The sequence below is a fragment of the Erinaceus europaeus genome, chromosome 2, assembly GCF_950295315.1.
Source record: "Erinaceus europaeus chromosome 2, mEriEur2.1, whole genome shotgun sequence".
NCBI classification, from domain to species: domain Eukaryota; kingdom Metazoa; phylum Chordata; class Mammalia; order Eulipotyphla; family Erinaceidae; genus Erinaceus; species Erinaceus europaeus.
The window spans coordinates 195,191,701-195,313,596 of NC_080163.1; the positions used below are offsets into that span (position 1 = coordinate 195,191,701).

General features: G+C 49.9%; 5 protein-coding genes across 11 annotated transcripts; 4 read left to right on the forward strand and 1 right to left on the reverse strand.

Moving 5' to 3' along the window:
- The first annotated feature begins 263 nt into the window (after nucleotides 1–263).
- On the forward strand, nucleotides 264–1,813 carry PGLYRP1 (peptidoglycan recognition protein 1). Its single transcript, XM_007532185.3, has 3 exons — nucleotides 264–664; nucleotides 959–1,080; nucleotides 1,578–1,813. The coding sequence occupies exons 1-3, from the start codon at nucleotides 384–386 to the stop codon at nucleotides 1,754–1,756; spliced, it is 582 nt and encodes a 193-aa protein (XP_007532247.1). The 5' UTR covers nucleotides 264–383; the 3' UTR covers nucleotides 1,757–1,813.
- A 413-nt stretch (nucleotides 1,814–2,226) lies between these two features.
- CCDC61 (coiled-coil domain containing 61) lies at nucleotides 2,227–26,941 on the reverse strand. 7 transcript variants are annotated; one of them, XM_060186124.1, is made up of 14 exons: nucleotides 26,809–26,941; nucleotides 19,622–19,780; nucleotides 19,399–19,481; nucleotides 11,496–11,653; nucleotides 9,727–9,888; nucleotides 5,176–5,386; nucleotides 4,998–5,080; nucleotides 4,135–4,304; nucleotides 3,955–4,030; nucleotides 3,548–3,732; nucleotides 3,376–3,454; nucleotides 3,120–3,177; nucleotides 2,716–2,791; nucleotides 2,227–2,605 (listed from the first exon to the last, which is right to left on the reverse strand). In XM_060186124.1, exons 2-14 carry the CDS (start codon nucleotides 19,767–19,769, stop codon nucleotides 2,508–2,510), a joined length of 1,587 nt encoding a protein of 528 aa, XP_060042107.1. In that variant the 5' UTR covers nucleotides 19,770–19,780; nucleotides 26,809–26,941; the 3' UTR covers nucleotides 2,227–2,507. The 7 variants fall into 7 exon arrangements, with proteins under 7 accessions (XP_060042107.1, XP_060042109.1, XP_060042108.1 ...); XM_060186126.1 differs by lacking the exon at nucleotides 26,809–26,941 and adding an exon at nucleotides 24,740–24,898 and having other exon boundaries at nucleotides 2,716–2,788; XM_060186125.1 differs by lacking the exon at nucleotides 26,809–26,941 and adding an exon at nucleotides 24,740–24,897 and having other exon boundaries at nucleotides 3,548–3,729.
- Nucleotides 26,942–44,224: 17,283 nt separating this feature from the next.
- On the forward strand, nucleotides 44,225–86,392 carry NOVA2 (NOVA alternative splicing regulator 2). Its single transcript, XM_060186100.1, has 4 exons — nucleotides 44,225–44,520; nucleotides 64,868–65,011; nucleotides 76,484–76,650; nucleotides 82,433–86,392. Exons 1-4 carry the CDS (start codon nucleotides 44,250–44,252, stop codon nucleotides 83,513–83,515), a joined length of 1,665 nt encoding a protein of 554 aa, XP_060042083.1. The 5' UTR covers nucleotides 44,225–44,249; the 3' UTR covers nucleotides 83,516–86,392.
- Nucleotides 86,393–103,798: 17,406 nt separating this feature from the next.
- On the forward strand, nucleotides 103,799–105,945 carry NANOS2 (nanos C2HC-type zinc finger 2). The gene has a single exon (XM_060186491.1). The coding sequence runs from the start codon at nucleotides 104,747–104,749 to the stop codon at nucleotides 105,161–105,163; it is 417 nt and encodes a 138-aa protein (XP_060042474.1). The 5' UTR covers nucleotides 103,799–104,746; the 3' UTR covers nucleotides 105,164–105,945.
- A 5,593-nt stretch (nucleotides 105,946–111,538) lies between these two features.
- On the forward strand, nucleotides 111,539–121,640 carry MYPOP (Myb related transcription factor, partner of profilin). The gene is made up of 3 exons (XM_007532191.3): nucleotides 111,539–111,758; nucleotides 112,545–113,046; nucleotides 120,345–121,640. The coding sequence occupies exons 2-3, from the start codon at nucleotides 112,611–112,613 to the stop codon at nucleotides 121,025–121,027; spliced, it is 1,119 nt and encodes a 372-aa protein (XP_007532253.1). The 5' UTR covers nucleotides 111,539–111,758; nucleotides 112,545–112,610; the 3' UTR covers nucleotides 121,028–121,640.
- The last annotated feature ends 256 nt before the right edge of the window (nucleotides 121,641–121,896 follow it).

Sequence of the window (121,896 nt, forward strand, 5' to 3'; positions counted from 1 at the left end):
CAACTTGCCTCATTCCCTGCAGGAAGAAGGAAAAGGAAGCAGGGGCCTGCTCCCCACGTCTCACCCCCCTCCCCCCCTTCTCTCTGGTGGTAAGTTCCTGGTAAACTATCTCCCTAGTGTCCAGAAGAGAAAAGACACTGGGCCAGAAACCACAGGGGCCCCAAGGCTATCCACACAGGCTCCCCGCCCCCTCTCCCCATCTCACTCAGAGGCGACCACATCTCATCCTGCTGACTTGGGTCAGGGAAGGAAGTGCAGACAGGGAAAGTCCAGGCGGGGGAGGTGAAGCAAGACCTCAGGCCCGCCCTTCCACCAGAAGATAAAGGTCTCGAGCCAGCCGTGCTCCCATCCAGCCCTGCACGCCCTACCCTGCCCTGCCCGCCATGCCCGGCCTCTGCGCCCTGGTCGCCTGGGCCCTCCTGGTCCTGCTCCGTCCCGGAGAGGCGGGAGAGAAGTCGGCCTGCTGTGGCCCCGTGGTGCCCCGCCGGGAGTGGCGGGCCCTGGCTTCCGAGTGCTCCCAGCGTCTGGACCTGCCTGTGCGCTACGTCGTGGTGTCTCACACCGCGGGCAGCGCCTGCAACACCCCTGCCTTGTGCCTGAAGCAGGCGCAGAACGTGCAGAACTACCACGCGCGAACGCTGGGCTGGTGCGACGTGGGCTACAAGTGAGTGTTGCCAGGCTGGAGGCCTGCTTGGAGGAGGTGGGAAGAACCCCCAGCCCCACCCCCAAGCCTTCCTTTCTCCCCTGGGGCTGGGTTGGCAACTAGGAGGGAGGGCTGGGGTGGGATGGACGACTGAAGTCGAAATGTGATTCCCAAGGAGAAAGAACAGAATGCCTTTGGCACAACACAAGTTACAGGCTATAAGGGAGGGTCTTGGGGATAAGTGCCAGGAACAGGAAAGAAGGGACTCCTCCTCCAGGAAGTCCTCTGTCACTCATCAATACACTCCTCACTCAGCTTCTTGATTGGAGAAGATGGGCTTGTTTACGAGGGCCGTGGCTGGGACATCAAGGGTGACCATGCAGGGCCCACCTGGAACCCCATGTCCATTGGCATCTCCTTCATGGGCAACTACATGGGTGAGTGGACCTTGGCCAAGCAACTTTGTTTTTTATTAGCACTGCTCAGCTCTGGCTTATTATGGTGGTGCTGGGGACTGAACCTGGTACCTGGGAGCCTCAGGCATGAAAGTCTAATATAAACCACTGTGCTATCTATGTATCTCCCCAGGGCCTAGGTATGGACCTGTCTAAACACAGGGTTCCAGTGGGATTGGCTGGTCTACTTAAAAGCTCTGAGGCCAGTGAGGCACATTAGAAGTACCTGACAAGTGACATAGGTTGTTGGGGGGAGGGGATGAGATTTAGGAGGGTAAGTCATCATGACAATAGCTGACTCACACCTCTCACCTGCCCTTCTCTCTCCACTGGGGAAACTGAGGCACAAAGAGGATGTCACTGCTGGGGGGCAAGGATGGGGCAGTAAGAACAGGTCCTGTGTCCCCGAGTGGTGACTTTATACTCCACACAGCCCATGTGGCTCTGCACAGCCTAACCTCTGCCTCTGCCTTCTCCAGAGAGATCTCCCCCACCCCGGGCCATCCGGGCACTTGAGAGTCTGCTGGCTTGCGGCGTGGCTCGGGGAGCCCTGAACCCCAACTATGAGCTCAAAGGCCACCGGGATGTGCAGCAGACACTCTCTCCCGGCGACCAGCTCTACGAGATCATCCGGTCTCTGCCTCACTACCGGGAGTGAGGCTGTCCAATCCCCCCAACCCCACCACTACCCCACCCCAATAAAAGTGCAGCCCCAGCGGTGTTCCTGCCTCCCTGCACACCCTCATCTCCCGCAGGGAACCTGCCTCCCAGCACCTGGTCCTTGCTGGGGCTCACAACCCAAACTCCCAGCCCTGAACTAAGACCCCAACGATTCCACAATTTCCCAGCTCAGAACCCACAGGTCTCATATCCCAGCGCAGAAGTCAGCATCCAGTGGGCCCTGATGTCACCCAATGCCACCAATAGCCTCTGGGGTTGCTTCCCACCACCCCCAGTGAAGACACCCTGGGGGCTGGGCAACTCACTGTCACTCCCCAAACACCCTCCTACACCTCCGTTTCATTGTTTTGTTACTGTCTTTCTGGAGCTTGAACCTCATTCTGCGTCTCAGGCCCACACACCCAGAGATAAGAGCCGCCCCCTCCTTGCCCTCTTAAAGCCAGGGACCCCAAAGGTAAATACATTTATTTACATAGCATACAAACTCCACCCCCTCTCCCCCCCCCAGCATCCAATACCTGGGGGAGGGCAGAGGCGGGACCTCCCCATCTGAGACCCCGGGACACCGAAGGGGCGGGGCCTGGAGTAACTCGCAGAGCAATAGGACCGGAGATTGGTGGGCGGGGCTTGACGGACACGCCCCTGGCCTCGCCCCCCCGAGAGTGAGAAGGGTGGAACAGTGGCCTTTGCTGCTGGAAGGGCGGTCTGTCTGTCCACACTCTCCGAGGTCACGACCTCGTATCCAGCCGGTTCATGTATTCCTGCAAGGCCTTCAGGCGGGCGTCTATCTCGGCCATGTCGGTAGCCTGGTGGTCAGAGCTGTATTCTAGGAGGAGGGGATGAAGAAGTGAGAAGTCCAGAGAGTTGGGGGGCTGGGGGGGGGGGGCGGAGCCAACCTGTTCGGTCGGTACCAGCCCTGTGGGCTGCCAGGCTCACCTTTGATGGGAACCCAGCCCCCCGAACTGCTCAGGCGTTTCTGATGGCGGCCGCGTTCCACGGGGGTGGGTTTCTGCTGCAGGGGGGAAAGCAGGAGACGGGGTCGGGCACCTTCCCTCTATTCCTGCACCCCAAATCTCACCGGAGATGCTGACCCTAAGATCCCGGGAGAAGACAAGGACTGACACCCACTGGGCATCTCCATGCAAACTAGCCAGCTGACACACTGAGCCCGGTGCCGGTGCCCCTAGTCCAATCTCCCTTCCAATCCAGAGCTCAATGTCCAGCGGCATCTGAAAGTCACCTCTGCAACCTGAACCCCGAATAACTCACAGGAGAAAGGGGGCTGCAGCTTCTGCGGGTGGGGGCTGCCCCACCTCATGAGGCCAAGGAAAGACACCCACCATGTTGGGCCGGGTCCAGGTCGTGGGGCTGGGGGGCTTCCCTCGGCGCCGGCGGATGCTGAGAGGAGGAAGCGATCAGGGGCCGAAGCAGGAGGGCTGTAGCACTGGCCCACCCCCCCCAGGTCCCCCGGCGGTTTCCAGGCTCACCTCTATCACCCAATCTCCCTGCAAAGGGCTGTTTCCAGTCTCCCCAGACACCCTTCGGGAGGCGGTCCTCTCCTCCCTCCTCCATCCCCCAATCCCCGCCAAGTTTTACCCTCTGGAGAGGGATTCCGAGAAGTCTTCGAGCTCGCTGCATGAGCTGGCGGACGAGTAGCGGCTGCGGAAACTATCCACTGGGGGGAGGGGGGCAGCGCGGGTCAGGCTCCCCCGCACCCCGCCCCGTCCGCACTCCGCCCCGCCCGCACCCCGTCCCGCCCCCGCGGTACCCGAGGAGCTGCGGTTCCGAGAGCGCTTAGCCTCGTCCCCTCGGCCGGTCAGGGCGGCTGGAGGTCGAGTCTGGCGGGACCAGACGGACGGGCCGTCCCCGCTGCCGCCGCTGCCCAGTCGGTTCCGCTGCTGCTGCTGCAGCTGCCTGGGGGCGGGGCGGGGCGGGTAAGGGACGCGGCACCTGTGCCCTCCACCTATGGAGGGAGGGCGTCGCTGCGCACAAAGGGTTGCACCTGGGGACCCACCTGAGGTCAGTAGGTCTAAGACGGGAAAAAGCATCCCGAGCCCGGGGGTCGGGATGTGGGGGTTAGGGGTCAGGAAGGGGACAGGCAGAGGGGACAGGTGGCAGGTGCCTTGAGACAGATGGGAAACCTAAGGGGCGGATGAAGAGGACAAGGGCGCTAACCTCATCTTGATCTCTCTCTGTTTCTTCTCCTTGGCTTTCACAAAGGCTGTGGGGTCGAAGCGGGCCACGCGACCACCTAAGACGGTGCCGGGAGGGGGTTTCATGAGATGCCGCCTCCGTGGCCCTCCCCCCACACCCACAGCCCCCCTCTTCCACGGGCAGGGCGGGGTGGGCACAGACCTGTGGGTGAGGGCGAGGGGCGGGCGGGGCGGCCTCGACCCCGACCCCCGCGGCCGCTCTCCCGGGAGGAGGAGCGGGTGGCACCTCGGCCACGCGACGTGGAGCGCTCCCGGGATGAGGACACCCGGTCCTCCAGCGCCCGGGGCGGCGCCACCGGCGGAGTCCGTCTCCTGGGGGCATGGGATACCATCAGTGACCCAGAAAACCAGCCCCAGCCTCTTCCTGAGCAGAGTCTTTCTCTCTCTCTCTCTCTCTCTCTCTACCTTTGTGCAGGCTCCGCCCCCACAGAGACCCAGGGACCACCCCCACCCCAATAAAATGTCACCTCCCTACACCTCTCTTCACCAGGTCGTTCTTCCTAAGAGTTTCCACATCTCCCTGGGAGCCCTTGCCAATTTTTCGCCTCGCACCACCCCCCAAAAAAAATTGCCAACAGAAGGGCCAGGCAGTGGCACACCCGGTTAAGTGCACACATGACAGTGCACAAGGATCCAGGTTCAAGCCCCTGGTCCCCACCTGCAGGGGGAAAGTTTCACGAGAGGTGAAGCAGGACTGCAGGTGTCTTTCCCTCTCTTATTTCCCCCTCCCCTCTCAATTTCTCTATCCAATAATAAATAAAAATATATTTTTTAAATGCCAACAGGAACCCCCAATTCCTGAGCCATGCTCTTAGTCAACTGTATACCCAGACAACCCCCCCCAACTCCAGGCCAAGCTTCCCAAGGACCCTTCAGGGCCTGCCCATCATAACAGACCCCGCCCACCACTACCTAGACCAGGCTTCTGCGACCCGGCGAGGCCCCGCCCATCTGGCCGCACCCCACCAATCAGGCTACACCCATCAGGCCCCGCCCGCCCCTCACCCCCGCCTATAAAGTGCGAGCTCGCAGTTCAGCGTCTTCAGTCGGGCGCGCAGGCTCCGCTCCGACGCCTTCACCTCCTCCAGCTGCGGGGAGGAGACAGGGGCGCGGAGGTCGGCAGGGAGGCCGAGGTCCGCAGCCCGCCGTGAGCCCACCCCGCCGGCCTGCCCCGAAGCCTCACCTCTTTGGCCAGGCGGTGACAGTCCTGGCTGCGGCGGCCCGAGCCCCGGGAGCCGACGCCGCGCTCCTGCCGCAGCTCCTGCTCCAGCCCCCGCACCAGCCCGCGCAGCGCCTCGGCCTCCTGGCGCGCCTGCCGGCCGGCCAGCACCTCCTCCCGCGACCGGCCCAGCTGCGCCTCCAGCTCGCGCTTCTCGGCCGCCAGGCGCGACACCCTGCGGTGGGGGTTGAGGGAAGAGAGCGGGTGCTGGGGGCGCCGAGGGGAGTGATCTCACTGCTGTCATTCTCACTCACCTCCCCCAGGAGTGGAGAAGAGGGAGCTCGGTCACCGTCCCTCTTCCTCCTCCGCCATGGCCACACCCATCCTACCTATTTCCAAAAAAGGCATCATCCATCTGTCTGTCCTCTGCACCCTGAAGCCTGGCGCCCAGGCCCTGCCTGCAGCCTCCCGGCCAGACCTCACTGCCTCCCATTCACTGGCGGACTCTAAAATGCAAATCCCAGGTCACCTATGCACTCAGTATCTTTCTTGAGAAAATGACATTATTGCACAGTGTGGCTCCTGCTGGGTAGAGGACATCTAAACGTCGTACACCTGAAATACAATGTTCTGTTTGTGTGAGAAAGCAGAGAATGGGATCATTTCCAAAAGATGGAAGAGTCAACAGGAAGGTGTTTCTAGGGGCCAAATATAAGACAAGATGAGCCCCAACAGCAACACCTGAACTGAATCATGGATTCAAACACACAGCAGCCCCCCAACCCCAGAGAGGCACATGCTAATCCCTGCAACCTGTGAATGTTCCCTTATATGACAAATTGCAGGCCTGCACAAAACTGACTGAACACTTTGCTAAGAGATGATCCTCGATTATCAGAGGGGACCCTAAATATAACCACAGTTTAAAGGGGGGATTAGAAACAGGAGCAGGGAAAGCAGCAGATCATAGAGACAGAGACTGGTGTGATGGGGTCCTAAGACAATCCAGGCAGGATGAGAACCAAACAGCACAGTTGACAACTTGTTCTTTCTCTCTCTTTTAAATATTTTTTTATGATTTTTAAATTTAATTTTAATGAGAAAGAATTTCAGAGAGAAAGACCAGAGCATTGCTCAGTTCTGGCTTATGGTGGTGCTGAGGATAGAATCTGGGACTTTGAAACATCAGGCATGAGAGTCTTTTGCAAAATCACTAGGCTGTTTCCCCAGCTTTGTCTGGACTCCCCACCTCCAGAATTGTAAAAATAATAATAATAAGGGTTTTCGTTTTTTTTTTAATTTAGCATTTATTTACTGGAGAGAAACACAAACAAATCAATACAGAAGAGAAAGCAAGAGACTGGCCACACTGCTTTTATGGCTCCCGAAGCTTTCCCTCTGTGTGTGGGGACCAGGGTCTTGAACCCAGGTCCTTCCACAGCATATGCACTCAACAGGGTGCACCAACACCCAGCCCTAAGAAAAAAGCAAGAAAAAGAAGCAACCTAGTTTGTGGCAATTCTTCACAATCATAGGAAAACAACATATTTCAATCAAGTTCAAATTCATGAGTTCATAAGGAGGCTAAAAAAAAAAAAAAAGTAGGAGTCGGCGGTAGCACAGCGGGTTAAGCACAAGTGGCAGAAAATGTAAGGACCAGCATAAGGGTCCTGGTTCGAGCCCCCGGCTCCCCACCTGCAGGGGAGTCGCTTCACAGGCGGTGAAGCAGGTCTGCAGGTGTCTATCTTTCCCCCCTCTCCATTTCTCTGTGTCCTATCCAACAACGACAAATCAATAACAACAATAGTAACTACAACAATAAAACAACAAGGGCAACAAAAGAGAATAAATAAATATTTTAAAAAAATAAAAAGTAGACTCACTGATTTCTATGGACGATTCAAATAAAACCAACTGAAGTGGCAAATAGCTCACCTGGATACTGCACCTGCTTCATCATGCATGTGACCCAAGTTTGAGCCTGCCCACCACTGGAGGAAGATTGACACTGTGGGTGTCTTCCTCTCTCCCTTCTGTCTCTATCTCTCTCATCTTTTCTGAAAAAGTCAGCTCAGAGCAGTGATGCCACAATGACAACAGAAAAAAAGAAAGAGAACCAACTTTTTATTCTTGCAAAAGTTAAGCAGAAAGAAAGTATCAAGCACTGATCATGCCTTTCCCATAGGATATATGCTTCTAAGAGAACATCAGTTAATGACAGGATGCTTTTCTTTATTGAAGAATTCCAGCTAATAACAACAATTATAGAATTCAATTGCTTTCTTTTAATTTTTTAAAACTAGTTTATTTTACAGAACAGCGAAAAACCGAGAGGGAGGTGGGAGGTAGAAAGAAAAAGGAGACAGAGAAACACCTGCAGCACGTGACAAGTGCACTTAGCCAGGTGTGCCATCACACAGCCCCAGAATTAGTTTGTTAATCTTGCCTGTTACTGAAAAAAATCTATCTACTTCATTAGTAGTCGCTAAAACTCTACATTAACAAGGTTGTTACGTTGCCTGAAAATTAAAATCAGTTAGGGATCAGAAAAACACTGAGTTTGACCTTGAAACTCAAGGACAAGACAAAGAAGCCACCTCTCTCTTACTACTCCTCAAAGTTGTGCTAGAAAAGAAGGCAAAAAATACCAGTCATTTGCAGATGAAATGACTAAGTGCTGAAAATCAGAAAGAATATGCCAGTGAGTCCTTAGAAAAAAACTGTCTGAAATTGCTAAAGAAATCAATATGTAAGTATCAATACAAACATCGATGTAATTTATATTTAAAATAACCACTAACAGAAGAACCAAGAGAGAGAAGAAGCAAGTAATAACTAATAATTGCTGCAGTGGAGAAACACAACTGAGACATTAGAGAAGATTTAAGTAAGGGGTTCGGGAGCACAGCAGTAACATACTAGATGCACTCATGCCCCAGGTTCCAGTCAATCCCCAACGCCACCATGTGCCAGAGCTGAGCAGTGCTCTAATTTCTCTCTCCTCTCTAAAATAAATCAAATAAATATCTTTCTAAAAAAATTAAGTAGGTGGACGGGGGTAGATAGCATAATGGTTATGCAAAGTGACTCTCACACCTGAGAGTTCAGTCCCCCTGCACCACCATAAAGCAGAGCTGAGCAGTGCTCTGGGGGAAAAAAATTAAGAGTCACCTCTCAATTAACTGTCCTATAAAGTCAACCCAATACCAACAGAAAATGGCAGGTTTTAAAAGTTTTAAGTTGAAAAACCTCTCAATGCTGAAATGTCTATGAATATACTCATTACCAAGAACAACAAAATAATTCTTGAAAATGAAAAGCAAGAATGAGAGGGTTTTCTTGGCCCAATATCAGACTGCTTATAAAGCTATGGCTATTGTATATATTTTAAAGATGCAGTAATTATAGTGGTAGCAGCAGAAGCCAATCAAGACTCACCTATGTGTAAACACAATTACAATGCAGGCACCAATAGCCAAGCAGCAGAGAAAGGACACTCTTTCCAATAACAACATTGGGATGCTTAACTATTCACATGTAGACTAACTATAGGTTGGGAAGCAAAAACGGTCTAGCAGTGAGGGTGAAATCACCTCCTCTGCAGATGCTGGTGGTGCAGACTGAGAAATGGCGCCACCTTGTGGTCAGTTTTGGGAACACACAGACACATAACATCGCACAGCACATGCCCATCAAGATCTGAAGACACACACACACACACACACACACACACACACACACACACACACACACCTTGTCCTGTGCCTCCCAGTAGTCCCCACACTATTTCCAGGAAATCTGGAAGCCCACAAGCTTTCTCCCCAGGAGAGAAGGTGACAGAAGGCTTCTGCTACTGCCAGCACAGAGCTCTCAGTCCTGGGCTAGAGACTGCCAGCAGTCACCCTCTCCCTGTCTGAACCACTAGCAAGAAGGAATGTATGTATGGGGGGGAGGAAGGGCCAGGGTCTGGCTCACCTGGTAGAGCACATGCCTTAATGAAGGCCCTGGGTTCAAGCATTGGCAGCACCATGGACAGTACCTAAGGTCCTAGGTTCAAAGGCCAGAGCACTGCTCAGCTCTGACTCATAGTGGTGCTGGGGATTGAACCTAGGCCCTTTGGTGCCTCAGGCATGAAAGGCTGTTTGCATAGCCATTATACTACCTCACTAGCCAAAAGCATTGGCCTTTTAAGCTTGGAGTCCTGAGTATGACCCCCGGCATTGCACATGCTGCTCTGATTCTCTCTTTATCTCCTTCTCTCTTTCATTAATAAGTAATTGAATCTTTAAACAAAAGTAATAATTGGCCTAAAGAGGTCAGCTTCTGGCACCCTATATTAAAGTAATATTATTATTTATATTATTATTATAAATAGGAAAGCTCACGTGACAACTATCATTGTTCCCCTAAACAATAAATAAATACATAAATAAATAAGAGTAAGTATGGGGGAGAGGCAGAGTGATGACAGTCATCCCAATGTACCCAGCACAGGCCCCTCAGTGCATGATGGGAATGCCCCCACTCACCCCCTCCCAGCCCCCCCCACACCTCTCAACACCTCCAGACACTCACTGCTCCCGCAGGTGCCAGATCTCCATCTCCCGGGAGTCCCGCACGTCCTGACCCTCCAGTCCCCGGAGGCGGCTCAGTTCCTCCTTCAGCGAGCGGATGATGCCCTGCAGGACCACGGGGTCCGGCTTGCCCTGGTACGGGAGGGGCAGCGGGTAGTGAATCCTGAGGAGGGGGATCAGAACCAGGGCATCTCAGAAGCCAGGATCCCCCCCAGCCTTTCTCCTAAATTGCAGAAGCACTGATATCAGCAGCCCCACCAGTGCAGCCTTAAGGTGACTTCCTTGACACAGTGTCCGTGGAGAAGACACTGGCAGCGTGTTGCTGGCAGCCAAGACCAGGCTGATTCAGACTCCACAGTGGAAGATTCTAGATCTGCCTGGGTCATCCTTTGGCCCAGGAGAGGTAAGACGACATGAGGAACTGCCCTGTGATGCTACTCATCAACAGAAAAACTCCTGCAAGTAGACCCAACAGCTAACAAAAGATGGGGCAGGGAGTCGGGCAGTAGCACAGCAGGTTAAGCGCACGTGGCACAAAGTGCAAGGACCAGTGTAAGGATCCCGGTTCCAGCCCCTGGCTCCCCACCTGCAGGGGAGTCGCTTCACAAGCGGTGAAGCAGGTCTGCAGGTGTCTGTCTTTCTCTCCCCCTCTCTGTCTTCCTCTCCGCTCTCCAGTTCTCTCTGTCCTATCAAACAATGATGACGACATCAATAACAACAATGATAACTATAGCAATAAAAAAACAAGGGCAACAAAAGGGAATAAATAAATAATAGAAAAAAAACATATATAAAGCAAGGGCAAAAAAAGGGAAAAGAAAGAAATAAAATTTTTAAAAACTTAAAAAAAAAAAAAAAGACAGGGCAGACATGGTCCTCTGGATACCTAACGGTACCTAACATATCCATGGTCCCAACTCGCTCCCCCTTTGACCTCCCACAACCCAGACTGGAAAGCCAGCTAGTCATTCTCCCAGCATTCCCTGCACATGGCCCCTCTAGCCCAATATGATAGGAAATGTGGTGGGAATCTTCTGGGAATGCTGTGGCTTTTGTGATAAAAAATGGCAGATAGGGGGTTAGGGAGATAGCATAATGGAAATGCAAAAACACTTTCAAGCCGAAGGCTCCGACGTCCCAGGTTCAACCCCCAGCACCATCATAAACCAGAGCTGACCAGTGCTCTGGTCTATCTATCTATATCTCTTTCTCATTAAATAAAATCAAATAAATAAAGATAAAATTCAAAAAAATGGCAGAAGGTGGCACAATGAATTGAACATTGCAGGCATTGAGTCTCTGAGTTCAATCCCCCCACACTGCATGTGTCAGAGTGACGCTCTGGGTTTTGTTCTTCCATTCATAAACAAATAAAAATTTGTTTCAGTGGCAGATGCAGTTAACAAGCACGGACTTCTTCCTCCAATTCTGACCAGAGACAAGGGCTGGGGGCTCAGCGGTGACCAAGAAGAGATGAAGATGAAGCCAAAGGCAACCACATTAAGGATGCCCCCTCCCCCTAGTCGCAGACTAGCCACCAATACGGACACCTAACAAAGGGCTACACTGCAGTCTGTTCAAGGCATCAGTGATGCAATAGCTATGCTGCTCCTTGGAACAGGAGTCTATACCACATGCTACGAACTCCAGATGCCAAAGGTCAGGCCGAGGCCACAGCCCCACCTGGTCCTGGGGCCTTGGGGTCCTGAAGCCCCACCACCTCCTCTCCCCCCTGCCAGCCGTGTCCTCTCCCTGCACCCCCCCCCCCACCTGTCAAACTCCACGGAGTAGATGAGAATCAGGTAGCGCTTGGAGTTGAGCTGGGTCGATCTGGGGGCCAGGGATCCCTGGCGAGCCCCCATTTTCCGGTTCCGCAGGGACTCCAAGTCCGTGTAGGTCAGCAGGTCGAGGGTGACTGACTCGCTGCTCTGGGGGGTCAAGGGGAAGCTACCGTGAGAGCCAGGTGGCCAGACCACAGCCCCCCACCACCACCACCACACACCATCCCACGGGTGAGATGGACCAACATCTGGGGAAGCTGCATGACTCCATAAGCCACTGTTTTCCAAGCCATGTGTGGCATTACCAAGTGGGTGAGAGAGAGATCTATATAGGGACAGGGAGACAGCTCCCAGGAGAGTGTGCACCTCACCATCCATGCACCAGACCCCGGGCTCACGCCTCAGCACCGCATGGGGGAGCCATGAATAGCACTGAAGGAGCTCCAGGAATGAATGGTGGGGCAGTGGTGTCTCTCATCTCTCTCTCTCCCTCTCTCCGCTCTCTCAAAATGAAAGAAAACAAAAAGAGCCTGTGAGGCTGCTCAGTGATGTGACACGTGTACCAGGCCGAATTTCCCTCATTCTTTCTTTTTTCCTTCCCTCATTCTTTCTTTTTCTTCAGAGCCAGGGACTCTGGCTGTTATGCTGTCAGTGGCAAGTCAATGGCATCAAATATATTGTGGCCACAACACTACCAGGAGGGAAGGAGAAATAAGCAATGTACAATTTCAGAACTCCAGACCAACTTTTTCATACAGGGGGAGAGAGAGGGAGAGAGAGAGAGAGAGAGAGAGAGAGAGAGAGGCGGGAAGACAAAGGAGACACCATGACACCAGAGCTTCCTTGACAGCTGTGGCTCAAACTTGACCACACATGGCAAAGCAGACACCTACCAGCTAAGCCATATTTCTTGCTTCCCAGCCCAGCATTAAAAAAATAAAATAAAAGGGAGTCGGGCGGTAGCGCAGCGGGTTAAGCACACGTGGTGCAAAGCGCAAGGACCGGAGTAAGGATCCCGGTTCCAGCCCCCAGCTCCCCACCTGCAGGGGAGTCATTTCGCAAGCAGTGTCTAAGGTGTCTATATCTTTCTCTCCCCCTCTCTGTCTTTCCTTCCTCTCTCCATTTCTCTCTGTCCTATCCAACATGTAATGTATTGATGACATCAATAACAATAACAATAGTAACTACAACAACAATAAAAAGGGCAACAAAAGGGAAAATAAATAAATATTTAAAAATTAATTAAATAAAATACTCCTGGGGCCAGCAGAGTACTCACTGCCATGAGCAAGAGAGAACCTGGGTATGAGTCCCCAGCCACCACATGGGAGCACCACACACGAGGGAAGTTGAGCATGTGGTGGAGTAGTGGGTGGCAAAGTGTCTCTCCTCTCTGTCTCTCTTCATCTCTGTCTGTCACCCTCTATCTAAAAAAAGAATAAAATATGTCTGCCAGAAGCAATATAATCACGCAAGTGTGAAACCCCAGTGAAACAACCCTGGCAGCAAAAAATAAGCAAGAGATCCACATAAAATGCAAAATACATCAACAGATTTTAAAGTAACAAAATATTTTAAAAGTTCACTGGTAAAGCTTTTCATGGGGGGGGGTGTTCCCCCCCACAACCCCCATCCCTTTCAGAGAGTCCCGCAGAAAACAAGCCATTATGAGGCAAGAAGACAGAGCAGCAGTCGCATACTGGACTTCCATACCTGGGGCTCTGAGGTCCCAAGTTTAATTCTCATCACCACCACAAGCCAGAGCTGAGCAGTGCTCTGGTCCCTTTCTCTATTGCTTATTCTCTCTCTCTCTCTCATCAAACAACAAATAAATACTTTTAAAAAATCAAGTTATGGGGTCAGACAGTGGTGCACCCAGTAAAGCATGTACGTTCACATGTGTAAGGACTCAGGCTCAATCACCCAGTAAAGCATGTACGTTCACATGTGTAAGGACTCAGGCTCAGTCACCCAGTCCCTACCTGCAGGGATACGGTTCACACATCATGAAATAGGACTGCAGGTGTCTCTCATTTTCTCTCCCTCTCTATCTCTCCTTCCCTCTCAATTTCTGTCTCTATCAGGTATCTTTTTTCTATCTCCCCTTCCCTTTAAATTTCTGTCTTTATCCAAATATATATATAGTTTTTCTTTTTTTTTTAATGTCTTTTATTTTAATGAGAGAGAAATACAGAGAAAGACACAGAGAGACCAGAGGACTGCTCAGCTCTGATATATGGTGGTGCTGGAGGTTGAACCAGGGCTTAGGAGCTTCAGTCTCTTACGTTAAGCGCAGGTGGCGCAAAGTGCAAGGGTCAGCATAAGGATCCCAGTTCGAGCCTCCGGCTCCCCACTTGCAGGGGAGTCGCTTCACAAGCGGTGAAGCAGGTCTGCAGGTGTCTATCTTTCTCTCCTCCTCAGTCTTCCCCTCCTCTCTCCATTTCTCTCTGTCCTATCCAACAACAATGACATCAATAACAACAACAATAATAACTACAACAGTAAAACAAGGGCAACAAAAGGGAATAAATAAATAATTATTTAAGCAAAGAGACTTAAGCATGTTCCCAATTAAGCTATAAAGATCTTTCACTTTTTTTTTAATCAGGATTATCACTGGGGCTCTGTGCCCACACAATTCCACCACTTGTGACAGACTCTTTCCTTTTCTCAGCTGGAAAGTGAGAGACAGGAGGTCAGGGGATGGCACACTTGGTTGAGCGCACATGACACCATGTGCAAGGACTTGGGTTCAAGTCCCTGATGCCCACCTGCAGGGAAAAGTTTCACCAATAGTGAAGCAGGTCTACAGGTGTCTCTCTTTCCCTCTTCCCCTCCCCTTTCAATTTCTCTCTGTCTTGTCAAAGAAAAGAAAATGGCCACTGGGCGTGGTGAATTTGTTGTGCAGGCACTGAGCACCAATGACAGATCAGGATTTGAGGCCGAGAAAAGAAAAACAAAGAATCACAAGGATATCTGTAATATCTTTATAGTAGAACTTCTCTGTTGACTGCATGTTCCTAAGTGAAAGAAGGGGGAAAAAGAAAGAAAGAAGGAAGGAGAGAAAGGAAGGAAAAAAGAAAGAGGAGAAAAGGGGCCGGGCAGTGGTGCGCCCGGTTGGATGCGCACATTACAGTGTGCACAGACCCAGGTTCAAGCTACCAGTCCCCACCTGCAGCGGGGAAGCTTCATGAGTGGGGAAATAGTACATCAGGTTTGCCTGTCTGTCTGTCTATCTATCTATCTCACCCTTCCCTTTCAACTTCTGTGTCTATCCAAAATAAATAAATTATATTAAAAATAAAAACAAGAAGGAAAAAGTGATATAGGAGAGACACCATAGCACCGCTCCACTCTTTGTGAAGCTACCCATTTGCATGTGGTGGCTGGGGGCTCGAACCCAGATCCTTGCACACGGTCAAGTGTTCTCTACCCGGTGAGCTATCTCACAGGCCCCATTCCATGGAAACTTGACCATTCAGTACATAGCTTTTCCTACTCTGTGTCAGTAGGGACAGCACACCCTGCCTAATGCCAGAGCAGAGCAACGGTCTCCTGCCAGACAGTCACCCAGTCAGATCTTGAGTGAGATCACCCACTGTTCCTGGAACGTTGTGCTCACACAAAAGACTGACAGACTAAATGACAGTTATTCAGACTCGGGTGCACAGCAGGCATTGCCTCAGAAACGCACAAAGTGAGCCTGTCACTTCAAGAAAAGCAGCACAGGGTATCTGTCACAGGTGATAAGCTTCAAAGCAAAAGCCAGAATTCTGGAACACTGCGTCTGCCCACCCCACCCCATACCCACACACACTCATGGCTTCTTGAAGTTGAAAGGCTTTCCTGGGCAGGTCAGATCAGTGAAAGATGGACCAGCGTGGGAGTTGGGGTGCCTCTTGGTGGTGGGGCACAGACTTCCAATTACAGGGTGCTGGTTCAATTGAGCGAAAAAAAAAAAAAGTGCCAGGTAACGGGGCACCCAGTAGAGTACACAATTTACCATGCACAAGGTCCTGAGTTCAAGGCCACCTTCAGAAGAGAAGCTTCATAAGCAGAGAAGCAGTGCTGCAGGCGTCTCTCAGTCTCCCTCCCTCTCAATTTCTGTCTCTCTTAAAACAAAAACTAGAAGAAAGGAAGAAAGGAAGGAAGGAAGGAAGGAAGGAAGGAAGGAAGGAAGGAAGGAAGGAAGGAAGGCTGGGCGGTAGCACATAGTAAGTGCACATAGTACTACGCAAAAGGACATGCATAAGGACCTGGGTTCAAGGACCTGCTCCCCACCTATAGGGGGAAGTGTTTTGGTTTTTGCCTCCAGGGTTACTCGGTGCCTACACTACAAACCCAAATGCTTCTGGAGGCTATTTTTTCCCTTTTGTTGCCCTTGTTGTTTATCATTGTTGTTGTTATTATTGTTGTTGTTGCTGTCCTTGTTATTGGATAGGACAGAGAGAAATCGAGAGAGGAGGGGAAGACAGAGAGGGGGAGAGAAAGACAGACACCTGCAGACCTGCTTCACTACTTGTGAAATGACCCCAGAGGGAGGTTTTGTAAGTGGTGAAGCAGAGCTGCAAGGGTCTATCTTTCACTATTCCTCTCTATCCCCCCTCCCCTCTCAATTTCTATCTGTCCTATAAAATGAAAAGGAGGGGAAAAGGCCACCAGAAGCAGTGAATTCGTAGTGCCAGCACCATGCCCAAGTGGCTAGAGGAAAAGAAAGAGAGGAAGGAAGGAAGGAAGGAAGGAGGGAGGGAGGGAGGGAGGGAGGGAAGGAAGGAAGGAAGGAAGGAAGGAGGGAGGGAGGGAGGGGAGGAGGGAGGGAGGGAGGGGAGGAGGGAGGGAAGGAAGGAAGGAAGGAAGGAAGGAGGGAAGGAAGGAAGTCATAAAGTACTTAATCAAACAGCTTCTACTTAGACCTAGATACCCTCCTCACCCACTTCCTGTTTCACTTCCCTCGATCACTCTAAGTCTAAGTTAAGTAAGGACTACAAAAGCTGGTTAAGGGCAAGAGACTCACATACTTTCATGATGACTCTTTTGGTCACTACCAGGCCACCCCATCATCCGGGACCCTGGTCAGGGAATCCTGGGATTCCCACATAGATATATGATGGACCTAGACCTCTAACAGATCCCTCTCTCCACCATCGCTGGTCATTTCTATCAGGAACAGCATCATAGATCCTCTTGTGGGCCTCTACAGGACCTCGCCCTCAATGTAAAATAACAATGGTGGGGACTACCCCACTCTCCAAAGAGAGGCTGGGTCAACATATGCTCCCACTCAAAGAAGACAGGTCCCGAAATGAGTGCAGCCTAGAATGTTCCTAGCTATGACCACAGAATGCAAGCTCAAACATAAAGGGATGCAGAGGTTACACAGGTTCCTATGTTGAATATGAGCCCCAGATCAGATTGATGGGGTTTACAGTTAATGATATATATACTTTTCCCATATTTGGGAGATACTCTCTTCCTTGATCCAGCTTCTAGTCCTGTTCCCATCTCCCCAGACAATAGCTTTAGCCCCCCTCCATGTAAGCTGTCGGATCAGGTAAAAATTAATAAAGCCATGGGCCCCTTGCAATATACCTAAAATAGACTTCCTAGCTTTTTACAAAATGGAGACCACCCCTAATCTCATCTGCTATATTTTTCCCTTTAAGTTCCTGATTATTCGACAATTTCTTCTGCTTTATATCTTAATGCTTTTCAGCCACCAAGATGTTAACATGACACCAACCTGACTTCCCTGGGCAGATGGCCTCACCAATGTACCCTGGATCCCCACTTTCCCAAAGCCCTACCCCACTAGGGAAAGACAGAAACTGACTGGGAGTATGTATTGTCCTGTCAATGCCCAAATCCAGCAGAGAAGCAGTTACAGAAGCCAGACCTTCCACCTTCTGCACCCCATAATGATCCTGGGTCCATACTCCCAGAGGGATAAATAGGAAGGTTTCCAATGGAGGGGATGGGATGCAGAACTCTGGTGGTGGGAATTGTGTGGAATTGTACCCCTCTTACCCTATGGGATTTTCAATCGTTATTAAATCAATAAAAAGAGAAAGAAAGAGAGATAAAGAAGGAAATTAAGACTGGAAGGAAAGGAGGGAGGGAGGGAGGGAAAAAAAGAAAAAAGAACCACGAGGATTGGTGATTTATTGTGCAGGCACTGAGCTCCAGCGATAACACTGGTGGCAATAAAATAAATAAACAAATCGATGTGATTTCTTTCTTGTTGAGTAATGAAATATGCTAACATTTGGAAGACGTGCATAACCGTCAACTCCTATTTTCCAAGTGACCAATGCTGCAAAATGGGCACAAATTACTGATGGGGCTGGGTATTGAACGCAGAAGCTCAGAGCCTCAGACTTGAACGTCATTTGCAGAACCACTGGGCTGTCTCCCCAGTCCCCACTAGGTCTTTCAAAAGCAGGTTACAAAATATCTTGGGAAACAGATCAACAAAAAAATAAAAATCATAGGGATCCCTGGTGGTGCACCTGGTAAAGAGTGCAGGTTATCATGCCTGGGGAACTGGGTTCAAGCCCTGGTCCCCACCTGCAAGGGGGAAACTTCCCAAGTGGTGAAGCAGGCCTGTAGGAGTCTCTCCTCTCTGTCTCTTCATTTGTTTTCCACCTGGGTTACTGCTGGGGTTCAGGTGCATCCCGTGAGTACCCATTCATTGGGGAAACTGACGATCCTTCCTAGCTGACTGAATCCACATGGATCCCAGTCACTTTCAAAGCCAGCAACAAGCAGACATCAAGCTCAACCTGACGCTGTTGACTGGCTACGGAAGAAGGGCAAACGCCAGAAGAATAAGTGCCTGCATGATGACTCCACTACTCCCTGGGGCCTTTTCTTTCTTCTTCTTATTTTTTTTTTTGTTCCCCCTTAGAGAAACATAAAGAAATTGGTAGAGGAAGGAGAAAGAGAGACACCTGCAGCACTGTTCCACTGCTCATGAAACTTCCTTCCTGCAGATGGGAACCAGAAGTGGAAACCCTGATCTTTGTTCTTGGTGATATGTGAGCTTTACCAGGTGTACCCCTCTACTTTTTTCTTTTCTTTTCTTTTTTAGTGTGGAGAACTGAACCTGGGACTTTGGAGCCTGAGAGTCTCTGTAATCATTATGTTATCTCCCCTGCCTACCACTTCCTCTATCTTTACCTGATATTAAAAGGGAGGGGAAGAATTTGCTGGGAGTGTTAATATTGCACATATCTGAAACCCAGGTGCCAATAAATAAGTTAAAAGAACAATTATTGGGAGTCAGGCGGTAGCGCAGCGGATTGAGCGCACGTGGACCAAAGCGCAGTGACAGGCGTAAAGGTCCCAGTTCGAGCCCCCGGCTCCCCACCTACAAGGGAGTCATTTCACAAGCAGTGAAGCAGGTCTGCAGGTGTCTATCTTTCTCTCCCCTTCTCTGTCTTCCCCTCCTCTCTCCATTTCTCTCTGTCCTATCCAACAACAACAAGATCATCAACAACAACAATAATAACTACCAGAACAATAAAACAACAAGGGCAACAAAAGGGAATAAATAAATATAAAATTTTTTTTAAAAGATAACAATTATTCAGGGGAGGTAGCACAGTGGTTCTGCAAAAGACTTTCCTGCCTGAGGCTCTGAATTCCCAGGTTCAATCTCCAGCACCACCATAAGCCAGAGCTAACCCAATGCTCTGGTAAAAAAAAAATAATAATAATAATAAAATAGATAAATCAGAATAAGCCACTTAAACTTGAAGAAGAAGAAAAGAAAAAAAAAAGAGAGGCCTTCGGTGAAAGGAAGGGAAGGGGGTCTTTCATGCAGTGTGGGCATACACACCCCACAGGGGTGCAGGGGACAGAAGCCTCCCTTGACCCCCAACCTCAAGACCTACCTGAGTGAGGGCTGACTCCAGCATGTTACAGAAGATGCTGAACTGCTTAAAGTTCCCCGTCTTGTGAGTCAAATCTTCAATGACTGTGTAATGGCAGAGAAATCCTTCCTGAGGGATAAGCCTTGTCCCCTGACCACCTTAGAGACCCTCTGGCCAAAAGAAAGAGGCAGGTGAGCAGGATCCCAATGGCAGAAGCCGATGGGGGGAGGGTAGGCAGACTCACAGCTGGCATCAAACTCGCCCCGCCACTGGTCAGCTGTCATCCGGTCCTCCACCTCCAGCTCCAGCACCTGCCCGGACACGGCCACCCGCACGACATGCTCCACACCCCGGAAGACATAGTCCACCTGCAGGCCAGCCGGCTTGTCCATGGCCAGGATCACTGCAGACAGAGAAACAGAGACAGAGACTCAGGGGCTGAGAGCCCCAGCTCAGAGCTGGGAGGTCAGAACTCAGTCGCAAGCTCCACTGTTGACCAGCTTCAGTTCCACCTCACAGTGCCTCAACTTCCTCATGAGGGAAAGGGGTGTAATGATGGCACCAACAGCATAAGATTGCCATGAGCGAGCAGGTGGATACCACACATGAAAATACTGTGTGTGCCCTGCTTATTACTGCACCCCAATTCATGCTGGCTCGTAGGGTGTATGTTCGCCAGTGGGGGAACCCCACATTAATACTACTGAATTATGAATCCTTATCCTCCTTACATATTCATTATTATCCATTCATTCAATGATTGTGCAGGAAAGAATCAAACTAGAAGGGGCAAGGGTACAAAGAGTACTGAGGTCAAGAGGAGCAGAATTTTTTAAAAGATTTTATTCATTAATTAACAAGAAAGGGAAAGAGAGGCAGAGAACCACAGCGTTATTCTGGCATATGTGATGCCAAGGATGGAACCCAGAGCCCCATGCTTGCAATTCTACCTGAGCGTTCTACCTGCTGTTCCACCTCCCAGGCTGAGTCTTTCTTCCCTTTCTTCTTTTATGCACTTGTTTACTTGTTTTATTTGATAGGACAGAAGGAAAAAAAAAAAACCTGTGAGGAGTGGGGAGATAAAGAGAAACATCTGCAGCACTGCTTTATCGCTTGTGAGGCTTTCTCCCTGCAAGTGGGGACCAGGGGCTTGGACTGTCTGTCTGTCTTCCTTTTAGATTATTCATCTGAGTGAGCCCCTGCCTGCAAGTCCCACTCTGTACCAGAATGCCACGTGGGGAAGATTTTAAACATGGGGTGTCAGGGCAGGCCTATCTGAGGAGCTGGCATTTGAAGAGACTGAAGGCTACCTGTTGAGGGAATGAGGTCAAGCTGAAAGAACAGTTAGCGTGATAATCATGTAGATGGACTGGGTAGCTGACTTCATGAACTAGCCTGTTGCAAGCCTAAGCACCTCCTCTTAAGTGTAAATCTTACTAGGAGCTGGAGGGAAGGGTTAGCCTCCTTTAGTGTGGATCTAAGAGGTGAGCGTTTCGGAATGGGAGCCCCAGACTGCCCAGGTTCAGCTTTGTGCACATGGCAAGTGACTTAATCTCTCCTGGATCTTGATGTCTTCACTTTCGAGTATACTGGAGGGGGGGTGAGGAGCGGGAGGTGATTTCACCCAGTAAAGCACACATTCTACCACGCATTAGGTCTTGGGTTTGAGCCCCAGGCTACCACACAGGTGCATCAAGCAAAAGGAAAACTTCACATGGGGTGCGACAGAGCTGAAGTCTCTCTCCCTGTCTCTCCCTCTCTATTAGAATAAAGAGTTCACCGAGAGCAGTGGAATCGTGTAAACGGGAATTCTCAGCAAATAACAACAATAATAACAATAAAATCCAGATCTAAGAGCAAACAAACAGCTACACATCTCACAGAACTAACTTGGGGGATTCACAAAGCATGAGCCCGGCAGCATTGGTCCCGCCCACCTGGAGCCCGAGCCAATCAGCGGGCGCACCGCCCCAGTTCCAGGGGCCTCAGGGAAGTCGCTCAACTTCTAAAGAACCGCGCGGAATTGCAGAGACCGGATGCCCCGGCGCCCCACTCGGGGGACACGTACCCCAGAGGAGACAGAGGAGTAAGGGGGCTCGCCCCATCTCTCCCCACCCCACTGCCAACCTTGCCCTCTTTCCCCAGCGCCCCCCGCCCCGTGTCGCCAGCCTGCGCCTGGGCCCCCAGATATTCAGGCCCCCAGTATCCTGCTCGGCTTTACACACACCTTGCTCCCCCACCTAGAACCTCCAGCCACCAGGTCAGCAATTGCTGAGAGAATCGACCACATACCCCCTCCAGCTCCACCTTCCTTCCCAGACCCCTAATAGCCAGAGAGACATTGGGGCTCCACTCCACCCCGTCCCCCGCTTCTCTGCAGAACCTCCCTCTGCACTGCAGCCTTGCCACCCCCATTTCTGCTACATTCAGAAACCTGCCCGCTCCCTCACCCCCTCCCCAAAGCCCTCCTTTCCACGCTACTCTCCCAAATTAGGGAGAGGGGTGTGAAGTACCTACACTTTCCTCCGTACAACAGCGCCCCCTTTCTCCTGGTGTCCCCATACTCTGCCTACACCCCCACTCTGATGGATTTCGCCTGTTTGTCCACCTTCAGCCTGTATTCAGTTGTCCGATTATTTCACCTGGATTGTTCCCCCCCCCCAAAAAAAAAAAATTAGGTATCAGTCCCCCTCATCCCCTGTGGAAGGCTGGTCCTGACCCCTGGTCCTCCACCATTGCTGGAGTCCCCACATCTGAGCCCCTTCCTCCCTCCTGCCACACACCCCCTCTTCCCCAGCCCCCTACCTGCATGCCCGTCCTTGCTCTGAGACCAGTGGCCCCAAGTCTCTCCTAGCTTTGATGTCAACAGGCATGCCTCTACCCCAGGCAATGTGGACACCCCCACCCCAGTGTCCCATTCTGCTTCCCCATACAAACACCCCAGGTCCCGAGGCTTCTGCCATCACACACCCTCTCAATTTCCCAGCCCTCCCCCACCCCCACCACTTGTCTCTCATCTTTCACTAAGGCGACAAATATCCCCTCTCCATGTCCAGTGTCCCAAACTGGTACTTCTTTTTCTTTTTCAAAGATTTTATTTATTTATTAATGAGAAACATAGGAGGAGAGAGAAAGAACCAGGCATCACCCTGGTACATGTGCTGCCGGGGATTGAACTCAGGACCTCATGCTTGAGAGTCCGATGCTTTATCCACTGTGCCACCTCCCGGACCACCAAACTGGCTACTTCTAACTTCAGCCCTCAAGAGAGGTGCTGAGATGCCTCACCCCACCCACATACCCCTCCCTCCTTCCCCCAAAGACAAATACAACCGCTTCCACTGCACCCACAAAGTCCAGCCCCACCACTGATGGGGTTCTCTCACTCTGTGGCACCCCACCATTATCAGCACCCCTCCATGGTCAGGCTGAACTCTCCCCTACAGCGAGCTGCCCACCCAACACACGTTGTCTATCGAGTGAGACCAGAGCACCCCTCAGCTCTGGCATGTGTAGTGCGAGGGACAGAACCTGGGGCCTCTAGCATGCAAGTCCTGTGCTAAGATATCTCCCCAGTCCCACAGATCCTTAAAGGCTGAAGGACAGCTGCTGAAGCCCCAAAATTCCAGACAGGCACCCATCTCCAGATCTTTATTTATTTATTTATTTATTTTTTTAACTAGAGGACCGTTCTGGCTTATGGTGGTGCTGGGGATCAAAGCTAGGACTGCAGTGCCTAAAACATGGCCATCTCTTTCATAACCATTATGCTGTCTCCCCAGTCCCAGTACTAAACTCTATTTATTTATTTATTTACATTAGAAAGAGTGAGAAAGAGAACAAGGGCATCAGCCAGTAGAATTGAACTCAGGACCACATGCTTTTAAGTTCAAGGCTTTATCCAGTGCGCCAACCCTCAGGCTGCTCGTCCTCTATTTGGATGAGACTGAGACCCGCCTGGGCCCATGCAGTAAACAACTGGGACATCTGTCCCCCTACTCATTACCCAGATGCTTTCCCCCTGGCAACCTTCCAGATCCTTCCATTAGTTTCTGTTCCTTTCCCTCCCAGGACTGAGCCAAATGCAGCCTCACCACGAACACGGTGCTTACCAAAGGCTGTGGGGTCCCTGGGTCAAATTCTGCTCCCACTACTTACCCACCATGTGAACTTGCCCTCTTGGGGCCTTTCCCTGTCAGTACAGAGGGAATGATAGCATCCCACCTCATAGAATGATTGTGAGGATTAGTTAATACACAAAAGTGCTTCAAATAGTGTCTGGCCCTCAGTCAGCTGTCACCATCTGTGCAGTCAGCTGACAAGAACCAAGGAGCCCATGAGGACAATCATCTTGGTCATGCTTGTATCTTCGGTACCCTGGGCCTGGCACCCATCAGGGCCTGATAGGTGAATGAATGAATGGGTGATGCCAGGATATATGGGGTCCCTAGGCACAAGAGGTATAGCAAAGTCTTCTACCCTCAGTTTACCCCTTGTCATCCTCCAAGTAGCAGCTCAGGTCCCCTCCTGCAGGAAGCCCTCCCTGAATTCCAGGCTGGATGAGAAGCTACCTTTATCAGCAAGGTCCCCAGCACTAGCCAGGGCTGTGTGTATGAGGGGAGGGTGGCAGTGGGGAAGGCACAGAGAAAGAGTTTAAAGCTCTGAGGCCAGAACACTTCTCAAGTGAGGGCTGCAGGCCTTCAGTCTCACTCCAGGGTGCTTGAGGAAAATGCAGGCTCCCAGCCATGGACCCTACCTACAGAAGCAGAATCTCTGGGGCCAGCCCAGGAATCTGCATTTCCTACTAGCTCCCTAGGGAAAACTAGAGCTAAGATCATCTGCCCTGAGCCACCAAATCTGCCCCGTTTTATGATCCCCTCTTGACCCTGCAAACTGCCCCCCAACCCAAGGAAGGCCCTCCCAGTTCAACAACCCAGCCTGCCTTAGAACATAAGGAGGACTTCCCCCCACCCCCCGCCACGAGAAACAGAAGTAATGGTGCTATAGGGAAAGTAATACCTCTGAAGCATAAGTGCTGAGTTCTATACCCACAAGGAACTAACATTCTAGTGACTATAAACAGAAACTGGTATAAAAAAGGGTGGTTGTAACTATTAGGAAAAGAGATGGAAGTCATGTGGACCAGGAACTGCCAGCTCTTCAAGACTGGACAATCAGTGAGGGTCTGCATGGAGTTGACATTTGAACAGAGGCATGATGGAACTGAGGGAAAAGCCAAGTAGAATGCCTGAGCAGTGAGTGGCAGGAATTGAGGGCAACAAGTAGGGTGTTGGATCAAGTGTGGCTCTCTGGGCTTGGCAAGGAGGATTCAGATGACAGACAGCAACAAATACCATCTGACCTGTGTTTTAGCAGGACCCCACCTATGACAGCTGGGTCAGAGGCAGACAGCAGGAGCCCAGTGAAGAGAGGCCACTGCGACAGACCAGGTAGGAACATGTAGTCACAAGACGGGGCCCCACTGAATTCTGGCTTGTGTTCTCGAAGTAGTCGGTGAAGTCTGCTGAATGATGAACCACAGGTGGGTGTGAGGAAAGGAGGCATGAAGGGTAACACCAAGGTATCTATCCTGGAGGGCTTGAAGGGGTGGAAGTGCCATCAACTGCATGTAGAGATTGAAGGTTGAGGGGCCGGGTGGTGGCGCACCTGGTTGAGCACATGTCACAATGCACAAGGACCTGGGTTTGAGCCCCTGGTCCCTACCTGCTTTCCGAGCAGTGAAGCAGTTACAGTTGTCTGTCTCTCTTCCTCTGTCTCCCCCTTCCCTCTCAGTTTTTGACTATTTCTATACAATAAAGATTAATTTTTTTTAAATTATATATATATATATTTATTTATTTATTTTCCCTTTTGTTGCCCTTGTTTTTTTGTTTTGTTTTGTTTTATTGTTATTGATGTCGCCGTTGTTAGATAAGACAGAAAGAAATGGAGAGAGAAGGGAGTTGGCGGTAGCACAGCGGTTAAGCGCACGTGGTGGTGCAAAGCACAAGGACCAGTGTAAGGATCCCGGTTGGAGCCCCAGGCTCCCCACCCGCAGAGGGGTTGCTTCATAGGCGGTGAAGCAGGTCTGCAGGTGTCTATCTTTCTCTCCCCCTCTCTGTCTTCCCCTCCTCTCTCCATTTCTCTCTGTCTTATCCAACAATGATGACATCAGTAACAATAACTACAACAAAAAAAGGGCAACAAAAGGGAATAAAGGAATATTTTTTAAAAGAAGTTAAAAAGGGGGGGGGGAAGTAATCGAGAGAGTGACTGAAGGTTGAAGGGGAGGGAAATTCATATGTTTGACTTCAGACAGGTCTTTTAACGTCTAGACTTTAAGGTGGGACTTCTGAGTAGAGAAGAATCAGCCACTGGATAAATGAGTCTGGAGTTCAGCGGAGACAGCTCCAGACTGGAAGTATCTTTAGATGAATGAACACCATCTGAGGTCTAGCAACTGAGTCGGGTCACTGGGTGAGTGGCATATACAGAGGAGAGGTGAGGGCCTCCTGACCATCAGCTTGAGGCACAGAGGGTTCAACAACTGGCCCAGCAGCCCAAGAGGTAGAGGAGGAGGAAGAAGAGGAGGAGGAGGAGGAGGAGGAAGAGGACTTGCAGGTGCCAAGTTTGATGCCTGACACTGCATATGATTAATTGCCAGAGTGATGCTCTGGTTCTCTTTCTGCTCTACTAGATGAAATCGTGGCTTGTTTTTTTCTTTTCTTTTTTTTTTCTTTTCTTTTAATAATGAATAGAGTTGGTCTCAAAGCACTGTGATCGTCAGTGACTGAGGTCAACATTCCAAGTGAGGCGACCCAACTCTCAAAACCCTCTCTGCACGTGTGAGCTTATGGAGAGGGAGAGGGAGTGAGAAGCAGAGCATCAACCCCCCGGCTGCGTGCCATGCTGGGGACAGCTCTTATTCCACGCGTAAAGCTGCCAGAGACTTTCAAGAGGTGCTTCAACGTCAAACCCCGAATGGGTGCCAAGCGCACACAGTCCAACCTGGACTCTCCTCGTCCCCTTCCCAATATTGCAATATTGCTACTTTTTTTTTTCACCTGCTCTTCTTGCCTCGAGCTCATCGCAGATCCCGCCCCCCACCCGCCCCAATACATTGCAAGGTAAATAATCCTCGAGCTCAATGAACCCTCCGGTGCATCGCAAGCTTGCATTACAAAAGCCATTTTTGTACTTTGTCACCTGCTGTCTCGCGTTCTCCACACAATGCTCCATTAAAGACCCTACTGCAGAATACCAACACCTCCCCCCGACTCGCAGACTGCCCGCTGCTTCACGATCCCACTTTAAAGCGCGCCCCCCCTCCGTGTTCAAGTGCATCTCCCGCCTCCCACGGCGCCCCCTCCCCCACCCCTTCCAGGACGGTCACCCCGGCCCCGCGCACCCGCCGATCTCGCCGCCTCTCACCTTCTCCGCCGACACCCCGCCTCGCGAGCGCGGTTCAACTGCCGTAGCTCCAGCCACTCCCCCCAGGACGCGGGCTTCTCGCTTTTGATTGGTCATAGCCGCCTCGTCACCCTGTTTCCATAAGTCAATACAGACGCTCGTCACTCTGTCCCATCCCAGAAAAGACACCGCCCTCCAAAGCTTGCGATTGGCCAACTCGGAAAAGGGGTTTCCCTCGAGTAAGGTCGTCGGTCTTTTCTTAATTGTGATTGGCTTCTCGTTGTGCCAGTTATACAAGAAGGGTGGTCCCTGGAAGGGAAAGAATCCAGGAAGTAGCCTTTTGACTCCGCCCCCGCCGCGGGTGGGCCACGCTTGCGGGGAGGGGCCACCCGGAGGGGCGAATCGGGCGCGCGTGCGTACTGCGATATGTTGGTCGAAAATACGGAAGACTTGAAGTTCCCAATTTAAAGACTGGTTGAGGTTAATCACCACCCAGTGCATTCCAAGATTGCACTGAGCTCTTTAGAGGTTTCGGTTTATTTAAGTAACAACCCTAAATATAGGCGTAGAATCATCTCTGTTTTGCCACTGAGAAGGCCGGCTCAGAGGAGTACAACCACTGAGCCAGGATCACACAGCAAGAGAATGAACCTCTAATTTGAGCCAGTGAGTCAGCAACAAGGCAGATGTTAATTTCTAGAATTTGGTGGAGGAGACGTCTTTAAGGAATAGAGTCTGCCCATACCACCTAGAATGCTAGGAACCTCGGAGCTGCAAAGCTAAACAGGGTTGTTTAGTGCTTGGATAAAAAAGAAAAATTACAGAGCCAGGGAGATGGCTCAGCCTGTTAGGACATCAGTTTGCACGCCTGAGGATCCAGAGGCAGCCAGTTCAATCCCTGACATCACTTTATGCTTGAGTTGAGCAGTTCTCTGACCTTTCTTCTCCTTTCTGTCATATTGCATAAATTAAAAAAAAAAAAATCCAGCTTCAAAATTACTATAGTAAGGAAATGATGATTTACAGAATTGTTGTTGTCAAAAAAGTACATTCTCCCCAAGACAGGTGTAATTACGTTTCACTCTAGTTTTTTTATTATTACTTGCAAACAGAAACTTGAGTTTGAACGTGAAAATTAACTCTGAATATGCAAGAATATCAAATTACATATTTAAACGAGCTGACAAATACCCCAAGCATTGCAAAATCCCTAAAGATAACGTCATGCTTTATTAATCTACAGCATGACACACCTCTGTGATATGTTCCCTACCCTTTAGCTGTGTATCCTTGTTTTATAACGTCCTTATCTGTAGGGAAAAGAAAGATGATTTGTCTTTCTTGCAGTAAGCTTGATGGAACTCCTCTTGGTTGTAATCATTCAGAAAACAGTTCATCTTCACAAGTCAAGTTTTATGATGTCATCTCAATTTCTTGGAAAGGTGTGGAAACTTTCATGGAGTTTTCACTCATGTTAATTACACATTTGGGAAAAGGTAGCCACAGACCAGATTCTGAGTTGGTCTCTTCCCCACCCCCCTTATTGCTGAGGCTCAGTGCCAGTACCTCTTTCTTTCTCTTTTTTTAAATTTTTATTTATTTACTTATTAATGGATAGAGACAGAGAGAAATTGAGAAGGAAGAGGAATAGAGAGGGAAAGAGACAAAGCGATACCTGCAATCTCATTTCACCACTTATAAAGCTTTCCCCCTGCAGGTGGGGACCAGAGGATTGAACCTGGGTGGGTCCTTGCACACTGTAGTGTGTGTGTGCTTAACCAGGTGTGCCACCACCTGGTCTTTCTCTCTCTCTCTCTCTCTCTCTCTTTCTTTCTTTCTTTCTTTCTTTCTTTCCTCCTTTCTCTTTTATTTGCTAGGACAGAGAGAAGTTGAGAGGGAGAGAGAGGGAAAGAGAAATATAGATGCCTGCAGACCTGATTCACCACTTGTGAAGCGGTAGTACCCCCTGCAGGTGGAAAGCCAGAACTCAAACCCTGGTCCTTAGACATGGTGATGTGTGCACTTAATTGTGTGCACCACTGCCAGCCCCCTAGTGTTTTGTTTTTGCTGGGGTTTTGAGTCTATAGAATTTCATTGCTCCCAACAGATTCTTTTTCCTCCAAGGTTATTGCTGGGGCTCAGTGCCAACACTACAAGTCCACTGCTTCTGGTGGCCATTTTTTTCCATTTTATTAGATAGGACAGAGGGAAATTGAGAGAGGAGGGGGAGATTGAAAGATAGATATTGACCTCACCAATGTGAACCTAGAACCTCACCCCTCCAGATCCCTACCCCACTAGGGAAAGATAGAAACAGGCTGGGGATATGGATCAACCTGTAATGCCCTTCTCCAGTGGAGAAGCAATTACAGAAGCAGAACTCTTACCTTCTGTTACCCAAACATAATTTTTTTTGTAAATTTTTTTAAAAATATTTATTTTATTTATTTATTCCCTTTTGTTGCCCTTGTTGTTTTATTGTTGTAGTTATTATTGTTGTTGTCGTTGTTGGATAAGACAGAGAGAAATGGAGAGAGGAGGGGAAGACAGAGAGGAGAGAAAGATAGACACCTGCAGACCTGCTTCACCGCCTGTGAAGCGACTCCCCTGCAGGTGGGGAGCCAGGGTTCGAACCGGGGTCCTTGTGCTTTGCGCCACCTGCGCTTAACCCGCTGTGCTACAGCCCGACTCCCCCAAACATAATTTTGATCCATACTCTCAGTATGGGAGAAGTGATAGGAGGAAGAGGATAAGAGGGCTCTGAACTCAAGTCCATCAGGACCCAGAGAGAGAAGAGGAGAAAGAGACAAACATTTGGATATAATAATAGGGTTATGTGAAACTTGAAAGGAAGAGAAGACAGAACCTTTAAAACAAAAAGGAAAAAGAAGAAGGAGCTGGGTGGTGGCACACCTGGTTGAGTGCACATGTTTCAATGTGCAAGGACCTGGGTTTGAGCCCCTGGTCCCCACTTGCAGAAGAAAAGCTTTGCAAGTGGTAAAGCAGAGCTGCAGGTGTCTCTCTCTTTCTCTATCCCCTGCTCCCCTCTTGATTTCTACCTATCTCTATCCAATAAATAAATAAATATAATATAATATTTTTTTAAATTTAAAGAATAATTATATACAAGTGTAGACAGATAGTTGTAGAAATAATAGCTAATCTGTATCTGAATTGAACTTGGGACCTCATGCTTGAGAGTCCAAGACTTTATCCACTACACCACCTCTCAAGCACTCCCCTCATTTTTTTTAAGGAAAGATGAAAGGCATGACTGGAAGGAGTTGGTGGTGTCTTGTATGAGGGTGGCAGCAGTGGAGGTGGGGAGAGCAGCCTGCATCTATTCTGAAGGCAAAGTGACAGAACTTGCTGATGGATTAGGGTGTCGGGAGGGAGGGAGAGAGAAAGAAAGGAGTCAAAATGATTGCAAGGTTTTTTGATCAGAAAAGCTGCCAAGGTGAAATTTCCATTTGCTGAGATGAAATGAATAGCAGGGGGGCCAAGGAAGGTAGGCAAGAGTCTGACTGGAGACATACTGAGGTGTCTGATAGACTCGCAAGGAGATGCTGGGAGGATGGATGAACAGATGGGTCTGTATTCAGGGAAGAGGGGCTGGTTGAGATGGTGTGGTGGCTTCATTCCTGAGGCTGTGAGCTCCCAGGTTCAATCCCCAGCTCCACCACAATCCAGAACTAAGCAGTATTGGGGGCAAGGGGGAAGTCAATTAAATGAATTCAGGGGCAAGGTGTAACTAGAGAGAGATGAAAATCTGTGAAGCCATCACCAAAGGAGTAAATGGAGAAAGGAAAAAAGAAAAGATAGAGAAGGACAGAGCCCCAAATTTCCCAAGATGAGGCAGAAACAACACTGGGGAGATAACATAACTGCTGTGTAAAAGACTCTCATGCTTGATGCTCTGAGTTCCCAGGTTTAATCCCCAGCACCACCATAAACCAGAGCTAAGCAGTGCTCTGGTCTTTCTGTGTCTTTCTCTTCTCTTCTTTTCTCTTCTCTCTCTCTCTCTCTCTCTATCTCTATCTCTCTCTCTCTTTAAAAAATAAATATTAAAAATTGATCTTTTCTTTATTTGAGAGAGAGACCAGAGCATCACTCAGCTGTTGCATGTTTCAGTGCCCAGGATTGAACTTGTGACCTCTGTCATGCAAGTCTAAACTATATCCACAGCCCCAGATAACTTTTTTTTTTAAGAATTTTATTATAAAAGGCAGAAGAATGGGAGTCAGGCTGTAGCACCGGGTTAAGCACAGGTGGCACAAAGCACAAGGACCGGCATAAGGATCCCAGTTCGAGCCCCCGGCTCCCTACCTGCTCCCCACCTTTCTCTCCCCCTCTCTGTCTTCCCCTCTTCTCTCCATTTATCTCTGTCCTATTCAACAACAATGACATCAATAATAACTACAACAATAAAACAACAAGGGAATAAATAAAATAATAAATAAAATAAAACAAGGGCAAAAGGGAATAATTTTTTTAAAGGCAGAAGAACATTGGAGCTGCAGTTAGACTAAGTTAATCCAGCCTGTTGGTATTTGGACATGTTTTTATGCCAAAGGGAGTGATCCAGAAGAGAGAGGAGAATTGATGGTGCATCAGAGAGGGGGAGGGCTGCTGGATTTATGTCCCTGAGGAGGCGAGAGATGCCAAAATGTAGTGCACAGGTATGGAAGCGTTCCCTGCGTTTGCAGAAGGCAGAGATTAGGGCTGCAGGTGCAGGTAGCAGGTGCATGTCCTGGGATCCTCTGGACCAGCGGAAATTCTCTTCTGCCAGCTTCTCTTTGTGAGCCAAAAGTGGGGGGGGGGTGAGTGAGGACAGGGAAGAGATGTCCAGGCGGCCCCCCGAGTGAGTCATCCTGAGACAGTGAGCCCTGACTTACCTTGGCATGGGTCCAACTCTAGGGACAGGCACTGAGGAGCTGGGGTGTGCCAGTCTCATTCACGTAAAAGCCGGAAATAGGACCCACTTCTGGCAAACGGCACAAAGCAGGCAGAATGTAATAGCCAGAAGTGTTTTGATTCTGAAGATGGATGGACTAAGGAAAGTATAAAGACTGGGGTCTTGGCCAGTCCTGTTGCCTTACAAAGAGGGGGAACTGAGGCTTGGGGAATTCTTTCCAGGTTTCACACACTCTAACCTGATTTTTATTATATATATTTTAATACTTTATTTATGAGAGAGGTAGAAGGAGAAATACAACGAAAGCCAGAGCTTCACTTTGAGGTGTTTTTTTCTTTTTTTATTTGTTATTTACAGTGGGTTACAACTGTGAGATTACAATGTATAGTTAGTGCCACACCACATCCACCACCAAAGTCCTGTGTCCCACCCTCCCACCTCCCAACAAGTTCTCACAGGTCTTGGGAACAATTTACTTGCTTATGGTGTTTTGTTTTGTTTTGTTTTGTTTTGTTTTGTTTTGTTTTGTATAAGCAAGCTCATGTGTATCAGCTCTCTAGACTCCACTTATGAGTGAAACCATCTGGCAGTTGTCTTTCATCTCTGCACTTACTTTGCTAAGCATAATCTCCTCCAGCTCTTTCCATTTTGTCCCCTAGGACACAATATCATGTTTTTGATTGCAGAGTAGTATTACATGGAATATATATCCCATAACCTCTTTAGGCTGCTTACACTCTTCAGCTACCGTGAATAATGCAGCTATGAACATAAGGGTGCATATGCCCCTTTGAATTAGCATGCGTCCTTTGGATAAGTGCCTAAGAGTGGTGTTGCTGGATCACAAGGCATTTCCATTTTTATTTAAGGACTCTCCATACAGTCTTCCAAAAGGGCTGTACCAGTTGGCATTCCCACCAGCATCGGAGCAGAGTCTGTTTCTCTCTGGTACATGCCCTGCTTGCAATCAAGCTCAGGACCAAATGCTTGAGAGTCTTAACGCTTTATCCACTGTGCCACCTCACTGGCTGAATTAATTTACTCTTATGATCCCCTTAATTTTTTTTTGCCATGAAGGGACTAAAATATTTAAGTGGGGACAGGGATACAGGATAATGGCTCTGCAAAAGACTTTTATGCCTGAGACTCTGAGCTCCCAGGTTCAGTCCTCAACACCACCATAACCCAGAGCTGAGGAGGGCCCTGGTCTTTCTCTCTGTGTCTTCCTCTCTGTATCTCTGTCATTAATAAAATAAAATATTTTAAAATATTTAAGTTTTAGCAATCAAAGCCTTACCTATACATATATATATATACACACACACACATACAGGAAGACACATATAACTTGGTAATAATTTGGGATTGGTGTGAAGGCTAAGGCATCCAGAGTTGCTGGGCTGATCTATATGATAAAGTACAACCAGGAGCCAAGCGGTGGTGCATGCCACTGAGCACACACAGTACCATGCACAAGGACCCAGGTTAAGCTCCTTGTCCCCACCTGTAGTGGGGAAACTTCACAAATGGTGAAGTAGGGCTGCAGGTACCTGGTCTCACTATCTCTCTCCTTCTCAATCTCCTCCTCCCTCTTAGTTTCTCTCTGTCTCTATCCAAAATAGATCAATAAAATATAACATTTTTTTAAAGAAAGCACATCCATTCAATTGGCAAAAAAAAAAAAAGTAGACAATTTTAGAACAGCAAGTCCCGGAGAAGCTGATGGGAGAGCAGGTCACTGGGCACTGACGGAAGGGTTATGAATAGGCACCTCATTTGTGGATAGCAATCTGGCAACACTTGGAAAAATTCACTGTGAGGGTGTTTGATGGTCCAACTCCCCCGGCTCTCTAGCTGGCCTGCCAGTGAGGCCTATGTGCACATCAGGTAGCAGAGGCTGGAAGGAGTCTGAAATCCGTTTTTAGGACCCAAGATGTGGAAGTAGAATAGAGGATGGGCTTCCCAGAGCTGGAAGAGGAAGAGGTGGAAGAGGGAGAGGTGGAAGCCAGCACTGTCAGTGCTCAGTGCTTGCCTGGGACTGGCGGCTTCAGAGCCCAGCTTGCAGCCGTCCAGTGAGAGTTTTATGAAACACGGCTGTATTTGACATATGGAGAAACTGAAACCCAGGATGGCTCAATTATCTTGCCCTGGGTCATTAGGCCGAATGTTGGCAGCCCCGCCAGTGGATATAGAACCCTCACCTACCAGGAGCTCAGAAATAAGTGGAGCCACACAGCAAGTTCTCAGAAAACTCCTTGCAGCTCAATGACACAGTTTTACAGATTGTTTATTTCTTTCTTTCTTTATTGTTTTTTGGTTATTGTTGCTATTTTTGTGTTTGTTTGTTTTTGTCAGAGCCCTGCTCAGCTCTGGTGGTGCAGGAAATTGAACCCAGGACCTCAGAGCCTCAGGTGTGAAAGTCATTTTATGGGCCCCAGCAGACAGCAGAATGCTTATGCCAAAGACTTTAATGTCTGAGGCCCCAGGTTCAATCCCCAGCACCACCAGTAACCAGAGATGAGCAGGGCTCTGGTCGGTCTCTCTCTCTGTGTGTGTGTGTGTGTGTGTGTGTGTGTGTGTGTGTGTGTGTGTGTGTGTCATTAAAATTAAGGTTTTTTTGTTTTGTTCTTTAAAGAAAGTCATTTTGTACAATCTCTGTAGTCCAGTCTTGCAAAATTGTAAAGCACATATACAATGAAGACAAGGGTAGTGGTCTGGATGTTGGCACAGTGATAAAGCTTTGGACTCTCAAGCACAAGGTCCTGAGTTCATTCCCTAGCAGCAAATGTATGAGAGTGATCAGAGTGATGTATGGCTAGCTCTCTCTCTCTCTCTGTTCCTATCACTTTAAAAAAAATTATTTACTTATTTATTTATTCCCTTTTGTTTCCCTTATTGTTTTATTGTTGTAGTAATTATTGTTGTTGTTATTGATGTCATCATTGTTGGATAGGACAGAGAAATGGAGAGAGGTGGGGAAGACAGAGAGGGGGAGAGAAAGATAGACACCTGCAGACCTGCTTCACCGCTTGTGAAGCGACTCCCCTGCAGGTGAGGAGCCAAGGACTCGAACTGGGATCCTTATGCCGGTCCTTGTGCGTTGTGCCACCTGCACTTAAGCTGCTGCGCCCGACTCCCCTCTTCCTACCATTTCATAAATAAATAAAATCTTTTTAAAAAAGACAAGGGCAAAGAAACACATGGGTCTTACTAAAAGAGTAGAAGAAGATTAAGCATGCTAGAGTGCGTGCTGATGAGGGAAGGCGGGAAAGATGAGGCAGGGAAATGACTAAAATTAAAATAAAAGATAATTGCAGAGAATCAGAGTCTGTGCACCTGCCACTCTAATTTAGAGAGGCATCCGAGAAGTCTGGGGAGGAGGACCCTCTGGGGAGGGTGTGCATTGAAGAAACTTGGCTGAGAGGAAAGGGACCAGAAAGAGAAGGGGCCATTCAGCCAGGGTTCAAATCCCAGCTCTGCTACCCAGGATTTAAACTTCTCAGTGCCTCCCTTTCCCCATCACTTTTGTACAGCCCCTGATTCCCCCCACCCATGGAGAGACGGACAGAAAGCTCTCCAAACCCGTGGCAAGAAATCCATACCACTGCTCGGTGTTCTTACAGAGATTCCATTTTTATTCCTCTTGGATACTGCACAGCAGATGATCTAACTTGCCTTTTAAAAAGATGAATCTGGCTGAGGTTCCAAAAGGAGGAGAAAGGGTGGGAGCACAGAGCCCAGGGGAAAGCCCCTCAAGTTGGGAGAGGGAGGAAGAGGAAGGTGGAATTTGGAGGGGCCTGAGTGGTGTTAGCAGGGGTGGTGAGCTGGGGTCCCATTTGAGATCTAAAGGTACAGCATGAAAAGATCCCTGATGGGCTGGCCTGTGGGTGTCCCAGAAACTGTTGGGGAGGGGGGAGGGTGTCAAGGGCGAATGCAAGATTTTTGGCCTAAGTGATGGGGGGGAAGGAGAATTTGGAATGTCTCCCAGAGGTTTTTTTGAAGTTAGAAGATGTGGAGGCTGGAGAGGAGGAGGGGAGAGATGCCACCTTCATCAGGGAGGCAGCCAGACCCAGGAGCAGGGGCCTGAGGGACCAGGGATGGGTGGAGCCTCACTTCTGGGCCAGAGCAAACCCTCCTTTTCAACAGCCCTCTAAGCATAAGTGTGTCTGCTTCAAGACTCTGGGATGCACAGATCTACAAGACCAGACAGACATGCAAAGTCTAACTTGCCCTCTGAGACCTTCTCCCTGATGCCCATCCCTGCCCCCATACCCACCCCCCAGGCAGGATGGGGGGTTGTCCTGAGCTGGGAGCCAGTGACTGGCATAAAGGCAGGTGCAGACTGCAGCTGTTGGATGCATTTTCTCCTCCTCCTCCTCCTCCTCCTCCTACTCCTCTTCTTCTTTTCACTGTTTTTGTCTTTTTTTTTTATTTTTTATTTATATTTATGTATTTACTTATTTATTGGATAGAGACAGAAATTGAGAGGGAAGGGAGAGAGAAAAAGAGGGAGGCCTGCAGCATTGCTTCACTACTTGTGAAGCTTTCCCTACAGCAAGTAGGGACCAGGGCTTGAACTTGTATCCTTGTGTATTGTAGCATGTGCTCAACCAGGTGTGCCACCGTTGTGCTGCTGCTGTTGCCACTGCCTTTTTTTCTCTCCTTATTCCTCTTCCCATTCTTCTCCCCCACCTCCCCTTCTTCCTCCTTCTTATTCTTTTTTGTATTTTAAAAATATTTTATTTATTTACTTATTGGATAGAGACAGACAGAAACTGAGGAAAAAAGGAAAGATAGAGAGGGAGAAAGAGGCACACACCTATTGCACTGGTTCACCCTTTGTGAAGCTTCCCCCCTGCAGGTGGGAACTGGGGGCCTGAACCTGGGTCCTTGCTCATGGCAGTATGTGTGCTCAACTGAGTGTACCACTGTCCAGCCCTGGATGCACGCTGTCTCACACTCGGCCCTCTCAGGAGCCCTGAAAGATGAGGTGCTTTAAGATCACTCCTATGGGTGAACAGGAAGACTGCGGCTCTGGAGGGGTGAACTGCTTTGGCCAAGGTCTCATACCGCAGAGCCCAAACTCTGGCCGTGTGAACCGCCAGAAGTGTTTTGTGTTTTGTGAATACATTTGAGTGGGTTCCTCTACTGACAGGCTCCCACCCCACTCAAAGTCAAAGCCATATCTTCAGAAAGGCCTCAAGGTCCCACTCAGTCAGCTGCCCTCTGCTCTGACTCTGGTCTCATCCCACCCAATCTCCCCACCCTCCACCCTCCTGTGGCACCTCCTAAGAGTCAAGTGTGGGAGTCAGGCGGTAGCGCAGTGGGTTAAGCGCACGTGGCGTGAAGTGCAAGGACTGGCATAAGGATCCCGGTTGGAGCTCCCAGCTCCCCACCTGCAGGGGAGTCGCTTCACAGGCGGTGAAGCAGGTCTGCAGGTGTCTGTCTTTCTCTCCCCCTCTCTGTCTTCCCCTCCTCTCTCCATTTCTCTCTGTCCTATCCAACAACGACGACATCGATAACAACAACAACAACAACAATTACAGCAATAAAACAAGGGCAACAAAAGGAAATAAATTAATTAAAATTTTTTTAAAAACATTAAAAAAAAAAAGTCAAGTGTGTCACTGCCACAGCACCTTTGCACCTGCTTTTCTCACTGAGAGAAGGAAGCCACGTCCTAGCCTCTTTCAGGTCTCTGTCAAATGCCATATTCTCAGTGGGAACTTCCCTGTCCCCTCTATTTGTATGCCCCATTGAACACACATGTTGCCAGGCATGAGAACCGGGCTCAAGATCTCAGTCCTCACCTGCAGAGGAGAAGCTTCCCAAGCAGTGGAGCATATTTCAGGCATCTCTCTTGTCTCTGTATTCCTATCTCTCACCCTCTATTAAAATATTTAAAGTGAGGGGATGGCTTCTGGGATTGGTGTAGTTGTCATGCAGGGGGGAACAAACCCTCAACTGGGAGAGCACCAGACTTGCATTCCTTGGGCTTCTGATTTGATCCCTAGCACCAGTGTAGAGTTCTGGCCCCTCTCTCTCTCCTCTTCATATGTAAGAAATACATCTTTAGAAACAGTAGAACAAACACACAATAAATAAATAAATAACCTAGGAGGTGTCACAGTGGAGTAAGTATTGAACCTTCAAGAATGGGGTCCTGAGTTTAATCTCCAGCATCACATGTGCCAGAGTGATGATCTGGTTCATAGTCTCTCTCTCTGTCCCTCACTCTCTTTCTCTCTCTCTAGAGAGGTTTTTGAAAAATCAAAAATTACACACATCTAATATCCAGCAATTCTATTTCATTAACATGCAATCATACACTATCAAAAAATTAATTTAATTACTTTTTTTTCCCAGAGCACTGCTCAACTCTGGCTGATGGTGGTGCTGGGGATTGAACCTGGGACTTAATAGCCGTAGGCATGAGAATCTCTTTGCATAACCATTGTGCTATCGACCCAGCATTCAGTAAATTTATTTTAAAGACTACAGTTCCCCCCGCCACCTACCCACTCAGTGCTTCTCCCCCACCTTCCCTACCCCAGAGGTCTCTTTCTAGACAGGGGCCATCAGCTAGCACACCATGTGTCTCCCTTCTCTGGCCTCCTTATTGACTGTGTTGCTAGAATATGAGTTCAGGAGGCCAGGTTTGTCAACTTCATTCATAGTTCCCTTCCCGGTGCCTAGAACAGTGCCATGCTCATCACTAAATATTGTTATTTCATAATTTATTTATTTTTTAATATTTATTTTCCCTTTTGTTGCCCTTGTTATTTTATTGGTGTAGTTATTATTGCTGTTATTGGTGTCATTGTTGTTGGATAGGACAGAGAGAAATGGAGAGAGGAGGGGAAGACAGAAAGGGGGAGAGAAATACAGAAACCTACAGACCTACTTCACTGACTGTGAAGCGACTCCCCTGGAGGAGGGGAGCCGGGGGTTTGAACTGGAAGCCTTACGCAGATCCTTGTGCTTTGCGCCATGTGCGCTTAGCCCACTGCGCTACCACCCGACTCCCTCCAGGCTCTGTCTTTCTCTCCTCTTCTCTGTCTTCCCACCCTTTCTCGATTTCTCTCTGTCCTATCCAACAACAATGACAGCAATAGCAACAATAATAATAACAACAAGAGCAACAAAAGGAAAAAATAGCCTCCAGGAGCAATGGATTCATAGTGCAGGCACCAAGCCCCAGCAATAATCCTGGAGGCAAAAAAAAAAAAAAATCTATACCTTGTTCAAGCCCCTAATCTCTACCTGCAGGGGGAAAGTTTCATGAGTACTGAAGCAGGTCTGCAGGTGTCTCTCTGTTTCTCCCTCTCTTATCTCCCCCTTCCTTCTCTACCTCTCTGTTCATTTTTTTTAAAACCAATATGCTTAGAGAAATAGAGAGGGATAGGAGTGAGGGAAAGACAGAGAGAGGAAGGAAAGACCACAGCACCATGTCATCATCTGTGAAGTTCCCTTAGTGTTGTCCCAGATACTTCGTGTGGCACCGGTGATTGAAGGCAGGGTCACACGCATGGTAACTCAAATATTGTCCCCACTGATTTGCCCCCTAGCCCTTCCATAAATATTTTTGTCAAATGGAAGCTCAGAGCTGCTCTTTGTGGTGTGGGGTGCACTGACATTAGCTGTTTTACATGTGGGCTCTGGTCATATGTCTCCATCTCCACTTTCCTTTTTGGGGTCCAAGCAGGGAAGCCTTCCTCCAGGGAACCTGTTCTGGCTCCCCACCAGTTCCCAGTCCATCCCCTTTGATGTCTCACCAGCTCTGCTTAAAACACCCCAGCTTGTAACCCCTACACCAGAGGTCCCCATACTATGGCTTACAACTTAGTGGACTGTGAGGTCAGCCAGCATTTTTTTTTTTTGCCTCCAGGGTGATCGCTGGGGCTCGGTGCCTGCACTACGAATCCACTGCTCCTGGAAGCTATTTTTTCCCTTTTGTTGCCCTTGTTCTTTATCATTGTTGTTTTATTATTACTGTTGTTGTTTTCATTGCTGTCATTGTTGGATAGGACAAAGAGAAATGGAGAGAGGCGGGGAAGACAGAGAGGAGGAGAGAAAGACAGACACCTGCAGACCTGCTTCACTGCTTGTGAAGTGACCTCCCTGCAAGTAGGGAGCCAAGGGCTCAAACCGGGATCCTTGCTCTGGTCCTTGTGCTTTGCGCCATGTGTGCTTAACCCGTTGCACTACGGCCCGAGCCCCTCCAACCTCCATTTTACAGGCTGGAGAATAGGCCAGAAAACTTTTCTAGGAGGACAGGCAGTAGTGTACCTGGTTGAGAGCACATATTATGGTGCAAATGACCTGGGTTCAAGCTTCTGTTCCCCACCTGAATGGAGGGGGTGGTGGTGTTTCAAGGATCAGTGAAGCAAGTCTGTATGTATCTCTCTCCCTTTATTTTTTGTATTATATTTATTTATTTATTGGATAAAGATAGTCAGAAATTGAGAGGGTAGGGGGAGGTAGAGAGGGAGAGAGACACCTGCAGCCCTGCTTTACTACTTGCAAAGGTTTCCCCCTGCAGGTGGGGACCTGGGGTTTGAACCTGGGTCCTTGCACACTGTAACATGTGTGCTCAACCAGGTGCACCACCACCCGGCCCCCAAACAACTTTTCTAGCAGTCAGAAAGTAGTTTGGCAGATACAGTATGGATCTTGCATATATGGGGACCTGTGTTTGTTCTTTACTTGTTTTACCAGAGCACTGCTCAACTCTGGTTTAGGGTGGTGCTGGGGATTGAACCTGGGACTTTAGGGCCTCTGGCATGAGAGTTTCTTTGCATAACCATTGTGCTATCTCCCCTACCTGGGACCTGCATTTGATTCCCAGAATCTCATATGCCAGGATGGTGATCTTTCCCCTGCTCTCATAAAGCATAATTTAAAATAGTTGTTATTTTATTTTATTTTTTAACCAGAGCACTGTTCAGCTCTGGCTTATGTTGGTGGTGCTGGGGATTGAACCAGGGGCCTAGGAGCCTCAGGCTTGAAGTGCTTCCTCCCCATCCCTAAACTTTTTTAAAATAGCTTTTCTAGGGGTTCACCTGGTAAAGTGCACACTACCCTGTGCTCAAGGAGCAGGGTTTGAGCCCCTCATCACTACATAGGAGCACCGGCATGGGGGAAGCTTCGTTTATAGTGGAAGAGTGCTGTAGTGCCTCTCTCCCTCTCTCTGTTCGTCTCTCTTTTTCTGTCTTGAGAGAGAGAGAGAGAGAAGAATGAAAGAGACCACAGCACCAAAACTTCCTTCCATCTGGTGGGGACTGGGCTCAAACATGAATTCTGTCCCTAGCAAAGCAATATGCTATCGAGGTGAGTGATTTTGCCAGCTCTCTCCTCTTATCAGAAGAAAAGAAAGAAAGAAAAAGGAATGAAGAGGAAGGCAGGAAGAAGAGAAAGAGGAGAGAGAGAGAGAGAGAGAGAGAGAGAGATGCCAGGAATGGAGGAGTTGTGCCAGCATGGAACCCCAGCGATAACCCTGGTAGCAATAAAACCAAATAAAATCAAGCATTTCCATAAAACCACCCTCCTATCCCCCACCTCCAAATCCTTTTCTTGGAGAGACAGGGTAGAAGCGTGACCTTAAGGCTGTGTCTTTGTCAGCCTGGTTCAAATTCCACCATCTAAAGTTTGTAGCTGTGTGATCTCCGGACAAGCCCCCCTGAGCCTCAGTTTCCTCTCCTGCATAATCAGATCAGTAACAGCACTGACCCACAAGGCCATGCCTAAGACTGAGGTGAGGGGAGAGAACAGGTTGAGAGGGGCCCCTAGCCCAGCTGGCAGTCTTATAGCCCCTGCCCCACCTGGTACGGCTGATGGTCCTGGGGTGCGGATACTGGGGCGGCATGGCTAATGCCGGTGGATGCATCACCCCCCTCCATTGGCCTGCGATCATCGGGGCGCTGCAATCCCCCAGGATTTGGTGCTTAGAAAGCTGACGTTGGGTTGCTATGGCAATGGGTTTGGGGCGGTTGCCATAGCAGCAGAACTAGCCTAGGTTTAAAAATATCTAGGAGGAGGTTTGTGTTTGTGTGTGAGTGTGAGTGCGTGACCGACCATGCTGTTGTGTGTGGACTGGGATGGGGGTGTGGTGGGGTGGACGTGGAGCGGGCTCACAGGCATGGGGGGGCGGGGCTGAGCAGTACGTGGGACTCCTTGTGTGCCAGGGATGTCGAGGAGATGCCTGTGGGGTCCTGTGCTTTGTGTGTGAGAGACACTGTGTGGGCTAGCTTTCTAAATGGGTGGGATCCCCCAAATTTGTGTGGGAGGCATGCTTGAGTCTGCATGTCAGTACCCCTGTCACATGTCATTCATATGTATGTCTTATGCAACATGGGATGCATATGTCTTATGGTGGAGACCCGGTCTTTGGAACTTCTCAGTGTGTGTGTGTTTGTGTGTGTGTGTGTGTGTGTGTGCTTGCTTTGACCCCATGCGCTTGGGACACATTCAGATGTTAGTTGTGCACTCATCAGTTTTTCTTTTTGTGTGTGAGGGCTTGGGTTTGAGTCTCTGTGTCTCTGTGTGGGTCTTCTTTATATATCAGACCGTGCCAGGGCACAAGTCTTTAGTTCTTTGCACCTATGTCTGCAAGAGTCCCTCAAGTAAGTGTGTGTGTGTGTGTGTGTGTGTGTGTGTGTGTGTGTGTGTGTGTGTGTGATGGGGAAGAGACTTTACACATTTGACCTCAAGGATATCTGGACATGTACCTGCATGACGTGAGCATCTGTGGCTCTAAGGGTCTAAGGTGTGGAGCTTGGCCTGACCCCACAGCTTCCCTATAGCCTCTTCCTTGTCTCCATGGCAACCAGCTCCTCAGATCCCTCCAGGAAGATGGAGAGGGAGGATCCAGACTGCAATGGACCACAACCCCTTCCCCTCCCCCTGGGCTCTAGGGACAATGGGGGGGGAGGGGACAGATGGGCAGCCACCCCATCCACCCCAGGCCATCTGCTACCCTCCCCATCCCAGGACCTGAGAGCCTGGAGAGGGAGGAGCTGAAGTGGTGTGGAGCAGTCCTCCAGCTGCCACTAGCACCCCTATCCAAACCTCCCCAGGCTCCCCCTTGCCTCTGGCAGGTCCAGGAAAGAAAGAATCACAGGGACCAGGAAAGCAGGGAGAACAAAAATCACGTGTCAGAAATGATTGAGTATCAGTACTGATCCGTTCCAAGAAAGAGTCCCTGGCTATCAATGATTCCCAGCTCAGAAACCCATCTTTTCTTGCCTTCAAATCCCAGCTTCCCCTCAGTCTACCTGGATGCCCTTGGACAAGCCATGGTCCACCTTCCTGGACCTCCACTCTGTCATCTGACAAAACAGCTTTTCTTAACAACATGAGCAGTAGTACTCACTACACAAAGGACGAAGCTCATTTTGTTCCCTGTTCGATATAAATTCTAGCGCTTAGAGCAGAGCCTGCCCTTAGTAGATGACTTGTAAGTGCTGTTGATTGAGTGCCAGTTGTATGCTTTGCCCAGTGCTACTTGCCTTCATTCAGGTGCTCACTGAATTCAATCCCTGGAGCCCTGACATCCTTCTTCAAAGGATGAATCAAAGACTGAACCGGGAACTGCTCAGCTCTCGGACTGGGAGACACTAAGGATGGTCTGATTATTTCGGCCAAGTGCTGTGAGGTCGCTGGGGGTACAGTTCCCTCCTCGGTAAAATGGGGGGTAGTCAGAGTACCTGGTCGAGTTGGTTGCTTTGGGAATCGCATGTGGTGACATGGAATGTGTAACATATATGTATGGTATATTTTATGCAGCATGTGATAGATAACGTTTATGACTATGGGACCAGACCTGGCACATAGTAAATGCTCAATAAACGTTTGTGACAGGTGAGGGGTGCGGAAGGTGAGGATGTGGCCCCGGGGTCTTTTGGACTGTTGGGGTGCGTGGGGTGGGGGCGCCAGGGAACTGCTGCCAGAGCGGGAAGGGGGCGTGGCCATTACGGGGGCGTGGCCCAGGATCCAAGGGCAGGCCAATGGGGACATATAGGGGCGTGGTCATTACCGGTATGGGCGTGACCTGGGGCGGGTGGGAGGGGCCAGGCCGCGGTGGGAGCCTCCGGGAAGAAGATGCTCGGGCCAGCAGCCACCGCCAGCCCTGCCGCCGCTGCCGCCCGCGCCCGCCGCCCCCCGGGTCCCCACTAGCGGCCGCCTCCGCCTCCCATCTCCGGCCTCGCTGCTCCGGCCCCCCGCCCCGAGTAGGGTTTGGGGGGCTCGGCCCTCCGCCCAGGAGAGCCGAGGAAAAGGGGGGGTCCCGTCAACCCCCCCGCAACCACCACCCAGGGGCGCGGGTCTCGGTGATCTAGAGAGAGAGAGAGACCGCACCTCTCAGTTGTCTCGGGACCCCTCCATCGGAGACCACACCTCATCTCCGATCTCCCATCCCGCTCACATCCGCTCTCCCGGCTCTTGTCAGCCCCCCCTCCTTCCCTCCCCCTCCCTCCCTCCCTCCCTCTCGGGGTTCCCCCTCCCCCATCCCGCCGCCGCCGCCCCCTCCCCCGCCCCCGCCCCCCCCACCATGAGGATGATGGCCGCCGGCGCGGTGCACGGCCTCTTCACGGCCTCCGCGGCCCCGCAGCCGCCGCCGCCCCCGCCGCCGCCGCCGCAGCCCCAGCCTCCCCAGCAGCCGTCGCCGCCGCCACAGCAGCCGCCGCCGCCGCCGCAGCCGCCGCAGCAGCAGCAGCCGCCGCCCCAGGCCCCCCCCATGGAGCCCGAGGCCCCGGATTCCCGCAAGAGGCCCCTCGAGACGCCCCCCGAGGTGGTCTGCACCAAGCGCAGCAACACGGGAGGTGAGGAGGGGCTGCGGCGCGGCGGGCGGGCGGGCGGGGGGCCTCGCCTTTCTCCATCCTCCCCCCCCCACCGCGGCAGGTGCAGGCGCGCCGGGGAGGGGGAGGGCAAGGGCGCCCCTCCCGGACCCCCGAGCGCCCAGGGGACTTGGGGAGGGGGCCGGACCCCCGCCCCCTCCGTCGCGGCCCGGGGCTGGGAGCTTTGTCTGCCTTGAGCGGGGTGGGGGGGGAGGGGGTGCTAAGTGTCCTTGGGGCGGGGGCGCCCAGGCTGGGGGGGGCGTGGGTCCCCCGCGGGCGGGGTGTCGCTATGTCCTTGAGGGGTGTGTGGGGTGACCCTTTCGGGGCAGGGGTGTCCCCGGCCTGGCGTGTCCCGGCGGGGGGAGGGGAAGGAGTAGACAAGGCCTGTGGCTCCGGAGCTACCCCGCCTGCCTGCCTCCCTCCCTCCTGGGGGATGTCCTGGCCCGGCTTGTCCCTGTCCCCGAGGGCGGCCGGTGAGGGCCCTGGGCGGGACTGTGCGTGGGGACAGGCCGGGTGGGTGTGTTGGGGGACATGGAGGAAGGGCTGGGTGTGTAGAGCGTGGTGGGAGGATGTGTGGCTGGGACAGGTGTGTGTGGGGTGGCATGCCTGTGTGACATGAAGGAGCATGTCATGCACATGACAGGGAAGAGCGTGTGTGTGTGTGTGTGTGTGTGTGTGTGTGTGAGAGAGAGAGAGAGTGTGTGTGTGTGTGCCAGGGCCAAATGAGAGGGGCTGCGCCCCATATTTGAGCCCCCTCTGAAAGGGTGTGTGTGTGTGTGTGTGTAAAGAGAAAGTGGGTACAAGTCCACCCAAAATCGGACTGTGGCAGCAGTATGACACACGTGTGACATGCAAATAGGGGTATGTGGGGGTACCTAAGAAGGACCTGGCGAGAGGATGGCAAGGAGAGGGACAGGCAGATTGGTGTGTGTGGTGGGACCAGGAGAAAGAAGCTGGTGAGGGGCTATAACAAGGGAAGGGTGTGGGTGTGACTCCAGAGAGGCTGAGACTGGGTGTGACACCTGGAGGTGTGCAACAGTGACATCAGAGGGGGTGTGTGCAACAGGGGAAGGTGGGTGTATGATGAGGGGCAGAGGGGGAGAGGAGGCCAGGGCTCTGTGGGTGAAGCAAGGAGAGGGTGGGTGGGTGTATATGTGTGTACAGGACCCGGGAGAATCCTCACTGTGTGTGTCTGTGACTATGGAGGGAGGTGGACCTGAGAATAAAAAATCGGACCAGGCATTCAAGGTGGCTGCTTGGAAGTGGAGACTCGGAAGAGGTGGGGTTTGACTGGCCCTCAGAGCCCAGCCCATTGGCTCCCTGGAAGGAGAGAGACCCCATAGCAGACCAGCCCCTCCCAGCTCGGTCACCTTGGCCGAAATCTCAGCTTCCTCTCTGTCTTTTCCTCCGGATGGGAGACGGATGGCCTCAGTCAGGGTGCACCCTCCCCTGTCTGCCAGGGCACTGGAGAGGGTGGCTTGAAGCCCCCACCCCCACCCCACCACCTCTTTTCCTCAGATGAACACAAGCTGAGTCTCTTTCTCCTACTCCATCCCCTCTCCCCTAGTTCTGCCAGCCAGGTGGAACAGGAATTGGAACCCCCCCATACACACACACACACTGCCTCTGAGGGTGTCCAACAGAAATTGGAGGAAAGGGAAGTTGGGGGAAGGGAGGGAGGGAGTTTCCTGTCCTTCTTCCTGCTCCCCCACCCCCAGCACACACAGGAACAGGTCTCGGGTGACTTCCTTCCCTCATGCCTGCCCGTCACCATTCCCTGTCCTGGACAGAGAGGGTGAGGGTCCCGGGAGGTCCCCAACCCAGCCTGCAGACCTCCCTCCCTTACTGGGAGTGTGTGAGGGATCCTGTCCTTCTCTTAAAGGGAGGCTGACAGGTCCCAAAGCTGGTCCCTCAGAGCAGAGCAGCCTCCCATTGGATACTGCCAAGGACAGTCATGTCCAATCACTTGGCACCTCCCAGGAGGAAACAGGCTCTGAGATATGGGTGAGTTTCCCAATGCATCAATGGTGAGCGGAGCTGCTGCTTCAATGGAGGGAAACTGAGGCACAACGGACACATAGCCACTCGCCCAAAGTCACACAGCTCCTGGGAGGGTGGTGGAGTGGGAGACCTGTCCACTTTCAGAGCTTGGAAGCTAACCCACTGTGCATCCTGGAAGCTAGACTGATCCCCAAGGCCCCCCTCTCCTCAGTCTCTTCCTACTTCTCTTTTCTACCCTTGGAGAAACTGAGGCACAGCTCCTGCATTTACTCCACAGAAACCCTCAAGGAAAGAGCTAGGTGCAGGGGGTCTAGGACTTTGACCTCAAAAAATCACAGACTCCTTTCCTGTGATACATCCATGATTGTGGGGTGTGGGGTCCAGCCCACCCCTTTTTCCAGCCTCAATGTCACCATCTGTCCAGTGGGGAACTAATAGCAACCAGGACAGTAATCATCATGACACCTACTCGGGTCCTTGCTCCATGCCTTGCAGGCAGTATTTCATTCTCCCAGCACTCTGCAAGGTAATAATAATAAATTATAGTCACAGCTCACATTAATGGTGCTGCCGCGTACCAGGAAGCAGACAGCACTTGGAACAGACCCAATCATTGAAGCCTTACAATTTCATCTTGCTACCCATCTTAAAAAAAAAAAAAAAAAAACATCATGAGCTGGGGAGACAGCATAGTGGTTCTGTAAACATTCACTCCTTAGCACCACCACAAGCCAGAGTGGAACAGTGCTCTGGGGAAAAAAAGAAAGTGAGAGAGAGAATTCATATGTGAGACAGAACTTCCTAGGAGAAAAAGAGAGACAGAGACCAGAGCACTACTCTGGTGAATGCAAAACTAAGGCTAGAGCCTGGGCACACAAGACCTGCACTCTACTTGCCGAGCTACTTCCTCCCCTCTCCTGCCCGGCAGCCCCTTTCCCATCAAAACGGAGGCTTCTCAACAAGTGTTAAGGAGCTTGTCTGAGGTCAGTCAGATAGTAAGAGACAGAGCTTTGATCTGAACTGAGAGGCTGGCTCCACTGGATGGGGAGGCACTGGAGTCACCCCACTTTTAAGTGAATAAACTGAGGCTGGTGGTAGCAGATCACGCTCTCCTGCAATGCCAGCCTGCCTCTGCTCCTCCTTCCTGGGAGTCCATGGAGGGGGTGGTGGCGGCTGTGATAAGTGGCCCTGGGCACTGTCCCTGGCAGGGAGAAGCCACCAGGAGGATGAGTCAAGGAGGACAGGAGGGCGTGGGTAGAGTTGGTAGAAAACCCAGTTAGGGGTCCCCCTACCCATCTGTTGGGTCACTAACAGCAGGTTCTTGAATACAGGTAACTTTTAAAAAATAATAAAATAAAATTGAAAAGTTTTCTGTTTCATTTGAGAAAAGATTTTCATATAAGAGGGCTAGAGAGAGAAGCCAGAGCATCACATAGGTCCATGGGTACTAGAGTAAGGAACTCAAGCATAGAATCCTGTGTTCAGGTCTGGGAAGATAGCATAATGGTTCTGCAAAAGACTTTCATGCCTAAGACTCTAGGTTCAATCAAAGTCAAAAGACTTTCATGCCTAAGGTCCAGGTTCAATCCCTAACACCACCAACCATCAGTCAGAGCTGAGCATGTCCTCTCTCTCTCTCTCTCTCCCCCTTTCTCTTTCTCTCTCTCTGTTTTAAAATAAATAAAATATTAAGAAAATAAAGTCCTGTGGTCCGGGAGGTGGCACAGTGGATAAAGCATTGGACTCTCAAGCATGAGGTCCTGAGTTCAATCCCCGGCATACATGTACCAGAGTGATGCCTGGTTCTTTCTCTTTCTCCTATCGTTCTCATTAATAAGTAAATAAAATCTTTAAAAAGAAAGGAAAGGAAAAGAAAAGAAAAGAAAGCCCTACATTCTGCCAGCTGAGCTCTTTCCCCTGCTGAGCTCTTTCCCCCTGGCAACCAAGTGACAATTCTTTTAAATATTTACTCATTTATTTAATGAGAGACACAGAAAAAGATCAGAGAATTGCTCAACTCTTAGTTCTTGGTGGTGTCAGGAACTGAACCTGGGAACTTAAAGCCTCAGGCACAAAAGTCTGTTGTTACAGACTGCACTGTCTCCCTGGATGGGTGGCAGTTTTATTCTCTAGATAGAAGAATAGAGAGAGAACAAGGAAGAGACAGATAAAGGAGAGATCGATGTGACAATGATCCACCACTCCTGAAGTTTTGTGCATGCAGGTGATCCCATGTGGTGACCATGGGCCTGAACCTGGGTCCTTGTACACAGTAAAGCCTGTAATCTAGTACGTGAGCTACCTCTCACTTCCCCTGCCCTCCCCAACGGAAATCTCTTAGGGACCTCCAGAAGCATCCAGCAGTCCTGACTGTTTTCCCACCCCTCTCACTCCCCCAAAAATACAGAAGCAGAAACCCTACACACACACACACACACACACACACACACACACACACACCCACCCAAATGTAACATCTGAGTGAAGTCCCCCAGAGTTCCTCCCACCACCTGCTGGTGCTTGGTGTGGGCTTCTCAGGTAGGCTTTCTCACTACCCGAAGCTTCAGTATCCTCATCTGGAAAACTGGCTGTTGATTGAGTTAATTTTTTAAAATTATCTTGATTGATTGATTGATTTGATAGAGACAGCCAGAAGTCTAGAGAGAAGTGGGTAACAAAGAGGGAGAGAGTAGCGCTACTGCCCGACCCCCGATAAGTAATTTTTTAAAAGTGAGATAGTGACCTGGGAAAATAGTTCAGTCTGCTAGAGCATCATTTTGTATGCCTGAGGCTCTGAAGCCCCAGCTTCAATCCTCCGCACCACCTCAAGCCAGAGCTGAGCAGTGCTCTGGCTCTCCCTCTGCTCTCCTTCTGCCTTTCATTGTATCTCTCTCTTTCATAATAAATAAGTATTTAAATAAATAAATAATATGGTGGCAGCTAGGGAAGTGGCACAGTGGAAAAATCATTGGACTCCCAAGCATGATGTCCCAAGTTCAGTTCCTAGTATTGCATGTGCATGAGTGATGCTCTGGTTCTCACCCCAAGTATTGATAAATAATTAAATCTATTTTTTCATGTATTCATTTTTTTAGAGACAGAGAGTAACTGAGAGGGGAGAGGGAGAGAGGAGGAGAAAGAAAGAGAGACACCTGCAGCACTGCTTCTCTGCTTGTCAAATGTTTCCTCTACAGGTGGGGCTGGGGGGCTTGAACCTGGGTCCTTGTGCACTGTAACATGTGCGCGCTACCTCTTTTTAATAAGTAAGAGAGTGTATGGGAAGCCTGTAGCATCTGCTGGCAGATGGTAAAACAAAGCTCGACCCCACCTGCAGGGGAGTCGCTTCACAGGCGGTGAAGCAGGTCTGCAGGTGTCTGTCTTTCTCTCCCCCTCTCTGTCTTCCCCTCCTCTCTCCATTTCTCTCATCCTATCCAACTATGATGACATCAATAACAACAACAGTAACTACAACAACAATGAAACAACAGGGGCAACTAAAGGGAAAATAAATGATTAAAAAAAATTTTTTTTTAAAGCTGGATAAACAGTAGCTATTACCAGCAGCAGCATTACTATTAGGATTAATATTATTACTACTGCCACCAAGAATGTCACCGTCCCGTCTCACCATCTGGTGACTCACGCCCCAGGGAAAGCATCCCCTGCCACCTTTCTCTCACTCGGTGGCAGTGTCACAACTCAGCCACAGCGCCACACCTTCAGGCATCTCAACCCCGGCAGCTGCAAACCCCTGGGAATGACACTCCTCACAAACGATTGAGCCAGCAGACGGCCACACCATCACTCCCAGAGAGACAACCCAGGCTGACGTCAGCACCCCCCCACCCCATGTCATTCACCAGCGATGTCCCCACACGCTCCCCCAGTGACAATATCGGCATCACGCACACCCACGCTTCCACGCCAGCCCCCAGATGATACCAGGTACCCTGAGGATGATAACCACCCCTGCAATGTGGCTCCCACACTGCTCCCCAAAAATGACGTCTGTAAGACATTGTTCCCCTTCTGCACTGCTTTTGTCACTGTGACCCCTGTCACTTGCAGGAAAAAAAGAAGCTGCCTTTCAGGGGCAGCTCTGAATGAAAGAGTGTCAATCTGACCACAGCATCCTCCAAATCTCAAGTGGATGGGTGTGTGTGACTGATGGAGAGGAGTGGGGGGTCCTTAATTGCTCCCAGAAGCCACTGGAGGCGTTCCTAGGAGTGGTGGGCACACCCGGGGGAGACCTGAGACTGTGGGAGACAAAAGACAAGGGTGCACAGCCCACGCTCGTATTTGCAGCAGGAGGGAGGGATGTGGGCTCTCCTGTCAGGAGAGCCATGTGGGCGTCTTCTAGCCTTCAGTGCTTTTGTCTTGAGGAGAGGGAGCTGCCTGGACCCCAAGGGGAAGAGTTCGGGGATGGGAGGGAGGATGGAAAGTTCTGGCATCCAGATTCTGCTTCAGGGGAAGGAAGAGCTTGTGGAAGGAACACAGCTCACAGGCAGAGAGTCTTGGTGGCCCCAATGGATGGGGCACCTGTGGATGTTCCTACTCCCCAGGCCTGGGGAATTGGGGTTCAACTGAGGTTCCCTGTGAGCCCCTGGCTTGCAAGAAGGCTGGGAATTTCAGGCCTGGCTTCTGGCTCGGGGAAATGGGACCCACATGGTAGGAAATGCCCCCTTCCCCAAATCTGAAGGTCACATGGGAGGTTCAAATTAAGTTAGAACCTCTCATTAAAATATTTTATTTTATTTATGTATGAGAGAGAGACACCAAAGTACTGCTTAGCTCTGGCTGATGGTAGTGCTAGGGATTTAACCCGGGACATCAGAGCCTCAGAACTGCTATGCTGTCTCCCCAGCCCTAAAAGGCCTCTCTTTACGGTGGCGGCAGTGGTGGTGCTGCTTCTGTGGCAATGGCTCAGCTGGTAGAGTGCAGGTCTTGCACACTTGGGGCACTCAATTGGTTTTTTTTTTAAATATTTATTTATTTTCCCTTTTGTTGCCCTTGTTGTTTTATTGTTGTGGTTATTATTGTCGTTGTTGGATAGGACAGAGAGAAATGGAAAGAGGAGGGAAAGACAGAGGGGGGGAGAAAGATAGACACCTGCAGACCTGCTTCACCGCTTGTGAAGCGACTTCCCTGCAGGTGGGGAGCCAGGGGCTCGAATTGGGATCCTTACGCCGGTCCTTGTGCTTTGCGCCACCTGCGCTTAACCCACAGCGCTAACCCCTGACTCCCGGGGCACTCAATTTGAACCCTGACACAGCATGGACTAGAGAGTGGTGTTCTGCCTCCCTCCCATCTTTCTCATGCAACTCTCCCTCCTATGAAACAAATAAATACATCTTAGAAAGGTATTCTTTTGGGGGCCAGGAGATGGCACACGAGTGAACACAATACCGTGCAAGAGGACCTGAGTTTGAGCCTCTGCTCCCTACCTGTAGGGGGGATGCTTCACAAGCAGTGAAGCAGGTCTGCAGGTGTCTCTCTTTCTCTCTCCATCTCTATCTTCCCCTTCCCTCTCAAGTTCTCTCTGTTCTATCCAATAAAGTAGGGGTAGGGGGAAAAAAAGAATAAAAAATGGCTACTAGGAGCAGTGGATTCATGGTGCTAGTACCAAGCCCTCATGTTAACCTTGGTGGCAATTTAAAAACAAAAGAGTCATTCTTTTCAGCAAGTAAGAATAAAAAGAATGGATCAGACTATAATAGGCTATAATAAGGACTGTTGGGGTTGGGTAGTGGTGCAACTGGTAGAGCACACATTATAATGCCTAAGGACCTGGGTTCAAGTCTCCCAGGTCCCCAATTGCAAGAGGGAAGCTTCATGAGCTGTGAAGCAATGCTACATGTCTCTCTTTTTGTTTGTTTGTTGGGTTTTTTTTTTTTTGCCTCCAGGGTTATTGCTGCAACTCAGTGCCTGCACTAAGAGTCCACTGCTTTTGTTAGCTATTTTTTCCCTTTTGTTGCCCTTGTTGTTTATCATTGTTGTTGTTGTTATTATTATTATTGTTATTGCTGTCTTTGTTGCTGTATAGGACCGAGAGAAATGGAGAGAGGAGGGGAAGACAGAGAGGGGGAGAGAAAGACAGACACCTGCAGATCTGCTTCACCGCCTGTGAAGCGACCCCCCCCTGCAGGTGGGGAGCCGGGGGCTTAAACCAGGATCCTTACGCTGGTCTGTGCGCTTTGCGCCATGTGCACTTAACCCACTGCGCTACCACCTGGCCCCCCAGGTCTCTCTCTCTCTATCTCCCTTTCTGTGTCTCCCTTCCCTCTTGATTTCTCTCTGTCTCTATCCAATAAGTCATAAATAAATAAAATATTATTTTAAAAGAAATTAAATAAGTATGGACTGCTAGGACATAGGGTTCTTTTTTAAATTTTTTTTTTTACATTATCTTTATTTATTGAATAGAGACAGCCAGAAATCAAGAGGGAAGGGGGTGATAGAGAAGAAGAGAGACAGAGAGACACCTGCAGCCCTGCTTCACCACTTGTGAAACTGTCCCTCTGCAGGTGAGGACCTGGGGCTTGAATCGGCGTACTGTAACATGTGCGCTCAACCAGATGCGTCACCACCTGACCCCAGGACATAGGATTCTAAGCCACTACAGGTGGAACTTCTCTATTAATACTGTCCTGGGGATACTGGTCTCAGCATAAAGCTCTAGATTTCCACTAACCTGGAAGAGAGACACCCCCACACACACCCTCCAGCATCCATCTGTAAGTTTTTGTTTTTTTTTTAACCAGTGTTTATTTTTATTACTGTGGTTGGGAAAGAGAGAGCTTGAAGGGATAAAACCAGTCCTAGAAACTCAGATTATTAGTGATGGTTTTTTATTTCTATTCTAAGATGTATTTATTTATGAGGAAGAAAGAAATGGAGAGAGAACCAGAGTACCACTCTGGCACGTGCACTGCTGGGGAATCGAACTCAGGGCCTCATGCTTGAGAGTCCAATGCTATCCACTGCACTACATGTCAGCCCACAGTTTCTTTCTTTTTTTTTTTTAAAGATTTTATTTATTTATTAATGAGAAAGATAGGAGGAGAGAGAAAGAACCAGACATCACTCTGGCACATGTGCTGCCGGGGATCAAACTCAGGACCTCATGCTTGAGAGTCCAAATCTTTATCATTGCGCCACCTCCCAAATCACAGCCAGCCCACAATTTCTATTGTTGTTGTTGTTGTTAAAGATGAATGTCTCTCGTTAGGGAGGTGAGTGTTACTCTGGCATTTGCAGTTCCTGGGCTTGAAGTCAACACCTCATGCTTGCAAACCTGGGGCTCCCCCTGCTGTGCCACCTCCCAGGCCTCAGCAAAGATCTCTACACGCTCTCTTTAAACGGGTGCGTTGACATTTTCAAGATGACGTGAGTTAAAGGCGGTGGATTTGGGTCTACCTTGTTCCTTGCTTAAGTTCCCAGCACCTAGAACAAGACCTCATTCTTAGGAAGAAAGAAGGAGCTAAGAGTGCAAAGAAATGGGAACAGGGCAGAATGAATTCATCAGTAAGGTGGTGAGAGAGAGAGAGAGAGAATGAAAGTGAGAATATAAGAGAGAAAGAAAAGACAACAAAGGCCAGAAGCTTGGTCTCTCACTCTCAGCAAGAGGACAGTCCTCCAATAAGCAGGGCACGGGGACTGGGGAGTAGCATAATGGTTCTGCAAAAAGACTCTCCAGCCTCAGGCCCTACGATTCCAGGTTCAGTCCCCAGCCACCATAAGCCCGAGCTGAGCAGTAGATCAAAGCCTAGGTGGCCCCCAACAGAAAAGAGAATGAAGGAGATGGTTATCTCCCCCTCTTGCTGTCTCCCAGCAGCACCCCCAAGCCTGAAGGCTCACTCCTCCATTTATAGGGAGCAGACTGTGAGGTAGACACTGTGGTCAGAGCTTCACCTTGTGCTCCTAAGTGATGAGGATAAGGGTGATGATGGCAACTCTAGTGTTTCTGAAAGACTCTGTGTGCCCTTGGCCATCCTAACATTTTACACTTTATGTAACTGTTTTCTTGTTTTATTTTAGTTTATTTTTCTTAGTGATTTACAAAATAATAGGGGTATAATTCCACACCATTCCCACCACCAGTGTTCTTTGACCCCATTCCCTCCACTGGAGACTGCAGTGATTCTCCCAAGGTCACAGATACGGGTATTATTTCAATAACTATCTGTCTACCTATATATTTCCTGTCTTTTCTTTTTTATATATTTATTTATTTTCTCTTTTGTTGCCCTTTTTATTGTTGTTGTAGTTATTATTATTGTTGTTATTGATTTCATCGTTGTTGGATAGGACAGAAAGAAATGGAGAGAAGAGGGGAAGACGGAGAGGGGGAGAGAAAGATAGACACCTGCAGACCTGCTTCACGGCCTGTGAAGTGATCCCCACTGCAGGTGGGGAGCCTGGGGCTCGAACCGGGATCCTTAAGCCAGTCCTTGCACTTTGCGCCACCTGTGCTTAGCCCGCTGCGCTACCGCCCGACTCCCATTTCCTGTCTTCTATGGTCCTGCCTTCTCTTCCCTTTTAAGTCACACTTACACCTATTACTACTTCCGAATATCCTTCCTTTTTTCCTCTTCTCGCTCTGGGTCCTGAGGGAATTGGGCCTTAGATCCCTGTAGCCATCGTCCCCTAATATACTATTTTCTGAATGTGGCTCAGGGAACAGACTGAGGACTTCAAGCACAAGACTACTGTCTCCCAGCCCATTTTTTTTTTCAATTTTAATTTTTAAAAATGTTTTCTTTATTTATTGAATAGAGAGAGACAGAAATTGAGAGGTAACAGAGAAAGAGAAAGGCCTCAGCACTGCTTCACAGCTCATGAAGCATGTGGGGGACTACGGGCTTGAACCCAGGTCCTTGCACATGCTGATATATGAACTCTACCTTGTGCTCCGTGGCCTGACCTGACGCCTCCTAATTTTATTTTATTTTATTTTATTTTTCTGACAGAGAGAGACAGGCAGAGGAAGAGAAGGAAAATACCACAATATAAAGCATTATTTTACCATCCAGGGAGCTCAAGTCCCGTCATGATCCAGGCCTCACACACACACACACACACACACAAAAGTGTGTGTGTGTGTGTGTGTGTGTGTGTGTGTGTGTGTTTATATAGCCTTTTTAAAAATACTTTATTTATTTATTCCCTTTTGTTGCCGTTGTTGTTTTATTGTTGTAGTTATTATTGTTGTTGTCGTCGTCGTTGTTGGATAGGACAGAAAGAAACAGAGAGAGGAGGGGAAGACAGAGAGGGGGAGAGAAAGACAGACACCTGCAGACCTGCTTCACCGCCTGGGAAGCCACTCCCCTGCAGGTGGGGAGCCGGGGTTCGAACCGGGATCCTTCTGCCGGTCCTTGTGCTTTGCGCCACCTGCGCTTAACCCGCTGCGCTACAGCCCGACTCCCAAAAGTGTGTGTTTTATCAGGGGATCTGTCTCCTGGCCCACCATTAACCTGAAAACAAACAATGTTATCATGTTATCATGCCCCCATGTTATAAATGAGAAAACTGAGGCCCGAGGAGGTGTTGCCACTTGCCCAAGGCCTGAGAGAGAGAATTCACACACACAGCGGGGCTGCTTCTGCCTGTACATGCAGAGGTGCTCAGACATACCCCAGGGGAGGATGAGACAGGACGCCCTCGGCAGGGCGGGGGCACCATAGAGTCTCTTCACAATCCATGAAACCTCCCATCTTCAAGAAGGGAGCTGTGTGGCAGGTAAAGCAACAGGATTTGATGGCCTGGGGTCCAGGGTTCAAGCCCCAGCATCACCTATGTCGGAGTGCTGCTTTGGTTCTCTGAAATCTCTCTCTCTCTCTCTCTCTCTCTCTCTCTCTTTTAATACTGTCTGACCATAGACAGTAAGCTTCTTTATTTTTTTTTAATTTATTTATTCCCTTTTGTTGCCCTTGTTGTTTTATTGTTGTAGTTATTATTGATGTCGTTGTTGGATAGGACAGAGAGAAATGGAGAGAGAAGGGGAAGACAGAAAGGGGGAAGGATAGACACCTGCAGACCTGCTTCACCGCTTGTGAAGCGACTCCCCTGCGGGTGGGGAGCCCGGGTCTCTAACCGGGATCCTTAGCCTGGTCCTTGCGCTTTGCGCCACATGCGCTTAACCCCAGCCTGACTCCAGACGGTAAGCTTTTCATTTATTTATTTATTTTCTATTTTGCCTCCAGGGTTATCTCTGGGGCTTGGTGCTTGCACTAAGAATCCACTGCTCCTGGAGGCCATCCCTCCCCCCATCTTGTTGCCCTTGTTGTTGCCCTTGTTATTGCCATTGTTGCTATAGCTGTTGTTATTGTTGGATAGGACAGAGAGTAATGGAGAGAGGAGGGGGAGAGAAAGATAGACACCTGCAGACTTGCTTCACCCCTTCTTAAGCGACTCTCCTGCAGGTGGGGAGCCGGGGGCTCAAATCAGGATCCTCACACTGGTCCTTGCACTTTGCACCATGTGTGCTTAACCTGCTGCTCCTGGTCCCCTCTTTCAAATCTCTTTAAAATGAAAAAGAAAAAGCTGGAGGTGCGGTGGAGCATGACCTGGTGGTTGAGAGCACATGCTACAAGGACCCAGGTTGGAGCTCCCAGTCCCCACCTTCAGGGAGAAGCAGTGTTGCAGCTGTCTCTCTGTCTCTCTCCCTCTCTTTCAACCCCTTCCCTCTGGATTTCTGGCTGTCTCTATCTAATAAATAAAGATAATACAAGAAATTTAAAAGAGGAGAGAGAAAGAAGCTGGGAGGAGGTGTAGCTATAGAGAAAAGGGAGATAAAGTCAAGGATGGATGAGAAACTCCCTCCCCATCTTGCTGAAGCTTCCAGAGAGGGAGAATTCCACCCATGCCCCCTCCTCCTTTCTGATGCCCCCACCTCTGTGGCAGGTGTAAGGGCAGGGGCAGCAGGCAATGGGCCAGCTCCTGAGCCCAGGAAAGAAAGCGATTTTGGAGGATTGAGGGGTGTCAGGATGATTGATGGGAAGGCACCCTGGGGGGCTAATTACTTAAATGGGCTTAATGGTCTGATTAGGCAAGTTTAAGAGGATTGCCTTAGGCTCAGAGAAGCCCCTGCGTTCTGAAGCCCACCCCCCACCTCCCCAAGTCTATCAAGCCATTCGCCCTCACCCCACACCCCACCCCCCATCCTAACATATCAGGGAATCCAGAACCTTCCTCTGAGAAGAGCTGGTCTCCTAGCCACCCCCACCCCCCTCCCCCCAAGTCAGTCCTCTTTCCTCTGCTGTTTGTGTTGGACTCTTGTGGGAGCCATGGAAAATGGGTCTCCTTTGCTTATAGGAAAAATTAAATGGAGCTCAGAGGTGGTGTGCTCAGTTGAACACACATGTTTCCATGCACAAGGACCGGGATTCAAACCCTACCTGTGGGGATGGGGTAGAGGGAGGGACTTTATAAGTGGTGAAGCAGGGCTGCAGATGTCTCTGTCTCTCTCCCTATCTCCCTTCCGTCTCAATTTCTCTGAATCCTATCAAATAAAATTGATTTTAAAACAATAGTTTTTTTAAAAAAGGAAAATTAAAAATAAAACTGTGTTTGTGTTGGGGGGTGTCTTAAACTCTGGGTACAGAATAGTCTTTGCCCATCCTCCCCATGCTTTTTTTTTTATTGAATTTTTTTTTCCTTTATTGGGGGTTAATGGTTTATAGTTAACAGTAAAACATAGTAGTTGACACATGTGTAGCATTTCTCAGTTTTCCACATAACACTCTAACCCCCCACGTAGGTCCTCCTCCTACACCATCATGTTCCAGGCCCTAAACACTCCCCCACCCCCACCCCACAGTCCTTTACTTTGGTGTGATACACCAACTGCAGTCTAAGTTCTGTTGTCTCCAGGTATTTCTTACACGCCTACTCTATTCCAGGCTCTCTCTGGTACCCTGAGACCCAAGACAGAGAACCCATGTGGGTTAGGGGGGTGGGGGTGGGTTCTGCTTTGAAGGCAGAACACAGTGCGGTAGGTAGATAGCATAGTGGTTATGCAAAGAGTCTCTCATGCTTGAGGCTCCAAAGTCCCAGGTTCAGTCCCCAGACCACCATAAACCAGAGCTGAGAAAAAAAAAAAAAAAGTGAAGGCAGGACACAGGGCTAGGAAGACATTCCACTGGAATTTGGGGGAGGAGGGGGCTAGGAATGAATGGCCCTGGGAACCCTCAACCCCCAGGAGGTGTGCCAAGGTCATAAGGTGAGAGGGGATATTTCAAATTCCAGCACCACAGGGGAGACACTAGCACACTGGGAGAAGCTCAGGGTTCTGTGGTGCCTCTCCCTCCCTGTCTCTCTCTCAAGCTGGCCTGGAAACAATAGAAGTGCATGTGTACAAGGTCTCAGCTCTGCCAGTTTTTTGTTGTTGTTGTTGTTTTTTAATTCAAAGCGTGTCTAGAGGAAAATGATGAGTTTAGAAGTTGGAAAGATGGGTAGGGCCCAAGCCCAACTGCATGGCATCTTATACTGGGAAGGCTCCAGAATTTCTACTGCGGGAGGCCCAGCTTGATTAGGAGACAGACACGTGACATGGGACTACAGTCACTGCGTGCTTTATGTTTATCTGAGAAACCCGGTTCAGGGGCCAGGACATGGCTTAGCATTACAGTGCATGAGGCCATGGGTTTAATCACAGCGCAAGGTGGGGGTCTCCATGGATGCTGAAGCAGTGCTTTGTTTTCTCTCTGCTCTCTGTCTCTCCCTTCTTCCTTTCTTCCTTTCTTCCCTTCTTTCTTTTGCTAAGATTTTACTTATTTGTTTATCCTTAGGAGAGAGAAGAGGAAAAGCGAGTGAGATTCAGAGGACCACTCTGATACACAGAATGCCAGAGATCGAACTTGGGCTCACATGCTTGAGAGTTTAATCCCTTCGTCCAGTGCACCACCTCCTAGGCTGCTCTAGCCATCTTTTTAAAAATTGATTTATTATTTTTTAATATTTATTTCCCCTTTTGTTGCCCTTGTTGTTTTATTGTTGTAGTTATTATTGTTGTTGTCGTCGTTGTTGGATAGGACAGAGAGATATGGAGAGAGGAGGGGAGGACAGAGAGGGGGAGAGAAAGACAGACACCTACAGACCTGCTTCACCACTTGTGAAGTGACCCTCCCCCCCCCCCCCAGGGGCTCGAAGCAGCGCTTTGCGCCACGTGAGCTTAACCCTCTGTGCTACTGCCTGACTCCCTATTTATTTGTTTTTTACCAGAGCACTGCTCATCTCTGGCTTAACTCTGGTTTATGGTGGTGTAGGGTACTGAACCTGGGACTTCGGAGCCTCAGGCCTACGAGTCTCTTTGCATAGCCATTATGCTATCTACCCTCCACCCTGCCCTATTTATCTTTTCTTCACTCATCTACCTCTCACCCCCCCCCCATGTATAAGATTAAAGAAAAAGAAAAGGGGGCTGAGGAGGCTGCTTGGTGGTAGTGTGCAAGCAAGAGGTCCCATGCAGCATTAAAAACGATCACAAAAATTGGTCTGGTGAAATAGCTTACTTGGATAGTGCACTGTTTTGTCATGTGCAAGACCCAGGTTCAAGGCTGGCTCCCTGACATCTATCTGTCTGTGTATCTTTAAATAATATTATTCTATACATACACATACATATATTTTTACACATGCTATCTACTTCATAGACATCAGAGGGACTTCAGGACACCTAAGTCAGCTCTCTTCCCACCTCTGCTCAGAGCCCTCCCTGAGGTTCCCACTTCACTTAAGATGAGAGCTGAGGGACCCACAGACCACAGCCTCCCCCCATCCTAAGTCTCCTGCTCCCACTCTCCACCTCTCTCATTCAGTCCCAACCACACTGGCCTCTCCATTCTCTCAGCATAACCCAGGCACCATCCTGCCCCAGGACCTTTGCACTTGCTCTTCCTCTGCAAAGTCATTCCCATCTCCAGTGCCTGAAGATGGTTCATCATAATGGTTAAGCCAGGTTGGGCTCAAACCTTTGCCCCATCACACACTAGTTTCCTTGACTATGGAATGGTTTCTGTTTGTTTGTTTGTTTATGCAATGCCTGAGAATGAACCCAAGGTCTCATGCATGGATAAAACCACTGTGCTACCTCTCCAGCCTATATTTTCAGAGAGAGGATGGGGGAGAGACACCAAATCAACCCTCCACCATCTGTCCAGCCAGTCAGCCAGCCAGCTTCTTTAACACTGTCCATGGTGCTCCCACATGGTGGCAAGGATCTAATCTAACCCAGGGCCTCACACAGTAAGATGTGTGCTTTCCCACTGAGTTATCTCTCAGCCCTATAGAATGGGATTATTGATTTTCTCATCTACTTATTTTATGCAACTGAGACCCAAAACATCATTCCAGCATATGCAGGGCCAGGGATCCAACTCAAGACCTCACAAGTGAGCCAGCTCCCCAGCCACAGAATGGGTTTATTTAAGTGCCTCTCTCAGAGTGTCTGCATGAGAGTTAAGATACCTATTTGTTATCTGGTATTTGGGGCTAGGTGGTGACAATGCACCTGGTTGAGTACACATGTTACAATGGGTTCAAGTCTCCGGTCCTTACCTGCAGGGGAAAGCTTCACAAGTGATGAAGCAGTGTTACAGGTGTCTCTCTGTCTCTCTCCATCTCTACAACCTCCTTCCTTCTTGATTTCTGGCTGTTTCTATCCAATAAATAAATAAAGATAATAAAAACATTAAAAAGATACCTGGTATTTGTGAAGTACTTGGATCAGAGTCCAGTGCATATTAGGTGCCGCACAGTGTTTTTTATTTTGGGTACTGGGAGTGGAATCCAGGACCTCAAACTTGGGAAGCATGTCCTCCATCACTGAGTTCAGTCCCTGGTCCTGGCACATGTGTGTGCTAAACAAAGAATATCTTCTTGAGAGCTTTCCTGGTCACCAGGTGCGATTCTGCAGCCTCCTGACTCTCCATCCTCTTCTCCTGCCTCTTAGTTGGTGCTTACTATCTTATGGTTTAACATATAATCTGTTGTGGTCTGGGAGGTGGCATAGTGGTAAAAGTGTTGGACTCTGAGGCATGAGGCTCTAAGTTCAATCTCCAGTATCACACGTACCGAAGTGATGCTCTGGTTCTCTTTCTCTCGTATAATAATAGTGATAATAAAAATTAATTATAATAATAACAGTCTGTCTCTTCCTTCAAGGAAGCTTTAACTAGGGCCAGTAAGATATCTCATTAGTGTTTTTTTTTTTAATATTTATTTATTCCCTTTTGTTGCCCTTGTTGTTTTATTGTTGTATTATTACTGATGTCGTCATTGTTGGATAGGACAGAGAGAAATCGAGAGGAGGGGAAGACATAGAAGGGGAGAGAAAGAGAGACACCTGCAGACCTGCTTCACCACCTGTGAAGCGACTCCCCTGCAGATGGGGAGCCGGGGTCTCGAACTGGGATCCTTACGCTGGTCCTTGCCCTTTGCGCCCCGTGCGCTTAACCCGCTGCGCTACCGCCTGGCTCCCATCTCATTAGATTTTTATGGACCATTTTGTTTTGTGTGTGTGTGGCAGTTTTAAGTTATTAGTTTTTAAAATCCGTACTTTTTAATGGAAATGACTTGACCAAAAAGCTATCACAGAATTTTGAGACCCCCATTAAAAACAAAGAGAGCATATCTACTTTCTCAGGGATTCAAGCCTGCCCCCTATGGCACTGGAAGAAAGCTTAGGTGCTGTGCTGTCTTTTCCTCTCTCGCCCTCTGTCTCTCCCCCTCCCCGTTTCTGTCAGGGGCCAGAGGGTGTGTGGGCTATAGCCTGTTGCATTACAAAAGATTGTAACATATGTTCAGAGATAGTTGATGGAATGAATGAATGAACAAACAAATGAACATGGCTATTTGTATGTTTTCTGGGGTGCTAGAGAATGAGCCTCACACGTGTGTGATACCACTGCCAAGGATGCCCTGCTTGAGAAAAAGAGAAGTAGAAAGAGGAGAAGGGGACAGGCAGAGAGAAAGGGAAGAGAGGAGAGACAGCCCAGGCACCCATCTACCATCCATGGTGCTCTTGCAGTGCTGTTCAGGGTGCTTTCTTGTGCCGAAGGCTCAAACCCAGGGCCTTGTGCGTGGTGGTATAAGGCATGTGTTCTACCAGGCGAGTTGTCCCCTGGCTCTACTTTTTATGGGGCGGGGGGAGTGGGCAGCAAGCACATTATTCCATCACATGCTGTGCTAGGAATTGAACCCAGAGTTTTAGGCTTGCAAGGAAAGTGCTCCATGGCTGGGTCGCCTTCCTGGCCCCACATTATTGTTTTTTTAAAAACATTTATTCATGGGGGTCGGGCAGTGGCGCAGTGGGTTAAGCGCACGTGGCGCAAAGCGCAAGGACTGGCTTAAGGATCCTGGTTCGAGCCCCCGGCTCCCCACCTGCAGGGGAGTCGCTTCACAGGCGGTGAAGCAGGTCTGTAGGTGTCTGTCTTTCTCTCCCCCTCTCTGTCTTCCCCATCTCTCTCCATTTCTCTCTGTCCTATCCAACAACGAACAACATCAACAATGGCAATAATAATAACCACAACGAGGCTACAACAACAAGGGCAACAAAAGGGGGGGAAAATGGCCTCAAGGAGCGGTGGATTCATGGTGCAGGCACTGAGCCCAGCAATAGCCCTGGAGGGAAGAAGAAAAAAAAGATTTATTCATTTATTTATTTAAGAAGGGAGTGGGTAGGTCGCATAAAGGTTATACCTGAGGTTCCAAAGTCCCAGGTTCAATCCCCTACACCATCAGCCAGGGTTGATCAGTGCTCTGGTAAAATAATAATAATAATAATAATCATGAAGAAGGAGGAGGAGGAGAAGAACAAGAAGAACAGAGGTCATGCTTGGTTGAGTTCCTAGGTTCAGTCCCCAACACCACCATCATCCAGAGCTGAGCAGTGCTCTGGTCTCTGTCTCTTTCACTCTGTATCTCTCTCATTAAAATAAAATAAAAGGGCCAGTAAAATGGCTCACTTGAATAGTGCATTGGTTTGCCATGTGCATGACCCAGGTCTGAGCATGCCGCCCCCTCCCCCATCACAATGAAGAAAGCTCTGGTGTTGTGATCTCTCTCTCTCTCTTTGCCTCTTTTTTTTATTTGTTTTTATTTTTATATATTTTTTAAAGATTTTATTTATTTATTCATGAGAAAGAACCAGACATCACTCTGGTACATGTGCTGCTGGGTATTGAACTCAGGACCCCGTGTTTGAGAGTCCAGTGCTTTATTTTTATTTATTTATTTATTTTTGCCTCCAGGGTTGTCATTGGGGCTCGGTGCCTGCACTACAAGTCCACTGCTCCTGGAGGCTATTTTTTCCCTTTTGCTGCCCTTGTTGTTTATTGTTGTTGTTGTTGTTGTTGTTGTTGGACATGGCATATAGAAATAGAGGAGGGGAAAACAGAGAGAGGGAGAGAAAGATAGACACCTGCAGACCTGCTTCAGTGCTTGTGAAGCCACCCCTGTGCAGGTGGGGAGCCGGGGGCTGGAAATGGAATCCTTGTGCTGGTGCTTGCACTTTGTGCCATGTGCGCTTAACCTGCTGTGCTACTGCCCAGCCCCCTATCTCTGTCTCTTTATTTCTCTATCCCTATCTAAAAAATAAATAAATAAGGACCAACTGGTGGCACACCTGGTTAAGTGCACACATTATCATGCGCAAGGACTCAGGTTTGAGGCCCTGGTCCTGCAGGGGAGAAGCTTCACAAGTGGTGAAGCAGGTCTGCAGGTGTCTCTCTGTCTCTCTCCCTCCCCTCTCAATTTCTGTCTGTCCTAGCTTATGAAAATAGAAAGAAAATAAAAATGAACTCTGGGAGCAGTGGGTTCATAGTGCAGACACCAAACCCTAGCGATAACCCTGGTAATAAATATATAAATAAAATATTAAGAAAGAGAACCAGAGTATCACTCTGGTACATGCAGTGCCAGGGATCAAACTTAGGGCCTCACATTTGCAATTTCTGTCCTCTTCCACTGGTCCACCTCCTGGGATACCTTTTTTTTTTTTATTAAACATTCATTTATTAATTGGATAGAGACACAGAGAGAAAATTAAGAAGGGAAAGAGGAGATTAAAAGGGAGAGAGAGGCAGCTGCAGCCCCCCCCCCCCCCCCAGCAGACTGGGGACTGGGGACTGGGGACTTGATCCCCTGGCCTTGCCCATTGTAACATGTGTGCTCAACCGGTGTGCCACCTCCCACCCCCTATTCCCTCTTGGGTCGTGGTGCCAGGACCCCAGCGGTTTTCCAGCCTGACCAGGGCGGCACCTGCCCGGAGGCACCGCCCCCAGGTGGCAGCCCTCCCGCTGACTGCCCCACCCCGCCCCGTGTGCCCCCGCAGAGGAAGGCGAATACTTCCTGAAGGTGCTGATCCCCAGCTACGCGGCGGGCTCCATCATCGGCAAGGGCGGCCAGACCATCGTGCAGCTGCAGAAGGAGACGGGTGCCACCATCAAGCTGTCCAAGTCCAAAGACTTCTATCCGGGTGAGCCTGTGTGCCTGGGGACCCTCTCACCTGGGCCTGGACGAGGGGGCAGGGCGGCCCGGGGGGCAGTGATGGTGGACCGGCCAAGCTTGAGCAGATGGGGGGAGGGGGGACCAGGGCCAGACAATAGGCCTGCTGCATATTCATGAACTCATTTGCATGCTACACTGGCAGATGTGCCCCTTCCCACATACCTGCCCCTTTGGGTCAGTTGGAGAAGCTGGGGAGGGGGATTGGGGGGGCAGGTGTCAGGGTGTCCTCAGGGTTTGGGAAGCCAGCCATGTTATATACCCTCTACTCCTCTCCCCACCACACACTCTTTCCTTTGAGTTTCTGTCACCCCGTCGAGCCCCCTCTGAGGTTCACTGTGCCATTTTCAAGGCGTTTCTCTCAAATGTTTTCAATTTTCCCAGTCCTGTTGTCTTGAGTCTCCATTGTCATCGTCCCCCTGTTCTTTGTCTCTCAGTCTCTCTGATCCTCTGGTCTTCTGGTCTCTGTTTCTCATTCTCTCGGGCTCTTCCTCCTACCCGCCTTTTTTCCTTTCCCTCCACCTTTTGTATCCGGACATTTTTTTGCCTCTTGCTTTCTTAACTCTTCTTCTTTAAAAAGAAAAAAAGAAAAAAGAAGTATAGATAGATAGATAGATAGATAGATAGATAGATAGATAGATGATAGATAGATATGGCTGAGGGAGATAGTATAATGGTGATGCAAAAAAAGACTTTCATGCCTGAGTCTCTGAGATCCCAGGTTCAATCCCCAGTACCACCATCAGCCAGAGCTAAGCAGGGCTCTGGTCTTTCTCTTTCTCTCTCTCACTACCCCCCTCCTCTCTCTCTGTATATCTCTCATTAAAATAAAATATTTGGGGGAGTCGGGCTGTAGCGCAGCGGGTTAAGTGCAGGTGGCGCAAAGCACAAGGACCGGCATAAGGATCCCGGTTCGAACCCCAGCTCCCCACCTGCAGGGGAGTCGCTTCACAGGCGGTGAAGCGGGTCTGCAGGTGTCTATCTTTCTCTCCCCCTCTCTGTCTTCCCCTCCTCTCTCCATTTCTCTCTGTCCTATCCAACAACGACAACAACAATAATAACTACAACAATAAAACAACAAGGGCAACAAAAGGGAATAAATAAATAAAATATATTTTTTAAAAAATTTAAAAATAAATAAAATAAAATATTTAAGAATATATCATTATGGGGCTGGTTGGCACACCTGGTTGAGTACACACACTACAATGGGTAAGGACCCCGGTTTAAGCCGCAAGCCCCCACCTATGGGGGGAGCTTCACAAGTGCTAAAGGTCTCTCTGTCTCTCTCCCTCTTAACCTCCCAGTCCCCTATCAGTTTCTCTCTGTCTCTATCCAAAATAAATAAAGATTAATAGAAAGCATTTTAAAAATAAATAAATAAATAAATAAATAATAAATAAATAAATAAATAAATAAATATAGTGATCTGGGAGATGGTGTAGTGGATAAAGCACTGGACTTTCAAGCATGAAGTCCCAAGTTCAATCCCCAGCAGCACATGGACCAGAGTGATGTCAGGTTCTTTCTCTTTCTCATCCTATCTTTCTCATTAATAAATAAAATCTTAAAAAAAATAAAAATGTGGTCCAGGAAGTGGTGCAACAGATAAAGCATTGAACTCTCAAGCATGAGGTCCTGAGTTTGATCCCCAGCAGCACCAGAGTGATGTCAGGTTCTTTCTCTCTCTCCTCCTACCTTTCTAATAAATAAATTAAAAATAAAGTAAAATAGAAATAAGAATATATCATTGTCTTTTTAAAAAATGTTCGTTATCATAAGAAGGAGTGCGGTCCAGGAGGTGGCACAGTGGGGTAAAGCGTTTGACTCTCAAGTGTGAAGTCCTGAGTTCAGTCCCCAGCAGCACATGTACCAGAGTAATGTCTGGTTCTTTCTCTCTCTCCTCCTATTCTTTCTAATCAATCAATCAATAAAAATCTTAAAAAAAAAAAAAAAAAAGAAGAAGAAGAAGGAGAGAGAAAGAGAACCAGAGCATCATTTTGGCATATTCAAGACCAAAGGTTGGACTGAGGACCTTGTGTTTTCAAACCCAGTGCTCAACCATTGTGCTGCCTCCCAGGCTGCTTATAAAAACTTTTTCTTTGTCTTGATTTTATGTTTGTTTTTGCCAGAGCACTACTCAACTCTGGCTTCTGGTGGTACAGGGAATTGAACCCGGAACTTTAGAGCCTCAAGTATTAGTCTCTTTGCATAACTTTTATGCTATCTCTCCTGCCCAGCTATCCCCTTTGTCTCCCTCCCTCTTTGATGATTTATTTATTTATGAGATACAGAGTAGAATGAGACCAGAACATTGCTCAGCTCTGGTATAAAGAGGTTCCAGGGATTAGACCTGGGACCTCTAAGGCCCCTAGCATGCAAGTCCTGTACTCTGATGTTAACTATCCTCCAGCCTCCCAACTCTTTCTATACAGTCATCTGCTCAACTGGTATTTCATAGCTGATGGGTGGCTACTTGAATGGGCTTAACCCTCATTTTAAAAAAACTTTTAAAAATTATCTTTATTTATTTACTAGTTAGAGGCAGGCATAAATTGAGAGGGAAGGGGGTGGTAGGGATGGAGAGAGACAGAGAGACACCTGCAGCCCTGCTTCACCACTTGCAAAGCTTTTCCCCTGCAGGTGGGGACCAGGGGCTTGAACCTGGGTCTTATGCATTATAACATGTGTGCTCAACCAGGTGTGCCACCACCTGGCCCCAATCCTCATTTTTTTCTTTTGCCTCCAGGGTTATTGCTGGGGCTTGGTGTCTGCACCACAAATCCACTGCTCCTGGAGGCTTCTATTTTTTTCCCCCTTTTGTTGCCCTTGTTGTTTTATTGTTATTGTGATTATTATTGTTGTTGTTATTGCTGTCATTGTTGTTGGATGGGACAGAGAGAAATGGAGAGAGGAGGGGAAGATAGGGAGAGAGAAAGATAGACACCTGCAGACCTGCTTCACTGCTTGTGAAGCCACCCCTGTGCAGGTGAGGAGCCGGGGGCTCAAACCGGTATCCTTATACCGGTCCTTGCACTTCACACCATGTGTGCTTAACCCACTGCACTACCGCCTGACCCCCCTCATTTTTTTAATATTAATATTCTAGGGGGCTGGGCAGTAGCACACCCAGTGAAGCACAAATAGTACTATGTACAAGGATCCACATAGGGATCCAAGTTCGAGCCCCTAGCTCCCCATCTGAAGGAGGAACTTTTCACAAGTGGTGAAGCAGGTCTGCAGGTGTCTCTCTGTCTCTCTCCCTCTCTATCTTCCCCTCCTCTCTCAATTTCTGTCTTTATCCAATAAAATGGAAATATATATATATATATATATATATATATATATATATATATATATGTCCACTAGGAGCAGTGGACTCGTAGTGCCAGCACTGAGCCCCAGCAATAACCCTGGAGGGAAAAAGAAAAAGGGACAAAAAGGTGAGGGTATAGCATAATGGTTATGCAAAGAGACTTTTATGCCTGAGGATCTCAAGTCCCAAGTTCAATCCCCCACACCGCCATAAGCCACTGAGCAGTACTCTGGTAAAAAAAAAAAAAAAAAAAAAAAAGAATATTTTATTTATATATTGGATAGAGACAGAGATAGAAGGGAGAGCTAGAGAGGGAGAGGAAAAAATAGATACCTGCAGCTCTGCTTCACCACTCATGAGGCTTCCCTCCTGTAGGCGGGTCCTGGAGACTTGAATCCAGGTCCTTGTGCAGGGTAGCATGTGCACTCAGATAGATACACCTCCACCCAGCCCAGACTCTCATTTCTTTCCACTTCTGCTCGCCCCTCCCTGCCTTTGCATTTCTGTCTTCCAAATTTCCACACCCTGATTATTTTTGTCCTCCCTCCAAATTCTGCCCTTTATTTTTATTTTTTGCTTCTCCTTCATCTCCACCCCCCTACATTTTGCAAGACCCCTCTGCTCTCTCGAAACCTCCTCAAGGCCCCTCCATCTGTCCCTCCTACCAGGTGAGCTCTGACATCTAGGACTCCAGTCCAGGCCCCTGAGTTGCATCTTTGTCCAGCACCACTTCTTGTTCATCCTTAATCCCCGTGGAGTTTTTAGGTCAAATACCAGCTCTGCAGCCAGGGTCAGAACACATTCATTTTCATGCTTTTCCTCCACCTCCCCCCGACTCTCCCCATCTCACTAAGCAGCTTTGGCAAGAGGTTTACAGAAAAGTCAGGGAACCCAGTGCACCCTCCCCTACCCCCCCTCACCATGCCCCAGTACCCCCCCCACACACACACACACAAGATATGACTGAGACCTCTTCTTGGGACATGCATCCAAGGACACTTGGGACCTCAGTACTGAAGCACATTCTGTGACAAGAGATGTGTCACCTTCTCCCAACTCAGTGACACAGTGAGAACTCCAGAGAGTGAGACTAGGGTTGGCTTTTCTGGACCCAGCTCTGTTCAGACAGCAGCAGGAACCCTGTATGTGTGGCCAGCCCGCAACCCCCGCCCCACCTTAGACATGTAGGGCACAGTCCCCTGTATCCTGGTCCTATCCCTGGACTTGCCAAGGCCCCCAGGAACACAAAAATGGAGACGCTCCTGCTATGACATACCTGGCCAACACCTATTCGTTCATTTATTCATGCATGTGTTCCTTCCACACATATCCTCTGACCACCTCTTTGATGCCAGCTCTGAGGTGGATGGGGGTGGGGAGACAGCAGTGCCACACTTAGCTCTCTGGGGCCTCACTGCCCTGTAGGGGAAACACAGCAAGGGACAATGACCCAGAGTGGTCAGTGCAGGGATGGGGAAGCCCACAGGACGATGGGAACCCAGAGAGGACACTTCCCCCACACTGGGGAGGGCAAGGAGGGCTTCCTGGAGGAGTGGCCCAAATACTCAGAGTGAGCTCGGTGAAGAGCATGTAGGGTAATCCAGGAAAAGGAAATAAAATGTCCAGAGGCAGAGGGTGGTGAGAATGGGACTGGTTAGTCCAGCATGGAAGACAGATGAGAAGTGACAGTGGTGAAAAGTGAAAGTGCTCTCTGCTTCACACACACACACACACACACACACACACACACACACACACACACACCTGTGTATCTACCACTTGAAACATAACCCCATCTGACCCTTGACCTCTAGGAAGGAGCAGAGGACACAGAGTCCCCACCTTGGTACAGGAAATGTCAAGCCCCAGATCCAGTCCTTTCAGGTCATCTGGGGAGAAACAAGGACCCAGAAAGAGGCCCATGCACCTGTGCACGGCCAGGCGTACTCCCGCTCTCTCACCCACACGCCCTAGAAATTCTCAGCCATTTCTGCCTCAGAGCATCTGCCTAGAGCTCCACACTCTCCTGCAGGAAAGCTGCCTGCTTTCATTATTGCCAGTGATCTGATATGTATTAGAACGTACCTGCCCAATATTTTTCAAATTGTGATTTGTATAGTCTTACAATCCTCTACTAATTATGATTTGATTCCAAGGTTACTTTTTTTTTTGGATAGAGACAGAAATAGAGAGGGAAGTATAAGGAGAGAGGGAAAGAGGGGGAGGGGGACCTGCAGCACTGCTCCACCACTCTTGAAGCTTCCCCCCTGTAGTTGGGGACTGGGGGCTTGAACGTGGGTCCTTGTGCACTGTATGTATGCTCAACTAGGTGTGCCACCACCCAGCCTCTCAAGGTTTACTTTTTAAAAGATTTATTTCAGTGGGCCTGGCAGTGGCACATCCAGCTAAGCACATATATCAGGAACAAGGACCCAGGTTTGAGCCCCTGCTCCCCACCTTCTGGAGCAATGAAGCAGGTCTGAAGGTGTGTGTGTGTGTGTGTGTGTGTGTGTGTGTGTGTGTGTGTGTGTGTGTGTCCCTCTCTCCATCTCCTTCTTCCCTCTCAATTTTTCTCTGTCCTGTCATAAAAATAGGAGAGGAAGAAAGAAAGCCTGTAGAGTTGTAGTGCCAGCACTGAGCCCCAGCAATAACCCTGGTGACAATAAAAATAATAATAATTAGAAAAATATTTATTTCTTTTTTACTCTCTATTATTTTAAGATAGAGACAGAAAAGGTAGTGGAGGATGGGCTTGAACTAGGGTCGTATACACATGGTGAGCCATCCCCCCAAAAAAAGTGTTTATTAATGAGAGAATGAGAGCATCTCTCTAACATGTCTGGTGATGCCGGGGTTCAAACTCAAGATCTCATGCCTGCAATCTGGCACTTTCACTACTGTGTCATCTCTCGGGCCACTAAATGCAAAATCTTAAGTGTCAATGAGTGATATCACACATATTCTTTTTTTTTTTCTTTCTTACTACCAGAAGCACAAAATGCACAACTGCAGTTTTATGATTGCCTCCAAAACTCACTCACACTCTCCCTCTCCATGAATCTCCAGTTAAGTACAGGTTGGTGCAGTGGTTAGAAACCCAAAGGCAGAAGCCAGGTGCCTGAGTTCACAGCCCTCATCTTTCATTCCTGGCTGAGGGAACCCCAAACTCTCTCAGTTTTACCAGCAGTAAATCAAGAAAAACAATAGTGCTTGCCTCAGATATTAAGTGACCACACACACACATATGTATGTATGTGCATATGTGGTGCTTCGAACAATGTCTGGCACTCAACGTTATGTAAGCACCAGCTGTTTGTACTGGACATACTTTCAGGGTTTAACTGAACCCGCCATGTCCACATGGACCCAGGTGAGGAGATACAGGGGTGGGGACTCATGGCCTGCCTGAGCTGGGAGGAAGCCACCTCTGACTCTCCCTGGGGCTCCCCTTCCCCCCCAGTTCCCACTCTGACCCACACCCTTTCCTATTTACACCCAGACGGAGGCAGCCTGCACACTGACTCACCCTTGGCTCAGGCGGAGCCATTGTTTGGGGGTGGGGGTGGGCGAAGCGGGGAACAGTGGCCCAGAGGAGATGGGGGATCTGTCCACTGCCCTGGTGACCCACTACAGTGACCCCCAGATATATGGGGAGACTGGTTTGCGGGGGACAGGGGGGGAGGGGAGGCCAAGCTCAAAGTGGTAACACAGACAGGCTACGCTAACATAGATACTCAGGGACATCAGGCACTTGGCTGCCAAGTGTCCCAGACGCACGGGCACATGGAGTTGGCACACACTCAGGGCCTTTTAAAATCCCGGGGATGGAGGTGATCCTGTGGACAGCACCCCACCCAGGGACATACATGCTCGTGCATGTGCGTACACCACTCATCACACATGCTGAGGTTCACCCGGACATTCACTCTCCCACAAAGCAGTCCTCGTAGTACCTGCTTTGTCTGACTGTCACACACACACACACACACACACACACACACACGTACATCCATTATCATCTTTCACACCGACACCTGGTCTGCTGATTGCACTCTCTCTCTCTCTAATTATCTTTACTTATTTATTGGATAGAGACAGCCTGAAATTGAGAGGAATTGGATGATAGAAAGGGAGAGGGACAGAGAGACACTGCAGCCCTGCTTCACCATTCGCAAAGCTTTCCCCCTGCAGCTGGGGACTGGGTGCTCAAATCCAGGTCCTTGTGCCCTGTGACATGAACACACAAACAGGTGCTCCACCACACAGCCCTCTGATTACTCACTCTCTGTTTCATGTTCACACACATTAGTCATAAAGACTTGTCAGCCTTCTCCCACACGTCAGTCATCCACATAGTTTTTGTTGTTGCTGTTATTATTATTGATTCTCTCCACAGGTGAGGACAAGGGGCTTGAACCTGGGTCTTTGCACATAGTAATGTGTGCACTCAACTAGGTGCAACACCACCAAGCCCCTTTGGTAGTTTTTTGAACACCTAGACATGTCCTACCCTCTATTTTCTCTTACACGTGTGGAGACACACACAGACACACTACTATAGTCTTTTTAAATTTTTTAATATTTATTCCCTTTTGTTGCCCTTGTTCTTTTTATATTGTTGTAGTTATTGTTATTGATCTCATTATTGTTGGATAGGACAGAGAGAAATGGAGAGAGGAGAGAAAGACAGACACCTGCAGACTTGCTTTACCACCTGTGAAGCAACTTCCCTGCAGGTGGGGAGCTGGGACTCGAACCGGGATCCTTGCGCTGATCCTGGCGCTTCGCGCCACGTGCACTTAACCCACTGTGCTACCACCCAACTCCCTCAAATAAGCCTTTTAAAAAAGAAAGGATCTCAGGATTCTGACTGGGTGAATGTCTACCACTTTAAAACTGTATAATGGGGAGTCAGGCGATAGCTCACTGGGTTAAGCACAGGTGGCGCAAAAAGACCCCGGTTCGAGCCCCCGGCTCTCCACCTGCTGGGAGTCACTTCACAGGCAGTGAAGCAGGTCTGCAGGTGTCTATCTTTCTCTCTTCCTCTCTGTCTTCCCCATCTCTCTCCATTTCTCTCTGTCCTATCCAACAATGACGACATCAATAACAACAACAATCATAACTACAACAAGGGCAACAAAAAGAGAATAAATATTTTTTTAAAAAAGACTTGTTTTATGAGACAGACAGAGAGAGAGCGAGCATCCCTGACCAGAGCACTGCTTTATTCCAGTGTATGTGGAACCTGGGGCCTCACACATTCTACACCCCACCTACAGGGCCACCACTTCTGCTGCAAGATTTTTTTAAAGATTTATTTATTGGGGTCAAAAGATAGCTTACTAAGTATAGCACACATTTTCCCATGCATGAGGACCCAGTTTATTAAGTCCCAGTCACCAGAGGAGAATCAATGGAAAGCTCCACAGACAGTGGAGTGCTTCTATGGTGTCCCCTCCTCGCTGTCTCCCTCTCTGTCTTTTGTAAAATCACACTTTATTAGATTATAAGATTATAGGGGTATAATTCTACTCCACTCCCACCACCAAGGTCTTGTGCTCCCACCTCTGTCTTTTTTTTTTTAATTTTAAAATATTTTTATTTACTTATTTTCCCTGTTGTTGCCCTTGTTGTTTTATTGTTGTTGTAGTTATGATTGTGGTTGTTACTGATGTCGTCGTTGTTGGACAGGACAGAGAGAAATGGAGAGAGGAGGGGAAGACAGAGAGAGGGAGAGAAAGACAGACACCTGCAGATCTGCTTCACCCCCTGTGAAGCGACCCCCCTGCAGGTGGGGAGCCGGGGACTTGAACTGGGATCCTTGAGCAGGTCCTTGCACTTCGTGCCATGTGCGCGTAACCCATTGTGCTACCGCCAGACTCCCTCCCCCCCATCTTTTTTTTTAGCTGAATTTAAAAGGAAGAGAGAGAGAGAGAGTGCGTTAGTGACTGACTGACTGACTGACTGACCGACTACTAAGAGCAGTGGAACTGCACAGCTATGAAACTCTGACACATAAAATGGGAGGAGACTGGACAGTAGCGCAGTGAGTTAAGCACACATGGAGCAAAGCACAGGGGCCAGTGACTCCTAGTTCAAGCCCCCGGCTCCCCACCTGCAGGGGGGTGTCACTTCACAAGCAGTGAAGCAGGTCTGCAGATGTCTTTCTCCGTCTTTATCCCCTCCTCTCTCGATTTCTCTGTCCTACCCAACAACAACAGCAGCTATGGCAACAGTAACAATAACAACTATAACAAGGGCAACAAAATGGGAAAAATGGCCTCCGGGAGCAGCGAATTTGTAGTGCAGGCACCAAGCCCCAGCGATAACGCTGGAGAAAAAAAATAATGGGGGCCGAGTGTTGGTGCAGCAGGCGAAATGCTCATAGTACAAAGTGTAAGGACCTGCATAAAGATCTTGGTTCCAGCTGGGGATGGGGGGATTGCTTCACAAGTGCTGAAGCAGGTATGCCGGTGTCTTTCTCTTCCCCTCTCTATTTTCCTCTCCTCTCTCAATTTTTCTTTGTCCTATCCAAAATAAATAAGTAAATAAAATGGCTGCAGGAGCAGTGGATTCATAGTGCAGGCACCAAGCTCCAGTGATAAACCCTACAGGCAAAACAAAAGATTTGGGGGTTGGGCAGTGACACACTCAGTTAAGCACACAGGCTACCATGTACAAGGAGCCAGGTCTGAGCCCACTCCTCACCTGCAGGAGGAATGCTTCACAAGCAGTGAAGTAGGTCTGTAGGTGTGTCTCTCTCTTCCTCTCTATCTCTTCCTTCCCTCTCAGTTTCTGTCTGACCTATCCAGTTAGAAAATGGAAACAGAAAGAAATGGCTGCTAAGCGTGGTGGATTTATAGTGTTGGCACCAAGCCCCAGCAATAACCAACCCTGGTGGCAAGAAAAGGGAGAGAAAAAAAGGATCTAGCTGTTATTGTATTAAGGAAGGGGGAGTGGGAGCATCACTCTGGCCTATGTGATTCTAGGGGTCAAGCTCAGGACCTCCCACATGCAACATTGGATTCTTTCTCTTTCTCTGAACTCTTACACATACACTCAGCTCAGTCTCACAAGTTGAGTACAAAACCTTGCTCATCACAGCCCACGCCCAGCATCTTTCCCACACATGAAAGTGCACACAGGCCTGTTACTAAAGCCACCAGGCTTGTGCAGTCTGTTCATCCCTTGGTCCCTCCTGCTTTCTCTTATGCACAGATCAAAGTACTCTGGCCAGCCCTGCCCAGGTCTACACATGCGCGCGCATGCGCACGCGCACACACGCGCGCACACACACACACACACACACTCACACACACACACACACACACACACACACACACACACTCATAAAGGTGCCAGAATTCAAATCACAGCCAATATCTTGGAGAATCTACAACACTAACGCCCACTCTTCCATGACTTGCCTTTGCCCTACTCCCCCCACCACCACCCCACCCTTATCCACACCCTTGCCCTCCCCCACCCCTCAGCCCTCCATCTGGTGGGCTTGGGCAGGCACTAGGGCCTTGCTTCTGTCTCCCCCTCCCCCAGTCCTTCCCCATCCTCTCCAAAAGCCCAGAGGCCTTAGCTGCAGGCTTTCAGGAGTTGCCATGGCAACGAGGCCTCAGTCCCTAGTCCCCCTGGGGGTGGGCTGAGGACCTGGCCAGCCAGACCGATAAGGGGGTTCCAGTTACTGTGGCAACCATTGCAGGCCTGAGCTCTCAGCTTCTAGAAAGGGTGGAGGGGGAGTGGAGAGTAAATGAATGGTTGCCAAAGCAACCAGGCGCGAGGGGCAAGGACTGGGAAGAGGCAGCTGAGCCCCATCTCCCCTGCCCAGGCTGCTGTGGGCACCAAAGCACTTAAGCATCATTCTTCTATCCCCTGGGGTTGTCTTAAGTGAGGGAGCTGCAGTGCAAATTATGAAACAGGCATTCCACTTATTCTCCCAGCTCCCCATTATAACCCAGGAGCCCATGCCAGCTTGCCCAGGCGTGACACGTGACATGGGGCTTGTCAGGTCTGCCCTCAGGAACCCTTTTCTCTTCCTCATAAATGGGGCCTGTCTCTCAGGAACGTCCCCAAGCCTGTCTAATGTGTGTCCTCTCTCTCGCCCTCGCTCTCCAGGAACCACAGAGCGAGTATGCCTGGTACAAGGCACGGCAGAGGCCTTGAATGCTGTGCACAGCTTTATTGCTGAGAAGGTCCGAGAAATCCCACAGGCAATGACCAAGCCTGAGGTGGTCAACATCCTTCAACCTCAAACCACGATGAACCCCGACAGAGCCAAACAGGTCAGCATGAGTATACTGGGTTTCTGGAAGGCCACTAAGATTTGGGAGAAGATACTCCTCCTTTGTCACTGGATTATTATGGAAAGTCAGTGGGGTAATGTTGATAAAAAAAAAAAAAAAAAAGTCTTAGCAATCAAATAATACGGTAGCAGCTGTTGTTATTGTTATTATTATTTAGCTTAAGGACTCCAGGTCTGTCGGATTAGGCTTGTTTCTGAGAGTGAAGGTGCATTTGGCTCAGACTCTCCGCTTATCCCTCCTTTCTGGAATGCTCTAGATCGCCCTCTTCCTTCCATCTCAACCCATTGTTTCAAAGTAAACTGCTCCCACTTCCTGTCCCCACCGGAAATGACCTCAGAGACCGCCAAGCCGCATCCAGCACTTGAGCGATGCCATCGTGGACTCCCTCTCTCCAGTCATGACCACTAGAGAGTCGCCACCATTATTGGAGAAGTGAGATTTCGTAGGCGAGAGAGAGTCCGCTCCTGGAGGGATGAATGGAAGGAAGGAGGAGGGCGGTGCCTCGCGGTTGCCACGGTTACGGGGAAAAGCACCGGCGAAGGGGCGTGGCCACAAGCGGACCAATCGCATCGCGGTCCTGCAGTTGCCATGGCCACGATGCGCGCGGGCAGGTGGGCTGCCAGTGAATCCCGGGGCTGCTCGCTCCTGACCGGCAGGGAGCAAAGGGGAGGGGGACACGGACCCGCTCGCACTGTCATTTGGTGCAAAGGGTGGAAGAGCCCCGGGCGAGCGTACGGGCCGCTTGTGAGGGTTTCTTAACGTCTACCTAGAAGCAGAGACAAAAGGGCCTTGGTAAAATCGGGAATTCTTGGTATCCCCGAGATGGGGGAGACTACGGGGCCTGGTTTTTACCCCCAGGTTCTTGGAAGAAAACGGTGGAACAAAAGCTCCGGAAGAATGCAACTGGAGGGGACTGCCCCATCCCCCTCAAAAAAAAAAAAAAAGAGCAAATTTGGGGCTTGGAGCAAGAGTGCTGTCCTTGGTGCTGAAGCTGCTCTGCTACTTACACTCGAATCCCTTGCCACCAGCAAGCTACAGCTCACCTGTAGTTTTTAGGAAGAGAAAGGTACAGCCTGTTCCCTCTGCCTTGGTCACGGCCACGAAAGGCCCAGGGTTCAGCCAGAGTTTATGCTTGTTACAAAGAAAATGGGATCAGTACCATTTGTGCCTCAGCCTCCCATCCACCCCTAAATCCAGAAGGAATCTGAGCTAGTGGAGTCAAAGTGTTATAAAGGCAGGTTTGGTCACTGTATTTTTGGGAGTGTAAGGGGGCTCCAAAGAATGAGGGAGATGTAGACAAATCCAGGTTCTGGAGTCAGGTGTTGAGTTGAATCTTCCTCTGGTGTGTGTATGTGTGTGTGTGTGTGTGTGTGTGTGTTTAAGATTTTACGTATTTATTAATGAGAAAGATAGGAGAGAGAGGAAGAACCAGACATCACTGTGGCACATGTGCTGCAGGGGATTGAACTCAGGATCTCATGTTTGAGAGTCCAGTGCCTTATCCACTACCTCACCTCCCAGACCACCCTCTGGCGTGTCTTAATCCCTATAATTCTACTACCCCATGAGTTCAAAATTCTAAACATGTATTATCCTAAAACTCTAGCATGCTAACATCTTGAGGCCCTGGGAGTCTGGAAGCACATGTGACTGAAATCTCTCTGAGGTGCTGTGGCTCTCCAATCTGGTTCTGCCATGCAGGCAGCCACTGAGCACAGGGCTCTTCCCATGTGCCAGGCATGATGCTATCACCTTGGCAATGGGACTAAGATGTTTTGTACCCAGAGGCCATCTTAGTGGTAGAGTACAGGATGTAATGTATGCATGAGGTCCCAAGTTAAGCCCCTGGTATTGCATATGCCAGAGTGACGCTATGGTCTCTCTCCCTCTAAATAATATTTAGGACTGAAATGGACTGGGGAGACAGCTTAATGGTTCTGCAAGAGACTTTCCTGCCTGTGGCTCTGAGGTCCCAGTCAATCCCCAGCACCACCATAAGCCAAAGCTGTGCAGTGCTCTGGTGTCAGTCTCTCTTCTTCTTCTTCTTCTTCTTCTCCCCTCCCTCCATCTCTCTCTTTCTCCTATAAATAAATAAATAATATATATATATATTAATGTTTTTATTTTCCCTTTTCTTGCCCTTGTCTTTTTATTGTTGTAGTAGTTATTACTGGTGTTGTTATTGATGTTGTCATTGTGAGATAGGACAGAGAGAAATGGAGAGAGGAGGGGAAGACAGAGAGGGGGAGAGAAAGACACCTGCAGACCTGCTTCACCGCCTGTGAAGTGACTCCCCTGCAGGTGGAGAGCTGGTAGCTTGAACTAGGTTCCTTATGCAGGTTCTTGCGCTTTGTGCTTAACCCACTGTGCTACCACCCGACTCCCAGTCCTGAGTATTTTTAAAAAAATATATTTTACCTGCATATTTTCCAGAGCTGTGGGTCAAAATCTGTAATGATTAAAAAGAAAAGAAAAAAAAAAAAAAAGACTTGAGCAGAGCCAGGAAAGAGGGGTGTGTGTGTGTGTCTAGGATTATCATGGGGCTTGGTGCCTGCACTATGAATCCACTGCTCCTAGAGGCCATTTTTCCCATTTTTTGTTGCCCTGTTGTTGTTGCTATTGAATAGGACAGAGAGAAATGGAGAGAGGAGGGGAAGACAGAGGGGAAGAAAAAGATAGACACCTGCAGACCTGCTTCACCACCTGTGAAGTAACCCCCATGCAGATTGGGAGCTGGGAGCTGGAACCTGCATCTTTACACCGGTCCTTGCATTTTGTGCCATGTGCACTTAATCCGCTGCACTACTGCCCGGCCCCAACAGCATATTCTTTTCTGTGTTTAAGGGGTCCATGTTCAAGCCTCTGGCTGGCACCACATGGGAACAGATAACAGGTGCTGTAATGTCTCTTCTCTCTGTCTCTTTCTCACTGTATATCTCTTGTCTCTATCTTAATTTTTTTTGATGAATAAATAAAAATAGCCCACCATGAGCAGTAGAGTTGTGCAGTGCAAAACCTTAGCATGGCCAAATGGGATGGGGGTTGGAGATACTTGGACATTAATGCATAAGGCCGTTAACCTTTTAGGTGCTGCGTGGAGGGGAGGTTCCAGGGGTTCCAGGGACATGAGACAGGGTAGAGTTGCTGGGTAGTTACTAAAAAAAAGGGGGGGACCTGGAGTACTAACTTTTTACTAACTAGCTAATATTAAAGTGTTTCCATTTTTATGAATGATCTATGTGTCTAGAGAGTTCAGTGTATGGTGGGGGGAGATGGCTCAGCTGGGAGAGCACTGGACTGGCATGCCTGAGGTTCTGGGTTTAATCTCTGGTGCCACATGCATCCAAGTGCTCTGACTTCTCTATATGTATCTCATGTGAAACTCTCTCCCTTTTCATATGTAATAAAGAAAATATAAATCTTTTTTATATTTATTTATTTTCCCTTTTGTTGCCCTTGTTGTAGTTATTGTTGTTGTTACTGATGTCATCGTTGTTAGATAGGACAGAGAGAAATGGAGAGAGGAGGGGAAGACAGAGAGGGAGAGAGAAAGACAGACACCTGCAGACCTGCTTCACCGCCTGTGAAGCGACTCCCCTGCAGGTGGGGAGCCAGAGGCTTGAACCAGGATCCCTATGCTTCGCGAAATCTTTTTTTTTTTTTTAAAGAGAAAATGTGTATACAGTGGCCCAGGAGATGGCACAGTAGATAAAACATTATACGCTTGGGAGTCGGGCGGTAGCGCAGCGGGTTAAACGCACATGACCCAAAGCACAAGGCCAGTGTAAGGATCCTGGTTCGAGCCCCTAAGGATCCTGGTTCGAGCCCCACCTACGGGGGGGGGGGGTCACTTCACAGGTAGTGAAGCAGGTCTGCAGGTGTCTCTCTTTCTCTCCCCCTCTCTGTCTTCCCCTCCTCTCTCCATTTCTCTCTGTCCTATCTAACAACGACGACATCAATAGACATCAATAATGACAACAATAAAAAAAAGACTAAGGGCAACAAAAAAAGGAAATAATTAATTTAAAAAATTATACTCTCAAGCATGAGGTCCCAAGTTCAACCCTCAGCACTGAGTTTAGTTCCTGGCATCAGATATACCAGAGAGATGCCAAGGTTCTCTGTTCTTCCCCACAAATCCCCTTCTTCCTCCTCCTCTTTTTTTTTCCATCTCTCTCTCAAATGATAAAGCTGAGAGAGAGAGAGAGAGAGAATGCAAAGCACTCCCATGTCTTCCATGAAGTTTTGCTTAGTATTGTCCCTCATGCTCTCATATGATAATGGAGATCCACGGAGGCAGGGTGGTAGCACACTGGGTTAAGCACACACAGTATGAAGCGCAAGGTAATGACGATCTACATCGGGCCTCAACTGTGCAAGGCAGCTCTACTGCTGAGTCACCTCTCTGGCCCTGGTATTTTATTTTATTTTATTCTTTTTGTTTGTCTATCTGCCACCAGGTTTACTGCTGGGACTCAAGAGTCTACACCAAGACTCCACTACTCCACATGGTCAATTTTTACTTTCTTTCTCATTCTTTCTTCTTTAATATTTCTTTTTATTTTGGATAGAAACAGAAGTTGAAAGGGAAGACAGAGATAGAGAGGGAGAGAAACACCCACAGCAGCACTTCACTGATTGTGAAGCTTTCCCCCAACAGGTAGAGACCAGGAACTTGAACCTAGATCCTTGTGCACTGTAATGTGTGCTTAGTCAGGTGTGACACTGCCTGGACCCCTCCCTTTTTTTTTCTTTCTTTTATTTGATAAGACAGAAAGAAATTGAGAGGGGAGGGAAATATAGGGAGAAAGAGATACACGTGCAGCACTGCTCTACTCTGATAAAGCCAGGGCTCAAACGGGGATCCTTGCTCCAGTCCTTGACTTTGTGCCATATGTGCTTAACCCACTGAGCTACCGCCCAACCCCTCACTTTTTTTTAAACTCTGAATTTACAGAAGGAGAGGCAGAGGTTGAACCCCAGTAATGCATGGTAAAGTATACTCCTCTACCAAGAGAGCTATTTCCTGTCCCCTATTTCAGTTGTTTATTGGTTTCTTGATTTTACCAGAGCACTTTTCAGCACTGGCTTGTGTTGGTGCTGGGACTTGAACCTGAGATCTCAGAGTCACAGGCCTGAAAGTCTTTGACATAGCCATTATGCTGTCTCCGCAGGCCCCCACCTGCACCCATGACTTCCATTTCAGTTTTTTCTAATTTATTTTAGATAGAGACAGAGAAGTTGAGAAGAAAAAGAAAGATAGAAAGGGGAAAAAAGAGTGGGGGAGATAGCATAATGGTTATGCAAACAGACTCTTATGCCTGAGGCTCCAGAGTCCCAAATTCAGTCCCCCACATCACCATAAGCCAGATTTGAACAGTGCTCTGCTGTTTCTCTCTCTCTCTTTCTCTCTGCATCTCTTTCAAAAGTAAAATAAGAAAAATATTTTTAAAGAAAAGGAAAGAAAAAAGGGGAAGAGAGAGAGACACATGCAACATTGCTTCACCACTTATGAAGTTTCCCCCTTGCAGGTGGGGGCCGGGGGCTTGAACCCAGGCTCTTAGGCACTGCAATGCGTGCCCTCAACCAAGTGCGCCACCACCCGGCCCCTCATTTCAACATATTTAGCAGCCGGTAGGACCATCCTGGTGCGTGCGGGGCCTGACTGGGGCGCGGGAGGGGAAGAGCTTAAGGCGACTGAGTCAGGGGCCATTCAGCTGCAGGTGGCCGCCCTAAAGCCCTCGCTCTTGCTCCCCACTAGGCCAAGCTGATCGTCCCCAACAGCACGGCGGGCCTGATCATCGGCAAGGGGGGCGCCACGGTGAAAGCCGTGATGGAACAGTCGGGGGCCTGGGTGCAGCTGTCGCAGAAGCCCGAGGGCATCAACCTGCAGGAGCGCGTGGTGACAGTGAGCGGCGAGCCCGAGCAGGTGCACAAGGCCGTGAGCGCCATCGTGCAGAAGGTCCAGGAAGATCCGCAGAGCAGCAGCTGCCTCAACATCAGCTACGCCAACGTGGCAGGCCCCGTGGCCAACTCCAACCCCACCGGCTCCCCCTACGCCAGCCCCGCCGACGTGCTGCCCGCCGCGGCCGCAGCTTCTGCCGCCGCCGCCTCCGGCCTGCTGGGCCCCGCGGGGCTGGCGGGAGTGGGCGCCTTCCCCGCCGCCCTGCCCGCCTTCTCGGGCACCGATCTGCTGGCCATTAGCACGGCGCTCAACACCCTGGCCAGCTACGGCTACAACACCAACTCCCTGGGCCTGGGCCTCAACTCGGCCGCCGCCTCCGGGGTCCTGGCCGCCGTGGCCGCAGGTGCCAACCCGGCCGCCGCCGCCGCCGCCAACCTGCTGGCCTCCTACGCCGGGGAGGCCGCGGCCGGGCCGGCAGGGGGCGCTGCGCCGCCGCCGCCGCCGCCCCCCGGAGCCCTGGGCTCCTTCGCCCTGGCCGCGGCGGCCAATGGCTACCTCGGCGCCGGTGCAGGCGGAGGGGCCGGAGCCGGAGGGGGCCCCCTGGTGGCCGCCGCGGCCGCAGCCGGTGCAGCCGGGGGCTTCCTGACGGCGGAAAAGCTGGCGGCCGAGAGCGCCAAGGAGCTGGTGGAGATTGCGGTGCCTGAGAACCTGGTGGGGGCCATCCTGGGCAAGGGGGGCAAGACGTTGGTGGAGTACCAGGAGCTGACAGGCGCCCGCATCCAGATCTCCAAGAAGGGCGAGTTCCTGCCTGGCACGCGGAACCGGCGGGTCACCATCACGGGCAGCCCCGCGGCCACGCAAGCCGCTCAATACCTCATCAGCCAGCGGGTCACCTACGAGCAGGGAGTGAGGGCCTCAAACCCCCAGAAAGTAGGATGAGCCCCCGAGGTGTGTGCTCCCACCCGCTCCCTCCTCCCCCCTCCCCCCCCCCCCTCCTGACCTCAGCTTGGTGTAGTCCTGCTCTTCTGTGGGATGGGGCTGGGGTAGGTCTCACTGCACCCTCTTTCCCCCCTCTGGTAGTCGTAGGCAGGATTGAATGATGGCTGGGGATGGGGCCCAGAAGCTCCCTCCCCAGCCCCGAACTGACCCCCCCCCCTTCCTCCCTTCCTTCCCCTTCCCCTCTGCTTGACTGGGCCTGACCATCCCCTCCCCCAACCCCAGGGCCCAGGTCTGTGTGATATCTGTATATATTGCATTTTGTTGATTTTAATAGAAAACAAAGCGTTATTTTCTCTTTCTTTCCCTCCTTTTTTTTTTTTTACCTTCCGTTAAGGATTTCCCCACCCCTTCTAAGTTTTTGTTTCCATGTGGGACGAGGGGAGGGAGCCTCTGGGTCACCTAGCGTAAGAGGCCTCCTCCCCCATCCAAGGAAAAAAAAAAAAGTAACAGCCCACCTCTCTTGCTTTCAGTTTCAGATATGAGGAAAGTGATGGAAGTCAAGGTAGCAGAGGAGCCCGAAAAGAGAGGACTGAAATGGGGCATTCGCAGCAAGGGCCCCAGGGGCTCCTAGATGTTCTCAGCTACCCTCCCCTACTGCAGTTGCTGCTCCTAGGTGGGACTTTTAGCTCTTTTGTTGTCAGGTTGTAGTGGGGTGGGGGATGCTGTGCTGCTGGGAATGAGGTTGGCTCTGGAGTTAGGCACCTCCTCCAAATTTTCCTAGAGTCATGTTGTGATGTCACAGATGACAGTGGTTTCCCATGCTCCTCCTGACGTCACAGGAAGTAGCTCCCCAGAGGCAACTTCCTGTGCCAAACGGGGAGACAGGGACTTCCTGTAATGTCTTGCTGAGCCTTCCTTGAAGGCTGACTTCCCTGAGCTCTCAGGGAGCATGTACTTCCGGTGACATTTCCAGGCTACTTCCTGTGATGTCACTAGGAGGAGCAGGCACTTCTGGTTTGGGGTTCTGGCCAGTCGGTGACCCTCATTCTCCACCCACGCCAGTCTTTCGGGGAGGTGTCCTGTGCTGAGCATGGATGGGTGGGGGCGGGGTGGACCTTTCTAATGAGGAAAAGATGGAAAAGGACTTAGCATGAATCTGGAAGACTCGAAGGAAAAAGACCCAGTGTGGGCCCCAAACACACCAAGTCTGTGACCTCTCCTGGCCAAGAGGGATGGGGGATATGGGGGTAGAGAAAAGTCTGGTTAAAGACCTTCATTCCCACCCACCTACCCCACCTCTTGTCTTTTGTGTGCATGCTTGTGTCTGCGTGGCTTTTATTTCATGGAGTCTGGTGAGCCAAGTGTGTGGTGGCTCTTGTCAGGCCAGTTGTCAGAACTCAGCAAGCAAGGTAGGGCCCCTGTGGCCTAGTAGATTAGATTGCTTCAGTGGCTTCTGGTGAGCTGGACTTTGGTAATGTCTGCCGTATCAGAAAGTCTTGGTGATCTCACCACGGGCTCTGATGAGCTAGAATGTTCTGGTGGAAGCTCCTTTGAGTCAAGCTGCCCTGAGACTTGGTGGGGATGTGGCTCCCCAAGTACGTCTGCTGTGGTCAGTTCTGAGAACACGTTGGCAGGCTGAGATTTTGAGGCCTGACAGCCCTAGGAACTTAGGATAGCTGAGACACTCCACCCCATCCATTTCCCCCTCCCCATGGAGACCAGATCCATTTTCTCCAACCCAAAGCAGGGCCCCAACCCCAGCCCAGGCCGGCCCTGGCTTTCCATCATCAGCATCTCTGGGGGAGAGGTACCCCATGCCCACCCTCTCCCCCACTTGCCCCCCTCCTTGGTCTTCCAGGCCCTTCTCTTCTCCCTGGGTTTGGGGAAAATGCAGCCTCCTTATCTCTCCCCTTTCAGAAAAGAGAGAAGGAAGGAAAGAAAGGGGAAAAGAGGAGGAAAGGAAAGGCAGAGACAGTTCCCACCCCCTTAAGCCTGGGAGACCCCCTCCCCCTTGCTAGAGAGCCACCCCCAAAACAAAATGTGAAAAATAATAATCCTTAGAAAGCAATAGCCTTCAAGGTACCTTGCACTGAATTTCCTGCCCCCAGCCCTTCCACCCTGCTATGGGAGGCTGTCACATGGGGACACTATGGTGACTTTTTCCATGCCTGTTCTATCTCTAGGATGGGGGCCAGTCCCCCATTTCTCCCTCTCTCACCCCTCCCACTCCCATTGCTGCTGCCCTTCCCCCCCCCCCAAATCTCCAGCCTGAATCCAGATGGAGATCTGAGTGCCAAAACAATTCTTGATGTAATTTTGTACATATCTTCTGCACGGGCCAGGGAGTGGGGGGGGAGGTTCTTGGAGTTGGAGGTGGCCCTGTGATTCCTTGCTTCCCTGAACACCTCGCAAAAGACCTTACAGTATTTCACAGTATCTGCTCCCATGAGTGGGTATTATAGTATCTAGCTGGAATGTAGCCCACCACCACCCCACACTCCTTCAGTGCAAACCCCCCCCCCCCACTGCCTTTCAGGAGAAGGGGAAAGAGCCAGGAAAAGTCAGGTGGGGTGGGGTATCTCATTTGCATATCATTTTCATTATCTGCTGCCCTGGGCTTGCCAGATGCTTTTTGTAATCCCATTTGGAGGAGTCTGGGTCCCCAGTCAGCCAGGGTCCTGTATTCCTCTCACACAGACATGTCTTCTGGAGGCTGGGCCTCTGGGAAGGCGTCCCTTTGGGGTACCTGTGTGATAACCCCCACCCTGTTCCCATATGTGGGGGTCCTCTTCCCCTCCAGCCAGGGCTATCTGGAAGGTGGTCTGCTGGCTCAGGGAGCTAGCTCACTCACACCTGCCCCCCACACACACACACACAGCCAGAAACTCACTCCACCAATGTCCCCATCTTTTGAAAGTCCTTTCTGCAATCTGACCTCAATCTTCTGTGCTGTGGTTTGTCCAGAAGGGATGTGGAGGTGAGGTCCGGGGATGGGGACCCTTGAGAAAACCCATCGCCACTTTCTTCCTTTTCTCCCTGTCAGCCAATCAGATCTCAAGAGACTGAGTGGCCCCCTTGCACCCTGCTCTCCAGCACCCAGTAGGTGCTTAATAAGTGTTTGCTGCATTAAGTCATCTCCTGCTTCTTCCATTTGCCCTCCATCCCCAACACCTCTCCTCTCTATGGTTCCCTCCTTTCTCTTCCTGTGGCTCCCATGATCTGTCCTGTCTCTATCTTTGTCTGTCTTTCCCTCTATCTTTGACTCTGTCAAACAAACCCCCCCACACACCCAATTTCCCCAGTGATTTAAAAAAAAAAAAAAAGTGCCAAACTTCCTTGGAACTGAGCCGCTCTGGGGGGGAGGGGGAACCTCAGACGGAGGAGGGGAAATGGGGGTCATCTCTCTGATGAGGCCCCTAAAAGGCATTGAAAAGGTCTGTGGGCATTTAGCTAAATTACCCCCCCTTCCTTGCCCCCTCCCACCTTGAGTTTTTCTTAGAGTCTTTGTAAGAAAAAAAAAAAAGACAGAAAAAAAACCTCCCCTTCAGCTAATCCCGAACCTTTTGGATCCCCTCCCCAAACTCTACCAGCCAGCCGAGGGAGCACCCCAACTCACCTCTTTTGGGTAGTCTTGCAGAAACTGGGAAGGCGAATCAAGCTCAGCCCTTGCTGCTGGCCTGAAGGGTAGTGTCAGCTGGACTGCAGAGAAGGACCTCAAAGCACTTATAAGAAGGGGTTCAATGTGCCAAATTCACCTCCTTCATTATGCCCCCATCTTGTGGGGGGGGGGGGGTCTGAGCCAACCTTCCCCAGCCACCTTCCTCTCTGCCCTGCCCCTGCCATCTGTCTCTACAGGGGCAAGGAGAGGCCTCACTGCAATAATCATCCGGGGATCAGAAGGCAAACGTGCCATTTTTACCTGCTCTCATACCTGCCCTGGACTTTTAACGGGATTTATAAGTATCCCAAATGGCGTTCGGGAAGAGTTGATTTATAGACGGTTGGGCACCTATACTAGGAACAATATGGTACCACTTTTCTGTAGAGTGGTATTGAACTCTCCTGCCACTCTTAATCCCCCAGTCCCAGCATAACCCTGTGTTCTGTTGATCCCTGCCCCCTCTTCCAACCCACCCACCTCTTGGTTTTGTTTCTTCTGATAGTGGCCTGGCATTTGAAAAATGAGAGGGCCCCACTCTCCCACCCTGACTGCGCCGGCTGTCTTTGATTATTTGATTCCTGATGATTGGTTTGCTGTGATAGAGTATTAACCATGAGTGGGGCATCCAGGTTCCTGGGTGGGGGTAGGGTGGCAGTGCAACTATTGGGACAGCCAGGCCTTTGGGGTTCTAGCCAGAAACCTGCCCGACCCCACTTTACCCCACCTCCAGCAGCCTGGCGCTATGCCTCTCTCCCCCAGCCTGAACTTGATGGCACATAGGGAGGGAGGCCTGGGGACTGGGCCCCCAGCTCTGCATCCCTCCACTCCATCCAGATACTTGGCCAAGGAGGGAAGTTTCTCTTCAGGCTCTGCTGCTGGGGTGTGTCTGGGTCGCGCCCCGCCACCTCCAGTCAGCAGGAGATGGGGGGGTGGGGGGAGTCAAGGCTGCTGGTTTTGAAGCCCTTCTCAGCCAATCGAGGACACTCTCCACTCTCGTTTCCCGGAGATTAATATCAATAAATGGGGTGGGGGGACCACCTCAACCCCCCTCCCCCACCTGTCTCCCTCCCCCCTCCTTCCACCTCCCCAAAACCACCAACCTCTCATCTTCTAAGTGACTCCATCACCACCGGCCACCGGGACCTGCGGCCTCATTGCTCCAGCCCGCCCCACTCGACCGTCAGACTCGCTCATCGAACTCTTTTTAATTAACCCTTTCTGTGTTCATCCCACGGAAAATTGTGTGTCTGGCCAGGGAGGGAGGGAGGGGGGAGGCGAGGGGGCAGTAGCTACCTTTCCTCCACCTCCTCCCACCGCCCACGCCTTCCCACCCACACCCCATCCCACACCCCACCCCACCCTCACCCCTAGGGCCTTCCCTCTGCCCAGGGGGAGAGAGACCCTGTCTAAAGCTCTCTGGCTGATTGGCTTTGGCCCTTTCAAGGCGGGGCCAGGGGCGTGGCCTCCAGTCAGGAGGGACCCGCTCTGGCCCCACCCCCTCCCTTGCCCCGCCCCCACTCCCCACCCCGTCATTGTAAATAATCACTTTTGTACTGGGTTTGAGCCAGGGGATGTGGGGAGTCATTTATTTTTTTTTCTTTGTGTTAGCATCGCCAGCCACTGGAGGCATGACCTACAACCGGGTTGGATTTGGGAGGCGCCCAAGTTGTGTCCCCCTCCCCGGTCTCCCCAGTGTTAATGATTCCGAGGTAGCAGTATTACTCCTGGAGAGGCGGAGAACCTGGATCCCCGAGAAGTGTAAGCTGATCGCAGGACTCAGTCTGCCCCATCTGTGAAATGGGTTCCTCTTCGGTGCGCTAATGGCACCGTCTGGAGTTCGAATCTTTCTTCCCCCCTTATCTGGGTCAGACGGGGAAGAATTTGGGCGGGAGTGACCACCTTTGGAGGACGGATGAGCTAAATGCCTAAGCTAGCTAGCTGTCAGAAAATGGGGGGGCGGGCCCTGGGGGACCTCTAAGGTCCCTTGGGTAACCCCAGTACTTAGATGATGAGGCCCCTGCCCGCTGTCCCACTCCCTCGTTCTGTTTCTTGGGCCCAAACCGCCCCGCCATGTGGCCATGCCTCCAGTGCCTCCATTCAACCTCCTCTAACTGATTCCTTCCATCCTCTGCGACCAGAGACGCCGCCAGCCCGCCGCCACCTCCTGCCGGCTGGGGCCCACTGCCCTCTCCTCTTCCCCATCCCCGCATCGCCATGCCTGGGCCACGCCCACCCTACCCTACCCACCCACCCCCCAGTGTCCGTCGTGTGACCTAGTGCACCATGTATTAGCTTCCATGGCCCCCACCCCGGCCCCCACCACTCCCCCTTCCCCCCTCCCTCGGCGACTTCACCTTTTTTTGCCACGATAAACGCCATCTCAGCATCTGTGTCTAATGTTGTCTTTTTTGCTTGACATCACACACTCCTTCTTAACCCATCCCCTCCCCTCTCCCTCCTCCCCACACCTCCACCCTCATCCTAAAGTCTCTCCCCCTTTTGCCTTGGGGGTGGAGAGGGGGGAACTCTGGGTTTCTAGGGGAGGGGGTGGGCCCCTCTGGTCTGGGGGAGCACCCAGAGCAGGTGTCTCCCCAAACTAGGAGCGAGAGCTCCAGGCTTAGCTTCCACCGCCCAGCAGGTGGCTCCACCCACCACCACCGCATATACTGGGCACCAAGATTCCGGATTCCACAAACACACACAAGCATGGCACTTGCACAAGCCCTAAGGTGAAGTCTGAGAGTCTAGGTGAGGTGGGATTCCCACCCCAGAGGTGCAGTGTAGCACCTTGGAAATCTGCTTTTCCAATCACTAGCTCCCCACCAGCAAAATGGAGATTTTTTTAAATAACAAAAACAAAAAACAAAAAAAAACCCTATTCCCATATGTTACACTGGCATCCAGTACACCAGTCACTTACTAAGCCCACTGAGGACCTACCATGTGTAAAGTGCTGTTCTGAGCACCAGAGGAAAAAGAAAGCAACTAACAAAGCCAGGCCAGACCTCTCTGTCTTCCTCAGCCCAGTATACATCCTACCAGAAGCTGGAGACTCTTCTTAGTATGGAGCCTGGTCTATAGGACCAAAAACCAACCAGAAGTTGTGAGCCAGCATCCCTCAGCCATGTCCAGCACATGTATGTGGTCCCTTTTGACTTGAATCATGTTTTGTGGGAATTTGGTGCCCAGCATTTAAACATTAGGGAATCTGGGGGTGGAGATGCAGATCTAGTTTCCTCTTGAGAATTATAGTGGGCACATCTGGGTAGCAACAACTTCCTGGTCATCCCTGACTAGAGTTGGACAGTCACTACCCAGGATCCTGCAGGCACACAGCCTCGGCCCACCCATCCTGCACTGTTCCTTAGTGCCTGGTCACTGGATCCATTTGCAACCTGCTACTCTCTCCTTCCCCCACCCAAAGGGGGGGGGGAAGTTCGATATCCGGGCATTTGGGAGGTGAAGACATGGAGCAACTAAGGAGAAGCATAGGAAAGGCCAGATATTCTGGTTCTTCTTCCCCGAGTCTCCATCTGCACATCTGGGAAGAGAAAAAAAAAAATCCCAACTCCAAAAACTATTTTCAGCTTCTGGAATATTCCAGAAGGACTCAACAATCAGCTCACCACCCCTTGGACACTTGACACAGAGAAGATGCGAGGCACATGGTAGTCACTAGAGAGACCTTCCGGTCAATGAATAGTGATACATGAATTGTAGAGAAGGACAGAAACCAGAAAGATAGCTCAGTGGGTAGGGTGCCTGTGTTGCCTTCTACACAAGCCAGGCTTGAGCCACAAAGGAGATGCTATGGCAATGGAGGGATCTTTGGTGTTGTGGTGCCTCCATTACTTTCTCCCTCTCTCTCTCCCTCTCTCTCTCTTTGAGTAAAAAAAAAAAAAAAAGTGGCCCAGAGCAGTGAAATTGTGCATACTCAAGGTCTTGATTCCAAAATAAAACAAAATAAAAATTTAAGGACAGAAACCAAGAGAGGAGGATAGATGGAGACAAAAAGAGATTGAAGCCAGGGGCAGGTTTGAAAAAGGCAGTGATTAGGGAGTGAAGAGAAAAAAGGCAGATATGCAAAGGAGCCCTCAGCATTTGGGGTGTGTTCATTCAATCAGTACATCACTCATTCATTCACCAGATAGTGACTAAGCACTGGGTGGGATCTAGAGGCATGACAGTGACAAATCACTTGTATTCTTGTGTTCATGACACACACATCACGCCCCTGGCTCTTAGCACACAGTAAATGCCCCCAAGTCTCCCCACCCTACAATCACCTCCAGTGCCAGCCTGTGGCCTCCACTGTTGCCTGGGGGGGGGGGGGGGGAACAGACTGTTTTCAGGAAAATCAAAGGAATTTTCCACCAGGCAGCCGGGGACTTGCAAGGGAGTGGGGGGAGAAGGAAGGGGGAAAGTTGAGTTTCTATTCTGCTGTGTGACTTGAAGACACTCTCATGACCTCTCTGAACCAGGAAAGGAGATGAAGTCAGAATGCAGGTGAGTGATGGGGGCTGGGAAGAGGGTAATTCTTAATTCCCTGAAAGTCTCCAAACCTTTTCCCCTGGAGCCAGCTAAGTGGGAGAGCTGCAAGTGGGGCATGGGGAGGGGGACAGACTCGGTGAGAAGAAAGAAGACAGAAGAGCTACCTGGAGAGAGATGGTCTTCAAAACAGGACCGGGATGGGAAGATGGAGAAAGAAGGTGAGCCTGGATAGGATCTGGAGGTTTCTAGAGTGACCCTGACAGTCTTCTACACACCTAACTCAAGTCTAAAAGAGAGAGCAGACACGGTGATGATGGAATGGCTCTATCTTTGTCTCTATTTCACAGAGACAAAGAGGCAGAGAAAGACATAGTGTAAAAGACAACCATGGCACCGAAGCTTCCTCCACTGAGGTGGGGGCTGGGCTCAAACCTGGACTGTGCACTAATCTTTTATTTCTTTTGTTTTAATAGGAGAGAGAGAGAGAAAGAGAGAGAGAGAGAGATACAGAGAGAAACCGGAGCCCTGCTCAGCTCTGGCTTACAGTGGTGCTGGGAGTGAACCTGGAGCCTCGGAGCCTCGATCATGAAAGTTTTTTGCAGAACCTGTATGCTATAACATTAGTTGTTACTCCTCTAAAATTCAAGTGTAAAGGACACACAGGGTTTTATCCAGCACCCCTAGATAGAAGAGGACAAAGAAACTGGGGGTGGGAGAAACTAAAGTCCGAGGAATGGGGACTGTCATCAGGAACCCTAAATCTGCCAGGCCTAGCCCACTGCCCATTCCCTCTGCTCCTGAATCTCATTTCATTTCTCTCTCTTTCTCCCCCCCCAATCTCCCACTCTCTTTCTCTCTTTTCTGTTTCACTCTCCCTAGTTTCCTTTCCCATAAACCCCATATTTTTTCTTTTTTTAAATATTTTAATTTGTTTATTATTGGATAAAGACAGAAAGAAATTAAGAGGGAAGTTGGAGATAGGGAGAGAGACGGGCCAGGTGGTGGTGCACTGGTTGAGTGCACATGTTACAATGCACAAGGACCTGGGTTCTAGACCCTGGTCCCCACCTGCAGGGAGAAAGCTTCATGAGTGGTGAAGCAGGTCTGCAGATATCTCTCTTTCTCTCTCCCTCTCTATCTCCCGCTATCCTCTTAATTCCTGTCTGCCTCTATCCAATAAAGATAATAAAAAAAATTAAAAAACAGAGACAGAGAGACACCTGCAGATCTTCTTTACCACTTGTGAAACTTTCCCCCTGCAGGTGGGAACCAGGGGCTTGAAACTGCATCCTTGTGCACTGTAATATGTAACTTTTCTTTTTGCCTCCAGGATTATTGCTGGAGCTTGGTGCCTGCACTATGAATCCACTGCTCCTAGAGGTGATTTTTCCCATTTTGTTGCCCTTGTTGTTGTCATTATCATTATTATTGTCACTGCTGTTGTTGTTGGATAGGACAGAGAGAAATCAAGAGAGGAAGGGAGACAGAGAGGGGAAGAGAAAGACAGACACCTGTAGACCCTGCTTCACTGCTTGTGAGGCGACTCACCTGCAGGTGGGGAGCCAGGAGCTCGAACCCGAATCTTTACACCGGTCCTTGCACTTGGCGCCACCTGTACTTAACCCACTGAGCTACCACCCAACCTCCTTTATGTGGCCTTTTAAAAATCTATATACCAGGGAGTCGGGCTGTAGCGCAGCGGGTTAAGCGCAGGTGGCACAAAGCACAAGGACTGGCATAAGGATCCCGGTTCGAACCCCGGCTCCCCACCTGCAGGGGAGTCGCTTCACAGGCGGTGAAGCAGGTCTGCAGGTGTCTATCTTTCTCTCCTCCTCTCTGTCTTCCCCTCCTCTCTCCATTTCTCTCTGTCCTATCCAACAACGACGACAACAACAATAATAACTACAACAATAAAAAACAACAAGGGCAACAAAACGGAATAAATAAATAAAATAAAATATTTTTTAAAAATCTATATACCAAGAGAGTGAGAGAGAACCAGAGCCTTTCTCTAGCATATGCACTAAGCCAAGATTTAACCCAGGCACTGATATATGCAAATCCTGCAGTCTACTGCTAAGCCACCCAAGTAAGACTTTTGGATTTTGTTGCCAGTGAAACAAAAGTTAGGGGAGGATTCTAAGAAGAGGGACGTGAACCAACTCTGGTTTTAACAGGATCCTTCTGGTCATTGTATGAGGTGCATTCTGAAGGGGATGGGGACAAGGAAGGTTGATCCAACAGGAAGCCCATTGAGAAGATGACCCCGTAGAAGGAGCCCAGGTAGACTATGGTGGTGACTGGACCAAGTGGTGGTGGTGGTGACAATGAAAAGGAAGCAGTGCGGACGAACAGCATTTAAAGACAGCTCTGATAGCATCTACTGACAAGCCGGATGTGGGGAGTGAAAGCCAAAGGAGGAAAATAATGACTCCAAGCCACATAAAACTCCTACTACTGTGGTAGCACAGTGGGTAAAGTGCAGGTGGCGCAGAGCACAAGGACTGGCGTAATGATCTCGGTTCAAGCCCCCAGCTCCCCACCTGCAGGGGAGTCGCTTCACAGACAGTGAAGCAGGTCTGCAGGTGTCTATCTCTCCCCCTCTCTCCATTTCTTTCTGTCCTATCCAACAACAAATGACATCAACAACAACAATAATAACCACCACAAGACTACAACAACAAAGGCAACAAAAGGAGAAAAAAATGGCCTCCAGGAGCAGTGGATTCATGATGCAGGCACCGAGCCCCAGCAATAACCCTGGAGGCCAAAAAATTAAAAAATAAAAAAATAGAATAAAATAAAAAAGAATCATGGGCCTGCCATATGCAAGACCCAGGTTTGAGTCCAACCCCCACCACACTGAAGGGTGCTATGGGCCCATTCTCTCTCTCTGCCTCTTTCAACAGTAGCAGCAGTCGTAGTAGTAGTAATATCACCATATGAAAGTAAACAAAAGTTAAGCTTTAAGGAGAAAATATAGGAAAAATTAAGAATAACTTGAGAAAGGGGCTTAGTGGTGGCTCATCTGGCAGAGCACGTATGTTCCCAAGTACAAGGGCCCAGGTTCAAATCCCCAGTCCCCACCTGCAAGGATGAAGCTACACAAGCACTGAAGCAGTGCTGCAGGAGTATGTATATCTCTGTCTCTGTGTCTTGCGCTCTTTTCTTTTTTCTTTCTTTCTTTTTTTTCTTGCATCCAGGGCTATTGCTGGGCCTTGGTGCCAGAATTACAAATCCACTGCTCCTGGCGGTCGTTTTTCATTTTTATTGGATATGACAGAGAGAAATTGAGAGAGGAGGAGAAGAGGGAGAGACAAAAAGAGACACCTGCAGATGTGCTTTACTGCTTGTAAAGCGAACCCCCCTGCAAGTGGAGGGGCTCAAGCGGGAATCCTTGAGCTTGGTGCCATGTGCGCTTAACCCAGTACTCCACCATCCTGTCCCCCTCCCACACACACACCTTTCTTTTAAGAAAAGAAGCAACCACAACCTTTGGCCCTTTCACTATAGACTCCAGAGATGGAGTCGGATTTCTAGGCTGTTTGGTTCAAACAACTCAAAAGCAATGGATGGACCTTTAATGACAGACCTATTCCCACAACACTCCAAAGTGCCACAACATCATTTCTCCCCCAACCAGGCCATAGACATGTGGATGTTTCAGAAAGACAGATCACTTACAGAGGAAGCAGATGGCAGTGAATAAGGTCTCTGGGTGACCCTCACAGCTCTGCTTCCCACCCACTCATCCCCTACCCCCTTGCCCAGGGGAATGGAGATTCGTGCAGCCCTGAGGCAAGATGGACCTCACCAAAGCATCATAACAAAGCCCGCTTCCCGGGAGTCGATAGGTAGCACAGCGGGTTAAGTGCAGGTGGCTCAAAACGCAAGGACTGGCAGAAGGATCTCGGTTCAAGCCCCCTGCTCCCCACCTACAGGGGAGTCGCTTCACAGGCGATGAAGCAGGTCTGTAGGTATCTTTCTCTCCCCGTCTTCCCTTCCTCTCTCCATTTCTCTCTGCCCTAACAACGACATCAATAACAACAACAATAATAACTACAAAAATAATTAAAAAACAACAAGGGCAACAAAAGGGAAAAAATATATATATATATATACATAATTTAGGGCGCGGGAGATAGCATAATGGTTATGCGAACAGACTCTCATTCCTGAGGCTCCTAAGTCCCAGGTTCAGTCCCGCACACCACCATAAGCCAGAGCTGAGCAGTGCTCTGGTGTTTTTCTCTGTGTCTTTCTCTGCATCTCAAAATAATAAATAAATAAATAAATAAATAAATAAATAAATAAATATTTTTAAAAATGTAAAAAGCCGGCTTCCCGGTATCGGTCCCTGTGGCTGCTCTTAGTGACTAACACTAGGACACTGAATGGACAGTGTGCTAGGCCCCACAAGAACAAGGCAGGGTTTGAAAGGACTGGGAAAGGGGGGTGGCGTCCTGTGGGCTTGTACGAAATTGGAAGGGGGCCTGGCTTAATGGTCTTAGCTTTGGGATTGGAGGTCCAGTGATGAAGGACGTGGCCATGGGACGAGTGGGCGTGGCTGAGGAACCCAGGACTGAGGGAGACGAGTCCCCAGAACTCTTCAGCCATTGAGTGGGTTCTGGTTCCGGGAACCCCAATGGCCAGGTTAGCTCCAGGTTTAGCTTCAGGTTAGGGCTGGGTCAGTGAGGGGAAGTCTTGTAACTAGTCCTGGGAGTGGGAGATCCGGAAATGTATCGAGTTGACTAGTCCAAATGTTTGAGGAATTTACAGAATCTGATAAACAGCAGCAGCCACCACCCAATGGACACACCATAAAGCTGATGGAACCTTATTCAGCACGCATTGCAGACTGTCACACTAAATCCAGCGGGTAGCCTCGATATCTCCCCCCCTCTCTCTCTTTCACTGTCATAAAAACTATAATTATCTCTATTTTTCCAGGCAAGGAAAAAGAGCACAGGGACACTTAAGTCATTTGCCCACAGAGTCCTAGTCAGTGAGACTTGAGCTGGGAGTTAAAAATTATAACCTAATTAGTGTTCTAATTGACTCATATACTCCCACAGACCCAAAGAGCAGATACAAGGTAACAAGCAACAAAGCCAAAGGCATGTGCAACTCTGTCTGCCAGAGCCTCTCCCTACACTTTTCTTGCCAGCTGAACAACCCCAACCCAGCCCACGCCTCCAAGCTTGGGTTTCTCCCCTGATCCAAAGTGACAGCCTCAGCTTTCCTGGCAGAAGTAGAGTCCAGAAACTCTGTCCACTGAGACTTAAGACTCCCGGGGAACACCCAGAATGGATCATTGGACCTGTGGGTTCCTTAACCCAGGGCTACATTAATGTGGAAGGAGTCATGGTCTGGTAACTAAGAACCTGAGGAGTGAGGCACAAACCAAACCAGATGGGGCCAGGAGATGGTTGACCTGGTTGAGTGCACATAGGTTAGGGCCCCGACCACCACATAGGAATATCTGCATGGGAGAAGCTTCACAAATCCTGGAGCAGTGTTGCAGTGTCTCTCTCAGTATCATTTTATCCTCTAAACGAACAGAGAAGCGTCCTCCAGAAGCAATGGGAGTGTGCAGGTGCAGAGCCCCAGTGACAACCTTGGTGAAGAAAGGCAAACTCAAAGCCTTACCACTAAAACTTTAATATATATATTCTAAACTGGAGCAAACCAATGAACCCCTGGAAATCACACACATAACTTCTTGGGCCTTTTTGTTTTATTTTTTGTTTAATGTGTTATTTATTTATTTATTATAGAGAGAAATAGAGAATGAAGGGAGAGATAAAGAGGGAGAGATAGGCACCTGCAGCACTGCTTCACCCCTTGCAAAGCCTTCCCCTTGAAAGTGGGGACGAGGGGCTCAAACCTGGATCCTAGCACACTGCAATATGTGCTCTCAACCAGGTACGCCACCACCAGACCCCCCCCCCCAGCCCATGAAAGTTGTTTATGTATAATATTCACCAGATTTTCCAGGGGGTCCCCCAAATCATGAGAGGACAAAGAGATGTCTCTCTACTGTGGGGGAGGAGGGGGGCAAGAACCTGGGAGCAGATCACACTCCACTCACAACCTTGCCACCCCTCACCACTGGCTGCCTATGTAAAATGTGGGTTCCCTGAGGGGTCTACAAGGTCCACTTAGCCACCGGCTCACCAGCCTGGCAGAGTAGGGACATGGGCTCCACTTCCCCTGCTCTCCTCCCTTTGCATAGTTTTCACTTGGTGGCTGACGTGTTGCTCTAATGAGTGAGCAATTTTCCAACTCTCAGATACACTTTTTATTTCCTTCCTTCCTTCCTTCCTTCCTTCCTTCTTTCTTTCTTTTTTAATTACCAGGTCAAAAAAAAATCACTGAGTATCATAATTTGGTGAAAACTCCATTGCCACTGCTCTGGAGCCCCACCCCTCTCAGAGCATGTAAGATTTGGGGCAGAAACTGGGCTTTTCCAGGCACCAGTGTCCCCAGCATGCTCTCTTTAAAAAAGGGGGGGGGGGTTTGAGCGGTAGCGCAGTGAGTTAAGCGCACGTGGCGCAAAACACCAGGACCAGCATCAAGATCCCGGTTCGAGCCCCAGTTCCCCACCTGCAGGGGAGTCGCTTCACAGGCGGTGAGGCAGGTCTGCAGGTGTTTGTCTTTCTCTCCCCCTCTCTGTCTTCCCCTCCTCTCTCCATTTCTCTCTGTCCTATCTAACAACGACAACATCAATAACAACAACAATAATAACTACAACAACAATAAAAAAACAAGGGAAACAAAAGGGAAAATAAATATAAAAATTTTAAAGAATTTATTTATTTATTCATGAGAAAGATAGGATAGGAACACAGAAAGAGCCAGCCATCACTCTGGTACATGTGCTACTGGAGATCGAACTCAGGACGTCATGCTTGAGAGTCTAGTGCATTAGCCACTGCGATCCCCCTACACCATCAGGGAATGGCATTGGCAAATGCTAGTTGAGTGAATGTCTGTCAAGATTTTGGAATGTTAACTAAGGAAGGGCCCTGAGGTGCCAGGGAAGGTTGGTGAGAAGGAGGAGACCATGATCCTGAGGTTTAGAAAGCACTCCCAGGAGTCGGCCGTAGGTAGCACAGCGGGTTGAGTGCAGGTGGCGCAAAACACAAGAACTGGAGTAAGGATCCCGGTTTAGTCCCTGGCTGCCCACAGGCGATGAAGCAGGTCTGCAAGTGTCTCTCTTTTTCTCCCTCTCTGTCTTCCCTTCCTCTCTCATTTCTCTCTGTCCTATACAACAACAATGACAGCAATAACAACAACAATGATAAACAAGGGCAGCAAAAGGGAAAATAAATAAATAAATATTTTAAAAAGTGGGGAAAAAAGAAAACACTCCCAGGAGGGGGTGCAACGGACAAAGGAATAGACTCTCAGGCATAATGAGGCCATGGGGTTGATCCTCAGTATACCACCCCTCCCCCCAAAAAAAATTGTTCAGTGAGATTGCATTTCAGATCTCTTCTCCTCTCACTGATAAATGAATGAAAATTTCAAAAGAGAAATTAAAAGAAAGCAGGAAAGAAAGAGAAGGAAGGAAAGAAGGAAGGAAGAAAGGAAGGGACACTTGAGACTTCCTTTCCATTCTGAATGAGTGAGAACCTGAGTTTGAGTGCAGAAGGGGAGCTTCAGGAGCTGAGGAGCAGTGCTGTGTTCTCTCCCTCTTTCCATCTCTCTCTCAAGATTTTCTTTTGTTTTATTTTATTTTATTTTTTAAATTTTTTATTATCTTTATTTATTTATTGGATAGAGACAGCCAGATATCAAGATGGAAAGTGGTGAGAAAGAGAAACAGAGAGACACCTGCATCCCTTCTTCAACATTCCCGAAGCTTTCCCCCTGCAGGTGGGAACTGGGGGCTTGAACCCAGATCCTTCCTTGCACACTATAACATGTGCTCTCAACCAGGTATGTCACCACCTGGCCCCTGTTTTATTTTATTTAGATTGTCTTTTATTTATTGCACAGAGACAGTCAGAAATCAAGAGGGTAGGGAGAGACAGAGAAGGAGAGAGAAAGAGAGGACACATGCAACACTTCACCATTTGCAAAGCTCTCTCCCTACAAGTGGGGGACCAGTGGCTCAAACCTGAGTCCTTATACATTGTAACCCAGTCCCTATTTATTTCATATGAATGAGAGAGATACAGAAATAAAAGATACAAAGAAAGAGAGAAACACTAGAGGACTACTCAGCTCTGACTGATGGTTGTTCAGAGTTATTTGAACTTTGAACTTGGGAGCCTCAGGTATGAGGTTGTTGGTTTTTTTTTTTTTGCAAAACTACTATGCTAACTGTGTGGTGTCTCTCCTTCTGTTTCTCACTCTCTATCAAGGGGGAAAAAAAGTTCTCAGGGAGCAGTGTAATCATGCAGGTGCAAAGTCTTGATGAAAAATTAAGTAATTAAGTGGTCCGGGAGGTGGCACAATGGATAAAATATTGGACACTCAAGCATGAGGTCCCGAGTTCAATCCCCAGCAGCACATGTGCCAGAGTGATATCTGGTTCTTTCTCTCTCTCCACCTATCTTTCTCACTAATAAATAAATAAAATATTTTTAAAAATTAAGTAGTTAATTAACTCCCAGAGCTGGAAGCTAGCCCACCCAGTAAAGCATGTGCCTTACCAGGTTCAAGGCCATGGGGTTTGAGGCCCAGAACCTCATGGGAGCATCATTGATGACACTCTATGAGCTCTGTGTAGTGAAGTAGTGCTGTGGTGACATATAGATGGGAGAGAGAAAGACAGAGAGAGAGAGAGAGAGTCAAAAGGGTAGGAAAAAATAGCCTTAGTTGGGCAGTGGTTCACCTGACAGAGTGCACGATGACATGGGTTCAAACCCCAGTCCCCACCTGCAGCAGGGAGGAGCTTCTCCTATTTCACTCCCTAACAGAAAGAAGAAAAAAAAAAAAAAAAAAAAAAAAAAAAAATATATATATATATATATATATATATATATATAATCACTGGAAATGTTGGAGTCATTGTGTAAGCACCAAATCCCAGAAACAACCTTAATGGCAAAAAGAGATAGAGAGAGAGAGAGACCAGGAGGACACTGTCCTTGACCTTGGGGGTCTTGGGGGTGGGTAGTCTCTCTCCCCTGGTCCCCCACTCCCTTGGTGTGTACAGAGTGCCCTTTTGTTCTCCTAGGAGTCCTCCATGCCCCTCTGTGCATCTCCCCACCCATCCCCCACCTTAGGGTTTCTCTCCTCCTGACTCATCTTCATCCCCCTCCCTACTCCTGTCCCAGACACCCCCACCCCAGCTATTTTCTGCCAGACACCAGGCAGAGAGGGAGGAAAAGTCACAAGTAAACAAGGTATCTGTAGAGTCTGGTCAGCTCAGTGAAGTGAGGCCAAACTGGGGGTGGGGGTTGGGGGACGTGGGGGTGGAGGTCGTTATCAAGAAAGCACTCAGGCTGATGGATTTCTCCTCAGTATCAGCTCTGAATCGCCCTGGGCACATAACAGCACCCCCCACCCCCCACCCTGCTTGCTTAAGGAGGGATGCACACCCCTCCCTCATCCAATAGAACATAAACTGGGAGTGGGGGTTGAGGAAAGGTAGCTATGGTCCCCAAAACCGGAATCCTAGAAGGAAACAGGAGAGGAAAAAACAATTAAGGGAAGAAAAAAAAAAAAACAGTCACCCAAGCAACAGACTCAGGGTGTCTCCAAACTCTAAATGTGACTGTTAAAATGGGGGGCTGGGGGACTGGGGGGCTGGGGGGCTGGGGGGCTGGAGGGCTGGATGATGGCTCAAATGGCAAAGCACACAAGTTACCATGCAGAAGGACCCAGGTTCAAGTCCCCAACCCCCACCTTCAGCAGGGAGGCTTCAAAAGAACTAGAACAGTGCTGTCTCTCTCTCTCTCTCTCTCTCTCTCCTTAAAAAATAATATGTAATATAAATAATAGAATGGGAGACTGCAAAGCCCCTGCCCATTCTTAGTCACTCTGGACACCCAGCAGATGTCACAATTGTAGTAGCCAGTCCTGATTCACCTGGCACTACCCCTCACAACAACTGAGCATTTGATTTCTTCTCCTGGGAGACCAGTCCTCTACATGGAAATCCAGTTACCTTCTGCCTTCTGTGTCCATCAGGGCTGATGAGTCTCATTGTCTTTTCTGGGGAAAACCACCACTCCTGGCTCCCCAGCTGACCCTGTTCATATCTCCCTGGAAGGTCTTTCTATACTCCTTGGTTTCTCGGGACCTTTTCTGCATTCTCTCATAGGCCACCAGATGAAGATGTCCTGAGGCCAGGTCACATGGGTTCCTAGGTTCAAGCTCCAACCTGCCACTCAGCTCCCACTGGCCATCCATACAGCCTTGGACAAGCAGCTGTCACCTCTTTCGGAGATTCTGTGGTTCACTGCTCATCTGTACAACGAGGTTATTAAAAGACCCCACCTCAGGGTTGGCAGGTGGCTCATCCAATAGACCACACACATTGCTGTTCATGAGGACCCTGGTCAAGCCCCCAGTCCCCACCAGCGGGGGGAGGGGGAAGCTTCACAAGCAGTAGTGTTGCAGGTGTCTCTCTTTCTCTACCCCCCATCTCCCTCTGTCTCTATCATAAAAGAAAAGAAAAAAGACCCCTGGGAGGAGTCGGGAGGTAGTGCAGCAGATTAAGCAAACGTCGTGCCAAGTGCAAGGACCAGCATAAAGATCTGGGTTCAAGCCCCAGCTCCCCACCTGCAGGGGAGTCGCTTCACAAGCGGTGAAGCAGGTCTGCAGGGGTCTGTCTTTCTCTCCCCTCTCTGTCTTTCCCTCCTCTCTCCATTTCTCTCTGCCCTATCCAGCAAGGATGACGTCAATAACAACAACAATAATAACTACAACAATAACTATGGTGAGAATAAAAAGTTTTGGTTTTGATTTTGCCTCCAGGGTTATTGCTGGAGCTCTTTGCCTGCACTATGAATCCACTGCTTCTGGAGTCTATTTTTTCCATTTTTGTTGCCCTTGTTGCCATCATTGTTATTATTGTATAGCTATTATTGTTGTTGTTGTTGTTGCTGGATAGGATAGAGAGAAATCGAGAGAGGAGGGGAAGACAGAGAGGGGGAAAGATAGACCTCGAGGAGGGGGAGAGAAAGACACATCTGCAGACCTGCTTCACCACCTGTGAAGCGACCTCCCTGCAGGTGAGGAGCCAGGGCTCGAACTGGGATACTTTTGCTGATCCTTGTGCTTCGCACTATGTGCACTTATCCTGGTGCGCTACCACCTGGCCCCCAGATTTTGTGTTATTGTTGTTTTTGTTTTTAAGACAGACATGCTAAGAGCTGTTAGGCAGTTTGGGAAGGATGCCACAGAGAAGAATCTTCCAAAAAGAAGTGCACAAGCTGTAGAAGCCATAAAGTTTGCAGACAGCCAAGGGGACTGGGATGGCCAGGCAGAATGAGGATTCCACGATGACCCCACCAAGGGTGCAGGGGCTCAGCCCTCTTAGATATTCCCCTCACACACTGCCACTACTAGGAGATTCTTAGATATGCCCCCTCACACACTGCCACTACTAGGAGATTCTTTGGAAATGGTGGGTGTTGAGGGGCAGGGGATGTGTGGGGCTGCTTCAGAGATTGGAGATATGATTGGATTCAGTACACAAGCACTAGGGCTCCTGGTAGCTGAATACTTCACATCACAAGGGCCTGTCTCTGCTCTCCCCTGGGTGTTTCAGAAGAATGAAGTGACATTTCAAATACAATAAAAAGTGTCTACTGGGTCGGTAATGGGGGTCTGGGTTTGCCTGTTAGCCAAGGTCAAGTCCTCTTGTCTTCAGAATAAGGACAATAGGGGGGCTGGGTGGTGGCACACCTGGTTGAGTGCACACGTTACAGTGCAAAAGGACCCGGGTTCAAGCCCCCAGTCCCCACCTGCAAGGGGACAGCTTCATGAGTGGTGAAGCAGTGTTGCAGCAGGTGTCTATCTCTCTCCCTATCACCTCTTTCCCTCTCAATTTCTGTCTGTCTCTATCTAATAAATAAAGATAATAAAAATGTTTTTTAAAAAAAGAATAAAGGGGCAGGTGGTGGCGCACCTGGTTAAGTGCACAGACTACAGTGCGCAAGGACCCAGGTTCTAGCCCCTGGTCCCCACCTGCAGGGGCAAAGCCTCACGAGTGGTGAAGCAGAGCTGCAGGTGTCTATCTCTCTCCCTCTCTATATCTCTCCTTCCCTCTTGATTTCTGACTGTCTCTATCCAGTAAGCAAATAAAGATAATATTTTTTAAAAAAAGAAAAGAATAAAGACAATAGGAAGCCATTGGTGGGTATAAACAGGGGAGGGGAGGGGTGTGTGAAAAATATGTTTCAGGACATTTGTTTCTTTGTGGCTGATGGAACAGAGGCATCACTCTGGCACATGCAATGGCAAGGATTGAACTTGGGACATCATGCTTGTTGTCCAGTTCTTTGTCAGGGGTTTTACAACATAGAGTTTCTCAAAACACAGAGGAGAAGCTTGCTTTGGAGCTTCACAGATCTGGGTTAGGACCCCAGCTCAACCACTGGTGTGCTCTGTGACCCCAGGCTGATGAGTTTCCCTCTCTGAACTTTGGCCCCCTGTCCCCTGGGTCTGGCACATGGAGTCATGGTGAAAAGTATCTTGGATCAGGAAGGTGTGTCCAGCTCACTGTAGGGGCCATAAGTATTATTAGCAATGGCTCTGGGGGGCTGCAGAAGCATGGTTGCAAGTGTCCTCCTACTCCTGGAGGAAGGGAAGGTGAAGAGAGGACACTTGCTGACAGGCTGCTTTAGTGGACAGATGGGGAAACTGAGGCTCAGAGAGGGGGAGCGCCTTCGTAAAGGCCATAGGGCATCTGGAGGGACTGGGCAGGCCCCAGAGCCCAGGAGGGAGCCAAAGGGGAGTCACAGACAGGGGGTGGGCCCTTTAAATCTTAAGCTCCACCTTTGCTTGAAAGGGTCTTTGGAGACTATAAAAGGGGGGTGCAGCTCCTCTCTGCTCCAAAAAAAAAAAACACCTCCAACAGTTCCTGCCAAGAGTTCCCCCAACTCTAGCCTCCAGCCATGCAGCTGCCCACCTTTGACATGTGGAGGGACTACTTAAACCTGCACCAGGTGGTCCTCACGCTGATCCAGAGTCGGGAGCAGGAGCCTGAAGCCCAGGGCATTGTGGAGCCCAGGCTGGGACCCCCGCTGGGGCCGGAGCAGGGCCCCACAGGACCAGGGACCAGTGGCAGCCTGCCTGCCCTGTGCAACTTCTGCAAACACAACGGGGAGTCCCGCCATGTGTACGCCTCGCACCAGCTGAAGACCCCCGAGGGTGTGGTGACCTGTCCCATCCTGCGACATTACGTGTGTCCTCTCTGTGGGGCCACTGGGGACCAGGCCCACACGCTCAAGTACTGCCCGCTCAACGGGGGCCAGCAATCACTCTACCGCCGCAGCGGCCGCAACTCAGCCGGCCGTAAGGTCAAGCGCTGAGGACTGTGAGGTGCCACCCACTCCCCTCGCCCCCCTGTCCCTCCTGGTCTGGCCCCCACCAAGTCCCTGGACCCTCCTCCCTGGACTTACCTGGCCCTGGATCTCCACCCATCCCAGGTGGCCACTGGAAGGATGAAGACGGGTGGAGGCAGTCCTGCCCCCTGCAGCCCTCACAGCACCTGGGGGTGCCTGTGGGGTCTCCAGTCCCCCTGGACTGCACAAATGAGTGGCTGTTTCTGGTCAGCTATCCTCTGGTCCTTTGGACATTGGCTGGTCACACCAGCCTTGCCCCCCCCTTGAACTTCTCAGCCCCAGGACTCTATCCCTAGGGGGTGTGCATGTCTCTTGGCTACAAAGATGGACAGAACACCCATCTCACTGCCCACCTCCAGAGGATGACCCTCAGGATCATGATCCAGTGAACCTGGCCAGCTCAGACCCTCCAACCCAGGAATGTCCGGAAGGAGTCCTGCCTCGAGGACCAGCCCATCGTGCAGCCGCCTGCAGATACAGCTGAGCCACCACGGACCACACTGGGCTTCCATCAGTCCTTCTAGCCAGCAGGAACTGGAGAAGGAGGGAGGGGACACGGTGCAAGGGACTGTCTTCCCAGGTATATGCGGTGGGAGGAGCATGGGGAGTTTTGGGGGTGACTTGACACCCTTCAAACCCTTTTCCTCCAAATGCTGTTCTCTACTCAGTCGATTTCTGCAAGTTTCTGACCAGATCGCAAAAGTAACCAAGGTTCCCTGTCCCTGTGAGATGCTGCCTCTCAGCCATCTCCCCCCCCAATACCCCTAAACCACCAGTTTGACGCAATGTCTTTTTGTTTGTTTTTCTGGGGTCCTATTGTCTAGCAGTTAAGCTCTCACAGAGAAGAGCGAGCGTACTCGTGCCCAAATGGGAGTGGCAGGAGTGTTTTGATTTTGGGGTCAAAGGACCCCAGTGAGATTTTAAGTTGTTTGGTTCAGGTTCAGGTGTTGTGCTTTGGTGAATAAAGATGGTTTCTGGTTATCTCTAAACTCAGCATGCTCATGTCATTCTCACCTGGCTCTGCCCAGAGACGGGGGGGGGGGGGGGGGGATCATGGAGGTGCAGGAGGTGTGTGTGTGTGGGGGGGTAGCTGGGGGGAAGACCTGCATTTGCCACAACCTAACAGGAAGCAGGAGTCAAAGCATGGAGGTGTCCTACTGGTCCCTCTCACCTGATGACACCTTCCCTGTGGTCTAGTCCCCAAGTCCCTCCCCAGCTTCCATCTTCACCCCAGGTTCCCTTTCCATGTCCTTCCTTGCAACCACTTTTTTTTTTTTTGCCTCCAGGGTTATTGCTGGGGCTTGGTGCTAGCACAAAGAATCCACTGTTTCTGATGGCCTTTTTTTTTTTTTCATTTTATTGGACAAGACAGAGAAAAACAGAGAGGAGGGGGAGATAGGGAGAGAGAGACACCTGCAAGCCTGCTTCACTACTTGTGAAGCTTCCCCCCTGCAGATGGGGAGTTGGGGCTAGAACCTGAATCCTTGAGCAGGTCCTGGCACTTAGGACTACACGCTCGTGCCCAATTTTGCATAGGGATCCTCTCACTTCTTAAACCACAGGTCTTCCAGGACTGATTTTTTTTTGGGGGGGTTCTTAAATGGAGGGCCCTCCAGACCAGTTGGAGAGGTTATGAAAAGGCTGGTCTCTCCATGCCAGGAAAACACACACAGGCACAAAAGGTTGCCAATAATAACTTCTTTCATTCTCATGCTTCCCAGGGATAAATCAATAAATCCACTGAGCATCTGTCTCGTACCAGGCTCCTTTTGAGGATGGGAGGGGGGTTGTTACAGCATTGAGCAATGTAGACAGACCTAGTGGGGGAAAGGCCACACTGAGGATCAATCTACAATACAGTTTTCAGGTGGGTGATAAGGCTATGAGAGAAAGCGGGGAGACAGCATACTGGTTCTGCAAATGGCTTTCATGCCAGAGATTCCAAACTCCCAGGTTCACTCCCAAGCAGCACAACCAGCCAGAACTGAGCAGTGCACAAGAAAGAGAGGGGTGGGGTAGGGAGAGACGGCAGTGGTACACCCTATTAAGAGTACATACTATCATACATGAGGACTCAGTTTCAAGCCCCCTTTCGCCCACAGCAGGGGGGACACTTTTATGAGTGATGAAGCAGGTCTGCAGGTATCTATTTCCCCATCCCTTCTCAGTTCCTCTCTGTCCTATCAAACAGAGAAAGATAGGAAGAGAGAGGAAGGAAGGCCACTGGATTCATTATGCAGGCACCAAGCCCCAGCAATAGCCTTGGTGGCAATAAAAAAAAGGGGGGGTAGGTGGTGGCACACTTGGTTAGGCACACACATTACAGTGTGCAGGGACTCGTGATCAAGCCCCTGGTCCCTACCTTCTGGAGGGGATGCTTTACAAATGGTGAAGCAGGGCTGCAGGTGTCTCCATTTTTAAAAAAATATTTTGTTTATTTACTCCTTTTGTTTCCCTTGTTGTTTTATTGTTGTAGTTATTATTGATGTCACCCCCTGTATATTTTTATTTTATTTACTTTTGATAGAAACAGAGCTAAGCTGAGAGGGAAGGGGGAGGTAGAGAGGGAAAGAGAGACACCTGCAGCCCTACTTCATCACTGGTGAAGCTTTCCTCTCGCAGGTGGGGGCTGGGGGCTTGAACCTCGTTCGTTACACACAGTAATGTATGAACTCAACCCAGTGCCCCACCACCTGCCTCTTATATTTTATTTTATTGTAAACCACAGTGAGAAATTCATTTTAGCAGTCAGGGAGGTAGTGCAGTGGGTAAAGTGTTGGACTCTCAAGCATGAGGTCCCAAGTTTGATCCCTGGCAATGTATATACCAGAGTGATATCTAGTTCTCTTTCCTCTCTTCTATCTCTCTCATAAATAAATAAATTCTTTTAAAAATACATTTTATATGGTGAGCTAACACAAAAACATCTGCAAACAGAAGGTTTCATAAAAGCAATTATCGGGGTACGGGTGGTAGTGCAGCAGGTTAAGCACACGTGGCACAAAGCACATATGGCACAAAGCACATGGACCAGCGTAAGGATCCCGGTTCGAGCCCCCGGCTCTCCACCTGCAAGGGAGTCACTTCACAAGCGGTGAAGCAGGTCTGCAGGTGTCTGTCTTTCTCTCCCTTTCTCTGTCTTCCCCTCCATTTCTCTCTGTCCTATCCAACAATGATGATATCAGTAACAACAGTAACTGCAACAACCATAAAAACAAGGGCATTAAAAGGAAATATATATATATATATAATTTTTAAAAAGCAATTATCTTGGTAGCAATAATTACCACATGTCAGGGACGTTTCAAATACTGACCAGCTATTTGAACAGATACTCAGAACACTCCAGCCAGGGGTGGAGTTAAAGTTAAAGCCTCAAGTCAGTGGGCGACTCTGAACCCAGACAGGCTGGCTCTTGTTTTCTTCTGTGTTGGGCAATTTCCACCATCCTGTGGCATGTCTCAACAGTCAATGAAAACACACAACTGCAACAAAATGTCCCTCAAAGCAATGCATTTTTTTAATCGCCACTAGCGTTATCACTGGGGCTTAGTACCTGCACAATGAATCTACCACTGCTGGCAGCCATATTCCAGCCCCCCTTTTTTTCTTTCTTTTTATTTGATAGAACAGAGAGAAACTGAGAGAGATGGGGAGATTGGGAGAATGAGAGACACCTACAGACCTGCTTCAGCACTCATGAAATGCCAAAGCAATGTATTCTTTTTTCTTTCTTTTTTTTTTTACCCTCCAGGGTTATCACTAGGGCTAGTTCCTGCACTATGAATCCACTGCTCCTGGCTGCCATTTTTTCCATTTTATTGGATAGGATGGAGAGAAATTGAGAGCGGGAGGGGAGATAAAGAGGGACAGAGAAGAGCCAGGTGGTGGTTCACTTGGTTGAGCACACGTTACAATGAGCAAGGACCCAGATTGGTGCTCCCGGCCCCCATCTGCAGGGTGAAAACTTCACAAGTGGTGAAGCAGTTCTGCAGTTGTCTCTCTGTCTCTCTCCCCTTCTATTTCCCCCTTCCCACTCAATTTCTGGCTGCCTCTACCCAAAAAATAAATAAAAACAATAAAAAGAGCGAGTGAGAAGAAAGACACCTGCAGACCTGCTTCACCACTTTTTAAATTTTTAAAATTTATTTTCCCTTTTGTTGCCCTTGTTTTTTTTTGTTGTTGTTGTTGTAGTTATTATTGTTGTTGTTATTGATGTTGTTATTGGATAGGACAGAGAGAAATAGAGAGAGGAGGGGAAGACAGAGAGGGGGAAAGATAGACACCTGCAGACCTGCTTCACTGCCTGTGAAGCGACCCCCCTACAGGTGGGGAGCCAGGGGCTCCAACTGGGGTTACCCCGGTCTTTGCGCTTTGTGCCACGTGTGCTTAACCTGCTGCGCTACCTCCTGACTCCCACTTCACCACTTTTGAAGCATCCCCCTTGCAGGTGGGGAGCCAGGGGCTTGAACCTGGATCCCTGGGGTTGTGACCTTGCCCTCTGACTTCCTGCAAACTTAAAACCAGGTGTGGAGCCTTGAACCTCAAGTATGCAAGTCCAATGCTCCACCAGCTGACCTATATCCCTCACCTCAAATGTCTTTAAAAAGATTAATTTTAGTGGTCCGGGAGGTGGTGCAGTGGATAAAGCATCGGACTCTCAAACATGAGGTCCTGAGTTCAGTCCCCAGCAGTACATGTATCAGGGTGATGCCTCGTTCTCTCTCTCTCCTCCTATGTTTCTCATTAATAAATAAATAAAAACTTAAAAAATATTAATTTTACTTATTATATGAGAAACTCATGTGAGACAGAGAGGGAGAGGGAGAAAGAGAGAGGACAAAGCCAAAGCACTATTCTGGCACGTGTTGTGCCAAGCATGTATCCAGAAGCCTCAGACTTGCAAGTCCAATGCTCTACCAGTTGAGCTATCTCCCCAGCCCTTGAATGTTTATTTAACTCATGTCATTCCTCTGCTTCAGACCCTTCCAAATGAATCTAGGATCCCAAAAGGTCAAAGTCCTTACAGGGACCCACAAGACCCTGCAGATCAACTCCAGTGACTTCCTTCTCATTCCTGTGATAAAACAGGCTCCCTCACCTTCTTGTCTCTATTCAATGTCACCTTCTCTGGGAGGCCTCCTCAAGTCACTGTATTCTGAAATCAATCTCTCTCTCTTTCTCTCTCTCTCTCACACACACACACAGACACCGTACTGCTCAATAATTTACCTACTTTAATTTTCTTGATAATATGTGCCACTTTTCCACTTCACATATTTATTATTATTGTTATTACTGATAAGAGCGCCACTGAGCTGATGACGGGGAAGTCTGTAATCTCTCGCATACAAGTCCTGTGTGCTACTGCTGCACACACACCCCCCTCCAGCTTGTCCTCTATTTTTTCAGGCTAATTGTCCGATTCTTCCAAAGGGAGCTCCACGAGGGTTGATTTTGTATCTGTATCTACATCTGAAACAGCGTGGACAGCTAATAAATAATTGAATAGACAGATAAAGCTAATTCATCGAATAACCTTGACTATTCTGTCATACATAACCCCCCCACCCACACACACACCACCATCCGCTGGATGCTACACTTCAAATCTCTCCGCCCAACTGAACTCCATCCATCCTGCCGCCGTACGGCTGGCTCGCCCAGCCCGTGTTCTACATTCATTCCCATCTCTGCGCTTTTGCTCAGAGTCCTGCCCGCACCGGGATCACCCTCCTCGCCAGAGCCATGGCGTCACTGTGTGCGCGGGGGGCGGGTGACTAAGGTGGGCAGGTTGGTGAGTCGTCATGGTTACTGCACCCGCCTGAGGTGCAATATCACTCCAGGCGCCCTGCCCCTCCGGGTAATCTATAGGTGGCTTGCAAAACCGCAGCAACCCCGCACAGAGGCGGGTACGAGGGGGCGGCATTAAGCTTCCTTACACCCCACCCCCACCCCACCCACGCAGTTGGCATGGAAACTGTGAGCTTCCCTGCAGCGCCTCCTCCCTCTCCTTGCTCCAGGAGAATGAGCCACGAGCTCACTGAGAAGACTGGATGTGCTGGAAGACCGGCCGAAAAGCGGGGGGGGGGGGGGGGGGGACACTTCTCGGTCCCAGAGCGCTCTCCATTCTTTCTCCCGCCTCCGCCAAGGATGCGCCTGCGCAGGGACTGAGTCTAGGGTACCACCACCGGCACCGGGGAGCCCGGGGAGCGCCTGAGTGCGGTGAAGTTTCGCGCGTGCGCAGTGGCGGTCTCGGGAAGACTAGGACCTGGACCACAACGCTAAAGTTGAACCTGCGCAGCCGCGGGGTGCTCGCGGAGGCCGGTGGAGAGCCATTCTGCGCTTGCGCTGTGGGTGGGGCGTGAAGCTCCCGGTGGTCTGGGCGTAGGGGGCTGACAGGCGAGATGTGCGCCTGCGCCGGGGCTCGCGGAGCCGCCGGGGGCGGGGCTCGAGGTGGTGGGGGGGGAGAGGGAAAGAGAGGGGAGGGGGCGGGGGGAGAGAAGAGGCCGCAGGAGCCCGAGCCTTGACCGACGGGCAGGCGGGGCCTGCGGCGGCACCGGTGAGTGACTCGCGGCCGGGCTTTGTCCCCACCCTCCGCGACCCTCACTCTTCCTAGAGTCCCCCGTAACCTCCGTTGTCCCCTTCTCATCCGAAACCCCCTCATGGCCCCCTGAATTCCTGGTAGTCCTTAGACACCCCCTATAATTCCCACAGACCCTAAGCCCCCCCTCCCACATATTTAAAAAGAGTTCCGATTCCTCCGAGGTCCAGATCCTCCCCTCCCCCAACTTACTCTTTGGGGAACCCCTTCGGGGACCCCCCCTTTCATCCCGAGCTAGTCCTGTTTCTGCAGAAGCCCGGAGCGCTTCCGTGCTCCCAGATGCAACCCCCCTCGACCCCCAATCTGCTGCATCTTCCCTTTGAGCATCTCGACCCGGGAGACACCCCGCCCCCGACCCCCAATCTTTGCCGCATCTTCCTCTTGAGCATCTCGACCCGGGAGACACCCTCCCCCAGACCCCCCAGTCTTTGCTGCATCTCGACCCTGGAGACACCCCACATTCTCCTTCCAGCTCGCCTTCCCCCATGCCCGGGTTCTCCTCTAACTCCGGCGGACACCCCCTCGCCTCCCCCGCCCTCCCTTTCTCCCGGATTCCCTCCACCTCTCCCCACCCTGCCCCCCACCGCCCTCCACTCCTCCTTGCCGGGCGCGGAGCCCGGGAGCTCCGCCGGGGCCGGGGCCGGGACCGGGGACCCCCCGGAGCCGGTGTCCGGGGCGGGGCGGGCGGTGCCGGGACTCCGAGCCCCCAGCAGCCCCGCCAGAGCCGTGCGCCCTGTCCCGCAGCGCCGGCGCCCCCCACCCCTCCATGCACCAGGCGGTCGGCCGGCGGCGGCGGCGTCGGGGGGCGCCATGGCCTCGGCGGCGGCGGCGGGCGAGACTGAAGAGACCACCCGGCTGCGGAAGCCGCGCTTCTCCTTCGAGGAGAACCAGATCCTGATCCGGGAGGTGCGCGCCCACTACCCGCAGCTGTACGGCGCGCAGAGCCGTCGGGTGAGCGTGGCCGAGCGGCGGCGCGTGTGGGACGGCATCGCCGCGCAGATCAACCGCATCACCAGCTGGAAGCGCACCGGCCAGGAGGTGCAGAAGCGCTGGAACGACTTCAAGCGCCGCACCAAGGAGAAGCTGGCCCGGGTGCCGCACTCCACGCAGGGCGCGGGGCCCGCCGCCGAGGACGCCTTCTCGGCCGAGGAGGAGACCATCTTCGCCATCCTGGGCCCGGGCGTGGCCGCCCCCTCGCAGCCGCAGGCCCCGAGCTCCGAGGAGCGCAGGGAGGAGCGCCGCGCGGGTGAGTGCGCCTCCCGGGCTCGGGAGGCTCTACGGGGCGGCGCTGCAGCGAGCCCCTCACCACCCAGACCTTCCATCCTCACCACCACCCTGCAGAGTGGGTGCTGCCGGCTGCCCCCTTGACACCTTGCAAAAACTGAGGCTCAGAAAGGTGAATCTCGGGTGGAGACGGTAGTATAATGCCTCTGCAAAGAGACACTCGTGCATGAGGCTCTGAGATCACAGGTTCAATCCCCAGCATCAGCATTAACCAGTACTCTGATATAAACAATGACAATAATAATAATATCTAGTTATTGGGAGTCGGGCGGTAGCTCAGCAGGTTAAGTGCAGGTGGCACAAAGTGCAAGGACCAGCTTAAGGATCCCGGTTCGAGCTTCCGGCTCCCCACCTGCAGTGCACAGGCTGTGAGGCAGGTCCTGTAGGTGTCTGTCTTTCTCTCCCCTCTCTGTCTTCCCCTCCTCTCTCCATTTCTCTCTGGCCTATCCAGCAACGACAACATCAATAACAACAACAATAACAACAACAAGGGCAACAAAAGGGAATAAATAAAAATAATAATATCTAGTTATTATGATGATGATGGCTGGGGAGACAGCATAATGGTTATGCAAAAAAGACTTCAGTGGGGCCAGGTGGTGTCAGAGCTGATTAACTGCATGTACTGTTACTATGATAAATTTAATGATAGTGAATCAGTAATGAAGGTGTCTCTCTCCCTCTTTATCTTTTCTTTTAAAGCTATTTTATTTTTAAGGTTTTTATTTATTACTGGATAGAGCACAGTTGAGCAGAAAAGGGGAAATAAAGAGGGAAAGAGAGGGAGTCGGGTGGTAGCGCAGCGGGTTAAGCGCAGGTGGCACGAAGCGCAAGGACCAGCGTAAGGATCCCAGTTCGAACCCCCGGCTCCCCACCTGCAGGGGAGTCGCTTCACAGGCGGTGAAGCAGGTCTGCAGGTGTCTATCTTTCTCTCCCCCTCACCGTCTTCCCCTCCTCTCTCCATTTCTCTCTGTCCTATCTAACAAAGACAACACCAACAATAATAACTACAACAATAATTAAAACGGGCAACAAAAGGGAAAATAAATATTTTTTAAAATTTAAATAAAAAAAAAGAGGGAAAGAGACAGACACCTGCAGCCCTGCTGTAAGCTTCCTCCCTACACCAGGGCCTTGAGCTCAGGTCCTTACACATAGTAACATGGTGCTTTCAACCAGGTATGCCACTATCGGGCCCCTTAATACATTCTAACTTAATTCTACCTTAGCAAAAATTATTGTAACGCATGAGTCTCCGAAACAGGTAAGACCTCATCCTTGAGAGTACAATACTTTATCCACTGCTCCATTTCATAGCCCACTAAAATTAGGTTTTAGGGGCTGGGTGATGGTTGGCACACTTGGCAGAGTGCACATTTTATCTTTTTATAAATATTTTTACTTATTTATTATTGGATAGAGACAGAAATTGAGAGAAAGAGAAGGAGAAAGATACCTACAGCACTGGTTCACTATCATGAAAATTTCCCCCTGCAGGTGGGGACCAGGATAGTGAACCTGGGTCTTTGTGCACTGTAATGTGTACACTTAACCGGGTGCGCCACCACCTGGCCACTTTTAGTTTTTATTATTTTTAAAATATTTATTTACTTATTTACTATTGGGTAGAGCTGGAGAGAAATTGAGAGGGGAAGGGAAGGTAGAGAGAAGGAAAGAGAGGGAAAGACGCCCTGCTTCACCATTTGTGAAGCTTCACCCCTGCAGGTGGCGACCACCGGCTTGAACCTAGGTCCTTGCGCACTATAATGTCTACACTTCACCAGATGCGCCACCGCCTGGCCAAGTTCACATTTTACTGACTGAGCTAGCCGGGCTGGCGATCCAAGTTCACATTTTACAAAGCTCACAAGACCCGGTTTCAAATCCCAGGCCCCAACCTGCAGGGGGCAAGCTTCACCACTGGTGAAGCAGTGTTACAGGTGTCTCCCCTTTCCCCATTGATTTTTGTTTCTATTAAATAAATAATTTTTTTTAGCACATGGCACGAAGCGCAAGGACTGGAGGATCCTGGCTTGAGCCCCTGGCTCCCCACCTGCAGAGGAGCCACTTCACAGGCGGTGAAGCAGGTCTGCAGGTGTCTGTCTTTCTCTCCCCCTCTGTCTTCCCCTCCTCTCTCCATTTCTCTCTGTCCTATCCAACAATGACAACAACAATAATAACTACAACAACAATAAAAAAACAACGGTAACAAAAGGTAAAATAAGTAAATAAATATAAAAAATAAATAACTTTTTAAAATACATAAAATTATCTTTTGGGGGAGAAGATAGCAAATGGAAGTAAGGAAGGGGACCTTCTCTGTGGAGGTAAGATTTGAGGTTGAACCCAGTGGGTAGCAGGGGGAACACTAGCTAGAGGAAGCTTCACACCACAAAAGCCCTGGGCGGTTGTGTGCTGACTGCATCCTGGACTGAAATCTCCTCATGAGATTACCTCCTTGTAAGAGTCTTAACAGACAAATGCTCTGACTGAAGCAGGGGGGCAGGACCTGGGGCAGCCTGAGATGTCTCTACAGAGCCTGTATCTGAGCCAGCTTAGCTAAATCAGCTAAGGCACTGCTTCTTTCTCCCTGTGCTAACCTGAGGGGAGGTGGTCTGTTAGGAGACCACCTGATCCTGTGCTTGCACACATGTGTTCTTACAGTCCTAGTGGTTGTAAATAATGGTGGGGCAGGTGAAATACACGGTCCTATGCACAAAGACTGGGGTTCAAGCCCCCAGCCCCCCCCCCCCCCCCCCGCAGGGATGAAGCTTCCTGAGTGGCGAAGCAGGGCTACAGATGTCTGTCTTTCTTTCTCTCTATCTCCCTCAATTCCTCTTTGTTTCTTTTTTTTTTTCCTCCAGGGTTATTGCTGGGCTCGGTGTCTGCACCATGAATCCACCGCTCCTGGAGGCCATTTTCCCCCCTTTTTGTTGCCCTAGTTGTTGCAGCCTCGTTGCGGTTATTATTGCCATTGTTGACGTTGCTTTGTTGTTGGATAGGACAGAGAGAAATGGAGAGAGGAGGGGAAGACAGAGAGAGAGGGGAGAGAAAGACAGACACCTGCAGACCTGCTTCACCGCCTGTGAAGCGACTCCCCTGCAGGTGGGGAGCCGGGGGCTCAAACCGGGATCCTTACGCCCGTCCCTGCGCTTTGCGCCACGTGCGCTTAACCCACTGCGGCACCGCCCGACTCCCAATTCCTCTTTGTTTCTATCCAACAAATAAATAATATATTTTAAAATAAATATGATTTTCACTCTGTCATGGTGACCTTTGCATGAACCCTGTGGACCTGAAGCCTGGGTCCTTTCTCCCCCCTTTGCCCTACTACCCCCCTTCTTTTTGTACCCAAGTTTTTCCCCCCTGCGGGTTTCTTGCCTGCAAGATTTCACTGCTTATTTGACTCCTTTTTTTTGTTTGTTTTGTTTTGATTTGTTTTCCTTTGATAGAGGATATGTGGTAAAGAGGAAAGGAAGCAAGAAGAAAAGACAACACCACAACCCTGTTCCACCCCTCTTGAAGCTTCCTTCCCTTCCTTCCCTTTCTTTTTTTTTTTTTTTTTAATGAAATAGGAGAGAAATTGAAAAGAGAGAGAGGAACAGCTGAAGACCTGCTTTCACCACTCATGAAGCTTCCCCCCATAGGTGAGAAGCAAGGGTTCGAACCCAGGTCCTTGCTCCTGGTAATGTGTGCTCAACCAGGTGTGCCACCAGCCACCCCCAAAGCTTGCCTCCTTCATGGCACTCCCATGTGCTGGCCGAGGGCTTGAATCCAGGTCCACGTGAATGACAAAGTGTGTTGCCCACAACCTTTTTACTCAAGGAGCTAGAAAAACTTTTTTTTTTTTTTTAAACCAGAGCACTGCTAAGCTTTAGTTGGTGATGGTGGTGATGGTGATGGTGGTAAGGAGTGGCTGGGGATGTTGACCCTGGGATTTTGTAGTAGCCTTCGGTAAGAGAATCTCTGTATTTCCACTGTGATATCTCCCCTGCCCAATGTCTAAAAAGATATATTTTCTTTTTTCTTTTAATATTTTTATTTACTTATTATTGGATAGAGACAGAGAAACTGAAAGGGGAGGGGAGATAGAGAGAGAAAAAAGACAGAAAGACACCTGCATCTATACTTCACTACTTGGGAAGCTTCCTCCCTGCAGGTGGGGACTAGGGGCTTGAACCTGGGTCCTTGTGCACTGTAATTGTGCACTTAACCAGGTGCACCACCGCCTGGTCCCTAAAAAGATATATTTTCAAGAGACTGTAGTTCCTACATCCTTGGGCCCATAGCCTCTTATCAAAGATTCAACTTTCAAAAAAAAAAAATCTTTTTATTTATTAATTTATTTACTATTGGATAGAGACAGAAATTGAGAGAGGAGGGAAAGACAGAAAGAGACAGAAAGACACCTGCAGCCCTGCTTCACCACTCATGAAGCTTTCCCCCTGCAGGAGGGAACCAGGGACTTGAACCCAGTTCCTCGCACACTGGAATGTGTGTGCTTAACCAGGTGCACCACACCTGCCCCCTGACCTTTCTTTCTTTACGTTTGTTTTTTTTTTTGTCATTGCTGGGGCCTCATTACTCTTGAGTTATTCTCCTCCTCCTTCCTTCTCCTCCTTTTCCTCCACCTTCTTCTCTTCTTCCTTTTTCTGGACTGAGTTTTTCAGATAGAGACGGGGAGAGAGAGAAAGGCACCACCGCACTGAAGCTTCTCCCTCTGCAGTGGGAGCCGGGCTTGAACCTGGGTCACACACAAGGCCAAGCAGGTGTGCACTCCAGGTGAGCTATTTTGCCAGCTATAGTCTACTATCAAGGAATGGTTAAAAGTGAGGGCTCTGGCCAGGGATGTAGCACAGAGGTAGAACACTCACTTTGCTTGTATAAGACCCTGGCACTCCCCACTCTGGACCCCAGCTAGGCTCAAGCCCCTCTTAGCCCTCTCTGCCATTCGCTAGCATGGTGACATCTTTCTGGGCCTGAGTCACCACAGTTGCAAAGTGGGCCAATAATGATTGCACCCACTACCCCCCCAGTGATGGAGGACTGAGTGCAGTAGAGGAGGAGGAGGGGGAGGAGCAGCCTTTTAGCTATCTCCCCACACTCCCCAACTCCCCTCCCCTCCAGGACCTGGCTGGGAACAGGTCTAGTGGTTGTCAGCTCCCCTTCTCACCTTTCCCAGTTTCCCCCTCTTCTCCCATCCCAGCCTGGCAGCTGGGGCCCCAGCATTCAGGGCTGGAGGGGACAGGCTGTTTTTGAGACAAAAGCTCAGGTAGACTTATCTGGGGTGGGAGCTCCAGAGCTGGCCAGGGGCCAGGACAAAGGGAGTGCCCAGACAACCTGGTACAGGAATGGTGTGTGTGTGTGTGTGTGTGTGTGTGTGTGTGTGTGTGTGTGTGTGTACACACACATGCGCACTGGCGCCAGGGCAGGAAAGGGATCCCTGCGGCCTCCCTGGGGATAGACAACACTGTCCCTTTGCAGGGAGCTCTGGGCTGGTAGCTACCAGAGCCAGTGACTTGCCCTTCCATGCTGGTTCCTAGGATGCCACTGTCTTTTGTTTCTCTTTGAAGAATAGAAAAATGTAACAGGTATCATAATAGAAGCTGGGTAAACAGGAAAAGGACAGCCCCACCTGGTGGAACTAAGGTCAGGAAGAGATCCATCCACAAATGGATCCGATCCTGGGGCTGGGCGTTGACACACCTGGTTGAGTGTACATGTTCCCATGTGTAAACAGCCACCCTGACCTGTGGGGAAACTTCACGAGCGGTGAAGGTAGTGCTTTAGCTGTCTTTCTCTTCCCTCTTTTTTTTTTTTTAAGATTTTGTTTATTTATTAATGAGAAAGGAGTAAAGACAGAACCAGACATCACCCTGGTACATGTGCTGCCGGGGATTGAACTCAGGACCTCATGCTTGAGAATCCAGTGCTTTATCCACTGCGCCACCTCCCGGACCACTCTCTTCTTTCTTCTGTCTCCCCCTTCCCTCTCAATTTCTCTACCCTATGAAGTTAAATAAACAAGCAGATCCAAATCTGGCCCCCCTGCTGCACTGAAGGAAGCTTCAGTGCTATAGTTCCTCTCTCTCTTTCTGTCTCTATTTTAGGAAAGAAAAGGAGGAGTCTGGGCAGTGGTGCACCTGGTTAAGTACATATGTTATCATGTGCAAGGGCCCAGGTTCAAGCCCCAGTCCCCACCTACAGGGAAAAAGCTTCATAAGCAGATTTTTTTCTGTCTCACTTTCCCTCTATCTCCCTCTCCCCTCTCAATTTCTCTGTCTTATCTAATTTAAATAAAGTTTGAAAAAATCTTTAAAAGTGGTCCGGGAGATGGCGCAGTGGTAAAGCTTTGGACTCTCAAGCATGAGGTCCTGAGTTCGATCCCCAGCAGCACATGTGCCAGAGTGATGTCTGGTTCTTTCTCTTTCCTCCTATCTTCCTCATTAATAAATAAATAAAATCTTTAATAAAAAATAAATAATAAATAAAAGGGCTAGGGAAATAGCATGGCGGCTATATAAAAGACTCTCATACCTAAAGCTCTGAGTTCCCAGTTCACTCCCCAGCACCACCATCAGCCAAAGCTGAGCAGTGTTCTGGTGTCTCTCTCTCTCTCTCTCTCTCTCTCTCTCTCTCTATATATATATATATATATATATATATATATATATATATCTTTCTTTCTCTCATAGGTCTCTCACTAAAATAATTAAAATAGCAGGGCCAAATAGTGGTGTACCTATTTAAGGGCACACATTACAGTGCACAAGGACCCAGGTTCAAGCCCCTGGTCCCCACCTGCTGGGGGAAAAGCTTCACAAGTGGTCAAGTAGGGCTGCAGATGTAGTTCTGTCTTTCTCCCTCGCTATTTACCCCTCCCCTGTCAATTTCACTGTCTCTATCCAATAACAAATAAAATATTTTAATGATCTAAAAAATAAGAAAGAAAAAAGTTTTCATGCATGTGCCTGAGGCTCCAAAGTCCCAGGTTCAAACCCCCCCACACACACAACCATAAACTAGAGCTGAGCAGTGTTCTGTTAAAAAAAAAAAGTGGTCTAGGAGATGGTGCAGTGGATAAAGCACTGGACTCTCAAGCATGAGGTCCTGAGTTCAATCCCTGGCAACACATGTACCAGAGTCATGTCTGGTTCTTTTTCTGCCTCCTCCTATCTTTCTCATTAATAAATAAATAAAATATTAAAAAAAAGAATTGTGGGTGTCATACACCCCTCATCTTCTCTGTTCTCTCCACAGATACACCAGCCCACAGCAAGGGGGCCTCCGGGAGCCCCCAGCCCTGGCCCCAAGCCTCTTGCACGCCCCAGGAAGGGGGCTGCCCGCTGCCCAAGGAGCGTGAGTCCTCGCCCCCTCCAGCCCTGCAGACGGTCCAGCTGCCCGGCCTGGCCCTGTCTCCACCACCCCAGCCCCCTCAGCAGGTCCAGGTGGCCCCCTCGTCCCCCAGCCCCCCACCCCTTCCACTGCCACCGCCAGTGCCCTCGGCCCCAGATGCCTCCCTGGACTTCCTGCGGGCCCAGCAGGAGACTGCCAATGCCATCAGGGAGCTGGCGGGCACCCTCCGGCAGGGACTGACCAAGCTGAGTGAGGCCCTCAGCGCCCTGCTGCCCTTGCTGCCTGGAACCCCAGCAGACCCGATGGCCTCCCCACTGCCCCCAGCAGCACCTGCGCCTCCTCCAGCCCGGCCGGTCCTGCCTGCACCTGCCCCCAAGGTGGAGATGAACCCTGAGCCCGTGTCTGTGGTGGCTGCTGTTGTGGATGGGGCTGTGGTGGCTGCCAGGGGGGTGATCATCACCCCTCAAAGCGAGGAGGGGGCTCTCCGGCCACCCCCAGCTCCAATGCCTCTCCATGAGTCCCCCCCACACAAGAGGAGGAAAGGCTTCCCTACCCGGAAGAGGCGGGGGCGATGGAAAACTCCATGACGCCGGCCATCCTGCTTCCCTGGCCACCCCTCAGCCCCCTCCCTGCTTTGCCCCTCAGAGAGAACCATGCCCCCTCCCTACCCCAGCTTCACCCCAGCTCCCTGCTGCAGGGCCACCAGCACCCCCGGCTCCCTATCCTAGTTAGTGCCTGATTCTGGGTGGGGGGAGGGCCTCACGGATGGGTGCCCCCTCCTCTCCCCAAGCCCTTTCTCCAGTTGAGCGCTGCCTGCCTGGCTGCTTCCCTTAACCTTGACTTCTAAGCCATCAGTTTTAACATTATTTATTATGATTGCCCCTTCGTGGGTAATGGGGAGGACCTATGGGGTCCGCACCCCTCCCCATCCCCTTCCCTGATAATCTCCTGGCCTTGACTTGAATGAATCGACCCTGGGGACCTTCCCCCACCTGCCCCAACCCAGAATTTGGAGAGGGTGGGAGCTGTGAGACAAAGCAGAACATGGGTGACAAAGAGGGTAGTCTGTTCCCTTGGGTGGGGTGAGGGGGTTCATGCAGTTTGGTCCCTCTGTCTCCCCCAGGAGGCCCTGCCCTCCCAAGCTCTACCCATCCCTCTCCCCAGAGGTGACAAGATATCAATAAACCTATTTTTAATACAGTTACTTGGGCGCTCTGTCTGAGACAGGCCTGGGGTTCCAGCACCTACCTTTGCCCATCCCTGCACAGGCAGAAGCCAGAGGTGGGCAGATGGGGAGCTTTCCAGCCATATTTTCCCCCTTCTTTGACCAGCGAGTCCTGTGTTCCAACTTTATTCCTCAGCATGCAAATGCTGAGCAAAACAGTCCTTTCCAGGCCTGGAGAGATTGAACACAGTGATTCTGCAAAAGACTTGGCATGCCTAGGGCTCTTGAGAT

Coding starts and splice junctions, on each gene's coding strand:
- PGLYRP1 (XM_007532185.3), top strand. CDS start 384: ATGCCCGGCCTCTGCGCCCTGGTCGCCTGGGCCCTCCTGGTCCTGCTC. Junction 665..958: donor TGGTGCGACGTGGGCTACAA/GTGAGTGTTGCC, acceptor CTCCTCACTCAG/CTTCTTGATTGGAGAAGATG. Junction 1,081..1,577: donor CTTCATGGGCAACTACATGG/GTGAGTGGACCT, acceptor TGCCTTCTCCAG/AGAGATCTCCCCCACCCCGG.
- CCDC61 (XM_060186124.1), bottom strand. CDS start 19,769: ATGGACAAGCCGGCTGGCCTGCAGGTGGACTATGTCTTCCGGGGTGTG. Junction 11,654..19,398: donor TGGAGTCAGCCCTCACTCAG/GTAGGTCTTGAG, acceptor TTGACCCCCCAG/AGCAGCGAGTCAGTCACCCT. Junction 2,792..3,119: donor CCTGGACCCGGCCCAACATG/GTGGGTGTCTTT, acceptor TCCCCCCTGCAG/CAGAAACCCACCCCCGTGGA.
- NOVA2 (XM_060186100.1), top strand. CDS start 44,250: ATGAGGATGATGGCCGCCGGCGCGGTGCACGGCCTCTTCACGGCCTCC. Junction 44,521..64,867: donor CAAGCGCAGCAACACGGGAG/GTGAGGAGGGGC, acceptor GTGCCCCCGCAG/AGGAAGGCGAATACTTCCTG. Junction 65,012..76,483: donor GTCCAAAGACTTCTATCCGG/GTGAGCCTGTGT, acceptor CTCGCTCTCCAG/GAACCACAGAGCGAGTATGC.
- NANOS2 (XM_060186491.1), top strand. CDS start 104,747: ATGCAGCTGCCCACCTTTGACATGTGGAGGGACTACTTAAACCTGCAC.
- MYPOP (XM_007532191.3), top strand. CDS start 112,611: ATGGCCTCGGCGGCGGCGGCGGGCGAGACTGAAGAGACCACCCGGCTG. Junction 113,047..120,344: donor CAGGGAGGAGCGCCGCGCGG/GTGAGTGCGCCT, acceptor TTCTCTCCACAG/ATACACCAGCCCACAGCAAG.